The sequence below is a fragment of the Triturus cristatus genome, chromosome 4_1, assembly GCF_964204655.1.
Source record: "Triturus cristatus chromosome 4_1, aTriCri1.1, whole genome shotgun sequence".
Taxonomy (NCBI): Eukaryota; Metazoa; Chordata; class Amphibia; order Caudata; family Salamandridae; genus Triturus; species Triturus cristatus.
The window spans coordinates 1,062,715,698-1,062,859,876 of record NC_140585.1 but is presented as its reverse complement, the minus strand read 5'-3'; the positions used below and the strand labels follow the sequence as shown (position 1 = coordinate 1,062,859,876).

The window sequence follows — 144,179 nt, the reverse complement described above, 5'->3', positions numbered from 1 at the left end:
GACACCTCCTTACAACTGAGATCTATTAGGGCAGAGAAGGCAAGAGGTGCTTGGGAAAGAGATCTGGGACTCTCTCTTCTCAATAAAACATGGTATTACTGTTGCGAGCAAACTAGACTGGTTTCTAATAATCATTGTCACAAACTGTTACATTATAAATACCTCCTCCATACTTACACCATTGCTAACTTCCGGTGTTTCAGACGAAGAGAAGTAGAACGCAGCGCTCTCATGTCCATGATGGACTTACCTGTTCCCCCCTAATTTTGTTGTTTCTTAAGTACACCGCTCGTTGGTATGACGATTTCACCTAATCTTCTCCTTTTTTATCCCTTTTTACTTTTATATAGTCTCTGGCACTCTCCCTCTGACTCCATCTTATGATTTCCCCCCCCCCCCCCTTTCTTAGAACCAGCTCCCCATTTTTAGGTCTTGCCTGATCCAGCGCATGCGCTGGTCTGGCCGAGACATTTAGTGTGCGGGTTTTCAAAGTGCTGCCACACAGCCTAGCGCTTGCATTCACGCAAGCGTGCACGCGCGTAGCCGGCAGCTTTCAGCGCCCAAGGAGCCATCTGGAGCTTTCAATTTTTCCGCACGCGTCACGCGACCCATTTCACGTTTCAATCTGTCCTCCATACACAATCCAGAGGCCTATGCTCCCTGCACTAGATATGTGAACTAATCCGTCTGCAGATAAAAAAATAACTGGCTTATATGCCACAATGCAGAAGGAATCTGCTATATGCAGCCCGAAGGCTCATGTCGCCTAGAACCCTCAAATTCCACAACAGTGGCACTACAGCTGTGCCCAAACTAGTGCTCTTCCGCTGAACTGCATATAACATTCAAACATAGAATGCACCGTACACCTGTTGGGGTATAGAAGATGAGGCTTTCGGAGGATGCACAGTGTTGATGGCACGCAGCCGACAAAGCCATCTTACCCCTTTGCATGGGACCGCCCCGCAGTAGCCCAATACTGGTCTGGCGTATTTAACACCATTGTCACAATCAGAGACCATTGCCCCCACAGAACCCCTCTAGTGGCCCCCTCGGGTTGTTTGAAGGATGCTCCGCCTGGAGTTTGGCATTTGATTGCAATGCTGCCGCTCCTGGCCAAGCTCGGAGTCATCATTCACTGGGGACGATGCCCCGGCCCTCATCTTAAATGCGGCTGTCGGACTTGGCTTATTGCTGCATATTGGGGGTTGATGCCGTTGGGCTCACGCCCTAAAGATATACCCCCCGATCACTTATCTTGCCACACTCATCGAGACCGGGCCTAAAGGGGACGCTTCCCACCCCAGAGTGCATGTTGAAGTTCACTACCTGCTGCACTGTTCAGACTGCATTTGTGTGTTGCCTGCTCCAAGCACCGGGGGCTTCCTGCTCACATATGACTGACGCCTCCCGCTGACATACATCCGTTATCCCATAGACTGGTTTCAATGTGCATTCATGTATCTCAAGCTACCAGCTATGCGCATAATCACTTTGGAAGATACTTCGTGGGGAGCCATATCGTTGATGTGCTCTGTATTGTGAACTCTTCCCCTCCCTCGCTGCGCAGTTCCTCGAACTAACACAATGACAATCATTTTTTTATTTTATTAAATAAGAATGTTTCCCGTCCTGCTCCGGCCACTCGCACCTATAGCACCATGACGCTACCGGTAACAATGCTACCCAGAAACGTCAGTCTGGATAAGTCCGCGGGCTGGAGGCTTCGAAAAAGCGCACTTCCCTCAGTTACACTGCTGGTGAGGCGGGGCTAGCACTATTGAAAGACTAAGAGGCCGCAGCCTTTCAGGAGCATAATGTAGACCGGAGGAGCACAAGGGCCCGCGCTGCACAGGGCCCGCGGCTGCATGTCGACTCTCAACTTTTCTCCTATGAATCACATCTAACATTGATTCCCCCAGGACTTTAAGTGGGATGAAAAAAAACTGAGGCGGTCTCTCTAAGGGGCGTGGCCAATGTAATTAAGGGTGTGAATTAAAACACGCAAGCTAAAAATCTGTGTTTAGCATAGTGTGCCGCCCGACTTGTGGTTTGCTGTTTGTCATTGCTTCCAGATATATGATACAACAAGTAACATCATACCTACAACAAGCCAGGCCTATTGGCTTTGTCAATGGTTGTTAGTCGCATTAGATAAATAAGCAGCAACTATGGCTTGTATATAAATTTGAAAAAGCTTCCACTTACAGCCCTGTTGACATCACAACAATGTTGCTGCTCCTGAGTTTCAAAAAGAGAAGGGAAATCCAGAGAGAAAACGACTCTTTAAAGGATTTGCCTTCCCCTACACCGCTCACCTGACATAACGTCATGCCGTAACTTCTCCACTGATGTGAAGTGAGCAGTGTGGGCCTGCTGTCACTGCAGTCCGGAAAAAAAACAGACCGCCTGTGCCAGGGCACAAAACAGAGCACGATAGAGACCTGTTTCGAGGCCCCCTTTAAACAAGCATCGGCATAGCCAATAGGTCTCGCCTTTGGGACCTTATAAGTATTTAATTATGCAGCACAATATCCTTGGTGCAACAACATCAAGTGTTGCATGGCTAAACACTTATAATATCCCAAAGGAGAGACCCATTGGCTATGCCAGTGCTTGTTGTTATAAAGCCTGTAATGTTACGATTGTACCTAAGAATGATGGATTGTTTTGTTACTTCTGTGTTTTTGATTCTTTAAAAAAAAAAAAATCTAAATAAAAGTTAAAAAATTAATAATTATGACAGTATTGAGAATTATTTATTACAAGTGAGAGTTTTTAAACAAATTGAGAAACACTCCTGCACCCCCCCCCCCCCCACCCCATGACGACAATGCTATTCGTGAACTAAGAGGCAAGTCAAGTGGCATGGGAACCCTACATTTGGCCTACATTCTTAAAATAGATGGCACACCTATGTAGACTATTAAACACAAGAAAGGTTTTTTTGTACTTTTGTGATTGATTGATTGTACAACACGCAGCCTGAATGAACATATTCAAAGAGGTTCTCATATGTGAGAAAAAAGAGGAGGCTGGCTGAAATAAAGTGTATGCCTATGACCACACAATTTGGTGAAGCAGGGAATCTGGCATTAATCCCATATTTCCAATTTCACACTGCAATTCGGCCACTTGGTGGTATCTCCTTGTAATATCAATTGTTAGCACTTTGCTATTAACTCTTGGAGAACATTAAAACACACATTTTAGGTTTAGCTGTTATGCATAGCACGAACCCTGTCTCAGGACATGAGTGCTTCACAATAAACAGATGAAATTACAAAATAGATCTCTCCAGAAAGATAATTAATATATTAGCTAACTTGAAAATTGCTGGGTACACAAGGACTCGCAGAATTAGGCTGCTGGACCTGCCAACCGCCTTTGATTGCCCTCAACCTCTCTCTTCCCAATGTCTCAGTGGGGAAGCGAGGCAGAAAATGAATGAGTGGGAGAAGAGAACGCTGCAAGGCTCTCCGAGACACCCATGACTCTTCACTGAGGCATGAATGACAACACCACTTAAGCCAGGAGACCACCAAGATGAACGTGCACTCAAACTTCCCATGTTTCCCAAGGGACAGTCTATGCCAGGAGATACTCCCACCACACGAGGGACACATCTTCCACATCCGGGAGGGTTGATCTACGGGACATTTCCTCAACATATTGTATTTATTTATTTATTTTTGCAATTTTATATAGCGTGGACAAGGCCAGGCAGCATCAAAGCACTTTACAACTGTTACTGCAAGTTCCAGATACAGAAATTAAACTTGGACGTTTACATCGGTGACTGTGTGCATGAATTACCAGGTGAGACAATAGCAGCAGTTGGTTACAGGTCTTACACAGTTAAGCATCAATTTAGATGGAGGGGTCACATAACAAACGTAGTTGAGATCCTGGTCAAGGAAGTACTTAAGTATTTTATGAGGGTGTGCCACCTCACACCTGTACCCGATTTCTCCTGTACATTGGGACCCCCTTTTCATGCCTCTCCGACGTAGGTCTTGTGTCTGTGCCTCAGCAATATGGCTTTAAGGTATCGGATACACCTCCAACTCTTACCTCCCTTTCCAATTATGAGAGAATCAGTAGGTGGGCATTTCTTCCAGGTGACTGAGAAGGTGGCTGTTTCTTCCAGGTCATACCTTTCAATACATGCTTAGCTATCAGCTGCCAATAAAAGAGGAAATAGGATGAGAGGGCTACCTAGTCCCTACTGTCCTCCCCAACCATACAGAGGAAAAGGGAATATAATAGCTGCAGATAAAGGGGTAGACCAGGGAGATTTGATTAATTAGCCGAGTCCTCTGCCCCAACAGCTCTTCACACTAGCATGAAATAAAGAAAAATGTAAGGTCTTTGGCATGCCTTGTTGCTCACAAAGTGTTGAAGCGGGGGTGGGTGCTGAAAGAGGACTAGGAAAAGCAAAAACCGTGACCTTGGCTTTCATTTCTTCCTTTTAGTCTCACCTCACAAGCCTCAGCTTAAAGCCTTCCTCCCATCCTTCGAATCAGACACCCCAGTGCTGGGCAGCACACAGGCCAAGACATAAGGATCAGAAAAGGTTGGGAGAAGCCACGAACCCACATCTAAGGAATGCTTAAGCACGGGAAAGAACACACATTTGCCATCTTCTCATTGCCGGACACCTCACTTAGAAAGGTTCCACTTACAGTGCCCTAATGTCCAAATAGTGATACGATATATTTAAATTAAAAATCCCCAGCTCAATGTCAGGATATGTCATGTATTATTTCGGGGGGGGGGGGGGCATCTTGCCTAAATTCTATACTGCTGCAGTGCTGACAACGCTTGGGTAGGAGTCATAATACAAATAAGTTCAGAACGCTCCAGATATAATTCAACAATACAGGCAAGTGATTAAAAATGGAAGTACACAACAAACTAGTAAAGCAAATAAATCCAGGAAACTGTGTCATTATCATAAGAAGCTGTATTTTTTCATACCTTTACATTGCCATCACAGTCGATAGAGTAACCTTTAATGCAAACTAGAGAGCACACTAGTAAAAGAACAATAATTAAATTTGGTAAATACTATTTAGGTTGTGTACACAATGATGCAGTGAGGTCTCTGCATCTACACACTTGCAAGTCTCATTCCAGAGTCTACTATGTGCAACTGGCTTGTAAATCAGCCATGCCAAGTACCACGCATCAGGGGTTAGACCATGGGTACTTGCAAACATTTTCCCTGGGACGTTTGGTGTTTGATATGGCGGAGGGCCGCATTGATGCTGCGTGGTGGCAGTCAGGTGTTGGGGGGGAGGGGTGGAAGAGGTTGATTGGCGAGAATGTTTGTGAAGCATAGCATATACAACTAGTGGCTGAATAGAACAATGTGAAGCCAGAAAACCTGAAATTATTCCCGGCTTCCCCACTTTACCATATTGTGCGATCCTAGGCAAATGTTTCTCTTTCCCTACTTTGTCTTCACTATCACATATAAGAAGATTTCGAAATACTTGGCTTCATGATGTGCGCTATACAAAACCTTCCCCTGTGTTTGATTTAATAAGCAATAATGTTGTTCATGTATAGTAGGAACCCAGGGCACCCAAAGATTGCACATAACAACTGACTTGACTCTTTAGTTCACTATTGGCATTGCTGTCAGGGTACAGGGGAGAAATAATGTTTCTAAATCCATATTTGAAACCAATAATTTTTAAGTTAATACTTCTAATTGTACTGATACAATCAGTTGTACTAACGTGAAAATGTTCTGCATGTTAATTAGATACACTTTTTAGGTCGAGCCTAGCGCAGCACGCATGTGTTGCTCTAGGACACGGGTACTCATAGTACGGCCCGCGGGCCGCTGGCGGCCCGCCCGCCCTTCATCGGCGGCCCGCGGACCCTTGCAGCATACACATTCATACAGTATGCAAATTCGTAGAGATGGCCGCAGGCGCATACGTAGTGAATACGTATTCAATACGTATTCACAACGTTTGCTCCTGCGACCATCTTCTCTGCTCATCTCGCCTCTGATTGTCCTGGGCCGCTGAGACGTGACGTGACGTCACACACGGCACCCGGCGCGAAGCAAAAGCCCTTTAAAAGTCAGCTGTAACTAGCGCTTTTACAGCTGACTTTTAAAGGACCTTTGAAGAAGCTTCCAGTGTCCGTGTCCACGTCGACGTCGACCTCCTCGCAGCCCGCAGCCCCCAGCCCCGGGGAGGATCTTCATTGCAGCCGGAAAAACTCCCGATATCAGTCAAGCTGCAGGTAAGTGTAAATGTAACGGTTGTAACCGCTTCTGTTTTGCCAGGTGCTGGCTGCGTCCTCTATCTCTCTCCTCCTGCGGCTGTGTAGTTTGTTGATGGAAGCCAAAGGCGCCCTGTGAACACGCATGTTATGTTATGTTATGTTAAATTAAATTTATTAAGCGCACGTACGCCCGTAGGCTTCATGGCGCTGTGGAAGACTAGCAAAACATAACATGTGACAGAAAAAAAGAAAATTTAACTAAGGATAAGCTTGCTTAAAGAGCCAAGTCTTAAAAGCCTGTCTAAAGGCTAACAGATCTTCGTGGAGTCTTAGTGGCAGTGGCAAGGAGTTCCACAGGGAGGAAGCTAGGAAGTGGAAAGATCCTCCTCCCTGACGTTGTTTCCTGATCCGGGGCACGACTAACAAATTCTTTTGGCCAGAACGGAGAGCACGGGGGGGGGAGTGTAACTGACCAGCAGGCAGCTAATGAATCCAGGGCCCTTACCTTGTAGAGCCCTGAAGATAATGCATCCCGCTTTAAATGCTGCTCTCTGCGCTACAGGCAGCCAGTGGAGACTGGCCAGTCCAGGTCTAATAGACTGCCACTTAGGAATTTTACAGATCAACCTGGCCGCTTGGTTCTGAACCAGTTGGAGTCTCTTGAGCTGCCCCGCCGGTAGGCCCAGATATAAACTATTGGAATAATCCAAACGGGACAGCACAAGAGCAATGATGACCTGAATCAGAGCAGGGTGGGTTAAAAGGTGGGCGATCTTCTTAATCTTGCAAAGTTGGAAGAAACTTGCAGATACCACAGTCCCTACCTGGCTTTTGAGCGAAAGATCTTCATTAAAAGTGATACCTAAGCTCTTAACTGTTTGGGATTTAGCTGGAGGATCTCCCATTTCTGGAGGCCAGAAGTGTGGTCCCCAATGCAGTTCACTCTTCCCAGGCAAAATCAGTTCAGTTTTGCCTGGGTTGAGTTTCAGATGATTTAGGCCCATCCATCTCTGAATGTGAACCATGACCTCCCGAAATTCGGTGGCAGCGCCAGGGGAGTCCAGACAGAAGATCAGTTGCAGATCATCTGCATAGTTAAAAATTAAGGCGCTAAACTTTTTTAATGAAAATAACAAGGGTCGTAAGTACAAATTAAACAAAAGTGGGGACAGGGACGAGCCTTGGGGGACTCCACATTCAATTTTGATTTTGGGCGCTGTAAAAGTTCCCAATCTCACTGCCTGGGTACGCTCCGAGATAAATGACTTCAGCCATCTAAGTGCCGAGCCTCTCAGGCCAGCCTGTTCGACACGGTCGACCAAGATGGTGTGGTCGACCGTGTCGAATGCGGCCGATAGGTCGAGAAGTACCAATGCTTGGTGAATGTCCCTATCTGCATTGCTTCTTAGTACATTCTGGACCGCCAGTGTCACCATCTCGGTTGAATGCCCTGGTCGAAACCCAGCTTGGTTATGCTCCAGATATCCAGTGGTTTCAACGAAGCTAGAAAGACAGCTAGCAACGTGTGCCTCCACACATGACAAATTAACTATGGCATAGTTAAGCAAGGAAAACATAAAACCTAGTTAAAGGAGAAAATGTGATAGCCCATTACAGGGAGTGCATTAAAATGATTAGTCATTATCCTCATCCCCAGCACAAGGCACAATCTCTACTGAAAGCACCCATCCCAACCTTTCCCCCCTCAGAGGTGGACAGAGTGGGTAGTGCGACGCATATCAACCCGCCTGAGGTGGATTTAACAGCCTTGGGAAATCAAACCAATTCCATATCCTGACCCAGGGCCGGCTTTAGGTGCCACCGGGTGCTGGCTTCCTGGGGGCGCCATGTTTTTAAGTTTATTGTGCTTTTGAAGCACCTGCTGCAGCGTTTCTTTCCGCAGGCAATTACCAGGCCTCTCATAACTCATGTGATTAATTATCTTCCTGGAGAGAGATCAGCATTTTGTATCTTGAGGTTTTGACTTTTCGGTGAAGTTAGTGCACAGGGTTAACATGCCTGCTGCAAAGAACGTGTATCAAGTAGAGTACAGAGTGCGTATGATGTCAACAGATCAGCAGATTACTGCTTTTAAGGGAAACATCCTTTTGTTACTTGCAATTTATAACTTAAAGTCCTAATATAGAACAGCGAGCTATTAACTTTCATCCCAGAACGGCATACACTCTGCAAAGTATACATCATTAGAACATTGATTAATGTTGCAAAAAGGGTTAATTTTGCTAGAAATCGATTCTTATTATTACAGAAAACTCCCAACTATGCTGTTTCTTTTTCGACTCTGCGTGTGTGCTTCTCCACACCAAGCACTCTTAAACTATGCTGCCTACCAGTATGGATGACATGTGACTCCTACACTTTCAGTCCTTTGGCTTAAGTAACGTTTCCTATACACAGATTTACACACGTATGATTGATTGTCTCTGTAATGTGTGTGTGAGATGCAAAGTGCTCGGACACCCTACACTGGTATGAGTGGCGCTATATAACTAATTCAATGCATCTGAGAGAGTGTGGTTATGGTGACTTGGTCACTGTTAAAGGGTGCTGGTGAGAGAATCCGTGTTGGTGGTGGTCATTGGGGGGGGGGGGCGTCAACAAACATTGTCGCACAGGGCGCCACCAGCACTAAAGCCGGCCCTGTTTGGGAAGGCAGGACGTTGAGAGCTTTGCAGAAGACTCCGATGCTGCTGAGGTCGGGTGTAACAGACTCCGATGCAGTACCAAAGCTCAGATACCATCTCTCTTTCTCCCCACCTGTCTCAGATGCCATTGTAATAATGTTAGATCAAAACAGCAACTCGCATATGAGAAATGGGAGTGGTCTCACAGACATTACTTGCAGTAATATTAGTGCGCTGCTGCTATGTTACAATATTGAAAACACTATTACTAGCCATGATTACAAAATGTAAACACAGTTTTTTTTTTTTACTAATAGGACATCTCTTTTCTTTGTGAAGTGAATGGTCCTTGATTGATGGGTGCATTTTGGTTGATCCTAATAAAAAAACATTATAAACATGTGCTCCATGTAGTTACATCTGCTTTGGAAATACAGCATTGTCTAGTGATGTTTTGAAACGGCAGTGATTTTTTTCCCCCCCTATAGCCCTGCCCCATTGACCCCGCCCCCACCAGTGCGGCCCTCGGCCAGAAACCACACTGTAAATTTGGCCCCCGAGAGAAAGTTTGTGAGTACCCATGCTCTAAGAGATGACCTTTTGGAATCGGTCTGCACTTTCTCAAGCACTCGTGCTTGTGGTGGCATCCATCTTGCGGAAGCGAGCAGCTGTGCGGAGGGGCCATCTGTTTCCAATTAGCGTGGCCGCACATGCACTTTTCAAGCACTCATGCTTTTTTACTCTTCCTTCGAGGACTCCTTCCATAAAGCAGAAGCTTCCACGCATAGCACTCAGTCTGATATTTTGCTCTTTCGAATTGTAAAAAGGTACATGAATAAATGTGTTTTTTTTTCTCAAAGATTGGGGTTTATTCCTTTTGAAAAACATGCAAAACTCTGTTACAAAATATGAGGAAATATACGTGCATTACTCAACTTATTGCTCTCTGGGCTAATTTTTTCCTTGGTGAAATTGTGAACAAGTCTCACTTCATTTAATTGTGCCGCGCTTTAACTTTTATAAAGGCAGCAGGCGCCTTGCTTTATATCCGGCACAGAGAGTGTGCTGCACCTGATCTTAGCCCCTGAAGCATTATAATATTTTACCTTGTTTCACTTTCTGCTCGGGAGGTATGAACAGCTCTCCAGACAGCACAGGCGGATTCACTGCGACCACGCTTCCTCTGCTGTTTGCTGGCCTGCTCGCTCTCCTCCCCCGCTCTTGGGCTCCCCTGGTTTCCTCTTGATATTGGTCTCACATTCATTGTAGCACAGACCTTCTTTCAAGCCCCTGTTGTGACCTCCGCAAGTGTTGGAATGCTTAAAAGCGCAACTTTCAGCGATCTGTGACTAGAAGCCAAGTTCAGCTATGTGTGCAGCCGTTGTTTTCAACCACATGTTTTTTTAAAGAGAAACAAACTAGTTGCTTTCATTGCCCTTGCTCAAAAACAAACGTGCAGCGCTGACAGCATTATTTTTTCCAAGCACACACACACGCAGCATTGCTTGGGCTAAGAAGAAATACGCAGGGCAGCCGATGCAGATACACCACCCCCCCCCCCCCCTCCACGCCCCACCACGCCCTGTTACCACTGCCCAGGCATAGCAACCAGTGCAGCCCGAGCCCTAGGAGCAGCAGCGCCAGCCTTTCCACGCGATCTGAATCACTATTTTCAAGTTTAGGTACGGTGCTCGTTTCTCAGAAACTTTAGGAATGTGTTATTTTTATTTAACTAAATACTTATAAAGGTCCCAAAAGCGAGACCTATTGGCTATGCCAATGCTTGTTGAATTTTGAAGAGGCTATCATATTTTTACACTTTTGTTGCAAGATGTGTTTAAAAATGAGGTTTCTAAAGTAAAGCAGTGAAAGACTCCTTAGTTACATCCTTTCTTTAACACCTATTAACCTTTCAGTAAATGCTTGCCCGTTTACTTAACATATTTTTAGGTCTCGCCTAGGGCAGCGCGCATGCGCTGCCCTAGGAAGAGCACCTCTTGGAATAACTTCAGACTTCCAAGGCCTAGGGGTCTCGGGAGCGAGCAGCGGTGCGCGCATGGAGTCTTCTGCATTCCTGTGTCTGCCCCCACCATTTGTCTTGAGCACATCGCGGCCACCCTTCATTTGACTCACAAACAAATGCTCCATGTTTGCACCCCCTCCCACCGAGCTCTCCCACACAGCTGGTTCGGCTGCTTGCACGTGTTTAAATTCCAAAGTTAATGGCAGCCTGTTTTTTTTTTCTTTTTATAGCTTTTATGCGGTTTTGTAGATTTTGTCGCAGCAACTACTATATGCGCACTGTTCACGTTTTGTTATTGCATCGGTTTTTAACTATCCATGCTTCAGCCTTTACAATGTTATCTCAGCCAAAACATTACTTAACAACCACGTACACCATGGGTCTCACACTGCACCCTTTCACAGAGCGTCATCCTCCCTGCATCTGTTGATGCCAGAAATACACACAGTAGACAAACATTCCGCCCGCATACATGGAGAGGCTTGCACGATGGATTAAATGCTTCGGAATATGTAAATGCTTCTAAACATTTGTACTTTGGTTTACCGAATGCTGCCCAGACGCGAAGGCCGCTGGACTTCCTTGAAATAAATATCCTGTCTCCGGGGCGGTGTCTCTGGAAAGGAAGGCTTTAGACACCATAAATTGTGCTTGCTGACCCCCCCCCATACACTTAGCAGGCCCCCACACGTCGGCTTCAACAATGGCAGGGGGGGGCGCCTCAACACATCTTAAGGCTGTTTTACCAAATGCAAATACAGCAGAGGCGCCTCAAAGACAGTCTCATCTCTATGTAGAATAGCTCAGTATGGCATAGAAATAGGTGCCATAAAATGCAAATACCCCCAAAAGCCCCTCTTCGCCATCTTTATTCACCTTCTTATTACAAGCTGCCAAGTTCAGAAAAAGCCAAGATCGCAGAAGACGGATGGCAGAATTATTTTAACATATTTAGAGAAACCTTTCGCACTGAAAAGTGTTAAAATTTCAATTGGTTGGCTGCTTTTCATTGATTTATATGTGTATGTGTGTGACAAGCTGCTGCTCAACACACACATATACAGATAGGTAGATCTCTTTCTCTCTTCAATTTAAAAATTACATTGTTTACCTTTATCCATAGTGATGAGTTAGGATAAGGGCGGGTGATCACAGGATAGCGTGGAGAACGGAAGAAGCAGGCAGGATGCCAGAAACTTTGAGCAGACGTGCTATTTTTTTTCAAAGCTAGACTTTAGAATTCCAAATAAAGGCCAATAGTTTAATTAGCAAGGCAGGATGCCAGCAGTAAACGAGAAGCGGCTACTAAGATATGCAGAAGTTGGAAAGAGTATCTCGAGAATGTAGAATAAAAAAAAACGAAGGATTTTCTTCTATTTCAGTTTTATATTTTGCTTTCATTATATAGAGTCAACTGACAAAAATCTAATAAATAAACGTACAAAACACTTAGGATCTCTTAGGGTTCAGTCAAACTCCACCTCCCAGGCTCTCTCAGAGAGGGGGCTTTCCTATTCTTTACACTACTGAGTCTACATAAGAGGTGTGGCTGCCTCATTCTGCCTGCTAAGGCCTCTCAATCCCATTCTATGGGTACTCACACCTTCTCAAGAACCGACAAACGGTCTTTCTGTGTGCTATAGGCAGGGCCGGACTAAGAACCCAAAGCAGCCCAAACAACAACCACTGGCAAAGACAATAGCCATAGCTTGCTGCAAGTGTAATGCTACGTGTTGTTGTAGTATTATATATCTGTATGCAAAGACAGAAGCAGCAAAATACTTATTGAGCGGCACACTATGCTAAGTACAGATTTTTAGCCTGCGTATATTTAAGCCACACCCCTAATTACATCTTCTCCCCACTCACCCTTTTGCTTCTCCCCTGCAGTATTGCCAAAATGTGTGTTGGTATGCTAATAGGGGGATAATCTGCTGCATGGCTCAACTTATAAGGTCCCAAAGGCGAGACCTATTGGCTATGCCAATGCTTGTTATGGTTAGTGCTAAATCCAGTAAACCGCAGCCCAGTGCTCCTATTGACAAGGGGGCCGCATGTAAAGATCAGGAGGGCTGCATGCGGCCCTCGGGCCATACTCAGAGTATCAATGGGTTAGACTAATGCATTTCAGTGTGATCGTCCACATCACCACAGTGAAATGCATTGTAACACATTTATAGCGCCTCAGCTGTCTGCCGGAGCGCTGCTATTTAGAGCCTTCAGACTTCGCAAAGCTTAGCTGGCAGCGTGCGGCCCTTGCAGCAGGCTCGGGGTCTGGCTCAGCTCGCTGCTGGCTACAAAGTTTCACCCGACACCTTGGCAATTTCAGTGACATAATGGCAGTGTCGAGAGAGTCTTCACTAATGTCCTCATGTAAGGTAACTGGTGCTATGTAAAGCGCTCTCATACCTGATTGGATTCGGGTCAAGTTTGCGCTATATAAAACTCTGCAAATTTTTTTTTTAAAGTATATATATATATTTTAATACTAATATTTTCATTTGCCCAATCACCAGCAGCATAAGTGGGACCAGCTAGCTACCCACGCCGCGAACAGCAGTTTAAGTTGTCAGCTAGCTAGAGCCTGCAGCTGCAGGCAGCTTGCACAATGCGACCCGCCATTAAAGTAGATTCGGACTACAGACAATGCTGTTGAGTGAGATTGTGTGGTGTCTGCTGGAACACTGCTATTTAGCACCTCCACAGACTGCGCCAGTGCTTAATTTGTGCCGGTGCTTTCCGGTGCCAAGCACCTGCACTTATTTCTCAGGGCCGGGTCTACTGCCTCACTATTCGTAAATAAAAGAAAAACCCACGGAGTTTCTTTCATGAAAGGCTCCATGTTGGTGCTTAGTTTCAGGTAGCACTTAACCTGAAACTTGTTTTTTAGCAGTGTAAAAGCGGATGCAGCTGCGCATATGTGAGCCTGGGCGAGAGTGTACTCGCCCTGGAGGCACAAAGCAGTGTTGTGTCATCAGGATGGTGACAAAACTGGATCCCGTGTGGACCCCCGGTTCTGGGCCCTTCGGAGGCCCCTGCTGTGCTGTTTTCCAGGACTCTTAGGCACTCCTCAGCCCTTGGCAGCCCGAGCTCTGCTCCTTTCTCTGGGGCAGCCATAGCAGCAGGGGTGGGGCGGCAGCTCCCACCTGACACTCCGGGGCTGCTTTCACTTTCAGTTCCGGGCGTGGCCGCCACTTTGAGGCATGGAGTACTGCGAGTGGCAAGGCTGTGCTGAGGGGGTCCTGGACCTGACCCTTTGAACCAGCCAGCGCTCTCCCCGAAGAGGCTGAAACTCAACCGGAGCTGAAGGCACAAGAGCTGTGGCCGATGCCTGAGGCCTGCAGGGGGCACTACATGACCCTAGTGCTGAGTGAGGAGCTACAGAGGTGGCAGGACCTGGAGGCCGTGGATGCTGAACCACTGCACCGACTGGGAGTCTGGGGTGAGAGGGAAACTTTGTTTACAAGCACTAGTTAGATAAGTGGGGGTGGGCAGGGTTGTCATGGAGAAGTGTGGCCCAATGGTGGAGAAGTGTGGCTCAATGATTAGAGCGGCAGACCCTGATGCAGAGGTCTAGCCCGGGACCAGGGTTCAATTCCCCGCCTCGGCGGGTCTTGGGCTCAAAAATTCCACGGACCTGATAATTCTCGCCTCAGTGCCATTCCAATCATGGAGTCCCACTCTGCAACTCTGGGCAATAGCTTGCTTAATCTCCACAACGGCCCCCACAACGCTAAGGATGCCTGGCCTCCACCTTGGGGGTGCCCAGGAGTGGACGCCTCACAGGGAAAGCCAGGATGGGTTCCACAGCGGTATTCGTACAAGCGCCTTGAGACCCTTGCAGGTGAGTAGTGCGCTATACAAGTATCAATTTACAATTTAGGGCCGGGGTGAAGGGGTGGACAGGGGTTGGTCACCTAGCTCTAGCTGCTAATGTGTGCTCATGCCGGAAAGCTGCTCGCTCTGGACAATGTAACAACAGTTTAACCAGTGTTGAAATTGAAAAAACGTTACTCCTTGAAGACATAAATTGGGAGGGTCAAGGTGTGGCAACGAAAACAGGGTAGGTTCAAAAAGCATCCTGACCGGTCAATTCATACATTCATTTTATTTTGTAATCTTTATCCACAAGGGAGTTGACAATAAAATGAAATGTGACAGTGAATGTCAATGTGAGCACCATTAATTCTATCACAGAAGCCCCCTTGCATAGATGGTCACAGGTCATTCAACTTCTATTAGTCAAAGCACGCTAAGTTAGAGGAGCTGACACCCATAGGTCTCGCGCACATGGGATCTATTGCTTTGTCAATTTTTTTTTTAGTGGTGAGTTGCATTGTGGTGTGGTATGCAATGGCCTGTCATTTCATAGTATAGTATGTGAGCACTGTGCCTGTATTAGTGCAGGGTGAACACTGTTCCTGTATGTGTGAAGGGTGAGGGGTGTGCCTGTATGTGTGAAAGGCGAGGAGTGTGTCTGTATGTGTGAAGGGTGAGTGGTGTGTGTGTGCAGGGTGAGGGGTGGGTGTGTGTGTGTGTGTGTGTGTGTGTGTGTGTGTGTGGAGGGTGAGCACTGTGACTGTATGTGTGGAGGGTGAGCACTGTGCCTGTATGAGTGCAGGGAGAGGGGTGTGCCTGTATGAGTGCAGGGCGAGGGGTGTGCCTGTATGAGTGCAGGGCGAGGGGTGTGCCTGTATGAGTGCAGGGCGAGGGGTGTGCCTGTATGAGTGCAGGGCGAGGGGTGTGCCTGTATGAGTGCAGGGCGAGGGGTGTGCCTGTATGAGTGCAGGGCGAGGGGTGTGCCTGTATGAGTGCAGGGCGAGGGGTGTGCCTGTATGAGTGCAGGGCGAGGGGTGTGCCTGTATGAGTGCAGGGCGAGGGGTGTGCCTGTATGAGTGCAGGGCGAGGGGTGTGCCTGTATGAGTGCAGGGCGAGGGGTGTGCCTGTATGAGTGCAGGGCGAGGGGTGTGCCTGTATGAGTGCAGGGCGAGGGGTGTGCCTGTATGAGTGCGGGGCGAGGGGTGTGCCTGTATGTGTGAGGGGCGAGGAGTGTGCCTGTATGTGTGAGGGGCGAGGAGTGTGCCTGTATGTGTGAGGGGCGAGGAGTGTGTCTGTATGGGTGCAGGGTGAGTGGTCTGTGTGTGTGGGCGCGCAGGGTGAGGGTGTGTTTATGTGTGGAGGATGAGCACTGTGCCTGTATGAGTGCAGGGTGAGGGGGGGTGCCTGTATGAGTGCACGGGGAGCGGTGTGCCTGTATGAGTGCACGGGGAGCGGTGTGCCTGTATGAGTGCACGGGGAGCGGTGTGCCTTTCAGAGTGAAGGGTGAAGATTGTGCCTTTCAAAGTGAAGGGTGAGCGATATGCCTTTCAGAGTGAGGGGCGAGCGATATGCCTTTCAGAGTGAGGGGCGAGCGATGTGCCTTTCAGAGTGCAGGGTGAGCGATGTGCCTTTCAGAGTGCAGGGTGAGCGATGTGCCTTTCAGAGTGCAGGGTGAGCGATGTGCCTTTCAGAGTGCAGGGAGAGCGATGTGCCTTTCAGAGTGCAGGGAGAGCGATGTGCCTTTCAGAGTGCAGGGAGAGCGATGTGCCTTTCAGAGTGCAGGGAGAGCGATGTGCCTTTCAGAGTGCAGGGAGAGCGATGTGCCTTTCAGAGTGCAGGGAGAGCGATGTGCCTTTCAGAGTGCAGGCTGAGCGATGTGCCTGTATGAGTGCAGGCTGAGCGATGTGCCTGTATGAGTGCAGGCTGAGCGATGTGCCTGTATGAGTGCAGGCTGAGCGATGTGCCTGTATGAGTGCAGGCTGAGCGATGTGCCTGTATGAGTGCAGGCTGAGCGATGTGCCTGTATGAGTGCAGGCTGAGCGATGCGCCTGTATGAGTGCAGGGTGAGCGATGCGCCTGTATGAGTGCAGGGTGAGCGATGCGCCTGTATGAGTGCAGGGTGAGCGATGCGCCTGTATGAGTGCAGGGTGAGCGATGCGCCTGTATGAGTGCAGGGTGAGCGATGCGCCTGTATGAGTGCAGGGTGAGCGATGCGCCTGTATGAGTGCAGGGTGAGCGATGTGCGTGTATGAGTGCAGGGTGAGCGATGTGCCTGTATGAGTGCAGGCTGAGGGATGTGCCTGTATGAGTGCAGGCTGAGGGATGTGCCTGTATGAGTGCAGGCTGAGCGATGTGCCTGTATGAGTGCAGGCTGAGCGATGTGCCTGTATGAGTACAGGCTGAGCGATGCGCCTGTATGAGTGCAGGGTGAGCGATGCGCCTGTATGAGTGCAGGGTGAGCGATGCGCCTGTATGAGTGCAGGGTGAGCACATGGCCTGTGTGAATACAGAATGAGTGGTCTAACCAGAAGCCTGCAAAGATGGACTCGGGTATGTGCAGTTTACAGACCTCCTTTATTTGCGCTGCAATGCCCGAGTAATTTGCACCTCTGAAAAGTGCCATTTTCAGATACCACAGCATTACATACTGTGCATATTATGGGTCTGCATTATATACTCGACACATTTTTGACATTGCATTTTACATGAGCCTATGTTATATTCACATTTTGGAAACCTGATATATGCATATAATCAGAGGTTTTAGATGTCTATATTGAGCATATGACAGGATTGAAGGATGTGTGTAAATCAGTTAAAGGTCGTTCAATATGCCAGAGAGGTGCATAATGTGCATCTAGCAGGGTCCAATATATTTTTCATGTGATCAAAGCCTTCATATTGGGCTTGATCCTCTCAACTCTATCATGTCATATATCCTTTGATAACAAAATGAACACATATTAGTGGTGAATTTGCCAAATTATCAGAGCAAAAGAATTGAGAAATGTGTACGGTGTGGTACGGTCTTTTACTACTATACTGGCCCAGAGCAGTTTAGAGTGTTATTTGAAGATTAAGCCTGGGGAGAAACAAAATACAACAGAAGTAGATAGTCATTTCAGCATAACCTTGGACTCTGGGCTTTCACGGTCAGAAAGGTTCATAATGTTTGGTTCCAAAAGTCATGACATTCAGTCTCTTATGCAGTTTTGGCTTGATTTTATTAAGATATCTTTCCCTAGGAGATGGAAAACCAACACTTGTTTCAAGTCAACCATCATATTACCAAGGTAGGAATAAAAAAAAATTAGCTAGCATTCGCACCAAGAATTTTCAATTCTATTAAGGACACGGAGGCGAGGTATATGCTTCTCTTTCTTATTTATTGCTACTCACAGCAGCCAATGAAAATTTCTCTTATGCAAAACAAACTACATTTCCCATGATGCATGCACCACATCACTTCCTGCAGAGCCCCATAAGAGCCAGTAATACCGGAACCAGTCCTCTTTCTTTGCTCCGAACAACAGAGTCCAATAATTATAACAAAGTTCAACAACAGCTTCCAATGTGGAAGGACCAGACCAGCTGGAAAGAACGTCAACTTCAAGCAGGATTACGACTAATCCATCTTCTTTTCGGATCCTGAAAAAACAGAGATAGAACAACCCGTAACTTCTGTATAACCAGAATATATATGCAAAACGGGTGGGCAATAATTACAGTACTGTAATTTTAACCGGGTGGGATAATCCTCGCCTCCGTGTCCTTAATAGAATTGAAAATTCTTGGTGCGAATGCTAGCTAATTTTTATTCTATTACAGGACCGGAGGCTTCGTATTATGCTAGTTTAACGCTGATTAAAAACAGAGGATATGTCACCCACCGGTTTATAATAAAACTGTTTAAATGTTGACTCAGATTACCAATCATGCATGATATCTTGTACAGTAGAACCCAACATGAAGGTCTTAGAGGCCATAGCGCCTCGAACAGAATGTGCACCAAAAACCTGAGTATCTACACCCGCCTCCTGCATAACATTTTTTAACCATCTGGCTATAGTAGCCGCAGTAACAGGTTTGTACGGTTTCTGCAGAGCAATCAACAATTGTAGCACACCATCAGGCCTGGTAGACCTGGTACATTCTTCATAAGCCTTAAGGCATTGGACCACACAAAGTTTAGCATTGTCGGGGAAAGCATGATAATCTACACTGCGTGACATGGTTTTAGTTCTAGACGTAATATTAAACGAAACTCCCTCTGGAGTAAATACTCTACCTGTAATATCAAGAGCCTTAACATCCGAGGAACGTCTACAAGCCGCTAGGCAGAACAACATGGCCAGTTTGGCCGATAATTGTTTCCTGGACAACATATTGTTGTCGGGCCATCTGTTAAACAGTGACAGAACCAGCGAGACATCCCACAAGGAAGAATACTTTGGTTTGGGTGGATTAGCTACTCTGATACCCTTTAGTAGTTAACATATTAAAGGATGCATTCCAACAGGTTTGTCCTCGATCTGAGAGTGGCCCACCGATATGGCGGAACGGAAGTTATTAACAGAGTGATACGCCAAACCTTCCGATGCTTTTTCTGACAGGAAGTTTACAATAAAAGGGTAATTCCGCCCCCACGGAATCCACATGCTGTCCCATGCACCAACGAACCCAGCATCCCCAGGCTGAAGAATATCACTTCCTGGTAGAGGGGGCCCACGCTTGGTTGATGAAGCCTGAAGCTTGCTCCGAAAACCCTGGCATTTGCCAACCCTGCCTGAAGGTCTCCAGGCCATCAGAGACAGATGCCCTGATAGAACCATCTGGTGCTTCTGTCCATGAGGACCCTGGAGCATTGTCGAGGACCATGGGATCCGCCTGGGGAAGTCGCAACTCGCCTCCTGCAACAGCGGGAACCAAGGCTGCGACTTCCACAATGGGGTCACTAATATCAATTCCGCCTTCTGGCGCATCACCCGAGTGAACACGCGAGGAATGAGAATGAAGGGTGGAAACGCATAATTCAATTTCTGAGTCCACTCCTGAGCAAAGGCATCCGTCGCCAGAGCCAATGGGTCCGGCCTCCAGCTGAAAAACTTTGTCATTTGACGGTTCAGCCTGGAGGCAAACAGGTCGATCTCGCACAACCCCCATATCTCCTGAAACCACTGGACCACCCGTGGGAGGAGTTGCCAGTCGCTGTAGTCCTTGAGGTGGCCTGAGTTCCAATCCGCCACTACATTGGACTGACCCAGAATGTATTCTACTATGACCGAAATCTGATGACTCAGGCAATAATGCCAAAAGGCCTTCGCTATCTCTACCAGCATTGAGGACCTCGTGCCCCCCAGTTTGTTGATGTACCGTACTGCTGATATGTTGTCCATCCGAAGAAGGATGCAACATGAGACCTGCCTGGGAGATAGTGTCCGGATCGTAAAAGATCCTGCGAGGAGTTCTAGACAATGTGAGTGTAGATTTAACTCTTCTAGGGACCAACGTCCCCATGTGGAAATATTTCCGCAGCGCGCTCCCCACCCCCAACGGCTGGCGTCGGATTCTATGACCACTTTCGGTAGAGAGCCGAAAATCGCTCTGCCGTTCGACGCTTCTACGTGGGCCAACCACCACTGCATCTCCTCCCTCACTTCCTGGGAAAGAGGGACTACATCCGTGTATGAAAGACCCTTCTGCAAGTGTTGAATTTTGAGTCGCTGAAGGGCCCTGTAGTGTAGAGGTCCCGCAAATATTTCCTGAATGGACGACGCAAGAAGTCCCACTATCCGGGCAATCACCCCGAGAGAAACCATTTGCTTGGTCAGGAAGGATTTCCTTTCTAATATCCCGAAGTTTGGAACTTGGAAGACTGAGCTGGGCCGTCTGAGAGTTTATGACGAACCCCCTGTAACCACCGCCTTTCTTCTGCACCAGAAAAATATTGCTGCAGAAAACGCGAGGGCCCTCGTCACAAGGTGCTATCGCGTGTTTCTGCAGCAATCCTATTTCTGAATCCATGAAATCGCACTCTAGTTGGGAAAAAGAAAGCTGTTTGGGCCGATGAACCTGACAAGGAGTCTGGAAGAACTCTAGATGGAAACCCTGAACTGTCTGCAAAACCCAGGCATCCTGTGATAGTTGAACCCAATTGTGATAAAACTGCTGAATACGTACCCCCAATGGAAGAAGTAATAAGTCTGGAGCGCTCACCTGAAGACTCGGTGTTCTGGAATCCTCCTCGATAGGATCCCTTGTTAAATGAAGCGTTGCCTGGTGGGGTAGAAGGTGCCACCGCGGGTAGAGTCCCACTCTCCCCTGCCACGGCCGAAGTCTCCTCGCTGAGGACCTTGGGAAAATTGACAGCCAAACGTGCGTCCCCGGCCTCGTCCAGCCCTGTTGAAAACCCCAGCCTGGAATACACACATGATTCCTGCCTGAGCTTTGTCCAGGATCGTGAAAGTGCCCACGTATTTCGCCACATCTTTGACAAAGCGGTCGCCGAAGAGGTTTCCGTCCGCCAATGGGCCAGGCTCCGCCGCCGCCAACTCCGTAAGGTTAGAGTCCATGCGCATCAGAATGGACTTCCGGCGCTCCGTGGAGATTGGGCAGTTGGCATTACCTAATAGGCAGATTGCCTGCTGGGTCCAGCCCGCCAATACATGGGAATCAACAGCGGTGCCCGATTCCTGCACCTCTAGAGCCATCTCCAATATCTTGGCCATGGGACCGACCACATCAAGAAGCTTGTCTTGGCACCCTCGCCAGGCGCGATCTATACCCTTCTTGGGGTCTTTGGCAAACTTTTTAAGGAAAGTTAGCAGACTGGAGTCAATTTCTGGCGTTTCAGCCACCTTGTCCGAAAGATCCGGTCAGGGACATTCAAACCGCAGTCTATTGCGCACTTCCTCGTCAAAACTTTTGCGCAAGTTCTCATGCAGGTACGCTGCCACCTCCGGGGCAGGCAACCAATCGGAGGACCTAGGATGAACAATGTCCGAGGGGTTGAAGGTGAAAGGCGTAGGAGCCGTCTGTGGAGTCTCCACATTCTTAGCCTTCCTAGATTTCTTCTTGGGAGGGGAATCATATGGGGTGTCCGATGAGGTGGAACCAGGTTTCGAGTCGGTATCCTGACCCTTCTCTCTCTCCGTCTCAGGGCGCGGAAGTGATGAGTAAGAGGCAGAATGAGGCCAGGACTTTGGCTGTGGCCCTTCCGCCGGAACTCCAGCTGGGGGTAGTGAAGCCATGATGCTTCGCGAACCTCTCCAACTGCCTAGTAATAGGCTTCAATGCAGTCGCCAATGCCTGCTGCACAGTTCCCGGAACTGCCTTCTCCAGGGCCTTGTTGACTGACTCCTGCACGGAAGCGTCCAGGGCCTCAACAATATTTTCCTCGATGGAAGGTGTACCTACTTCCTCCTCGTATAAGGCGTCATCCTCCTCATAGTGCACCCAATTTTCCATGGTGGAGCCAAATTTATAGACGTACTTGCTCATAAGGCAACAGTAAGGAGGAGTAAGGGGGGGGGGGGGGACCAACCCACAGTACAACAGCACAGGTACCTAGCTCCTCAGCCAAAGCTGCATCTCAATTATTACAGCCCCCAGGGCGTAGTGGAGCCAAAAGAGCAAGAAAAAGTCCAAGGAGGTGTGCTCCCTCCAGGCCCAGGTCATTTTTGCAGCCAGCCAGGCGTAAAGCAGTGCTCTCTTAATGAAACTCAGCCTGGAATGGCAAAAACGAAAGAAAAACAGAAAACGGGCAGTTACGACATGCGTAGCCCAAATCCTACCAAAATAGCCCAATTGGGCTACGCACGTGGAAACCTAAACAAAAAGTAAAAGTAACAGGCTCCCAGCGTCACCGGCATATGAGGGGAGCCTTAGCGCTATCACAACATGTAAATTTCACCCGCCGAAGGCGGGGCGGTACCGTGTGCAATGAACCTGCATAAGCGCTAACGCGCTGAAAGTGAAACTGACAAGGCGGCCGAGCGCCGCGTCTAACACTCGTTCTTTCGATCGTGACAAACGACGCGATGCACACCCATCGCCGTACCCGGTGCACTTAAGCAAGCTCACCACTCATTCCCGCTCCCAGCGGGAGCCTCGTAGCGCCAAAGGCGCGAGATCAGACTCACCACAGCGGTCAATGCAATACTCGTGATTTGAAAGTAAGAGCGGCGTTAAGACTTGCTCAGGAATACAATAACCATGCGCCGCTTGCAGCAATCAACGCATCAATCATAAAGTCACACATCAATAATGCCAATAACGGAGCTCTCAACTGTCTGCGTGAGCAGCAAAGAAAGAGGACTGGTTCCGGTATTACTGGCTCTTATGGGGCTCTGCAGGAAGTGATGTGGTGCATGCATCATGGGAAATGTAGTTTGTTTTGCATAAGAAAATTTCTCATTGGCTGCTGTGAGTAGCAATAAATAAGAAAGAGAAGCATAATACGAAGCCTCCGGTCCTGTAATAGAATTCCACTGGGTATTACATCTCGCTTTCAGTGCCAGTTGAGGATGTGGGTGGAGCCAATTGAATAAGTGGGTTACGCCAGAAAAGGAATGGGGTGGAGCTAGGGAAAGTGGGTGTGGCCTCCTACAAAAATTTGAGCACCCGGACTTAATATTTTACAAATTAAGCACTGGACTGCGCAAAGCTTCGTTGGCAAAACACGGTCCACGCGCAGTTTGCGGCAGGCTAAGCTGGCTATAATGTTTCACCCAACAGTGCAGAAATGTCACTGAAGTCACGACAGTGTCACGAGTATTCAGTCTCATTATTTGTATACCAGTACGTTTAGGTTACAAGGGCACTAGGATCCTGCCCTTCCATTTCTAGTGCTTTGCAGCCGTTTGAAGATCTTCTTAGAATTTCTCGCGGCTCAAATGGGTGTAATTTCTGATATTAAGATGTCTTCCTCGTCGTCATTGCTTTATTTTTGCTCGGGATAGAGTCTCACTCATAGTCGTTGAATGTGACTCATAATTACACCGACGTTATGAAAATGTCACACAACCAATCTGAAACTATGGCAGAAATGCTTTTAAATCCTACAAGGCAGGTCATTCCTACACGTCCTTTATATCTGCGATGTAATCTATGATTTTAAGGCGCCAGAAGATTCCCTATATCCGTATCGGGGATTTCAAACCAAACCTCAGCTTCCACTGCCAAACTGTCCAGTCTCACCCTCGTCGTTTGTGAAGCTGGAGTCCACCACAAGCTTTTCTGGGTCAATCTTATGATACAGCCTCAAGACATACAAACCTATTCCAGTAATGCTCCGGAGAGTCAACGGGGACAGGTCTCCATATTGCGGACGTCTGAAGGAACTGGTCAGAGAGCTGTGCTGTGGGACGCATCAGGCTAGCGGAGAAAGCCGGAGACTGCAGGAGTCGGACTCGGTGAGCCCGAGAAGCGCGGGGCCTCTGGTGAGAGCGGCGGCAGGGGCACAGTACCGGAGAGTACGAAACACGATTACTGCTCCTACGACATACACCTCGTCCTAAACGCAACAAATCATAAGGAATACCTGCTGTCTCTGTTGATTTCAGAAAAAGGACGCTGAACATCAACTCACTCCCTCAAACATCACACAGCACCTGGAGCCTATTTCAGCTCTGCTTCTGCTGCCCTCCTCCGCTGCGCACCCACTGCCCTCTCACCCCGGCCAGGCTCATCTCTTACCTCCAAGCGTCGCCCTTCCTTCACCCGGCTCCCTTAGTCGCTGTGAGCTCTGCGTCCAGTGCTGACGCACGGCCAGGGCCCAATCACAATACACTGCTCCCGTGCGGGAAGCTCAGAAATACAAGCCAGAATTAATAGTACGCATGCGTACAATCATACGCATGCGCTCACGAGACAATAGGGCGCAAACGGCCCCACTGCTGTTGTGAGAGTGCGTGACCCGCGAGGGGGGAGACAAAGCGTCGCCGTAGATGAATGGCCGCCGCAGTCGTCAGCCAAGCCGCGACCGGAGCTGCGAGGGGTCGACAGGGCCCGGGGTGAGTGATGTGACCGGACTTCGCTGTCCCAACGGCGATTATAAGGAGAATGCAATGGAAATATAAAGGCCGCACGGGGGTGCAGCATCGACACATTGGGGGGGGGTGACTTAACTTATGCCGTGGCCCTTCGTCCTCTATTATTGTGATCCCTCTTTAGGGAGGGAGGGGGGTCACGTTATTCCTTCCCTCACTGTGATTAAACCTCGGGCGGTTATATGATTCTAATCTTCATGGGACTTAAGCGTTGACCCGCATAAGTTCGAGACATCTATCATCAGGGGTAGCAGTCCTCTTTCGCCTACTTCCTCGATATATCCAAAGATCAGCTTAGAGAATTTGCTATGGAAGTTCTTTTTTGGCTTGGTTTATTTGTACGATCGGTCTATCTATGTGAGCATAGATAGCTCAAGGCACTCTGGATTGCACCTCAGAGAGTACATGTGCTCTTTAATATTAAAGTATTTTTTTTTTTTTAGTTCAATGATGACTGTTTTGTAGCTTTTTGAATGTTATTGCCCATTTCAATGGTACATATCTTCTCCAAACTTGGAAAGTGAAATCCAGTGTTGGTCTTGCAAGGTTTTGAACCACCGTTATCTCGGTTGCACGCAAGCTGCAGGTGCAGGAGATCTTTATTTTTAAAAACTTTGTCATGATTCGACAGTATCAAACGATCATGTTTTTGTACAGAGACCGGTGCTTGTTGTATAATGTGATTCCTTCCCCCTGAAGGGGCGGTGATTTACAGACTTACTATACGCGATGGAGCTCAGTCCAAATCAGCTTTTTCAAAACAAGTAGACTGTGACAGCTGATTCTGCGCCTCAACAGTACAACAGCTGTGCCCCAGCCACAATCAGGGACGTCACTCTCGTCATGCCTTTGTTCTTTGCTGTCCTGAATTAAAGTTAATCCTAACCGCAGTTGTGGAGCCTTCCTTGCTCAGTCACAGATGGTCCTATTTGTTTTGATACCCGATGGGCACTTGACTTTTCCCCTCTATTTTTCGTCATTCCATAAACGCCATTTAATGACAAGCCTTCTCTATATTTAGAATTGAGAAGTTTTTCTGTTTTCAACCCCCCCCCCCCCAAAAAAAAATAGGAACATGATCGTTAGATCAGTGTTTTGTTTATCAGCCAGTCAGCACGTTTTTTTTGGATGCACTGGAGTCAGTGTAGGGTATTGCTTGCAGAGGGACGTCGGTTGTGTGTGTGCGTCATGTTTAAACTGATGTGAGAATATGTCTCTGGGTAGTGGAGGCTTGTTGTGGTGGTGTATATGCAGAGCTAGTGGGGTTGATTTCTTGGATGTTGGTGGTAGACCACTGTGTTGTTTCATTGTAAGGTCACTTGGTGTGAATCGTTCCTCCGAGTTTGTGCACCTGGAGGCTGTGTATGTGTGTTTGCGGATGCATGATTATAGCGGGGAGCCAGGAGGCTTGCATGACCTTGCATTCCCGGTGCGTGACAGTCACATATTGTCGAATATAGCCGGTTAGCTGTAATTTTTCAGTCTGGTTTGATAGCACAGCAATTAAACCATTCCTTATTTCATCAACAGAAAACGCAATTTAGGAAGTGTTTCTGAGAGATGAGCTTTGGCTCCGCCCATGTATTGTTTACCTTGAATATAGTATGTGGGTGGAAGGTGAGTGCTTGTGTGTCACTTTTTGTCTTGTGGGAAAGTGTATGCTCAGTACAGCAGGACTGAATTGGCTATAGTGACAGACCAGTGATCAAGGCCATAGTCTAGATCGGTTTATTATGAAAAGTTATTTTAAAAAAAGGCAGTATGGGCCAGATCTATTTATTGTAACAATCGAATTTTAAAGCCAACAGTTCTTTAAGGGTAGATTGTTATTGCACTGGGATAAAGCCTGACAACACATATTTTGTTTAATGAAATCTCACAGAAAGCTTTATTGGGCAATGGTTTTGGTACTGTTAACTCATTTCACAAACCCCAGGAAGGGTAGAACGTTTTCATTGTAATTATCATTTTAGGTTCTCTTAGCAGGGGTTGTTTTTGGCTTGGCTAACTCTAATATTTGAGAAAAACCAAAGGGGATGATGAACGGAGTGTTGAACATTGCAAGCACTCACCCCCAGTCAACTCATCTGGGTTTAATCCATCATCATTCTTTAGCTCACTACGCCACCCCAGTTCAGACATGGCCATATGTCAGTTGACTGGGGGTGAGTGCTTGCAATGTTTAACACTCCGTCCATCATCCTCTTTGGTTTTGCTTTGTTCGCCCTAAGTTGGCAGGGTATGCCCAGACGTGGGTCCCTTGCTCACTTTGCCACTGGATTCAAGATAGCCTGGCTGATGACGGCTGAGTAGCCAGAGGGCTTGCAATGTTCAACACTTCGTCCATCATCCCCTTTGGTTTTGCTAACTGTAATATTGTATCTATTTGTAACTTTATGACTTGATACCTGATTATTGCCTTTTGGCGAAACCATATGCTCAGTACAGTAGTCGTTTGAGTGGATTGTTATTACACAGTGTTAATGACTGTAGATAGGTATTGTACTACATGGGATCTAACAGGTTAATGTAGTAGACAAGCCCATTGGCGTTGGTCACCCCCTCCGACCAACCCTGGATGGGAGAATATTTTCATTTAGATAATCCTTGGTAATCCTCTTTGTCAGGGGTGTTTGTTTTGTAAGGGACAATTTTGTACATCATTATAATTATGATTGTTTGCCTTTTGCTTGCCTTGCAGGAAAACATATGCAGAATATAGTATGTCTGAGCTGGTTATGTTGGAAAAACAATGGTAAAGGCTGTAGCCCAGATTAATTCATTGAGAAATGTTATGTTTATTCTGAAGAGTTACAACAAAGAATGTAGACTTGACTTATTTATTGCGAGAAACCAATGTTAAAGCAAATGGGTGAATTGTTATTACACTGCGTAAAAACCTATGAACAGGTATTTTGGTACATGGATTACCGTAGTAAGGAATAGGTTTGTGGTAGTTACACCTTCTAACATACCCAGGGGATAGACGGTTGGGCCCTCATAAGTTTGTATATTGCTTTTCCAACTTAATTGTGTGCATATTTATAATTGTATTTACTATGTGCCTGAGAGGTGCCTTGTGGAAAAGCTTGTGCTTGATACAACGTGCCTTGGAGGGTAACTTGTTATTGCGCCATGATAAAGCCTGCAAACTGATTATATTTTTTTTACCACAACATGTCACAAATTGACTTATTAGTCAAAAGATTTGGTGTTGATGATCCCTTTTGACAAACCCTGGGGTTAATACTTGCTAGACCCTATTAGGAGATATTCAAAGAACTAGTTTTGAGGACAGTATTTTGCCTGATCACATGTGAATTACCATGCAAAAATGATTGTGTTCCAGTATGTGTTGGCGGGCTACTCCTTTAGTTTTCCTTTTATATGTCCCCATGTATTACTTTCTTACAACCCACTTCTTTTTACTTTATAAGAGTGCCCTGCAGCTCCCTACACAGTGCTGCCAAGCCACATGGCATTCATATATCAGAGTGTGTCGCATGGCTCCTGCTTCAAAAGCGGGTTTCCAAATTGGAATGCTATTGTCCATGGTAAATCATTGTTTTACCATTCCAAGATGGCCACCGCATATAGAAGCATTATGTCAGCAATCTTGGATTGGTGCAACAGTGATACACTATGCAGAAAATTGCTCCATTATTTACTGAGCACCCATCTTGGAATGGTATTGAGCATGGTGTGTCATTATACCAATGCAGTATGGCTAACATGTTGCTTCTAAACATGGTGGCCGTATTCGAACTTTTTAAAAATTACAATACACTGTGCATACCATTGCAAGAAGGCTGTCCACTGGGGGGCAGGAGGGGTGGGGGGGTTGTAGATTATATGAATAATCTGGAAGGAGACATTGATTACAACAACATCTCCAAAGTTTACCAGGTTATTCTGAAATAAAGCAGGGCTGCTACTGAAACAGCTTAAGTTAGTTACACAAGAAATGCAGTTGAACAGCATCTAATTCCATGCACAATCAAGATATATAACACACGGTAACTCACATGAGACGCACTCGAGACGAGCGACATGTTACCAGCCTTTTATTTCAGGTACAGTTGTGCGATGAATGTCGGTACAATTCAGCAGCTTTCCAACCAGCCTGACGCGTTTCAGGTTTCCCCTTTCTCTAAGGCTTGAGGTAAGTTTGTGCTGTGGCGTGCAGCAACTCCCATAAATGCGATAATGTCATGCCCCTTAATTTGGCAAATTCAAGACTTTTGGGAGTTGTAGTGCACACATTTTCACTCCGTATTTTGGTGCACTGATGACTGCTGTCGATAAAGCCCCCACTGGGCCCCCGCAAGCATACACAACTTTAATCCTTTGTCGTTGCTCCATAAACGAGGATGGTGTATCCAAACCTCATGGCCTCCTAATTATTATGAAGTAGTGCAGTCTCGGCGGATGAGCGTCTGCCTCAATTTGTAAACACACAGTAACTCACATGAGACGCACTCGAGACAAGCGACAGGTTACCAGCCTTTTATTTCAGGTACAGTTGTGCAATGAATGTCGGTACAATTAAGCAGCTTTCCAACCAGCCTGACGCGTTTCAGGTTTCCCTTTTCTCAAAGCGGGGGCTTTATCGACAGCAGTCATCAGAGCGCCAAAATATGGAGTGAATATTTGTGCACTACAACTCCCAGAAGTCTTGAATTTGCCAAATTTAGGGGTGTGACATTATCGCATTTATGGGAGTTGCTGCACGCCACAGCACAAACTTACCACAAGCCTTTTGAGAAAATCCCAGAATGCAACATGGGGTTTGCACATCGGTTTCAGAGATGTAGTCCTCTTTTGTTGTTAAGTGGCCATATCCAATCACAGCAAACCTACCTGTTTAAAATCGACATCCTGACGGAATGTGCAGGCTTTTATAACAAGCTGATGAAGGCAGCATGCCGTAAACGCGTTCCTTGTTAATAAAACATCTCTGATGGGGTCCCGTGAGTGCAGCGTTTCTTCTTTTGGAAACTGGTGCATTGATATATAATCTATGGCGGGAGGATGGTTTGCTCACTAAGCTTCTGTAAACCATGCCTCCATTCAATTTTTAGGAAGCGCATGGAAGCTACTTCTGTTTATATTCTTCCAGTTCCTCTGATACAGACCCATGAAAGATAGTTGACTATTGCAGAACATATTGACCACATAATTTGTATATGTTTTAGTCTGCATACAGTTAAAAAGCTCATGTTACTTTGAACAGGCCTTTGGGCTCTAGATTTCTGTTGTGCACCCTAGCACATTCATTGCACCAAACCATGACCCTTTTAGCATACAACAAGACCTGTGTTAAATGCGTAATTATAGAAACACATAGTAAAAAGGCAGCCATACATCACTATCATAGGGTACATTAATGTGGGCAACATAACATTAAAATGTATTTGAGTGTTGTCGAATTCACGAGCGCTGACCAGCACAAAGAAGAATTTCATGATGTAGCTATTTATTGCAGCAGTTTTTGGGCGATAACAAATCAGTGGCGTTACACTGTAAAATAGGTAAATGAAATACTTTGAGAAGGGATGTTTTTAATGGATTTGTTATTGAAAAATTACAGAGTGAGAAGTGAGGGTGTAGGGATTGTTTTCTAGTTCAGAATTCCAAAATCTGGGTGCATAACAGCTAAATTCTTAATTAGCTGGTGTGGCTCTACTGGTCTTCAGAATTTCAGGGATCAGTTATAATTTGCTGCTTGTGCAGAACCCAGCTTTCTAATACTTTTGTCATGTATTGGTACTAGTTGGTGTAAACTTATATTTCCTGATATGCAGGGAATTGTTTACTCTCCATGTGCTGCTCTAGACAGATGATTAAAGTAAGGGTGCGCCCAAAACAATAAGACATAAAGTCTATAATATTATTCAAAATTCTTTTACCTCCTTATTTCATTCCAAAACACCTCTTCTTTTTTTTTTTTTTTTTTTTTTTTCTTCACTACTTTTCAAGGTAGCTAAATGTGCAACAGTGTCAGGTAGGGCAAGTAGTGTCCTCCACATCAGTCATCATAATCGGGATTCAACATGTTACATGTTGATGAAATCATGTCCCTTGCTCTGGCAGACACTCTACGTTTTACCAAAAAGTAGGCCTTGGGTAAACCAATAGCAAATTGCGATATGGAAAGACGGTTGTGACTGTGCTAGACATAAGCTTTCTTCTCTTTCGATACACAGAGGACACATATTGCATTTGAATTGATACACCCTGAAGTTCATTTTTGAATGAAGAACGTTGGCTGTGGCTGGAATTGGTTTTATATGAAAAATGTTTTGGAATGAATTAAAGAAGATACACACATTTTTAATAATATTACTGGACTTTGTCTTATTGTTTTGGGTGTACCACTATTATTATAATCACGTTTATCTGTTTAATAGAAGTATCTTTAGCATCTGATACTATATAGAGTGTGCACCAGATCTATGATTGAGGGATAGCGTGGGATGTGCGATTGAAAATAAAATATATCACAGCACTCTGAATATAGTCCAGTAAGTCAATTTAGTCCAATGAGTCAGGATCACGAAAAAGTTCAATCCAAGTTTTATTGTATGTAATTCGAGGTCTTCAGTGACACAGTAACATCAAAGGGCGCAGCCAACGTGTGTTTCGTCACCTGTGTGACTTCTTCATGGTTGTAAGATTATACAATACAATAAAAATCATTCCAACCCTTCATATTCTTGTATATAAAAATCTCTGCCAGTTGGCAGGAACTATCATGCTTGGTGAACGTGAAAAATTAAGTAAAGAAAAGAGTTTACATTTCCTTGAAGTATACCCGTAGGCATGACACCCTGGTACGTGATTGTGTTATAGAGATTAGAAAGAGAGGATATTAAAGTGCTCCATGTGCAGCGAAACCAAAAAGGCAGAACCCGTCTGCCATGTCAAAACACGGTATTGTATAAAGATATAGGTGTGTCAGACACCTGTCACCCAAAGATACAAACATAGTCCTATTGCTTGAAGAACACAAGCCTCTTGTGCTAAATATCACAAAAGTCCGTAGATATCAAATGTTTGTGAGTGGCGATCTCCCGATCTTTACTCCAAAATTTTCTTTTGTATTGTTTGGGAAGAGAACCAAACATAGCCATTAATCCCTTCAGCGCGGCGCGGATTACTGCGCCGTGCTGAAGGTTCCGTGCGCGGGCGGGGCCGTGATGGAGCGGTTCTGTCATGCGCACAGCACAACCGACGCGCATGACGGAACCGCTCCGTCACTCGCATCGAAGGGGTTAAGTATAAATAAATGTGTTTTGATATTAAAACCTGCATCCAGTTCAATTGAGTTTCTGTGCAAGAGAGCAGAAACCAACCTGTCTAATAGATAATAGTCATGAACTAATGAGTTGTCAGGCCAATATTTTATTGTTTCATTTTACTGATTCAATTCGGCTCCCAAATTTAATCTACAAAAGGGAACATATGAACCCATTAGATGCATAAGTATGTGTGAGTGTCTTTAATAGAAACCGTCTGTGCGTTCATTTAGTCTGGTTACAGTATCCCTAGATTTGTCTACCCACCTCTGTGATGAAAGTAATATTCCTAAACACAAGTGGAAGGTGCTATAAGTGTCTCCGCGGTCCCATAAATTAGTGGTTGTGAACAACCATTAAAATATTTAACTGTAATGCGATGAGAGTATTTAAAAACGTCAGAAGGTGTAGAGGGAAAATATTCTAAATTGTCCCACCGAAAAGATGCTCACCTAAGGGTGGTCATTTAAAGTCCTAATTATTATAAGTTGCATTTCCACTTCTGGGTGGACTCCATATATCTTCTTTCAGGTTTAGCCTCCAAAATCCTGGCTGGCACAACCTAGAACTTCCATTAAGATTTATGAGTTTTCAGTGGTTTGTGCCTTCATCGCACCTGGTTACTTCTCCATAGATCAAAGAATCAAAAAAGGGGGCTTCTGTTCCTAAGAGAGGAGAATAAGTGATACTAACAGGTGTGTCTGGACTTGTATCATGAGGACAGTCTACATGACTGTCTCATGTTGCCCTCACACATCCCCAAGGGGATGGCATGCTTCCTCATCTCCTCGTTGGGCTGGCGCTGCAATGCCCTACGGGACCCACCGAAGGGTCACTTTGGCAGAGATCTTTTTAAGAGATGCTGTATGATGCGTGCATAGGAGGTGACTAGCGTGGTGGAGTAGTATAACATGGTTGTGGGTTAAAACAGATAGGGGAGGTCACAAACTAGCTTTTAATAAGTAGACCGCCATGTCAGAGATAAAAACCTATAAAAAGCTGATGCTACCCTGGGGGTTTGAAAGGAACCCTGTTAGTCAGTATATGGTACTATGTGGATAGAATACCCTATAGTCGTGAGGTGGCGGCCTCACGTTGGTCTCTCACTCAATGATTTGTCGACATGTTTTTCACCTATGAAGTTGGTCTGAAGGATTCGTGGCGCTTTGTCAGTTCATTAGCATCTATATGAAAAACTACCCCACACAATAATGGTGCCCCTAAAGTGCAACCTACTGTCTGTGTGGTTCAAGGTCCAACCTAAAACTAAATCACTTTTGCTACATCAGGTGTCTAGTAGGTGCCACGTTCAAGTGTGCCCTGGATTTTGGGGTGTGGGCAGTGCATCCACCCTTGCGTATCCGTGTCTCTGGAATTGATGTCATTTGGTGGTTCCTCTAGCGATCCCGGATGACCTGCACAGGGGTAAATGTTAATTATACAAGGCGCGCTTTCAACCGTAACCTTTTTGATTTGTGACTTATCAAATTTTTTTTGTCTTGTTTGTATAAATTCTTTGTAGGCACATACACCTGACTGACCTTACAGTCTTAGCTACCTCCTAAAAGTGCATGCCTGCTCATTGCCACTCTGACTCCTGGGTAGCTTCTAAAGAGAATTCACTATGGCTGCATACCTGCAGGTTCTACTTCGACTAGCATTGAAATTCCCACAGGGCACTATCTTGTCACATCTCAGTGGGCCATATGGAGCCATAAAAGGATTTACTCTTAAACAATGAAGTCCAGAGATTTGACCCCAGTCGCAGTGATGTGAAGTCCATATTGAATGTCTTCATTATGGTTGTTGTCGAAACATCACGTTAGGCTGGATTAAGATGTTAAAAACCTAGTTTTAGAATAGATTAAGTTGTTCCTGCTATTTGAAGGAGGTTACCTAGGAAAATAAGGAATTAATACACACCTGAAATAAGGTCTGAAGGGTTGAGTCTTTTATTTTTTTGATTAGTGGTGTAACTCTTACTTGTCTAAAGGGAGTTTAGAGAAAAAGTGGTGGATTTACCAAATCTCTGGGAGAACAAGCCTTGCAGATCAAGGTGAATAAAAAAGGCAAGCTTACTGTTTCAGCCAAGAGAAGAACATACATTGTTTTTGCGATTGCTACATGTAATATTGTGGGAGGGCAGGTCGAATATACAGACGCGGAGGCTGGATATATTTCCCAAAAGATCGTGTTTTATTATCAGGGGTCAAGGTCTTGGGTTTGATAATAGGGGTTTGGACTTCCTTCTGTTATGTTATGTTATGTTAAAATATTTATACCGCGCACTTTCACCATCGGTTTCTTGGCGCTAAATGACAAATAACAGAAAGCCAGGATGAGATAATTAGCCGTATGCAGATTGGAAGAGCGAGGTTTTCAGAAGTCTGCGGAAGCAGTCATACTTAGGGCAGATGCGAAGAGCTAATGGCAAAGCGTTCCAGGTAGAAGGGGCCAAAACAGAAAAGGAGAGGCCACCATGCTTTTTCCTTTTATACTTGGGAATCTCAAGAAGGTTAAGAGAGGAGGATCGAAGGGTTCTGGAAGGGGTATAACGGGACAGGTTAGAGGAGATGAAGGCCGGGGCAGCCTGTGAGAGGGCCTTGAAGGTAGAACATGCCATCTTGAAAATACATCGTTTGGAAATAGGAAGCCAATGAAGACTGTGAAGGAGGGGAGTGACATGTTGGAATTTCGGCTGGTGAAAAATCAGGCGGGCAGCTTGATTCTGCACCAGCTGTAAACGGTGAAGATGACAAGCCGGGAGACCGGCATATAGTAAGTTGGCGTAGTCAAGCCTGGAAGGGATGAGTGCCATAACAACTAAGGTCAGGGCTTCTTTAGTAAGAAACCTACTGATCTTACGAACCCGCCTAAGATGGAAAAAGCAGGCTGAGGTGACCGCGTTGATTTGTGGCTTCATTGAAAGATCATCAGAGATGATCACCCCCAGGCTTTTGACTGAGCGCACAGGGACCGGAGCGGTCCCCAGGGATAGAGGCCAAAATGAGGAGTTCCAAGGATGGTTGGAGCTGCCAACCAAGACAAGCTCAGTCTTAGTAGGGTTCAGCTTCAAGTGACTATGATACATCCATTCCGCAATGGACAACATAGTCGACTGAAAATTGAGACAGGAGGACGGGGAGGAGTCAATAGGGAAAATCAACTGAAGGTCGTCAGCATAGTTGAAACTAGTAACTGGCGAATCACGGAGGGAAACTAGGAGAGGTTGGAGATACAGATTAAAGAGGAGAGGGGATAATGCAGAGCCCTGTGGGACGCCGCAAGGGAGAGAGGTGTAAGGGGCAGAGAAAGAGGAGAGATGGACGGACTGTGATCGCTGATGAAGAAAGGATCTGAGCCAGTCAAGGGCCACTCCCTGAATGCCGGCATTGTGGACACGGTCGATCAGAATGGTATGATCGACCGTGTCAAAAGCCGCCGAGAGGTCCAACAGGACAAGGGCCTGAGAGGTGTTATTGTCGGCACCCTTCCTGAGGGTATCCATGACTGCTACTATGACCGCCTCGGTGGAGTGGAGGGGTCTGAAGCCCGCCTGCTGAGAGTCCAAGAAACCAGATTCCTCAATGAATGAGCTCAAACAGCGGGTGACATAGGTCTCCAAAATTTTTCCCAAGTAGGGGAGAAGGGAGATGGGTCTGTAATTGCTGAGTGTAAGGGGATCAGTGTTAGGTTTTTTTAAAATGGGAACGATAGATGCTTGCTTAAAGGAGAGAGGGACCTCCCCAGTAGCAAGAGAGTTATTGAGAAGAGCAAGGGGAGGGCCTGGGCATGTTAGGAAGGCTTCTCTCAGAATCTGAGGGGGACAACAATCGTTGGGGGAGCCTGATTTGACTTTAAGAAGAAGAGAGATAAATTCTTGTGAAGAGATAGGGGGGAATCTAGACAAGGAACTAGTGTTTTTAGGGGGGAGGGGGGGCGGAGTGGGGGATGCCGGGGTCGGAATGTTGTTTTTTATTGTGAGGATCTAGTCTATGAAGTACGAGTTAAGTGAGTCGCAGAGAGATTGAGTCGGCAAAGGCTGGGGGGTGACCCTATCCGGCAGAGATAACTCATTAACAGCAGAAAAGATGGTTTTGGAATTGTTGTTGGAATCCAAGATGAGTTGAGAATAATATGTCGTTTTGGCTGCCAAGATCGATAATTTATACAACTTCAACGCCTCAGTGTAAGCTAGTTTTAGTTGAGGGTCATAATGGCAACGCCAGCGGCGTTCAAATTGCCGCAAGGCGAGTTTCTCCGCTTTCAGTTGGTCCGAGAACCAGCGTTGGGCGTCATGAGGGCGCTTAACTTTGATGTTCTTAAAGGGGGCGACTTTGTCGCTGGCCTGACGTAACCAGGTATCGAGGTTGTCAGACTGAGCTGTAAGCGAAGTCGACGGGGTAGGTACAGTGGAGGCTAGTGAGGCATAGAATTCAGCCAGATCCGCTCTGTTCCAATTCCGGGCTCTAAAATTCTTAATCCGGGGGGGAGGGCATATAGTGTGTAAGTGAAGGACAAAAGAAATAAAATAATGATCAGACCAGGAACAGGGAAAGACCAAAGGAGGAGATATGTCGAGGTCAGACATCCAGACCTGGTCCAATATGTGACCTTTGCGGTGGGTAGGAGTGTGAATGAATTGAGAAAGATTCATTCCTTTTAATAAGTCTGTGAATTCCAGCGATGATTGGCTTTCATGAGTGTCCGAAGGCCAATAGTTGAAATCGCCAATTATTATAATATTCGCATAGCTGATAGCTAATTGGGCGATAGAGTCGCTGAAAAGTTTAGGGAAAAGGGGCATATGATCAGGCGGTCTGTAAACAAGAATACAAGCAAAAGATAACTTGGGAGAGGAAAATTTTAAAGCCAGATAATCAGTATTGGGGAGCGGAGTTACGGCAATCTCTGAGAAGGTGTGGGTCGAGCGGATGATAGCTGCCACCCCACCACCGGTCTTCCCTGCAGGCCGATTAGCTTGAATAATGTAATATCCCGAAGGGATTGCTGCAAGGATATCAGGAGCCGAAGTTTCTGAGATCCAGGTTTCAGTTAAAAGGAGAACATCAATAGAACTCTGGTGCAATAACTGAAAAATCTCAAGCTGATTACTTATAAGTGAGCGGGTGTTGAGGTAGTAGATGAGTAAAGAGGAGGTGGTCTGCTGTGTAGAAGGAGAAGGATTGGGGGGAGCACCAAGTATCGGACAGCCAGAGGGAACAAAAATGCCACATGCCTGGGCCATACTAGCAGCTCGAGCAGGTATAGGTCCTGTGGATTTGAGTCTCAGGAGCTCGGAGGAGGAATATGAGTAAAATTGGGCATTATGGCAGGGCCCTGGGCCTGGTCGGCCGCGGACGGGCGCAGACGGGCTTGACTTGTGCGCGACTTCGGCGCGAAGTCGGCGCTCCCGCTGCGCTCGTCCGCTGCGCTTCCTCCATACTGCCATTAAATACTAGGGGGCGAGGGAACACTAGACCGCTAACCTGCAAACGTTACGTGCAGGGCGGAAGTGGTGTCACGAGCGGAAGTGACGCTCCTCGAACTGACCCTCCGCACAAACGGCACAAGCCGGGGCGGAACGGGGTCACGAGGGGATGAAAGTACAGGTGAGTACAGAATAGTGTTCGTTTTAAAATGCTTTTTCAGCGTGCTCAGTTAAAATAAGGTTAACTGCAACAGAAGACATAAATAATAACAAACAGCATCCACAACAGCGCAATAACACGCAGCCTGACTCGCCGCGAATGTCAAAGGGCCTGGGAGCAAGAGTCTCACTATTTATACTTGACAGGCTCAGCAACACTAGACCGCTAACCTGCAAACGTTACGTGCAGGGCGGAAGTGGTGTCACGAGCGGAAGTGACGCTCCTCGAACTGACCCTCCGCACAAACGGCACAAGCCGGGGCGGAACGGGGTCACGAGGGGATGAAAGTACAGGTGAGTACAGAATAGTGTTCGTTTTAAAATGCTTTTTCAGCGTGCTCAGTTAAAATAAGGTTAACTGCAACAGAAGACATAAATAATAACAAACAGCATCCACAACAGCGCAATAACACGCAGCCTGACTCGCCGCGAATGTCAAAGGGCCTGGGAGCAAGAGTCTCACTATTTATACTTGACAGGCTCAGCAACACTAGACCGCTAACCTGCAAACGTTACGTGCAGGGCGGAAGTGGTGTCACGAGCGGAAGTGACGCTCCTCGAACTGACCCTCCGCACAAACGGGACAAGCCGGGGCGGAACGGGGTCACGAGGGGATGAAAGTACAGAATAGTGTTCGTTTTAAAATGCTTTTTCAGCGTGCTCAGTTAAAATAAGGTTAACTGCAACAGAAGACATAAATAATAACAAACAGCATCCACAACAGCGCAATAACACGCAGCCTGACTCGCCGCGAATGTCAAAGGGCCTGGGAGCAAGAGTCTCACTATTTATACTTGACAGGCTCAGCAACACTAGACCGCTAACCTGCAAACGTTACGTGCAGGGCGGAAGTGGTGTCACGAGCGGAAGTGACGCTCCTCGAACTGACCCTCCGCACAAACGGCACAAGCCGGGGCGGAACGGGGTCACGAGGGGATGAAAGTACAGGTGAGTACAGAATAGTGTTCGTTTTAAAATGCTTTTTCAGCGTGCTCAGTTAAAATAAGGTTAACTGCAACAGAAGACATAAATAATAACAAACAGCATCCACAACAGCGCAATAACACGCAGCCTGACTCGCCGCGAATGTCCTTCTCTTCCTGCTTTGTCTCTTCTGAACTTGGATGAGGGCCGGGAAGTGCTTGATCCGCTTCATCCTTCTTGGGTCTGATGCTGGGGCCCGCTTGTCTTGACTCGTCCGTCGTACTGGCTTCCTCCCGGAGGCTCATAGAGGGAGAAGAGAAAGGATGCCGTCAGTGAAACTGTACCTATAGGGAGGGGATTAGAGCTAACCTACCCGTCACCTGCACCACGTATTTGTGAAGTCTAGAGGCTTCAAGGCGCCCACTGTAACTACCATTTGCGATAGACAACCTGCCGTAAAATAATGGAAGTGTTTCTTGCGTAGGTAAATGGTGTCTATTTGCACACGCTAAGGACAATAGGAACCGGCGTGGGGATTTGTGTGGGAACGTTGTCCGGGATGTGCAGTGCAGCCTAATAGAAAGATGTACGTACAGTGGTGTGGACGTCCCGTTCTCCCAACCCGTGCCCGCTTTCTACCCTCCTCTCACCTCCCTCGTATCTGCCCCCACCTTCCCTGGAACTGCCCTCACTCACCGGCTCCGCCGCAACTCTCCTGAGTTGCGGCCGCTCTCCAGCCTCCTTCGGTGGGCACCACCACTCTTCACTCCAGCGCTCGTCGGGCTCCTCGTCAGACTCCTTCTCTTCGACGCCGCTTTGGTCACGTCTTCTCTCTCCGTTCCCCACACAACTGGTCTCCTCCACTGGTCGACGACGCTCCTTCCTGGTCTTGGTCCGTTTTCAGTGGTTGCGAACCACTGCTTCCGGGGTCAGCTCCTCTCCCTTCCAGATCCACGCCTCGCTGTGGGGAAACACGAGAGGTGGGTGGATCTATCCTACCGGACGTGGCTTCCCTCATTCCAACCCTCGTAGTCCGATCTCTGCTCGGTGTGTATGTTGGTCGTTGTTGTTCCCCAACCGTAGGTAGGAATGGTGCCCCGGTGTCCACCCCCTTACACCCCCTTCCCGTCTTACTACTAGGGTTCCATTCTTGGGGATATCTGGACAGAAAGTCCACGTTCCCTTGCTCTGTTCCCTTTCTGTGTTTGGTCTGAAACCTATAGAGTTGTAACGCCAGGAACCACCTCAACACTCTTTCGTTGTTACCCTTATTCCGTGCTAGCCACTCTAGTGGAGCATGGTCGGTATATAAGGTAAACTCCCTTTCCTCAAGGTAATACCGCAGATTTTCTATGGCCCATTTGATCGCAAGTGCCTCTTTCTCGATAACCACATAGTTTTGCTCCCTTAGAAACCGCTTCCTGCTAATGTATAATATGGGTTTCTCTTCTCCATGTTTTGTTATTTGAGACAATACAGCCCCTAGCCCCTGCTCTGACGCATCGGTCTGGAGAACGAATGGAAGGGAGTAATCCGGACTGGCCAACACAGTATCGGACGTAAGGGACCTTTTTAGGGTTTCTAAGGCCTGTAGGAGGTCTGAAGAAGGATTTCTCAACCTGGCTTCGGTGTTTATGGTTTTCTGCAATAGGTTTGTGAGCGCGGCCGCTACTTGAGAAAAATTGGGGATGAATCGCCGGTAGTAACTGAGCAGTCCTAAAAAAGCATGGAGGTCTTTCTTCGTTTTAGATAACGGAATTAGAGAGATGGCAGACAATTTGGTGTCTTGGGGTTTAATAACCCCTTCGCCCAGCATATAACCCAGGTATCGTACTGTTTGGGCTGCAAGACGACTTTTGGTGGGATTTATCTTGAGACCGTGATGTCCTAAGGCCTGAATTACCCGAGACAGATTTGATAAGTGCTGCTCCCAAGAGTTGCTATAGATTACTATGTCATTGATGTATGCTCCGGCATACTTCTCGTGAGGCCGTAGGATCAGATTCATGGCTCTCTGGAAAGTAGCCGTAGCCCCATGAAACCCAAAAGGTAACACCTTAAATTGATATAAACCGTCTGTGGTGGAGAACGAGGTCTTTTCTTTATCTTGTTCGCACAATGGGATCTGCCAGTACCCTTTACAGAGGTCAAGGGTACTGATTTATTTGGCTCTTCCTATCCTTTCAACCAGCTCGTCCACTCTTGGGAGGGGATACGTGTAAAATTCAGAAATCTTGTTTACTTCCCGAAAATCAATACAGAATCGTACCGAGCCATCCGGCTTCGGAAACGAGAACAATAGGCGAATTCCATTCGCTTATGGACGGTTCAATTATGTCCATCTGTAACATCTTTTGGACTTCGTCTCTGATGGTGAGCCAACGTGCCTCTGGTATCCTGTAGGGTCCGGGGCGCACTCGTTTTCCCAGGGGTGTCTTGATGGCGTGTTCTAGCAAGGTCGTTCTCCCGGGGGATAAGGAGAAGATGTCCTGAAGAGGAAGAAGGATTTCTGCAAGTCCTTGCCATAAATTAGGAGGGAGCACAGGATCCATACCCTGTTCAAACAAGGGAACCGGTGCCTCCGTTCGGGTGACAAGCGCTGGGAAGAGCCCCTCCCATCTCTTAAACAAATTAGCGTGAAAGATCTGAAATGTGCCCCGGGCCGGGTCCGTCTCAATACAGTAAGTCACGGGTGTCCCTCTTTCCATCACTGTGTATAGTCCTTGCCATTGTCCCAACAATTTGTGGCCATAGGAGGCCATCATGAGCAACACAAGATCACCTACGTTGAAGTACCTTTCTTTGGTTTTCTTATCGTACTGTCCCTTTTAGACCATTTGGGCTCCTTCCAGGTTTGTACCGACAATAGCTCGTATCTGTCCTAAGTGGGTTTTTAGATCGGACACATAGTCAACCAATGGCTTGGTATTGTCCGGTTCGGCTTCCCATTTCTCTTGTGCCTTTTCCAGCAATGTCCGAGGCTGATGTCCGTAAAATAGCTCGAATGGGGAATATCCAGTGCTTTTCTGTACTTTACACTGTATGGCGAATAAGGCCAGGGGCAACATATCCTCCCATTTCCTCGTTTCTAGGGCCAAGAGTTTCTTGAGAGTAGTCTTGAGGGTGGCATTGTACCGCTCGACCAGTCCGTCCGTTTGGGGCTGGTATGCTGCGTCCGTATCTGGTGGATCCCCAACAGGACACATATCTGCCTCATAACTTTGGATACAAATGGGGTCCCTTGATCCATTAAGATCTCTTTAGGGAACCCCCACTTGTGAGAACACAGTTACCATGGCTTAGGCGATATTTGCGCCGTCCGGTCGGCGTAAGGCCATCGCTTCCGGGAACCTGGTGGCATAGTCAACTATGACAAGTACGTAGCGACATCCACTACGTGACGGTAGTAGAGGTACTATAATGTCCACTACTCTACAGAAGGGTTCGCCTATGATGGGGAGAGGACGAAGGGGTGCAGGGGGTGGCCGAAACCTACTGTTGTTTTGACATATGGGACACTCCCTACAGTACCTTTTCACCTGTTGATATATACCCGGCCAATAGAATCGTTCAGTGATCTGTTTTTCGGTTTTCTCATTCCCGAAATGTCCCCCTAACAGGTGGCAATGAGCTAAGAACAACACCTTCTCTCGAAAGGGTCCTGGGATCAATAATTGGGGATTTTGGGTGGGGCCTCCTTTTCGATCTAACAACCTGTTTTTAACGGAGAAATAAGGACCTACGTGTAGGGAGTCTTCGTTCTCCAAGGCGTTGTCCCATGCCTCCCACAAAACTGGATCTTCCCGTTGGACGGAATGAAAAGTTCTATCAGTTTTCCAGGGATTGTCTTCCAAAACAGGTAACGCCACGGGGGTCTTCCCTTTTTCCGCTCTTCTTTGTTTTCTGCTTTTCCGTGCTTTCGAGGGTGGCCACTCCTGGTTTTCCTCTCTGGAAAAAGGGGCCGTGGTCCACCATTCTTCATCTTTTGATGGCTCAGTTCTTATCATTTGAGTAGTTCGGGTAATTATTCCCAAAAATGACTTGTTCGGGCAAATTGGGGATAAGCCCCACTTTCAGAGATGTACCCGAGTCGTTTTGCTGTTCTATCTGTACTCTGGTAGTGGGATACTGTTTGGTTGCTCCGTGGACACATCGTATAGCCACTGTTCCCTCGATGGGTCCGATCCAGGGTTCCAGATCCTGGGGTCTTATGACGTTTTGTCGGCAACCCGTATCTGCCAGGGCCATGGCTGGCTGTCCATTCACGGTTACTTTACAATGGTATGGGGGAGGGTTCTTTTCCGTGTGGGAACAATAATAATTGCGGGCCATCCCTATTTCCATGGGCTCTTCTTTTTGGGGACAGAACCTGGCAATATGTCCCATCTCTCCACAGTTGAAACATTGAGGACCCCCAGAAGGAGGGTGGAACACCGGGGTCCCGGGGATGATGGTAATGGGTTCGGGTTTCTTTACAGTAGGCGGACGGGGTGGTCTATGGGTCCCAGCCCCCCCCCCCACCCCCTCCCCCCTGCCTTCCATGACAGATCATCCCTTCCCTTCTGGATTTTGTGGGCATGGCTGTAGGCACTGGCTATCTTCACTGCTGTTTCCAAGGTGAGGTGAGCCTGCTGCCGCACCCACCGCTGTATAGGAGGATGGAGGGAGGACAGATATTGTTCTAAGTAGATCTTGGCCATGATACCGTCTTTGCCTGTGGTGGCAGGCTTCAAACAGTGGTCGGCCATATCTTTCACTCGGAAGTACAGGGCTCTAGGAGTTTCTTGGGGTCCTTCTTTTATTTGTCGTAGCTTTATCCGATACGACTCATCATCCACCCCTAATCTTTCCATGATACACTGTTTGTCGGCGTATGGGACGACTCCTTGGACGGTTGCTGCTTGATAAGCTGCCTGTAGGTCTCCAGAAAGGAGAGGCCCCAAATACTGTCCACGGGCCAGGCCGCTGCAGTGGCTATTCGTTCAAAGTTATTAAAGAAAAAATCCGGGTCTTCCCCGCTGACATAGCGTTGGAGGACCATAGACGGAAGAGTGGTGGGTCCCCTCTGATGTCCCAGGGCCTCAGTGATTTTGTCCTTGGCTGCCCCGTGTGGCTGACTCTATCAGAGCCTGCTGGAACTTGCCTCGGTTCTCTTCAACCACGGTGAGGAACCGTTCCATTACCTTTCTCAGGTGTTCCTGGTTCTCGGCCATTTTCGCAAGAGCAGCCTCCATGTCACGAACGGATCCCACTTCTGAGACCACCTGTGGGAGGGCAGGTCAGATATACAGACGCGGAGGCTGGATATACTTCCCAAAAGATGTTGTTTTATTATCAGGGGTGAAGGTCTTGGGTTTGACAATATGGGTTTGGACTTCCTTCTCTTCCTGCTTTGTCTCTTCTGAACTTGGATGGGGGCCGGGAAGTGCTTTATCTGCTTCATCCGTCTTGGGTCTGATGCTGGGGCCCGCTCGTGTTGACTTGTCCGCCGTACTGGCTTCCTCCCGGAGGCTTATAGAGGGAGAAGAGGAAGGATGCCGTCAGTGAAACTGTACAATTGGGAGGGGATTTGAGCTAAACTACCCGTCGCCTGCACCACAAATTGGTGAAGTCTAGAGGCTTCAAGGCGCACACTGTATCTACCATGTGCGATAGACAACCTGCCGTAAAATAATGGAAGTGTTTCTTGCGCAGGTAAATGGTGTCTTTTTGCACACGCTAAGGACGATAGGAACCGGGATGGGGATTTGGGGTGGAACGTTGTCAGGGATGTGCAGCCTAACAGAAAGCTGTACGTGCAGTAGTGTGGACGTCCCGTTCGCCCGACCTGTGCCCGCTTTCTACCCGCCTCCCTCGTATCCGCCCCACCTTCCCTGGAACTACCTTCCCTCACTGGCTCCACTCTCCAGCCTCCTCCGGTGGGCACCACCACTCTTCACTCCAGCGCTTGTCGGGCTCCTCCTCTTCGACGCTGCTTTGGTCAGTCTTCTCTCTCCGTTCTCCGCTCCGCACACAGCTGGTCTCCTCCACTGGTCGACGCTCCTTCCTGGTCTTGGTCCGTTTTCAGCGGTTGCGAACCACTGCTTCTGGGTTCAGCTCCTTCCTCTTCCGGATCCACACCTCGCTGTGGGGAAAAACGAGAGGTGGGTGGATCTATCCTCACGGACGTGGCTTCCCTCATTCCGACCCTCGTAGTCCGATCTTTGCCCGGTGAGTATGTTGGTCGTTGTTGTTCACCCAACCGTAGGTAGGAATGGCGCCCCGGTGTCCACCCCCTTACAAATACCAACTGAAATTCTAAATAAGATCCCCTTAACATAAACAGTATTTTGTGTTGCCAGAGCCTGGCCCATCCTAATGATTGGCTCAGTGATTGACCATCTGAAGAAAGGAGCTGCATTTATTTCCAGTTTTGCCAAATATTTTGTCCTCCCGTCCATGGTAGTTTGGTCAGCCTCCTCAAGATTTCCTAATGGGCCACCACTAAAAGGATAGTATCTCAAACCAATCCCAAAGGCCATTTAAAAATAAATTTTAAAAAAGCCTACATTTGCCAATATGAAATTTCATAAACTGAATCATTGTCAGTCCTGCATCCATACTTTACAACTTGTTCACCAGGGTCTTCAGTTGGCTAGTAATCAGTTTCATTACCTTAGGTACATGCTATTTAGGTTGAGATGACTGTACACCTGTGGAGTTATCTGTGGAAGACCTTTTGTTCAGCTCCTTGAAGCCAAAAGCTTTCAGATTTAAACATTAGGTAGGAGTCCACCACAGGCACCTCATTTGGTAATGCATGTTTACTAGAGGCAAACTCCTATTCTGGTTTTCTACTTTTGATAGCAGAGACTGGCATCCAGTAGTCAGGTGAGCAGTGATTTACTGATCTAATGGAGTGCTGTACGTAGAGGCAGGGATCATGCCACTGTCTTACTGAGTAACCACAATACCGGGAAAGGAAAGCAGCAAAGTATGGGCCATTGTTAGTGAGGGAGGCGTTATTTATAGCAACATAAACAAGTATTGGCATAGCCAATAGGTCTCACCTATGAGAAATATTGGCTTTCGCAATGACTTTTAGCTGTGCATGGACCTACAAAATGAGGTGAGACTTTTGTTTTCTTTTTAGTTAGCAATTTGAGGTGGATTAGTAAATAGAGTTGCAAAAATGCACTTTTTTGATGTAGGTGTAGAGTGCTTCAAAAAAAACCAGAGGAGTGGGTAGGGGTGGGAAGCAGGTGGGAGGATGAGGCAACACAGAGCGAGGGATAGAGTGCAGGAGTGATGGAAACTGGTGAGGGAGAGATGGATAAGCGAGAAACAACAATAGGGAAGGAAACTGACAGCAAAGTGTGGGAGGTGGGGAAGCAGGCAGACAGCGGATGGTGGGCAGGAGGAAATTGAGACGCACAGGAAAATTAAGGGGGGGTGTTAGAGAATGGGAAAGCACACTGACAACAGAGGGCAGACTGGAATGAGGAAGCACAAGCTCAGCGCAGGATGAGCAGGTTTTGAATGGGAAGCAAACGGGAGGGAAAGGAAGCAAACGGACAATGGGGGATCTGAAGGGGGGTGGACGGGGAGAAACCATGAGTGGCAACTGAGGGAGGTAGGGTGAGGGGAGAAGCACCTGGGCAAGAAAGAGGAACACAAAGTGCTTTGGTACCATGCATAACCAAAAACAAAATAGTAGCATCTGAAAAGAGCGTAGTGCAAGAATAAAAGTATTGGATTGGTGCTCGAGGGGAGGGCCAAAACCAAGAGGAAGGAAAGCTCACAGAAGCTTATGTATAAAAAGTAAGCAAATGAGTGTGACCAAAGGCAAGTAATGGGCAGGGTCTAAGCCTACCGAAAGTTAACAAAATTTCTCGCAACAGACCGCTCATGCGCTGACTTAGGCACGACCTAAAAAGAAGAAAAAAAATTGTAACTCATCAGTCAAAGCAAAAGTAGGGTTGTGGCAGCTAAGCTAAAGAATGCATTTAACAAATGTATAAATTGTGCTACTTGATGCTAATCTTCTTGGTTTTGTGGAGGCAGCATCTTCTTGAGGTAGAGGTGGTAAAGTTGGAAAACCATGCTGCTTCCTGGAAGATCTATCACTGATCAGAGCATGCAGTCCATTAATTGACCAATAAGAATGCTTACTGAGAGGCTATAAATGCTGATAAACATCTGTTTTAAGAGTTGTGAACTTTTGCTGTAATAATGCTCTACCAACCAATCAGTTTTAGCGCCATAGCTCTGCCTGTTGCTTTGTACTTTTTGTTGTCATCATTGTGTTTAACACCAGGGCTGTCAACTGACATCGTTTGGCAAGCACACTAAGTAAACACTCAAATGTTTTGATAACACAACGCTTTTTGAGTAAACCCCTAGTGGTATTCTAAATCCCTTCTGCTCCCAGTGAGCATGTTGTATGCATGGGTGTTGTATTTTGTGGCACAAAACTAGTGAAAAGCAGTGGAGTGCTGTAGAGGGTCCACTGCAAAGACTGAGTCAAATTGTGATTTGTGGGGTAGCTGGTTTTTAAGAGCGAAAATTTTCTATTAATCAATATTCCAGAAGGCATTATCATCAATATCATTTTACCGTACTATCATTCTGCCTCGTTATCAGTGACACAGGATGTGAAACTTGGGTGGTGTGTGATTATCTCACAACATTTCCCTCTCGAACGCTCAATGTGAAAGTTAGTACTGGAGTGTCTCGCTTTTTCTTTGGAAGACCTAAGTAAGACTTCAAAACACCACGACACAACGTGAACACTTTTCAAAATAAGACTCCACACGCATTAGAATACCGAAATACAACATAAACAAAGCTCAACACTCATTTGCTAAGTAAAGAGGAATATTTATTGCAGCAAATTCCATATATCCAATGGCAATAATACACATGTAAAATAAAAGCATATAGGTAATATATGTACACAAGAATAAATGCATAGAAAGATAACTACATGTACACAAGAATGAATAATTAGAACTTGGAATACTTCACCGGCTGTCTGCTTAGCATCATAATCCTTGCCAGCATGACTGGGGAACCAGTTGGCAGTCTGAGGCAGGAGGGTCTCAACCTGGCACGAAAGCCCTGGGCAGTGCATCCACTCCCAAGATAGTTCCTGTCAAAGTGCCTAGAGGTGTCTATCTGTATACTCTTTACTAACCCAAAGAGAGATTTCTAGAAGTTATCCCTCCCTTTATCTGCCCGGTAGGTGTTGGCTAAACACTCTGCATCATGGTCACTCACCGGAGTTGGCCAGGCCCCGATGAGAACTGAGGCAAAATTCTTCACTTTCTCATCTTTGGACACTGCGCATGCCACTCTGTCTGTTCTAGCAGCGTATCTCTCTTGCTCGGTGAAGTGATAAACGTAAACCATTCCGTGTGCACAAGTAACCTGGGCTTGCCAGCGTTCGCAGCTGAAAGGCAAGGTCGGTCAGACAGACACAAGATAAAACCATGCTCACAAATGTAGTTACAGTGTAATAGTCCATGGCCAATATACGATCTCACAATATATAATTGTCTGTAGCATTACATGGAGGAGACTGCACCAGAGGTATCTTTAATTTCACATCAATAAACAAACGCTGCACTTACGAACTCACAGGGTAGTATAATAAAAATTAGAAAAATGCATCACTTCTACCTTGTTTCATTGAATGTCAGCAGAGTCGAGGAGTGTGCAGAAGTTTACAATGTGTACATTTTTAATGGAGAAACAGCCGCTTTGTGTCCCCTGGGAGTCCCTGGCAGGTCTCGGAATAATGCCATGGACTGTAGGTGTGGGCCTCAGTTTTTGACTTCGTAAGTCAGAATCCGAAATCCTTCAGACATGTTTAATAATCACAGATTAGTTATGTCCTGTTTGTCTTTCAATGTAGATATGCTATGAGAGTGAGACATTTTAAACTTACTTAGAATGTCGAGTATCATGAATGTGTGTTTGGGGGGTGGGAGGGTGCTTGACCACGTGGCATTATATCGTTCTATCTTTTTCAGTATTTGTGTGTATTCTAAAACTGGGAGCTGCCAGGGCCAGAGTGGCCATTCTGAATTTGGTGGACCTACTTAACACCACCGTGCTGCATTAGCCTAATTCTCCTTGTGGTATCATGCAGTGTAGGCCTGGTTGGGTCATGGCCCAGCGCTGGGCGCTATGGGTGCAAACCTATTCTAGGCGCGGAGTATGGGGATGGCAATGGACTTGGCAGAGTCTGCTTGTCTGAGGCCATGCCCAAAGGCAAGGCTGCTGACATGGCCCTGGATTTTAAGGTAAAGGAAATGAGAGGACAGAAAAAAATGAATCAAGGCCTTACAAAACCTTGACAAAACAAGCAGCAGTGATGGAAGGTACCAGAAAAGTGTGTGGGAAGTTTGTGTGTACCTACCATGCACAGCTGGGGGATGTTAAAAATTTTTTTTTTTACCAGTCCTACAGGTAGTGCCTTTAATAATCTGCTTGACCTAACCCTAATGTACTTGACCTGTAAACTAGTCTCAAAACTTCTGCTCCTAATGTTCTCCTTTTTGAAATATTTTCTTTTACAGTCACCTATATCTTAATTATCGCATATGAGAGCACCTCAAATATGAGTTCAGCATTTTTGTGCTGTACAAAAAAAACGATTTTGTTTTATTTGTTGGATAAAACTTTTGCTACTTGTACAATAAGAATCTATCCCACATGTAGGGTACACATGACTTGCCTTTTTAGTTCACTAATAGCATTGTCATCAGGGCCGGGGCAGGAATGTTTCCCAGGTCATGTTTAAAAACACACTTTTAATAAATCTAGTAATAAGCGTGACATGGTAGGGCACTGTCATTCACTGACAGCACATTTTCCATTGAATTGGCCACAAACCTTTCCACTAACATGCAGTATTACTGATAAAACTATATAGCATATAAACAATAATGAATGGACATTGGGTTTCAAAAGAGATATTTATCATTTGCAAAGGGATGTATGATGGAACCCCGCATGCATTTCCCACGCATGCCTTTTACTCCACAGTCACTACCCTGACTGCAACGTTACCATGCGTACCTTTACCACGCAAGTCATTACAATGACTTCACTTAAGGGGGCACTCGACTTTGGAATAATATAAATTACTATTCCAACTCCAGTCACTGTATCAGTAGGGAAGTTGGACTTTAATCCAACACCAGTCCAACAACGCGCCCCCTAAAGCAAGTAGTTGTGACTACTTGCTTGGTAAAGCAACATGTGGTAACGTCGCAGTCAGGTTAGGGACTTTGAAGTAAAGGCAGGTTGTGGTTCTGCCTGCTGGGGAAAGGATGTTTCCCTTTGCAAAGTTGAGTAAAGTGATGAAATTAGATTTTGTCTTATTTAAATCTTTGTTTCCATCGTACAGAATTTGAAAAGTGTGCTTTTCTAACGACTGAAATATATATATTGAAATATTTGTACAGTTAATTTATGAGCTATTTAAATGTGTGTTAGGAAAAAAACGATATCCCACATCCTTACACTTCACACTTGTTTAATAGCACAGATAACTTAAGACAATCCTGTAACTTTGCAGTCAGATAAAAGTCAACACCAACCTCCAGGATAAAATAAGCAGTGAATTGTAAGACAAACTGACATTTGAGTTCTGTCATTGAACGCAGAGCTAATGTGACCAGATAAAAACAAGATTTAAAGACCTCTTTATTGCTCATTTACTTTCTGACTGAACAGACAGAACACCTGTACTTTCTCAGCTTGCCAGGATGGGCCAGGAGACCCTAAAAAAAGAAATGGCTCACCCTGATAAAACCTGACTAGCCAGAGCGAGTAGATTTTTCGAAGCCTTATTTGTATGAGTGGAAAGCGCACCAAGAAATTGACCCAAAACTCGCCCTTGCCAGAAGAAGCATACTACCTGTCCCATTATTCATGCTGTCTCTAAGCACAGGAAGTATGCATCTGATGTTTGTAAGCAGAGACAGACTCTACATGCAGTTTGTACGCAGGGATTACAGTGTTGCTTGTAAGCAGAGGCAGTCTACATGTGCTGCATTGAAGCAGTAAGAGTGTACATGTGCTGAATGTAAACATGGACAACATAAGCTTGTTTGTAAACAAGAATTAGAGTGTTGTTAGCAAGCATTGCTATGCTCTGTGTGAGCAAGTAATGGTGGGAGAAGAGTGAAAACGCAGAGAATAGGGGAAATGCATGCACTTCCATGAAGTGTTTTTACAAAAAGAAAACAAAGTTCCCAAAATGCAGACACTTGTGGAAGGATAAGTGCAGCCAATCGGAGATGGTAAACAAGCAGTGCTCCACAGGAGGGACAAACGGGAGATGGACGTGCTAAAGAAAATAAACCATCAAATAGCAACCAAATAAGTGAAAAAACAAAAAGCCAATAGACAGCAATGGGCAGGGTTGCGTGCGTTGTGAGCTAGCAACATGTCCCCATTACGTCTTTCACAACCAGACCACTGTACTGTCTGAAAATCAACAACTTTAAAAGTGGTAAAAAGAAAAAGTGAATGAGTTCTCAGTTTGTTTAACCTCTTCAGTGCCCATGACGAGATAGTCTCGTCATGGAGCACGGTTGCGCTGTGCCCATGATCTCGTCATGAACCCCACCCACTAGTGCAACGCCCGGCACAGGAGGGGGAAAGGGCGTGGCACTGAAGGGGTTAAATAACAGTTGAAGTTGAATGTTATTTTCACAATGTAATGAAAAAAAGCTGGATCGGCAAGATATCCCCATATAATTTTGTGCGCAGCATTTCTGTTACTGTATATGTTGCATACACAATCTCCTCTAGATAAGGGCCTGGAGAAAATGACCTGCACAATAACCTGGACGTCTAGTTATTTGCACTGAACTCCTAAATGAACACACTGTAAAACTGTCTCAAAAACTATTTGCACCTGTTTAGGTCGAGCATTCGAGACCTCTTTTTTTTATACGTTAGTATATACTTATATGTGTATGTACTTTTTGAGCTCTGGAGATCAGGCCTAGCACTTGTATTCTTCCGCTTAGGGCATTTTCTTTTTCTGTTTAACTGCCTCTATTTAACTGTCTTGATAGAAAACGACCAGTAGAGGTCAGTAAAATACCAGAATTGCTTTCTGCTGAGGAACTTTCTTTTTTTTCTTTTTCTGGCAACTGCCTCTATTTAACTTTCTTGATAGAAAACGACCAGCAGAGGTCAGCAACATACCAGATTAACTTTAGCAATCTCTAGATTCCAGTCCATAGAAATTGTCAAACACGAGCACTCGGACATTATTTTTTTCAAATATTGTATTTTCAGTGATATGACCACCGAAGGCCCTGATTTTATATTTAAAAACAGAGCTTTGGACTATACCATTTCCCGCTGAACGGCAATATTTCTCTCCATGTGTTCCCATACCTGGCGTGTCACGCAGTTTGGTGCTTACTTTCCCTCCACGTTAAAGAACAGTAGACGTTTCAGCACCCACGCTAATGTACTGCATAGCTAAATACATAAGGTCCAAAACATGAGACCGATTGTGTATTGCAAATGCTTGTTTTGTCTTTGTTTCCAACTCTGAGTAAGCTTGATGGTCCTCCTTAGGTAACTGCCTACTTGAAAAGTATGCAGCTTTTGCAGGAAGTAACTTTTTTCTGCATATTCTCTGTAAACTTGCTGGCAAATTTGGCTTGTTAACATTTATCTAGATCCAATGGATTTAATACACAAAAGTGATTAGGCAATATATTTTTCTTACGTAAATTGGAAATATTGTGAATGTGCCTGCCTTTGTGCTGAATGTTCCATAATGTGCAGCCTGTTTGTTAAAGTTATACAGCTCAATTTCGTTCAGAGCTCTGGGGTTTGTTATAGTGTATACTTATGCTTGATGCATGATTGATGTCTCTTATGAAGGTTACTCCCACATAACATTATTTCGCTGCAATTTATCGACCATACCATTATTGGTGTTAAGATGAGTTGGTTATTTTGTAAAGTGGTGCACATCACCTAGGGCTTCATCAGAGCACTGTAGGTTTAACCTAGATGCAGCATTCTTTGCTTATTTCTTTGAAGATATTGGGTTTAACTGAAGGCTCGTTTCAAAGGTTCAGGTACTCGAGTTTCCTGAATGTAAGGAAGCGTGCTTAATTAAAAAATGTGAGCAAAACAGTGTTCCAGGTTTAAGTGCACAGGACTCCAGAGATCTACCGCCATACTTGAATCTTTAAAATAAGTGTTGGTTGGTCAGGTTTGCCAATGAGAGCTGCAGATTTTTATTAGGATTGTAATGGATACCAAATTTTGGAAGCAGTCTGTTCCTCTGCCGAACGTTCTATTGAATGGTGCAGACTATTTTAAATTAGACCCCGATTCCAAAAACAGAAATAATGAAGCACTTTCAGGGATGGCTTGATATGATCTCAATTATGAAGGTGTAGGCTCATCTGGACTCTTTAATTCTGTGCTGTTTATTGCGCAGTGATGAGATGTTTAGGGATGCCAGTATAGACAATGTTGCAGTAGTTCAGTAGAACCATAACTACAGTAATTATTAGCTCCATATGGTGCTTAGTTTGGAGGAGTATGATGCTTTTTTTTTGCGCAGTAGTTGGAAGTTAATTCCCCTTGACAGTTGGATTTATTTGTAGGCTGAAGCTTGGATCTGAATCAAAAATGATCCTCAATTCCTGTTTTATTGTGTGAAATTGTTTGGGACAGGGAGCATAGGTTAGATAACAACATGTTTTCAGCAGCTAGAAGTTAACTTGCACAAAGCTGGGGTTGCTACAATTTAGTTACCAGAAAATCTTATGGGAAAATAAATTGTGAAAAGACTGGGAAATGCATCTAAGACCCCTCTTCCACCAACACCCCCACTCCCCTCCCCCCCACTCCCCCCCCCCCCCCCCAGGTATTTTTAGGTCTCGCCCAGCGACGCAGCGCATGCGTTGCTCGCCTTGGCGAGATCTATTGTCATCGACTTGGGTGCCGAAGGGGGACAGGAGATGTGCACTTGCCCAGACAGCCGATGTGCACGCTCACACCGTGTCTTCTCAGGCCATGTCAGCTTGCCGCCTGACAGCAGATGTACACGCTCACAGCGTCTCGCGAGCTCCCACCCCACTTTCGCGCGCTCCATGCCGTCTCTTCTCTGGCGATGTCAGCCAGCGTTACTCAGCAGGATATTGCGCAGACATAGGAGCCCTGGTGTCAGGCTCGCGCTGTGATATATCTCACCTCAGGGGAAGCCTGACAGCTACGCGCCGCTGGAATGAAGAACCGCACAAAACACAAGATGAAAGGGCAAACCAGCGGGAGCGAGTGCAGCCAGGCCTAGATAAGTGAATTAGCACAGGTAATAAAGTGCCTCTTTGCACACCTTGCCATTTGCGAAGCGCCATTAGGACTCTCCCACGAAGCCGACAGTCACTTGGCACCTCACCCAAGGACGATCTGTTTGCACTTAGGGACTTTCACATTTACCACTTTATGGTTTTTGTCTCTTTAATTGTAACTGTATGACGTATGAGCTTGTTAGTCAAAGTGTGTCAAGTTCAGGTATGGTGTATCGGTGTAGTCCCTTGGCTTCCTGCCACATGCCAGCGACTTCTGACTGGCTAATAACACATGATAAAGCCAATGTCCTTTGGAAACCATAAACGCATTGTAGAGAGCAGGTGCAACAGATTAGTCACCCAGAGCACCTGCGCTACGGTCTGTGCAGCCCGGTACATTTCCAAGGTCGACTTATTTAATGAGCGCGTGGGTTTGGCAGTCCCAATCAGTCTTCAGCCTACACCCTGTGGTTCATTTACTCATGCATTTTCTTTTCAGCCTTTTCACCCCCTCATGCATCATTTATCAGTTCATTCATTTATTCATGCATGCATACCACCCCACTACAGCTGTTTGTATGTGTAAAAACACAGAATGAGACTCGCATATTGCTCAGCGCATCGATGTATGAATGCATCAACGAATGAATCAATTAAATACGCGCACATTGCTGAGAAGTGCATGGATTAATAAACTAGTGCACATATTGCTGGCCAGTGCATGGCTGGATGAAGGAATGTCCTTGCTTTAATTTTGTTATGCCTTTCCTTGCAAACAATGTATTATCCTGTTATATTTGTTGAAAAACCTATATTTAAGATGACCCAAAAAACTTTCTGGTTAAATACACAGCCTGATGTCCTCTCCCTGAGAAGACCAACTCCAGCACATTTATTACTTAAACGCAGTAGCTGAAGTCGAGGTTGAGAGTCCTTCTGCAGGTCATAAAACATATCTTTGTAAAGACATTAATGTTTTGGTGTCAAACCCTTTGTCTCGGGCTGCTTAGGGAACCTCAGCCGCAGCAGCTGCCTGTTATATTTTATATGGCCTGAAACTCCTGCACAAAGGCACTTTTAGTTGATGACATCATAAAAGAGGAGAGAGCGTGCACGTCAAGGACACAGGATTCTAGCTGCATTTTTTGGTCGACCCTGGGCAGCGCATGCGCTGCTCGGCATACTGTATTCCTGTAGGGACTTGAAGCTCTACCCACTCTCTGCCCATATTTTTCATTGTTCACTGTAAACTATGGCTGTTCATTGGTCAAAAGGCTTAGTATTCCATCCTTAGTACTGCCTTGTCTCATTTTGTAACCATCTTGACGATACCCCCTGTTAACGTGTGTTGTTACTCTGTAGGCTTCAACTACATCCTGTGAGCACTTTTCTCAAATAGCGTAGTCCAGCCTGCTGTTGCAGTCAGAACACGCTCTCTCTTAACGCTTTAAAGAAAAGAAAAAAAACTATAGCACGGGCGCGAACGCATTTGCAATGCAATAGGTGTCGCATTTGCAAGAGTTTAAGCTATTGGCATTGTAAATGAGAGTGCCTTTTATTTATCTATCTGTTTGAAAAACAACACACAAAAGGCATTTGTGATTTACAATGACAATAGCTCAAACTCCTAAATGCGAGACCTATTGCATTGCAAATGCTTGTTTCACTATAGTACTCGAGAAACCATGCACATTCTTTTTTTTTTTTTTTTTTTTTTTTTTTTTTTTTCTTATATTTTTTTTACATCATTTAGGATAAGACTTGTTTCTGCATCAAGGAATAATGTAGCAAATTTCTTGCTGTAGTAACATCTGTATTTTCTGCTACAATAAGTCCAAGGCTATAGAATATAGTTGTGAACAATTTTTGACATGTTGATGACCTTTACTCTATTGTATTTCAAAATTTGAAAACATGGCCGCAAGAAGCAAAGGAGAGTTTATATATCATTGTTTACTGTCTTAGGTTGCATTAATAATGTGAGAATATGTGGGTTTCTTGTAAGCTTAAGATGCCTTTATCAATAACTTTAATCCTTTTCGTTTGTGGCATGTCTCCCACCTGTGGTTGATTGTTTATCTAATCCATTGAAAGTCGTTTTTAGGTCTCGGGACCATCCGGTCGGCAGACCGGAAGTCCGGAGATTTAATGACTTGGAGAAGAGGGGCTTGAACCCGCCCTTCTTCTCCCCTGTTCTCCATTGGCTGGCCTCGTAAATGCTGGCCAGCCACTGGAGAAGAGGTCAGTCACTCCCATTAGGCCCCGTCCTTTTCGGATCGGGGGGCGTGTTTTTTGCGAGAAGTCTCAGGGAGGAGACAACAGCAAAACACGCCCCCGAATCCGAAAACGACGCTGCCTTTCTCCGATGCATTTCTTCTTGACCTCGGAGAAAGGCGGCGGTGTTCATGGCGTCCTCTCCCCCTGCTCGTGGCTCCCGTGTTGGCTGCTGCTCTGGTATCCTCCTGAGCTGTGGAGGGCAGGGTCTTCACAGAAGAGACCTTTGTGGAGAGCCGTAGGAGCCATTTCATGTGGTCGGGTATGGATGTAGACGATGTGAGGCTTCAAACAATCCACGCATCCACTTGAGTGAGTAATTGGCGCCCGGGTTGTGGAATGAGCGCCTCCATTTCACGAGCGCTTCTCCTTGCTTCTGAATGCAGTCATCGGCTTCGCGGCAGAGGGTGCTCTATTGGCGGCTTTGTTGGCCTACTACATTCATGCTGCTCTGTGCGGAGACGTGCGCGTGGGAGGAAGGAACAAAAACGCTCAGGCAGGAGGTGTGCACTTACCTGCCAGGAGTGACAGGTCTGCTTCTAGCTGCTCGCACGCTCGCTGGAGCAGAGCCGGTGGCATCGTCCATTAACGTCACGTGCCACGGGCTTTTATAGGTTTTTAGCCTTTCCTTGTGCCCATATCCTTGAGGTTGCACGGTATCATAACTCGTGCACTGCATCGGTGGGAAGAGATACACCAGTGGTCGGTGACTATCGAAGAGAGTGTTTCTTTGATTGACAAAGCAACGCCTGGCATCGTCCATTTCGCAAGTACAATGTGTACTTGCCTGAAAGAGTGAGACATGCTAGAGATAGGCCGTTTATGGGAGGGACATAATATAGTCGTTCATTGCCATAACATGACGCAGCACAACGCTGTTCTTGATCGAACCGGGTCTGATGCGCACTGACTGGGTGTGATGAGCCTCGCACGTACGATTTCAGTGCTGAAGTTTTGTCACCGTTCTAGAGCATTAATCCAATCAGTAGCGCCCAGAAGCGGTTCACCTTCGGCCAGGCACAGTTTGTACGGCCACCTATGTGCCTATTCTTTCAGTCAACATCTTTTACACTTAAAATGTCTAAAACTCCACAGGGGGGGGGGGGGGTCTTCTCGTTGGCAGGAATGTACGAGAAAGTTAACATTTTAGCTGGCAAGACAGCTCAGTGGGTTGAGTCACCACTGCAGAAATCTGCCGGTTCCGTAATCACATCACAGTAGTGCGTTGTGTCAGCCTTTCACTCATTTAAAGTAGATGAAATGAGTAACACTGAGATGGGAAATAACTCTGTTTTAAAATGCTGGTGACCCATGAATGCCCAGTGTTATTGTTGTCACCGTTCCGTGTGGAGGGGACACGTTTACCCTGTTGGCGTAGGTTCTTTTGAGCATCAGACATTTTTTCCGAAAGTCATTTAAATACCACAGAGGTTTCTGACCGGGAACTGGTAGTTTGACTCTCAGGCAACACACAAATGGTTCAGCGTTTAGTTTCTTTTTATTTTATAATGTCCAATCATAGAGCCTGAATCCGATCTTCAAGACCCAGGAACAAAAATTACGAAAGTAAAAACTAGACACCATAAAGGCAAATACATAGTAACAATGAAAGAAAACAACAAGCATTTACAATGCAATGGTCTCGGCATTGTTAAAGTTAGAGCTATTGGCATTGCTCGTGACAATGCAGTTTCTTTAAATGTGTTAAAAACAAAAACATAAACTAAAATAATGTCATGAGCAATGCCAATAGCTCTAACTTTACCAATGCCGAGACCATTGCATTGTAAATGCTTGTTTATCATCCTTATTACTGGAGAGCCATCTTTTTTACATGAAATTACACGAAAGTGCTTAATTTGTACTTTAACACTTCTGACAATTTTGATTTTGGCTTAAAAGCTCCATACGTACCTTCCCCAAGACTGCGGTGACTGTGTAATTCAGCAACTTGCATCACGAGGGTTCAGAGGCTTCTGCCACTGGAAACCAAAGAGCATCTCTGTTACCTTAAGATGTAGATGGACTTCTGTTTTTTGTCAATGTCACAGGCAGTAATACAGAGCAATAAGTAATTGTGAATGTTCGGCATATTGGTTGGGTATTTTCATGTCCCTTTGCATCCGGATCTAGTGCAGTACATCTATTTTTCCATAAGTGATCAGTAACACAATGTGCTATCCTTTTGGCTTTAATGCTACTCCATGAATATTCATCAGACTGCTGTTCGAAATTGTATTCTTCGTGCTTATGCAGTTGGATCTCTACTAGCTTCACCCAAATGTTTCTTTGAAGAGTGCCCTAAGATTTCATTCAGTTTGGCCAGGGTCTTCAGACACTCACCAGTCTTAAACTTGGCTATGAACAATCCAACATCCTCTTTCGTACCATCTCAGAGTTGAACCTTTATTCGGGTCACCATGAAAAATAAACTTGTATGACCACTACCTGTGGTTCAGCTCCTTGATTACGTGGTATCTCTGGAACTGTAGGAATACTGCATTGACTTGGTTCCCCATGCCAGACTAAATACAGCACCTCTTCTTTAACTTCTGATGCATGGAGACGTTTAGTTTGGCCGCAGCAGTATTGCCACTGTGCAGAAGAGAGACCGCCGGCCGGGTCTACGCTGCATGCGATAAGAGTGTGCTCAGTATCTATGGGAGAGGCAGCCAATGAGAGGGCGTAGAGCCTAGTGACTATTTTGAGCTGGGAAGTGGAGGAGTGTATGTATTAGAGCGCAGTGTTGGGCAGGGGAGCAAGTGGAAAGGTTGGGTTGTCATTTTTAGGTCTCGCCTGACCCAGCGCAAGCGCTGGTCTGGCGAGACTTTTTGTGAGGGCTCAAAAAAGTGCTACCATGGCCAGCCTAGAGCTACAGTGCATGTGCGCGGGCGCGCGTGCCGCGCTTGTTCGCGATCACTTTCGTGGCCGCTTTGATGTTCTCCGTCAGCCTTTGCTTGTTGTTTTTTTCTGTTTATTACTTCTTTGTAGTAATGGTTTCACCCGTGCTTTAGCTTAACTCCTTCTGTGCCACGCCCTTTCCCCCTCCTGTGCCGGGCGTTTTATTAGCGGGTGGGGTTCATGACGAGATAGTCTCGTCATGGGCACAGCGCGACCGTGCTCCATGACAAGACTATCTCGTCATGGGCACTGAAGAGGTTAAACATCTTGGGCCAAAGTCTGGTGCTGAGATTGCTTCACAAGTAAATTCTTTACTTTTGAAGCAATCTCTGCACCCGACTTTAGCTTAAGATGTTTAAGCTAAAGCACAGGTGCCGCCATTACTACAGAGCAGTAATAAAAAGAAACAAGCATTGGCATAGCCAATAGGTCTCGCTTTTTGGGACCTTATAAGTATTTAGTTATGCAACTGTTGCATGGCTAAACACTTCTAAGGTCCCAAAGACGAGACCTATTGGCTATACCAATGCTTGTTACATGTGGCCCTAATCTGGTAATAGTGTAGTTCAGCTAGTGGTGCTGCATCATCTGGCAGTGTGAGAAATGTGCTGTTGGGGTAGATGTCAGCATTAGTGCGGATACCCAGGTCTGCTGCGCGGCGAGCCATGCCAGCTGTTTGCAGCAGGATTGCTAGCGAGCTGCATTGAAGGTGCAAAGAGTGTTTTCGCGTGTGTTTGTGTTGCCCATCGCAGGCCCATCGCACACATTCCACCGTGTCAATCTCTCCTCGGGGGATCCTGTGCGGTCAAAATTGCGCTGTCTGCAGCGGCCAGGGGGAGGCCAGATCTGCCTCGACTGCAACATGCAGCTGGAAAGGTGTTGGATGTACCCAAAAATGGTGGAATTAACTTGAACGCATAACCCGTAGAGTCGAAGATCGGGGGCCCCCATTCCACCTCTCGCTAGTGGTAGCGTTAGGACGTCGTAAGCGATGCCGGGTTGGCGTCCCACACAGATCCATGTGAACATGTTAGATCTCAGTTAAAAAACAAAATTGTGATGAGTGGAATGGGGATGTTTATAAGCAAGTATAGGAATTTTTGAAGTACGATTATCTTTGTGATGGCGATGCACCCAACTAACGAAAGAGGAAGTTTTTGCCACGCTTGTATCTTGTTCTCAAGCCTGTCCATTGCTTTGCCGAAGTTAGCGCTCCACAGCTCGTCCATGTTTCTAGTCAGCCAGATGCCCAGGTATCTGGTAGGACCACTAGCCCAAATGAATGGATAGTCAGTGGTGAATGGTTGCGTGGCAACTGTGAGGGGAAAGAGAACGGACCTGCCCCAATTAACCTGGACCCCAGAGAGGCAGCCGAAGCAGATAACCTCCCTGGTCATTCTCCTGCGGTTCGCGGATATACAATGTAACGTCGTCGGCGTACATAGACGTAACCAGGGCACGGGATGAGAAGCCAATGCCTAGCTTACTGTGGTGCTGGCGCGCTGCCAGAAGCTCTATAGCGATGGCAAATAACATGGGGGGGGGGACAGGGGGCAACCCTGCCTAGTGTCCCTCGTGATTGCTATGGGGTCGGTTACTTGTCCATTAACCCGGATGTGTGCCGTCAGGAGTGTGTGGAGGAGCTGGACTTTCCGCCCAAAACCTAGGCTAAAGCCCAGGCGAGGAAGGAGATAAAAAAGTAAGGGCCATTCAAGTGTATCAAAGAATTAGTGGCATCCAGAAGGGCAGCCACTGCAGGCAGAGAGGGGTCGATCTGGTGGAGTACAGAGAAAATGGTGCGTAGAGTGTGCGACGTGGCGCGGCCCGTGATGTACCCCGATTGATCCGGACGAGGTATCAAAGGGAGGAGACGATTGGCCAGTAGTTTAGCATAAATTTTGTTGTCAGTGTTGATTAGCAATAAGGGACGATAGGAATCGCAGCTCTTGGGGATTTTGTCCTGCTTCAGTAAGAGAGTGATCATGGCCTAACGGAGAGATTGGGGAAATCTGCCCAGGTCCAGAGACTTGTTATACATCTCAGCCATATGTGGGATGAGAAGAGACGCATACTCTATCAAATGCGGGGGTGAGCCCATCTGAGCCTGGGGCCTTATCGCCTGGGAGTCCTGCAATGACTTTGGAGATTTCCTCATGCGTGAATGGTTCGTCCAGATACTCTTAATGCCCGTTACCGAGCCAGAGCAGCTCGATTGAGTCAAAGTATTGATCCACGGATTCCCAACATGCAGCCTCTCCTGCAGTGTACAATTGAGTAAAAAGCAGAAATCCTCACGATATCCGCGGGGAGGTAGTTTGCCCTGTGGCCTCATCACAGAGTGCTGTGATATAGGAGGATGCGTGTGACTGCCTGAGAAGGTTCACAAGGGTCTTGGCAGGGCGATCGCCCTCACCATAACGGCGAGCACAGGCCTCTACCAAGGGACGCCACCTCTCTATTCACCTCTTCATGAAACTCAGTGAGCTTTGATCTGATGGAAGCAAAGGTGGCCGGGCTGGGGTCTCAGGATTGTTGAAGGTCCAGGGCTATGATGTCTGTTTCCAGACGCTCAAGGGTGCCTGTGATAGATTTTAACACCCCGAATTGCTATGCTATGCATTCCCCCTGATCACGACCATGAAGGACTTCCAGAGGGTTGAGGGTGACTCAACGGAGCCTGTATTGCACTCAAAGTATTCTATCATAGTACCCCGAATGTCCTCCCGGAGCGTGACGGTATGAAGCGAGTTGGGAGGCAGGCGCCAAGTGAACATACAATGTAGGGTGAGCGGGAATCGCAGGCGCATCGGGGCGTGTTCAGATACAGTGTGGACCAGGTGGTCCACTGAGGTGTACCAGGAGGCGATATCTCGGGCAGTGAGCCATAGGTCGATGCGGGAACCAGGTTTCGTGCGAACCGGAGATGCAGGAGCCTTCGCGCACACCTGGGTGTGCATGTCACCAGGCATCTAAAAGGGAGTTATCCTCTAGGATTGAATGGAGGATAGCAGTGGCCTGCGGGTGATGTGTGCGATCGGTCTATTATTGACGATGGTGCAATGTTAAAATCTCAACCCCATATCAAAGAGTGGGGCCCCAGAGAGGATATGACATTGCCAGACATGAATGAGCAAGCCGGGGTCATCAATATTGGGGCTGTAGAGCGCCGCGAGAATCAATGGCTTATTATTAAGGGTACCGGCGAGGATTACATAACGACCCTCAGAGTCTCTGAAGTGGTGAAAGCCATGCTAGGGAAGGCCCTTCCTAAAGAGGATGGTAACGCCACGCACGTAGATTGAGTAGAAAGCATTGTAAGACCCCAGTGGCTAGAATGCAGCCTGGATGAGGTAGGAGGGAGAGGATGCGTCTCCTGGAGGAAACTAACGTCCACCTTGTGTCTGAGATGTGCATGTATGAGACGTGCTTAGCGATAGTCGTTCAGGCCCCTAATATTCCATGTCACAAAGGTGGTATCGGTCAAGTAGCAGTCGATTGATGAAACCGCGTAGGTGGTTTGTAGTCGAACCAAGGGAAGCTAATGTCTTAGAGTGTGGGTCACCGTGAAGTGCATACATTTGATGACATGCCAGAAACAATACAGGAAGAACAAAAACCAGACTATATGGTGGCCTGTTGCAAACCCCAAAGGGAAGAACCCAGGCCCTACCCCCCCCCCCCCCCCCACTCCCACCCCCAAATAGGTTGAGTATCTGATCCACCCCCACCCAGGAAACCCAAACTTTGAGGGCATGAAACTATGCTGGGACCCAAAACTTTGCCCCCTCACCCACACTAATCCCCCAATTAGGTTGCGTTTCAATGTCCCACCCTCCCTCAGTAGACCCACAACAACCCAACAAGGTAGAAACATAACCAATAGTTGGAGCTCTCCCTAGGTGGCATGGTGTCTCCTACATAGGTCAGATGGCTTAGAATTATCTTGTGACCAATCAGTTGTTACCCGAACAAGGGTACAATGTTACACAAAATCAAATGTCACAATACATCACCTTCTGCCTGACCACGATTCTGCAGCATGCCCTTATCGGTCATTGTTGCATAGTCTTGCCTCTGCACGGCCTGCTGCAGTCAGCGATCGCCTGTAGCCCACGACATGCTTGGCAAAATTTAAGGCAGACTTAGCATCTGAAAAATTGTGTTGATTGCCGTCCTGTGTAACTTTTAATGTGGCTGGATACAATGGAGCGTATGAGATCCCAGCTTGACGAAGGATGCGTTTAGCTGACACGAATTCTCTTCTAGCCTCTTGAACAGCAGGTGTAAAGTCTGGGAAGATGGAGATTTGATTACCTTGAGTAATTTGGCCCATCTCTCTGGTAGCACGAAGTATCCCATCGCGGTAGTTGAGCAGTTTCGCAAGTATGGGCCTTGGCGTGCCACCCACTGGAGGGCGAGGACCCAATGTTCTATGTGCTCGCTCCACTGTGAACATTGTAGAGAGTGCAGAACCACACAGGTCCCATAGCAGTGTCTCCACAAAGTCTTCCACTTTGCCCATCGCTGTCGTCTCCGGTATTCCTGTGATATGTATATTATTCCGGCGGGGCCGAGCTTCTAAATCTTCATTTTTTGCTTTCATTACATCTAGTACCTTTTCCATTTTTAGTAGCTGTTTCTGGTCTCAGTCTGAAATTTCATGTGAGTCTCTGGCACGGTTTTCCAGTTTGTCTAATCGGATCTCATGAACATCCACCTGTTGCTTTATCTGGTCCAGGTGGTCTGTGAGTTAGTCCATGTTGTTATCTATTGTTTTTAAACTTGATTTCACCTCCAGGAGGATGGATTGCCCTTCTCAGCCATCGCCTCCCTGTTTTCAGCTTTAGGGTCTTGTTACGGATCCGTATGTCTTGTAAGTCTCTTATATTCGAATGGGAGCTTAGATTGTTTGGTGTCTGTTTTCCCCATATTTATTAGGGCGTGTAGGCAAGTATTAACAAGTAACGGTCATCGTAGCACGGTGATTGGACCTCACCAGAGCAAGCTGGCGTGGTATGTAACTTCCCGCACTCTTATCTGTCCAGCCAGGCGCGTGGAGGTGTTCCTGAATAGTCCCAGGAGGTCGATCAATAGGGTTGGTTCGAACTTCACCCACTCAGTGGCCGAGTAGTGTTAGTGGAGGTCCAGTGCAGAAGATGCGTTTGCATGTTCCTTTCTCTCCATCTGAGGGTAATAGTAGTATTCACTGGACTAAACCTCGGAGTCCTCAACTGGCAATCGATCACAGCCAAGGCAATATATTTACCGGCCTAGCAAAGCTGTCTGCGGGCCAATGCCCGAAGTAGTATGTGGGAGCAATGTCACAGAAACTCGAGGCTTCGCCAAATGAATCAGATAGCGGACTGTCAACGTCCGTTAATGTATGTGGGTAGAGAATCATGTTAGGTTTCTAACCTGGTGCACTGATGCCTCCAGCTGCTCAATCCCACATCTAATGCCGGATCTACATAAGAGTAGGCCGTGTCTCCTTAACCGGATACCCCCAGAGGCGTGTCTCCACAATACTCAGCGGGTACGGACAGCAGTTCAGGCTTCAGTCAGCACCGCAGGCAGCCGATCAAGCAGTCCCACTCACCCCTCAACTTCTGGGTTCTCTTTAGTCTGTGTGTCCGTGCTCGACTCCACCACCAATCTCAGAGCCTGGAACAGGCTTGTAACCGCAGGTTTCAGCCACCCCTAGCCAGCGGTGGGAGGCCGCAACCCAATGACTCACTCCTCTGCACCTCTTTGGATTTTGCGGGCACAGCTATAATCCACTCCGTTCTGTGACTCACCACGGCACACAGCTCGTTCAATATGGCCGGCTGGAGTAGAGTCACCAGCAGAGGCCTACGAGTGCCGGCACCATCCAGTCCGTCATTCAGAGAAGCGTCACCACACCGCTTTTCCACCAGTGTAGGGGATCTCGGCAGCACCTACGTCCAGGTTACGGAGGAGGGACCGCTGCAGCACCCTCAAACTCCAGCCGAAGCAGCAGGCCTCCACCTCGAGCAGGGTATGTACACAATCAGCCCCGCGCGATCTCCCGGTCCGGTTTGGCTGCGCGGTTTTCACTGTCCGTGCCCGCCCAGCCCAGTGTCTCGCAGCGGTGCCTCTCACTCTCAGCTAGGCCAGCCCGGCTCATCTCCCAGATAATGGCTTCCTGCGGTCCGGTAGGCAGAACAAAGGGCTCAATATAAAGCTGTACCTGAAGGGCAATAGTGTAGCCCGGGCAGCCGGCGACGCTGGCCCACTTTACTGCAGGATTTTAGTCTAATTATGTCTCAGCCGGCAGAGCCCTCTCATCGAGCGGCCATCTTGCTGCTCGGCGAGAGTACGCCCCTCGTCATCATTAATATAGTTGATGTGTGCTGCCTGTGATGCGGAGGCCTGTCTTTTCTTCTCCCACTGTTGTAATTATCTAGGAGTGCTGACTCCTCCGAGGTCAACTGGGTGCCAACTGCAAGGATTTATAAATAATTTCCATTTGGTGTACATCGGATGCACCTGTACACTTAAACACACAGTAGCTAGTGGACATTTTTATCCCTTCAGAGGCCTTCCGGTTAGCAGTTAGATCCAATGTTAAAATGAAGAGTACAGATGTTATATCCCCTGTATTCTACAATTGGAAAAAGGGTGTGTTCAGCTATCATTTCTCTCCACGTTGACAGCTGATGATCAGGTACGAAAGTTTGATGTTTCCCAGTACACCTTTCTCCGGGTCTCTCTCATTAGCAAAGTGCTCAAGCTTGACCTTTTACTCAAAGCTTGCTTTTTGTGAGTTGGTGTAAATCCATTCAGTAGTTTTTAAATACTAGAGCAACCAGCCAGTCCTGCAGGAGCTTGTGCTCTGATTGTCTGGCAGCAACGTGAGGAGAAATATTGCGACCACCAATTCTCTGTTCCTGAGAAATAAAAAAAAAATGTAAAAAATATATATTCACTGAAAAAAACATAGGTTTTAGGGGTGTTCTAGTTAGCTGGACATTTCACTCGAACAAAACCATTGAAATTCCTCCGATATAGTTAGTTGTACTAACTACATCTCGCGTGCCCGCAATCCACTGCTGATGATGTCACATATTACATCATTTATGACTTGGTCAGTGACATCACTGGTGACATCTCAAATGACATCACTGATATCACTGATGACATCATCCAGTGAATGTGGTTTAGTTTGTTATTTAAATATGTATTATATATATAGCAATTTGCATTGAAGAATGAGTGGATATATAAATATCTGGATGGAGGATTTAGTAGCAGTGTGATTGATTGTTTATTTTACTAATTTATAGTGTCTCACTAAATATATTGGATAGTGGCTAAACTGTGTGAATTTCTGTATCACTTTGTCAGTTGTTGTGTAAACTGCTTCTCCAGTTGGTTACTAGCTATGTGAAAGTCTATATTAGTTATTGATTAGTTAACTGAGTATTTGTATGGGGGAGTGAATGTGTGTGTGGTTCGGGGGGGGGGGGGGGGGGTGACTGCCCAAAGGTGTGTGAATAGTTGATTCAGTAGATATCTGAAGGTAAAACTACATGTTATAACAGTTGTTTCGGTGAGTGAATATCTTTATGGGTGTGGCGATGAGCAAATATGTCTCAATGGTACATGTCCAACAAACTAGAAAAATAAAAGCCAGTGTACGTGTCAGTTGTATATAAATAAGTATACATAAGACTCAGTGATTGTATGAGTGACTGTATGGATAACTGTATACTTGTAATAGTGATTTTATAACACTAAGTATGAGTAAGTGATTAGATGTGTGTATAGATCTAGGAATCACTGAGTGGGTTTTAGAAACTTGTATTGGTGTGTCAATGGTTTTAAATCTGGCACTATTTTACAGTGAGTGATGAAAGGTTATATTAGTGTATGATGAGGTGTATCTGATTGTCACATGGATGATGTCATCAGTGAGGTCACTGACCATGTCATGAATGATATAATATGTGACATCATCAGCAGTGGATTGCGGGCGCGAGAGATGTAGTTAGTACAACTAACTATATCTGAGGAATTTCAATGGTTTTGTTCGAGTGAAATGTCCAGCTAACTATAACACCCCTAATACCTATGGTTTTTTCAGTGAATTTCAAAGGTTTTGTAAATAACAATTTTTAATGTATTAATTGTTATACTGATTTTTTTGATACTGATTTACTAAATTTTTTTAACTATTTATTTTTAGATCTTGTATTTTTTTAATTACATTATACATTACAATACAAAATATACTTTCTCAGAATAAATTACTTTAGTTTAAATACTTTGCAAATAGGCAATAGACTTTTAAGTACAGTAGTTACAGTTGTTGCAATGGGCAACACAATTTCAAACACAATGCAACATTGAGCTCAATGTGACTTTCTAGTCAAATGCAATTAGTTACTTTAGGGATTACTTTTCTAACCACACAACTGGATCCTAGATTCAGTCCTTGGACATCTCCTGTAAACAGTTGAATACAAGCATTTTGGTTACAGTAGTGATTTCTAAGGAATATTATTGTATTTTAAAAGTTAACACAGAATTTTTTTCACATAGAATCACCAATGTTATCCTATGGCAGAAAATTCACTTAGCAGGTAAGTAGTGTTATTGTTACTTCTTCTTACTCAGTGGTGGATCCTGGATCCAGCACTGGTGACTCTCCTGTAAACTGTTGAAAGAATGTGTTTAAGTCATACAGACGATTTTTTAGGAATATATTTAGTTTGTGAAAATAGACAAACTTTTCTGCTGAAAACCACACAATGGATTCCTATGGAAGGAAATACAGGTTACTGGTAAGTACGCTTAGAATTACTTTTCAGGGTCAGTGCTGGGCTAAAAGATGCAGCACTGGGTTCTCTCCTGATAACAGGCGAGTAAATCGGAATTCGTAGTTCGGCTGATTTTAGAGGAATATTTGCACAATGATGAAGGAAGGGGGCGGGGCCTGAGGTGACGTGTGCAAACACGCTCTGTGGCGCGTTTTAAGTTGGGGAATTAATTCCTCTTCAATCCGGAGTTCCCCTGGGGGCCAGCTAGTCCAGTTACCTCCAGTATGCGCCAGGGAGCTGCGTTGCAGAGAGGTGTTCAGAGGCCATGCCCCTTTTTACAACACTCTGCAATGCAGCTCCGTGGCGCTTACTGGAGGTACCTGGTGGGCTAGTTGGCCAATTACCAAAGAAGTGCGGGGGCACGCGCTTCATTTTTTTTTTTCCGGCCGAAGTTCGCGCTGGGTGCGCCAATCTCGCCGATATATATATTTTTTTTAATGTTTTTTTAAAATGTTTTTTTGGGGCCTTGTGGGACCCCCTGAACAGGCCTTGGGGGTCAGGGTGTTTCTACTCTGCCCCCTTTTCACGTTTTGCGCATTTGTTTCTTAGGTTTCTTGTGCCTCGGTTCTAGCTTCGGGCTTCGTTTGTCTGGCTTCTCTACGGACGTTCAGGCCACCTTGGTGGATTTGCCCTTTGACAGACAAAAACGTTTTGGTGAAAAGGCTGACTGCCCTACAGAGATTTAAGGAGAGTAGGGTAACAGCTAAATCTTTAGGTCTGCAGGCTCCTGCTAAAGGATTTGGACTTAAGAAGTTCAGGGGTTTCGGGAGGTCTTCTTCATTTCGCTCCTACCGGCAGCCTCAGCAGCAGCAGCAACAACAGCAGAATCCCCTCTATAGGTCCTATAGAGGGAGACAAAGAGGTCGGAGAGGTTCTGGCCGCAACCCCTCTTCATCTTCTGCCTCCTCTGCTCCCAATGAAGCTTCAGGGAAGAGGCCCTAGATCCCCCCCATCCTGGATCATGTAAGACCTGTGGGGGGTCGGGTGTCCCACTTTCTGCGGGGTTGGAAATCTGTTACAACCGTCCTTTGGGTTTTAAACCTCGTGGAGACTGGGTACGCCCTTCCCTTTCGGGAGTTTCCTCCCCCTTGCCAAGGTTACTGCTCGGAAGACCATCTGCTTCTTCTGCAGAAGGAGGTACTAGCTTTGATTCAAAAGGGTGCAATAGAAGTGGTTCCGAAGCAGGAAAGGGGTCAGGGATGCCTCTCCCGGTATTTCCTGATTCCCAAGAAGGACGGCAGATTGCGTCCGATACTGGACCTCAGAGTCTTGAACTTTTACCTGAAACAGGAGAAATTCAAGATGCTGACCCTTGCGCAGGTTCTTCAAGCATTGCAGCAAGGAGACTGGATGGTGTCGATCGACTTGCAGGACGCGTACTTCCATGTCCCAATCCTGAAGTCGCACAGGAAGTATCTCCGTTTTACGGTTGGGTCGCAACATTACCAGTTTGCGGTCCTCCCGTTTGGTCTTACTACCGCACCTAGAGTCTTCACGAAGGTGATGGCAGTGGTAGCGGCCCATCTCAGGAGGTCGGGGATTCCGGTTTTCCCCTACCTGGACGACTGGCTTCTGAAGGCAGAGTCCCCAGAGATGGTGCAGCATCATCTGCAGGTAACATCTCAGCTGTTGTTCGAATTGGGTTTTTCGATAAACGTGCCCAAATCTCACCTGGTGGCCTCTCAACGCAACGCAACCTGTTCATAGGGGCGGTACTGGACACTACTGTGTGTCGGGCATTTCCTCCTCCTCAAAGAATTCTCGACACACAGGAGATGGTCCCTTTATTCCACAATGGAGCGGTTGGTCCAGATCTGAAGGTCCTTCGCCTGCTCGGTCTGTTCGCCTCCTGCATTCTGTTGGTCAACCATGCACGCTGTCACATGCGGGCGCTACAGTGGTGCCTCCGCAGGCAGTGGTATCAGCACAACGGAGATCTGAGGGAGTCGATCAGGATCTCTTGGTGGAGCGTGGAGGGCAATCTGTCCCAAGGAAAGCCCTTCCATCTACCTCCATCGGTGGCCACAGTGATAACGGATGCCTCCACCTTAGGGTGGGGTGCTCCTCTGGGGGATCTGGAGATCAAGGGTCTTTGGTCTCAAGAGGAAAGGTTGGTTCACATCAACCTTTTGGAATTGCGGGCGATTCGTTTGGCACGCAAGGCCTTCCTCCCTTCCCTTCGCGGTCAGTCTGTTCAAGTCCTGACGGACAACACTACCGCGATGTGGTATGTCAACAAGCAGGGAGGAGTGGGGTCGCATTGTCTCTGCAGAGAGGCCCTTCGTCTTTGGTCCTGGGCTCAGGACCATCGGATTTGTCTGATGGCAAATAATCTAGCCGGGGTGCTGAACATGCGTGCGGACAGTCTCAGTCGGCAGTTCTCTGCCGACCACGAGTGGAGGCTCCATCCGGAGGTGGTTTGTTATGTCTTTTGGACGTGGGGAACCCTTCGGGTGGACCTGTTCGCCACCCGCGAGAACGCGCACTGCCCGTCATTCTGCAGTCTCCAGTTTCCGATGCAGGGGGCGTTGGACGTGTTTCCGTTGAGTTGGGGCTCGCAACTCCTTTTCGCGTTTCCTCCCATACCCTTGATTCCTCGGTTTCTGAGGAAGATTCACCAAGACCGGGCCCAAGTTATATTCGTTGCCCCGGATTGGCCAAGAAGGGTGTGGTACACAGATCTTCTCCACCTCTCCTCGTGCCCTCCGCTCCGTCTCCCTCTGAGGGCAGACCTCCTCTCACAGTCTGAGGGGCAGGTTCTACACCTCACCTCCAGAGCTTACACCTTCATGCCTGGAGATTGAACGGGGCAACTTGAGTTCCTTCTCTCTACCGCGATGTGGTATGTCAACAAGCAGGGAGGAGTGGGGTCGCATTGTCTCTGCAGAGAGGCTCTGCGTCTATGGTCCTGGGCTCAGGACCATCGGATTTGTCTGATGGCAAATCATCTGGCCGGGGTGCTGAACATGCGTGCAGACAGTCTCAGTCGGCAGTTCTCCGTCGACCACGAGTGGAGGCTCCATCCGGAGGTGGATCGTTACGTCTTTCGAACGTGGGGAACCCCCTCGGGTGGACCTGTCCGCCTCCCGCGAGAACGCGCACTGCCTGTCATTTTGCAGTCTCCAGTATCCGATGCAGGGGGCATTGGCGTTTCAGTTGAGTTGGGGCTCACAACTCCTTTACGCGTTTCCTCCCATACCCTTGATTCCTCGGGTTCTGAGGAAGATGCGCCAAGACCGGGCCCAAGTTATTTTGGGCGCCCCGGATTGGCCAAGAAGGGTGTGGTATACAGATCTTCTCCACCCCTCCTCGTGCCCTCCGCTCTGTCTCCCTCTGAGGGCAGACCTCCTCTTGCAGTCGGAGGGGCAGGTTCTACACCCCCCACCTCCAGAGCTTACACCTTCATGCCTGGAGATTGAACGGGGCAACCTGAATTCCTTCTCTCTCCCACCTGATGTGGTGGATGTTATTTTATCGGCCAGGCGACACTCCACCAAGTCCATTTACTCCTACAGGTGGTCCAAGTTTGTAAAATGGTGTGGAGAGAGATCCATTGACCCTTTTAAAGCCCATCTTTCTGAGGTGCTCCAGTTTGCTCTTTCCTTGGCTCAGCAGGGCTGTGCTGTGGCCACGGTCAAGGGCTATCTATCGGTCTTATCGGCTTTTCTATGTCTACCTGATCAACCGTCATTATTTAAATCTCCGGTTGTACTGAGGTTTATCAAAGGCCTTGCAAACCAGTTTCCACCTACTCCTTTTGTAATGCCACAGTGGGACCTTAATCTTGTCTTAACTTTTCTGATGGGGTCCCCGTTTGAGCCTCTTCATAGTTGTCCTATGAGGCTGTTGTCCTTTAAGACGGTCTTTCTTGTAGCCATAACCTCGGCAAGGAGGGTGAGTGAGCTTCAAGCTCTTAGTTCTAAACCCCCTTTGCTAACATTACATGCTGAAAGGATGGTACTCATGAGATGAGGAGGGAGGGCCACTTCGCGCGCTCTGTCTTGCAAGACTTTCTGGTATAGGAAGGTGGACACCCTCCTCTGGGAGTTGGGACTGCTGTGGGAATCTATTCACAAGCTGAGGAATCCACTGGCAGATGTATCCATCAGAAGAACAAGTTACTTACCTTTTGGTAACGCTTTTTCTGGTGGATACACTGCCTGTGGATTCGTCACTGGCCCACCCGCCTCCCCGTTGTCCACCTTTGTATACCTTAAATGTTGTCTTGTTTGAGATGTTGTTATGCTTTCTGGTACATTTGTAGGAAATGCTTATTTTGTTTAGCTTTCCTTTTGTTTATGTACTGTGTATATTTGGTTGTATATTGTATACTGTGAATCTGTCGTTGGTCCACCTGTGCGCCTCGGAGGCACGGAAAAAATGGGTGCAACTGACTTCATCACGCTGACGTCGCCCTCTTATGGCTCCAGTGACATCATACGGAGTCGCGAGCGGAGCCGATGCATTATGACGTTGTCCACGTCAGCGTAGAGAGCTGGGGAAAAAAGTTCTGTGGAATGCTGGCGCAGGGGATATTCACAAGGTGAGGAATCCACAGGCAGATAGTGTATCCACCAGAAAAAGTGTTACCGAAGGTAAGTAACTTGTTCGGCACCAAGAGTAAGGTATGCCCTGTGCAAAAAGTAAAAGTTAATCAGTTTAAATCTGGCGTTCCAAGAAACTTTGTAGTTGGTAGCAAGTATCTCAGTCCATTCCGCCTCCGTTATAGGTAACTCAATGTCCTCTTCCCATTTGTTGCCTAGTTCCTCTAGTGGAGTGATAATGTCACATCTTTAAGCTCAATATAAGTTTGTCACTGCTCTGATGTGGCTTGTCGTGATGCACAAAACCCGGCAACATTTGGAGGGGAGGGGTGTTTGGTAATGCCAACTTTCCAGGGTTCACGTATGGTTGCTACCACTCCCCGATGTAAAAAGAAATTGGCCTCTGTATTTCAAAGGTTATTGAAATGTCATAAAAGGTCAGTTGCACCACATCTCTATATAGGTCGCCTGCCCAGTCACGCCATTGTTGAGACCAGTCCGCCAATCCTTTCATGGCATCCCATGGACCCATATGTTCCAACCCCCGTTAGCCATAACTTGCGCGCCTGCCATGCACAGTTTTCTCATTGAAAATGTCACTGCAAATTTTGCACTGTATTATTATCAATGATGTCATAGAAGATGTAATGAGTGATGTAATATGTGTGGTAATTAGCAGTGCATGGCTAGGATGCGAGTTATATTTACCTTAGGGCACGAGTAATAGTTTCTTAAGATAAGTAGAACTTTAACTGCTGAATTTCTATGGTTTTGTGTGTGTAAATTCTGAACCTAACTATAACGTCCTTAAAAACTTTTTTGTGTGTGAATTTGTAAGTTATTTTTTTACATTCTATTTCCGAAATATAACGTCTATGAAATTATTGAACTAATCTGCTGAATGTTTCCACAACTTGCGTTCACTTACGTTTTTGTGACACCGGTGTATCCTGGCCGTGCGGAGGATGCGACATTGCATTACTGATATTTTGAAGCCACGTGGACATACACAGCCATAGGACGATATCACTGTCCGAATAAGGCCACCCACTGCACGGACCTATTACGAGTAACAGGGATGAATTTCATCACGTTTTTACAATAGGGAGTATAAAACATATGTTTGGTTCTTTACCCAGGACCACTGAAAAGAAATGAGCAGTGATCTTACAATTTGGATTTATGATTATTCCCGAAATCACTACAATATATCATCGACCCACTGGTGTCTAGTGAGAAATAACGCTACAGCTTAACGATAACGTTAGGACTTAACATCAATACACAGTTTCACCAACGTTGCTGTTAAGGTTGGCTTGGAGCCATACTTATCATCAACATCAGAAACAGCACTCTAAAAAGCCCTGAAGAAGTCCCAGGAAGAATGAAACGCGTTGGCAAAGCAATTGTGTGATGATTTTTGTTAAAAAAGGACAAGAGATTTACAATAAAAGATTTATCATAACTAGAATCAAGACATTCGACTATTTGATATTTTCGTCTGGGAAGTTACTCTGCTTGTGATGTATTTCTTATGTTATCTGAATAAGTTGTACAATAGTAGTTACATAAATTGAACACATGTTTCTCGGTGCAGGGTTAATTTGTAGTTTTGGATAACGGTGGTTTTTAACCACTAACTTGGGATGTATGTGGGTCACATCCCAGACCTATTGCACCGAGGCTTAGTGCGAATTTAACAGGCCTATCCAATAGTGACGTCTGGTGCTGGGCCGTTTAAAGCTCTGACCCTGTTCTCTTAAATACAACTTGCTTTCAGGCCGTACCATAAAACTAGTCCTCCAATCCGCCTTGTCTCTGATAACTTACACAAAGTGTTCAGACATAGTAGAAGGATTTTGCACCAGATTTACCAAAGTATTGGAAGTGTACAATGGCTAGGGTAATATGCTGTCCTGTCGTTTCAAATTAATATTCTGTTAATGCAGTGGCACATGGGTTAACTGCACCCATACTCTGGTGCTAAATGAAATGTGTTAAGGGAGCTGTCTGAGCTGTGCATGCGCAAATACTTTATCATTTAATATCTAGCATTGGGTACAGCCATACAAGTATTACCCCTCCAAATAATTAGTGGGCAGCAGGCTATCATGGTACAGTGCTCCTCGCCCTTCAACTAGAAATCCTGACTAAAGTTGTGGCGTGACAGACCCTTCGGGGCGTAACGCAGACACCTGCAGCGTAGTGGATGCTCAACCCTCCAATGGGCCATTCAGTCTAACGCCAATGTCTATTTGAGCTATGGGAGGCTCAAGAGGCCCCTTATTACTTTCTGCGGGGGTTGGGAGCGGGGTTATGTTATTGTGCGTTACACTGCTGATTATCTCCTACCTTGCTTATCTCCCAGAGTATGAGCTAACTGCCAAAGAAAGTTTGGGAGCATGCAGTCGGAACACACAAACTATCTGCAACTTTGCTTTCTAGTGCCATGGACTGTTCCTTTAGACCCAAGCACTGCTTCCCAATGATTAGTTGGAAAAATGCCCTGGTTTGTGTCCTATATGTATTTAAACCTTTCCCTACCAGCCTTGAAGACTTGATTTCATGTTCTTATTTATGTTGTCTGCTTAAACATTAGGATTCGTTTAACGAAAACAATTTTTATGTGACCAATCTATCTTGCTGTTGATTGTCGAGAAATTGTTTTTTGTGTGCATGTGTGTTTATGGCTTGGCTTTGTGGATTCTTCCTACCTCGGAGAACCAACCCTTCTGTAACACGCAAAGAGAGCATGAGGGCAAACATCCAGGGAATTTCATGTAAAGCAATATTTACCTCTAGTACACGTAACACAAGCCTCTGTTCGGTGGTTTTTGCACGGTCACGAAATGCCTTGCGTTGTACTAAAATAGCGTTTTTAGTACGTGCAGTGCCAATGGCATCATCACAGTGCAATACTAGCTAAATCTGGTGTTGCGCCCTTTTGAAAAAAATATTTTTGCAATGCTGCATTACTAACATTCACGCAGCGTTGCCGCAACGTTAGCTAATTAGAGCATCTGGGCGTTTGGCTTTATGAGCGCACCATTTCAAGAAAGTATAATGTACAGGGCAACTATGTCAACCGTGTAAAGCGCTCAAATTTCTGCTCTTACTTTGCGTGCCAAATTAATACAATGTTGCACACAAACACTCAACCACTGGACTGGATGAGAATTATAATTAAAATCACTGCCTATTGTTCAGCAATCACGCTGATTGCATGTTGCAGCGCTGTTTGTGCTCGTTTGTAAATAAAACTCTGTCCAGAATTGTTTGTGAACAACCCGATATATATTCGTATAGGAACGTTGTGTTGAAAAGCACTCCATGTACAAAACTTGGAGCTGAATACTCCGCTAGTTCAAGTTAGCAGCTGATTATTGTGTTCCAAGTTTTGTACTTGGAGTGCTTTTCAACAGTGTTCCTATTCGAAGGCTCCCTGAATAACGGATTTTACTTTTACCCAAATCCTAGGTATTTGAGTTGTGCACCCCCAGAACAATATAAAATGCCGCGCTACTCCTGCTGGGGTTTGTATCCCCCCATCTTCATTGCAGACAAATCGAAACCAAGCATTTCACCCTGTGAGCTATGTTATTAGTTATTGATGGATGGTTGTAATTTGGGAGGGTGGGCTCATGCAAAGAGCTGGCTTATAGTTGCTCGTTTCTTAAGACGTTTATGAAATATTACAAACTAAACCAACCAGCACTCCTGTAAGTAGGCCTAATTATCTGTTTTATGATGCAATGATGTATTTGTTCATAGCTGCCATGGTTTCAGGTTACTGTGCGTGACATTTCCATAATTTCAGAGTAATTAAGAGTGACATTTCAAAGACTGTGAGTGACACTTTCTCGCGAGCAAAATCCAGCAAATGTAGGGCAGGTGTTAAACCGATGACGCCCTAATTTGTTATTGAGCTTGAAATGTCTGGCTGCTGGTATACCATCACCTTTTCAAGTGCGGATAGGTGAATTATGGGTGCAGTCTGTCCTCAGCGATAACCACAAATTACCGAAATTGAACATTTCACTTATTGGAAAAGATTGTGCACCATGAATAGTATGATTATATGCATGTGCACCTCCGGATTTCAATGTCGGCACTCTTCCAGTTGTAAACACATGACTGGTAAAGGACTTACAGGAGCTTGAGGGTTCCGAATTCCTGGCCGTTCCAATGGAAACAGTATTAAGGATGGCATCAGCAGAAATGAACAAACAAAGAGCCAACCTAGGCTAGTAATGTGTGCATGAACCCTAGCCTAGCTCGTTTACACAAACTCGTCCAGGCCTCGGAGCCGGAATCTGGTTGGGAAGAGCGAAGCAAACTCCCCTCCATCCGCCACCCCCCCCCCCCCCCCCCCTTAACTATAAAATCAACACCTCCACCCCCCGGGACCTGGACCACTGAGAGAGAGAGGGGGGGGGGGGGGGTTTAGAAAACAAGTGCGAGAGACCGTGCTTGTGTTTTTTTGGGGAAGGGGGGGTTGTGCAATTTTGTCACAGATCCCCCTGCGATTTGTTGGAAATAACATTTTTTTGGGCCCCTGGCGGGATCTCTATAGGAATACCCCACCACCATGCCTGGGGGACAGGGTATTCTGCCCCCTTAAGTTTTTTTTCCCCTTTTTTTTTCTTGGGACCTGAACGAATACGACTCAAAGATGGCTGCTAACACTTCCTCTTTGAAGTGTTAGCAGCCAGTCAAATCTCATCATACGATCTGTCTGATCCGCAGAGGATTTGCGTTCCTAGAGATCTACATTTCTTTTTTCTTAACACCAAAAGTACAATAGGGATTACTCCAGACTCTTTCGGGACCAAGAGCTAGCTTTCTGCCAAATTTGGTATAATTCCTGTTTGGGCTTTAGTCGTGTCTAAAATTCCTAGCGGAAATTGCATGGGGAAAAATGCATTTGTGCCCTCCCGAACTGAACCAAGGCGCACACTAGTTTTGAAAATTTCAGAAAGATTCCTCAATCTGCAACAAAGTTATTAGCAAAACAAAAAACACTTTTCCTATGGAAACTAGGTCCTAATTTTATCTACCAACTGGATGGATGGATAGATCGATATGTTATGTTTGTGCACTCTGTTTTGGGTTTCTCAAGGATGGTTTTTCTTATTTTTTTTGTGTTTTTTTTAAATTTAGGTTCATGGAGAGCCTGCACACCTGGCTTTAAGACTGACTAGCCTTACTATCCATATATCTCCAACATATGGCCCTTTGCAGCTCACCAACACATTTTTGGTAATGCTAATTTCTCAAACCAATAGACCAGTTTATTAAAAAAAAAAAGTCCAGGTACCTCTAGGAAAAGCTCTAGTTTCAATGCTTTTTTCAAAACCTTTTTTTTTGTTTGTTTTTTTGCCCCCATCTCACCCCTCCCCGTTTCACACACTGTATGAAAATTGCCAAGCCGATCCCAAAGTGGATTAACTTTTTTATTCCAAAATTTTCTGTGCGAATTGGTTTTAAACTGCTAAAGTTATTCAAAAAACAAAAAAAGCTTTTTCATTGAAACTCTTATAAATTTTTAAAAACATTTTCAACCAGTACAATTTACATAATCTGTAATGCTATTTCAGTTCCTTCTGCTACATGTACAGTTTATCTCTGCTGCATTTATATTCAGATAGCTGTTCTAAAAGTAAGTACAATAGTGCACCCTGTAGTGGAAATCGGCTTGTTAACTCAAATAATTAAGAACTTTAAAACAACCTTTGTATCCTGGCCCAGTGCTATATTTTCCCTTTAACAGTCACCACTTACTTGCTCAAACCCCCCTCCAGCATGTCAAACGCCTTCAGTATTTTAACTCATTGATCACGGAACGGATGCATTGTGACCCTACCACACTTCCTTCCCCTTATCTATGATGTGCACAATGTCCAAGTGATTGAATTTTTCAGTGGTTTCAGCAAATGAGTGCACTATCTCCCTCCACATCTCAGGAATAGTGTGCTTGCATTGTCCCCTTTGCTCCTCGCATCTCAAGGCTGCTCCCTTTGCACCTGCCCGTTTCTTGACCCCTTCCTTCCATCTAACATGAGGGGCTCCTCTTGGGATTTCCAGTCTAGCACTATAGCTCTCTGGAAAGCGCTAGACCCAGCCCAGGAAATTGGAGCCCACCCTCGCCTTTAGGCGAACATACAGGCCAAGCAAGAATGGTTCAAACATCTTAATCATTTAAAATTTGGCAATTGCGGTTTCCAACTCTCAGAACTCATGCATGAATCGTACCTCCCACCATGAACCTTTTTTTCTGTGCCTTTGGCAAATCGAGTTTTGAGAATCTATTCGCCATGTTCAATGGGATGTGTTTTGGAAACTCTAATTGGCGCATATCTGTGGTTTTCAATGTTTGAGCCAGATCCTTAACTCCATTATTAACGTGGGTGTTTTTTCAATTAGTTTAATTAGGATATGGTTAATCATGACATTTTAGTGGGGTGCTGGCATGACCGTTGCGATTAAGCGGTTGTTCTCACAAAGTAGCTCAAGCTATGTGATTAACATTATTGCGCTTTAATATAGCCTTAGAGCCTGACGTACCAGGCTTTACCTTTCATTAAAGGCCCTCTCCTTCTGCTCAGGCCTTTAACGCTGGAGCGTGCCTTTAATGGCCGGTAGAGCCTGCTACGAAGGGCTCTAAGGCTATTCGAACATTTTGCCACTAGCGAGCAGAATGTTCTAAAAAATAAAACAAAGGCCTCACAGAGCCCAAGGGGACTGAAATCCCTTCTGCTCCGTAAGGCCTTTGTTAAACATTGCAATGCTGATGCTCCGGGCTTCTACCGGCCATTAAAAGTCCGCCGCACTCTATTATTTTCAATGAAACTCCCAACATTCCAATGTTTGAATTCCTAATAAGGACTGCATTGTTTACATAGATTTGAAGAAATGGTGAGTTGCTTTTAGGCGACGATAAACCTGTTTTAATGTTGCATGCAAACTGCTAGCACATTCAGTGTGCAGAGGTTTATGTACTGCTAAATTGTTAGCCCTGAGGCTAAGTTTTTCCTTCTGCAAATATTGAATCCAGCACAGTTTTTAAACTGCAAGAAATGATATCAACAAGTTTGCATAAGTTTACAATGACTACAGATCAAGCCAGGGCCGGCTTTAACACTGGTGGCGCCCTGTGCGACAGTGTTTGTTGCCCCTCTCCCCAATGACCACTTCTGCCACGGATTCTCTCACTAGCACCCTTTAACAGTGCCCCTCAAGTCTCCAGAACCACTGTTTCTCTGATTCATTTAGTTTTATAACACCACTCATACCAGTGTAAGGTGTCAGAGCACTTTACATCACACACACATTGCACAGAAACAATCATAGGTGTGTAAATCAGTGTATAGGAAATGTTACATCAGGCAGGACTACAAGGTGTAGTGTAGGAGTAACATGTCATGAATACTGGTAGGCACTATAGTTTGAGTCCTTATTCTGGAAAAGCACAAACTCAGAATTTAAAATGTAATACCATTTGTTAGGGGTTCTCTTTTTAATAACAACAAGAATTGTTTTCTAAGCAAATGAACCCTTTTGGCAAGATTAGTTAATAGCTCAATATTAGGATTTTGACTTACAAACAAGTAACAGAAGGAGCTCTTAATGAAGCAGTAACCCACTGACCTATTTACATTACATGCACTTTATCTGCATGGTACAAGTTCTAAGCAGTAGGCCTTTTAACCCTCTGCGCTACCTTTGATGAGTGAAAACTTACACTAGACAAACCGCTCTCTCTTTCCAGGAAGACGATTGATCACGGGACTTCTCTTGACATTTAAATTGATGCCTGAAAATTGCTCCAGGCCAAGAACTCGGCAGCAGGTGCTCTGTAAATGATAACATACTTGCAAAAATGACGCCCCCATCCCAAGTCAGCGCCCGGTGGGGTGGCACAAATCGCACCGCCCTAGAGCTGGCCCTGGATCAAGGAAGGTGATTTTCAAGTTCAAAAACGCCAATTTTATGATCACATAACTAGAATGTCTACCTGAAGATACCTACCAGTTTCCTAGGGGTGCCATTCAGAGGCTCTTATCCTTTCCTTTCCAATCTTTAATTGTAAAATGTGATATTTTCCTAAAATTAGATTCTCTGGGCTTCCAAAAGGGAGAGAAACAGTATCTCATAGACCTGTCTCCCTTTTATGTGAATGCAGAGATATATCTATATATATATCCACTTCTAGTCCATGGTTTGCTTTTTTTTCCCTGTGCCACCAAGACTGAGATGAGCCAGATCCATATCCAAATCAGATTTGGTCCTGCCCGCATGGGGTTGGCCGATCTTCCAGCCCAAATCTCATTTAGACGGGAACTCAAGCAAACCCAGACCAGTTTTGGAAATACTTTGAACATTGATGTATTATGGCTATCATGTCTCTATTATCTGTGTAATCCCCAGCATGTGGGAAAGCCTGCTGCATGGGGTAAGTTTTGGATTGTGCAGGCTAAGGCATTTGCTGCAGATATAAGGCCCTATTCGTGAATACTATTTTTGAGTGCATAGTGTAGTACTCTTCGTGTACTCCAGCTACAGTTCACAAACATCTGGCTGGAGATCTCCTCCTCGTTCACTCCTATCTTTTCTGTACGGAGATCTCCACCCGGGTGGCAGACACCTCCACACAAAAAAGTACATGTTTTAGTAGTAGGTGTGGAAGGGAGAATGGGGGAGTGGTGAGGACATTCAGAGTAATTATAAAAAAAATGTGGAGTTTAAGGTGAGCACAGGGTTTAGAACGTGACCTGCCAAAAATAAAACGCACCCACAAATGAATGACCGTTTCTAATCACCAAATACACCCTTACATCAGCATCTGTAGTTTTAATGGGAAAACAGGCTTAAATGTACTGCAGTTAAGCCTTTAAGTAAGTCAAGCACCACTCAAGGCAAACTACTGATACTGCAACACCCTTCCAGCAAAAACTGAAGCAATGATTTACTCTGGGAACAATATAAAATAAAGTAAAATTCATAATACTTTTATTTAGAATACAAGAATGTTTTTAATTAAAATATTTTTTTAATATAATTTAAATAGTAAAATTGTGCAACCCTGAAATTTTAATTTAAATGGTAACTTAAATAAAACCTACTTTATAAATGTTAATCTCACAACCGAGCTTGTATCACAAACAAAACAATTGACACTGAAAGGGTAGGGGATAAAAATTAAAATGTAATGTATTAAAAAATAAATAGGTAACATTATTTCAAATAGTGTAGGTTTTTGAGGTGTATTACCTTGTTAATGTGATAGATGACGTGGCTTAGGGAAGCATGTTTTTATGTATTTTAAAATGTAATTAATCTATATTATTTTTTTCAAGATATAAGTTTCCTAATTTTCTTTATTTTTATAGAAAGACCTCCTCCCCAGCTGTTCAATCTCCACAAACTGCCAGAAAGTTACTTATAGTAATTTTCAGCCATAAATTTGTTAGTAGGCTCCTCCACCCCCTTATTTGAGGGGGTGGAGAGTTGCAAGTCTAAATCTAGAATGAGATCTCCACATGGAAATGAACTCCATTCATGAAAAGACTTCCTTGGTGTAGGTAGGTGGAGATTGCCGCAGGTAAACAATTTTGTGCATAGGGCCAACTGTAGTTAAACTGATTCTTGTTCTGCTGCACCAGAAACGTACAAATTATGATCCAGGTCTGTTCATGACTAGGTTTTTTAATTTAAATGTTGTAATACTGCTAAAATAGACATTAACGTGCCTCACATAGGATGCATATACAAGTTTTACACATATTTTTAATATTTCTGTAGAGATCAAGAAAAAGGTATATACGTCTCAGAGTAAAGCACACACTCTGCTACCATTGCTTTGCCTTCCTGCAAAAGGTATCGCAGTGTAATTAATGCAAATGGGGTCTACCTAGACAAAACTAATCCCACGTGAGTCATTACATTCATTGAAATGTGTTTATGCGTTTCTACCCGAAATGCAAATTTGAAATGGTTCCATCGATATGGTAACATGTTAAGTGTGAACGAACATGGCCCTTTTAAATTTCGGAAGAAAGGTCAAATCTTTGCTCTTTGTAGTCATTCTTTTGTGTCCCTGTTGGCCTTTTGGAAAGAGTCTGCGTAACATTTGTAGATTTCAAAGCTTTAGCCATATACATAAACGCCAAATTCTAAAGAGTTGCATTTGCATTTCTTTCAGTTTCACCTGATTTGCCTCTTAATCTTCAAGTATCCTTTCCAGAATGAAGCCTGCTGAACGTAGTAAATTTGAGGGGTACGTATAAAAAAAAACAATCTGTAATTGAAGTAGATTCCTTTTTGACACACTGCTTATTGTTACAGCACTACACGGGATCAAGTCCATTGAATATTAAGTAAAACAAGGTGATTTCCTAAATTAAATATACTGCAGCAAGTAGCCTGACAGTATGCCTTAAAAAAATATCAAATTCCATTACAGGAACCAAAAAAAAAAAAAAAATTTAGGATCCCATATATTAAATGTGGGCACCTTATGACATGCATAGTACTATTCTTGGTAATTTTCCCAGGTCAGTGTACTTGTCACACCAGACCTCTTCATGCAATTCTTCATATTCGGTGAGACAATGTGTAGGCTGGGCCAGACTATTGCAACCCTGTGCCTGTCCTTGTGGTACCTACGATTGGCAGGTGAGGGGCAATCCAAAGCGTTTTCTCCTCATTGCCTGTGAGTAGTGCTGATGGATGTTTGTGGGAGATGTATTCATACCTCCTTATTAAACTCTTCAAACGTATTGCTCTGTTTTCTCCCAGAATTTAGTGTTTTTCGACCAAGACCATGCCAGGTCCCAATGCGGTTAAGTAATTGTGATGGAGCATAAACCGTGACCTGCTGATTGTTAGATCTGGCATCCTTGGCATGGCTTTCTCCCTAATCTTTTGCCTTTGGTCCTCCTGTTTTGCTGACTTCGTTTTTTTCTGGCTTTCAGGCTCTGCGCACTTTACCACTGCTAACCAGTATTAAACTGCTTGTGCTATCTCCTTCAAACATGCTGGAATTGGCTTATACCCTGGCATCTATAATTTACATGCAAGTCTCTAGTAAAGTGGTACTTCCTGTGCCCAGGGCCTGTAAAATAAATGCAGCTTGTGGGCCTGCGGCACTGATTGTGACACCCACATAATTAGAACTTTAAACATGTCTTGGGTCTGCCACTGCAGCCTATTGTGTGCAGTTTTAAACTGCCATTGTAACCTGACAAAATAAACCATTTGCCAGGACCAAACCTTCCTTTTTAGGTCTAGCTGAGTCAGCGCGCATGCGCTGCTCGGAGAGACATTTTGTAGGTGAGTTTTGAAAGTGCAGCTGGCTGGCCTAGCGCTTGTGTTCCGCGTGAACCGCCAGCCTTCAGCAGCACTTTGAAAACTCGCTCCGCCTCTCCACAATCATTGCTGCGCGATGTCATTTTTTTTTTTTAATCCTCTCCCCTACACCCTCCCTTCTCAGACTCCCTCGTCATTCTTTCATTATTCTTATGCTTTTGTTGCAGGCACCCGCGCACCCCTTGCCAGCCTCGGCGCGCACGCTTGTTTCTCTTTGATCTTAGTGCCTCCAAGATCTCTCTCTGTTGCTCTTTCCTTACTGATGTTTGCGTCTGTGGGATTTTTCTCTCACATTCCTCTGTTCCTAAAGAAGCTCTGCCTCCAATTTGCATTATGTCTTTTTTGCTTCTACATTATGGGTCTATCTTTCAGTGTTCTTTCTTTGCCATCTCTTGCTGTTTCTCATTTCTGTTTCAAGTCTGTCTCACTAATATGTCACAGAGCTCTCTCTCTCTCTCTCCTCAATATGTGCGAGCATTCTTTCACTTTTTGCCTCTTTCTCAGGGACGTCAATCACTTTGCCTCTGCCTCACCCTGCCTTTCTTTCTCTTTCTGTGATGTATCTTACCCTATCTTTGGTGTTGGTGGATTCACCCAATTACCTATGTGTCTCTGACACTCCTCAATTCTGTGTCTCGTGCTTAGCTCCTTCTTTCCCTCACTTCTGTTTGAGTCTAAGATAGCCCTCTCATATCAATGTCATCCCAGTGCCTATTTGGTTCCTATCTCAATTTCTCTCTTCTGTTTCTCACTGGCACATGTAAGTCACACACAAACATGTTCTCTTTCTCTCTCTCTCTCCCCCCCACCCCCCAGAGGATCAGCGAATGAAGTGAGAAGGGGAGCGCTGAAAATGTCCCACACCCTTCTCTTTACAGCCCTCAACTCTTATCCCCATCTTTATGGCTGGGAGAGTGGGTGGGACTGTTAACTGTAGAGGGGGCTAGTGAACACTCCTCCTATACTCTGAATTGTTACCCCTCCGGAAGCACAAATAGGAAGACCCAGAGGAGGAACAAGAAGGGCTCAGATTGGGTGATGCGAAGGACCTCCCAGTCCTCTGTTTATTTCGGAAAACAACTGAGTATCTATAGACCTACATTGCTTGTACATAGATAGGTTATTTTGTGCCAGGAATTTTATTTATTGCGCTCAAATAATAGCAATATTATAACAAAGCATTGCTGTATTTTTATTTTTATATGTAATAAGAAACCAAGATAGAATTTTGAAATAACATTGGTGTGGTAACGCAATTTCACTGCTCTCCATCACTAAGAGTCATGCACTGAACAAGCTTAGTAGTAAGGAAGCAAAGAGAACTATTTTTATGTCAATGAAAGGAAGGTTGCACAAAGCCAAGGCTACCAGTGTTGTTGAAGGTCTCGCGTGTCAACGCCCGATGGCCCAGTTTTAACAGATAATGTTTGCAGCAGATGTTGAAGAAGAATGGGATTTTTTTTTTTAAAGTGCGGGCAGCCTCATAACGTGCTGAGAATAGCCACTTTGATGCCTTTCACGGGAAAGGTACGTTACCTCCTTCATGGTTGGTGTGTCCCGAAATCAGCGTCCGCCGTGGATATGAGCTGTGCGAGAGCAGGCAATCCCAGTGCGTGTTGACAGTTGTGTTACGGACTCCCGCAGGCAGTCCAGCCCTTCCATCCTTGTCAGGCGGGACACTTCAGTAATGCATGTGTAGACCGCAAGGACATCGATGCAATTACCATGGAAATTAAAATTGAGCACACAAAGATGCTGACTGGCCGCAAATCTATTTTTAGCGGGGATTGTCTTTTCTATCGAAGTAAGTACAGCCTCTGAACGACACAATCCTGGAGATCTATTATTAGCGCGCTTTATTTTATCTAGATGAGTGACGACTCGTTATTTTGTAGGAGAAAGCAGGTTTAGCTCCACATCATTTCATCTTTAGGAAGACGTAAGAATTTCAGGGTCAGACTTCGTTTTTTGCCCCTTTCTCTGCTGAAATGCGGTGCTGCCTGAAATGAAGACCGCACATAAAAAGAGGGCGCGCATGCCAGACAACCCTTAACTGCAAATGCCTAGAAAATGCAGCCCGTAATAGGGGGAACAGCAAGCCAAAAACAGTGGACGAAATGATAATCGGTGCCATGACTTTGCCCCCCAGCACTGTGGCTGATTATCAATTCACCCAATGTTTACATTGGCTCTTAGGTGCCCCTTTTAAACAGTGCGTTTTCCATTCATATTGGTTAAGGTCTCTGTGGCATATACATACCATATTTATGTGCAAACTTGATGGCGAAGTTTCACGCTGCTGGGGAATTAATGTATGTTCGAGGCATATGAGCTGCAGATTACACACTTTTGCATAGATCGCCGTCTGGTGTTGGGCATGGATGTTTGCAGTTTGTTTTTCCTCTTGGAAAGTCTTTGGAAGTCACGAGGTCGGTGACTCCTCCTTTGGATCGTATTGCGCATGGGCTTCGGCTCAATCCTCAGATTGTTTTTTTCCGCCATCAGGCTCGGATGTAATCTTCGCGCTCCGGTTCCGAACATTTCCAGTTCGACGATCGAAGCGAAATCCTCACTCACATCGTGATATTGTTCAGATCGCGATCTCCTCAATCACCTTCTCATCGACAAATCTTCGGTTCCAGTCGTCGACGGCGGCCTTCGGGCCTACCCAAGCTCCGGTCCCGGCTGATGGAAAGAACTCCATTCAAGAAGTGCCCTCGATGTGGGTCCAAATTCCCCCACACTGATCTTCATGAGGTGTGCAACCTCTGCCTCTCCCCTGAACACGAGGCTCGAGACTGTCCGGCCTGTAAGTCTTTCAGATCGAAAAAGACTATTCGGGACCGAAGAGCCAGACGAAACATGGCACACTCCTCGACCTCCGTTCCAGTCGACATCTTCGGAGACGACGTCGAAGATCCGGGACAGCAGCGCACCGAAGAGGACTTCGTCAGTGCTTCCGAAGCCGACGACTCAGATGTGGAGGACATCACCCCGGCGCAGAGGGTCGTGAGTAATATTACCCCTCCCCCCGCACACCCGCGCTGACACCTAAAAAGGAGTCGGTCACGCCTTCGCCTCCGGGCCTAGGCAAGACCAGAGACACTGCTTCACACACCCCACCTTCGGCCCCGGCGAAGAAGCCAAATAAGCCTTCCGGCGGCTCGGGCTCGAGCCAGCCTTCCAGCGGTGCCGAGAAACACACTTTGGCACCGAAAAAGAAACCGGCCTCTACCTCGACACCGAGCTCCACACCGAAGTCCTCGGTTTCGAAACCCAGCGCTTCCGTACCAACGCCATCTTCGGTACCGACCAAACCCCATAAGGCCCTCGGCACCGACACTTCCACGCCGAAGCCCACCTCGGCACCGACCAAGAAATCGGAGGTTCCCAAGCCCAGTGCTAAGCAAACCGGCACGGACAAGCCTAAAAAGTCATCGGCCCGAAGACTTCGGCGCCGACGGAACAAACATTGTCACAGGAACTGTTTACACCGGATCCCTTACAAAAAACTCTTACCAAGGATACAAAAACTGGACATTTGGCACGCTCTTCCAAAAAGAGATATTTGGACAAACCGGCTGCGCCTCCACCTCCAAAGAGGAAGGACTCTGCTACCTCCCCTTTCAGAATACCTTCCCCACCTCCTCCACCCTCTCCACCTCCGCCCCCTCTGCCTTCTCCACCCCCACCTCATCGCTCTCCGACCCCGTCTCCAGACGATGATGATCAGGGGGACCCATATCACGATCCAGGGGATGTGCCCCAAGACCCCACCCCTACAGGATCCCCAGACCCATGGGACAACTACAATAACCCAGATATTCCAGACGTCCCACAAGATGACCTTTACCCTTCCAGGCCATCTCCACCGGAAGACTTATTAGGTTTCCACCACCTACTTCAGAGGGTGGCACATTATCACGGGGTAGAGTTACACACTGACCCAGTGGAGGAGGATTTCCTCCTTGACACATTTGATACCGCACATAGGTCTACCTCCATACTACCTATGCTCAAGGGAGTGGTAAAACATGCGCCAGAGGTTTTTAAGGACCCAGTCAGGGCCAGGGTCATTAACCCTTGCATAGAGAAAAAGTACAAAGCTGCCCCCACAGCTCTTGCCTATATCAAAGTGCCAGCGCCACTAGATTCCCTAGTGGTTTCCACTGCACGAAAGAGGTCAAATTCCCAGGCGTCAGGCGAAGCACCACCACCTGACCCCCCCCCCCCCCCCCCCCCCCCCGCTCCCTCCAGACCATCCCACTCCGGTCGGGGGCAGACTACAAAATTTCCTTCAGGTCTGGGAGACCATGACCTCAGACAAATGGGTTACCCAAATTATTCGGTCGGGATACTGCCTGGAATTAACATCTACCCCCCCAAACATTCCACCCAGGCAACGCCCAATGTCACAAGAACATTCCACATTACCAAAACGGGAGGTAATCTCCCTCCTACAAAAACAGGCAATAGAACAAGTTCCCGCCAATCAGCAAAATTTAGGGGTCTACTCCCTATATTTTCTAATACCAAAAAGGGACGAGACTCTACAACCTATTCTAGATCTCCGGCCCCTAAACACATACATACATTCAGACCATTTTTACATGGTAACGCTTCAGCAGGTGCTTCCGCTCCTCTCCCAGAACGACTTCCTCACCACACTGGACTTGAAAGACGCATACTTCCACATTCCGGTACACCATGCTCACAAAAAGTACCTCAAATTTGTAGTGGACGGGCAACACTACCAGTTCAAGGTGCTCCCATTCGGAGTCACAACAGCACCAAGGGAATTCACCAAGGGCCTAGCGGCACACCTCAGAAGACCGCACATTCACGTCTTCCCATATTTGGACAACTGGCTGATAAAAGCCACGTCCTACAACCAATGTGTACACCACACCGCCACTACAATCCAACTACTTCACCAACTAGGCTTCACGGTGAACCACCAAAAGTCCCAGCTAACACCATCCCACATAAAGCAATACCTTGGTGCCACCATAGACACCTCAAAAGCCATAGCCTACCCCAATCCGGCCAGGATTGCAAGCATTCAGGCTTTGCGTCAAAGATTCATACTTCAACACTCCCTTCCAGCAAAGAGCGTTTATGCAACTGATAGGGATGATGGCCTCTTGCATTTTCATAGTGCCCCACGCAAGACTCCAGATGCGTCCACTCCAAGAGTGCTTAGCGCGCCAATGGAACCAGGCCCAGGGGTAACTGATAGATCTGGTGTTGGTAGAAGGTCGCACCCATCGCTCTCTGCAGTGGTGGAACACCACAAACCTTTCCAAAGGTCGACCGTTCCTGGACCCGGTTCCACAAATAACACTAACAACAGACTCATCGCTCTCCGGCTGGGGAGCTCCTCTATTACACCTCACAGTGCAGGGCACATGGACGCCACAACAAAAGTTACTCCATATCAACCATCTGGAGTTACTAGCAATCTCTCTAGCCCTAAAATCCTTTCAGAGACCGATTTTAGGCAAGGCAGTCCTCTTTCGCACAGACCACATGACGACCATGTATTACATTCAAAAACAAGGCGGCACACACTCTCCACAGCTCTCTCAACTAGCACAGAGCATATGGAGATGGGCAATTCCACACAAAATTTTTCTCCTAGCCCAACATGTCCCAGGAGTCCAAAACACCATGGCAGATCTGCTCAGCAGACAGACGCAGCAGATCCACGAGTGGGAACTTCACCCGCAGGTTCTTCACCCGTTCTTTTAAATGTGGAGGCATCCACAGATAGAGCTCTTCGCCACCCAAAACAAAAAATGCCCAAGCTTCGCCGTCAGATATACACACCCATTGTCCAAAGGCAATGCGATATGGATGAACTGGTCAGGCTAATTTGCGAAAGCTACAGCAGCATTCCCCGACTCTAATCCTAGTAGCTCCAACATGGGCCAGACAACCGTGGTACACCACGCTGCTGGAACTCTCGGTAGTACCACACCAAAAGCTACACCTCTCACCATGCCTCCTAACCCAGAACCATGGAGAGATCAGGCACCCGGACCCAGCTCAGCTCAACCTTGCGATCTGGCTCCTGAAATCCTAGAATTCGGGTACCTAAACCTTCCCCCTGACTGTATGAACGTCATCAGAGAAGCTAGATGCCCTACCACTAGAGCCTGCTACGCTGCCAAGTGGAAAAGATTTGTTGTTTATTGCCATAACAACACAATCCATCCTCTAGGCGCGTCTATACACCACATCATATGCTACTTACTCCATCTACAAAGGTGTAACCTAGCATATACCTCCATTCGGCTACACCTCGCAGCAATTGCAGCTTTCCTACAAAACAGGCAGCACCTATCACTTTTTAGAGTACCGGCCATTAAAGCCTTCATGGAAGGCCTAAAACGAATAATTCCCCCCAGAGTACCACCCTCACCTGTGTGAAACTTAAATATCGTTCACACAAGGCTAATGGGGCCGCCCTTCGAACCTTTGCATAAATGCGAACTGCAATTTCTCACATGGAAAACAGCTTTTCTTGTAGCCATCACTTCCCTTAGAAGGGTCAGTGAGATACAAGCACTTACCATACAAGAACATTTTCTTCAAGTGCACCATAACAAGGTTGTTCTCCGTACCAACCTAAAATTCCTACCTAAAGTCATTTCCCCTTTTCACCTAAACCAATCTGTAGAATTACCGGTATTTTTCTCGCATCCTCAAACTGTTGCAAAAAGGTCTCTACACACGCTAGATGTCAAACGAGCCTTACTTCACTATATCCAAAGAACACAACCTTTTAGAAAGACCAAACAACTGTTTGTCTCTTTCTCTCCACCACACAAGGGCAACCCCATCTCAAAATAGCTAGGTGGATTGTAAAATGAATACAGATTTGCTACCACAAAGCAAAACGAACGCTATCCGTTCCCCTTAAAGCCCATTCTACACGAAAGATAGGGGCTTCTATGGCTTTTCTAGGGAACATCCCATTAGATGATATCTGCAAAGCAGCTACATGGTCAACACCGCACACTTTCACTAAACATTACTGTGTAGATGTGCAAACCAAGCAACAAGCTAGTGTGGGCCAGGCAGTACTAAAAACACTATTTCAAACCACTGCAACAGATACCGGTGGTCGCCACTAAGGTTGGGAACTGCTATATAGTCTCTGCAAAAGTGTGTAATCTGCAGCTCATATGCCTCGAACGGAATATGCTACTTACCAGTATGCATCTGTTCTTGGCATGTAGAGCTGCAGGTCTACACACTCCCACCCGCCTCCCCGGCTACCTGTATCTGTTCCAGTCTATCTCATTTAGATACAACACACATGGGTTTCTTCACTGTTATTACTACACTCCATCTTTCCCTGTTGGCAAAAAACAATCTGAAGATGGAGCCGAAGCCCATGCGCAATACGATCCAAAGGAGGAGTCACCGACCTCGTGACTTCCAAAGACTTTCCGAGAGGAAAAACAAACTGCAAACATCCGGGCCCAACACCAGATGGCGATCTATGCAAAAGTGTGTAGATCTGCAGCTCTACATGCCAAGAACAGATGCATACTGGTAAGTAGCATATTCCTTTTCCACAGAGCGATGAACGGGAAACCGTATGTCGTCGTTTAGTGGCTTTGACGTTTAGGTTCCAAAATGGAATGGAGAAAGCGCTCCATTTTTTTCTGGTTTTGTCACATATTTTATAGTAGATGTGAAAATGGAAGCTTTCTGTTTTCTTGGTTTCTTGTTACTGGGCTTTCTCATTAGGCACATGAAAGGCCAAAATGCTGTTCTAAAAAACTATTCTAAAGATATTGTTGTTGCTTTAATGTCTGAAAGAGCCACCTTATCTGTAGAATCTCTATCAACAGTTTTTAGGTCTCGCCAAGTCAGCGCGCATGCGCTGCTCGAAGAGACTTTAGTAGGTGAGTTTTCAAAGTGCTGCTGGCTGGCGACAAGCTTGCGTTCACGCGAGCGTGCACGGTTGAACCGCCAGCCTTCAGCAGCACTTTGAAAACTCACCTACTAAAGTGTCTCCGAGCAGCGCATGCGCGTTGTCTAACCGGTGTGTATTTACTTCCTGTTATTTAGCCAGTGTACCCAATTCCATCGTGGCCCTTTCTACAAGATAAGCTTATAACCAATGCCTAACTTAACCCGCTGACTCGCGGAAGTTTTCCCCCTTACTTACTTTGTGAAAGCTGGTGTTTTCTTACGTCCGTACCATTCCTTTCCCGATCGGGTCTAAATCGCGCTTGAACTGCGGGCTTCTTATACTTCCGCTACCTCAGGTCAAAGGGCACATCTCAACTTTTTTTTTAAAAATGTGTTTCTTTCAAAAAGAAAAAAATGTTACCCTTTTTGAATGAGTGTATACATCCAAATTTGACTATTTCTGCTATCTTTGAGTGTATTACTTTAACATAGCGATGACCCCTATATGCAAATTCGACTGTTTCGGACATCTTTCACTGTTTATCTTTAACATTGCAATGACCCATATGCACAAATATAACTGTTTAGGCCCTCTTTAAGTGTATGTCTTTAACATAACGATGACCCCTATATCCAATCTAAGTCGTTACCAGTAAATGCAAGATGGCCTCATGGGCACTTATTGCTAAAAATGAAGAAAAAATAATTGAAACATTTTTTGGGATACCAGGGCTCATACTATTAGCTTTCTAGACGAAGTTCTTCTAAAGAAGCCACTGTTCATTTACACCCCGAATACATTCTTCTACTCAAATGGGTGCAGTGCTATGTTTCGTGAGACTTTTCTGGGGATACTCCAAAGGATTGACGTATAGAAACGCCAACCCCCTATTCCCGCGGTGCAGGAACCTCAGCCTTTTTCATGTTTTCAAACTGGGATCAGGCAGGCATGTCACCGGAGCACAGAGCTTCCCAGTCCCCTCCAGCATCACCCCTAAACTGTTTTAGTTTGCCCTTAGCGGCATACAACCAAACCCGTATGAGGCAGGGTCAGACATTTTCCTAATGGGTGTCAGTCCATCATATCTGACAAATAGGTCATTCTGAGAACACACACACACACACACACACACACACACACACACACACACACACACACACACACACACACACACACACACACACACACACACACACACACACACACACACACACACACACACACACACACACACACACACACACACACACACACACACACACACACACACACACACACACACACACACACACACACACACACACACACACACACACACACACACACACACACACACACACACACACACACACACACACACACACACACACACCCACACCCACACCCACACCCACACCCACACCCACACCCACACCCACACCCACACCCACACCCACACCCACACCCACACCCACACCCACACACCACACACCACACACCACACACCACACACCACACACCACACACCACACACCACACACCACACACCACACACCACACACCACACACCACACACCACACACCACACACCCCCCCCCCCCCCCCCCCCCCCCCCTAGGTCTCGCCTTTGGGACCTTAGAAGTGTTTTGCCATGCAACTGTTGTTGTTGCACCAAGGAGATTGTGCTGCATAAAGAAATACTTATAAGGTCCCAAAAGCGAGACCTATTGGCTATGCCATGCTTGTTAATTCATGTCACTCCTAGGGTAGGGGAAACACAAGGAGATGATGGACGGAGCTCTGAAACTTTTCAGACACTCGCCCCCAGTCACAGATCTGAGTTTAATCTATCCTCGTTCTTTAGCTCACTGCGCCACCCCAGTTTGGACCAAGCCATATGCAAATCAGTCTTGACCCGGAGCCTCATGGGAACAGTCCAGCCCAAACTGCCTGGCCTGGACCGGAAACAAGCATCCTGCGACCGGTTTCGGGGTAACACCCCTAATAGGGGCCTGGACAGCCCAGAAGGCAGGGTGCAGTGTATTTAAAATGTTGGACTAGCACTCTTTTAGTTTTACTTGTCTTGGTAGTGAAAATCTCTTAAATTTGTTTTCCACTACTGCAAGGGTTACCTCTCCCATCATATATGATTTGAGTTACCTTATCACATTTAATAAGTAGTCGCTTCTCAATAGGAACAGGAAAGTCATTCATGTTTGGTGTCTTTGGAATTGTAATGAAAAATCCTAACTTATGCTGAAGTCGTATTTTAAATTACAGTTTTGAAAATGCCACTTTTAAAAAGTTGCCATTTTCCTGCCTTCGACATTTAGTGCCTGCAGGTTGTCTCCAGGTCACGTGACTGGGTGTAGCTCACACTTGGTCTGTGTGTATTCCTCCTAGGCAGCCACATACAACAAAGAGCTTAGGTGTGCCTGGATGCCTCCTCGGCAGAGCTGGGCACGGCCCTATTTACACTTGATTAGGTTGTGTTTTGCCTCCACATAAAGGGCTACATACCCCCTGTAGTTAATCTGGAACCAGGGCAGGGAAGGCAGGAAGCCTGGGGACTACAACTGGAATCCTCCAGAAGCTTCTCCCACTGAAAGGAAGGGCCAGGTATAAATATTGGACCCCAAACACCAACTCTTCCGTACACTTCTGGATCTGTGGGTCCTCTGCCAGGAAGAAGGACTGCATGCAGTGCTGCTGAAAGGACTGCCACTCTGCTGGACTGCTGCTCTGAGGGCGTGCTGCAGTGCAGTGTTGAACTGCTACCCTCCTGCCTGGGTGAAGGCTGCCTCTGCATCTGTTGAACCCAGGACCACCAGAGTGAGTGCAAGGGCTAGTTAGCTGACCTTATGACATGAGCCTCAAGAACCGAAGTCTCCCAACAACCTCAACCCAAGCGCCTGGACTCTGCCATCTTCCTCCGTTCTGGACCCTTGGAAGTGGGCCTCTGTGGGCCCAGAAGCACCAACGCATTGCTTCTGCTGCACGGTCCAACCCCAAGCAGAACCGAAGCATCGTCACTGCTGCGTGGATCTTCCCCCTCTCAATGACTCGCTTCGCAGCCTCCTCGGAACTGCTGCTGCGCGATGCATCGTAGGTGCAGTCCCTTGCATTCTTCAGCGACGGACTGCATCACAGCCTCACAGGTCCTTGGAGCCGACACATCGCCCGACTATGCTGGAGTTTGTAGCTTAAGCACTTGTCGACTGTATTCTCGACGATGATGCAGGACCTTGCACTGCAGCCCCACTGCACTTTGGAGCAGACGCATCGCTTTGTCGGTGTGACACATTTTCAACCCAAACCCTCGAAACACGTAGCAAATCAGGATTTAAGGTACTTTGTTCAGGGGGCCTAACTGGGGCCCTGTAGCTGGCCTGCGCTCCATCACTGTTGGCCTGAACTTGTGCCAGTACAACTAGATATCCCCAGTTGGCGCTTTGTGCAGTTTTCTCATCAATAATTTCTTTGGAAATGCAGCAGTTATATTATCAATGAGGTCATAAAAGATGCCATGAGTGATGTAATATGTGGGGTAATTTGAAGTGCATGGCGAGGGAGTGAGTTATAGTTACCTTAGAGCATGAGTTATAGTTATCTGTGATAACTATAACTGGTGACTTTCTGAGTTTTCTAGAGTTTAAAACATTACGTTCTTACTGAATATTTCACCATCAAACTTTACTTTAGCATTTAAATTTTTTTCTTTGAATTTCTTGGGTCTTTTTAACGTAAAGTACTGTTTTATACATACGTTATTCCAAACCCCCTCCGCCTTGGGACATCTTCGGAGACGACGCCGAAGCTTCAGGGCAACTACACACCCAGCAGGAGGACGACGTCGTCGGCGCTTCCGAGGCCGACGACTCTGACGTGGAGGACATCACACCGGCGCAGCGGGTCGTGAGTACTGTACCCCCTCCCACCCCCGCGCCCAAAACCAAAGAGACTCCGGTTACACCCTCGCCTGCAGGCCTGGGCAAAACCAAGCACACAGCTTCTATCACCCCACCTTCGGGCCCGGTGTCGAAGCCTCAGAAGTCTCACGGCAGCTCGGGCTCGAGCCAGCCGACGCCTGGTGCCGAAAAACACCATTCGGCACCGAAGAAATGGATACCCAGCTCGACTCCGAAGCCACCGGTGCCGAAGCCTGGACTCTCGGTGCCGACCAAACATAAACACAAATCTGTCGGCACCGACGTTCCGGCGCCGAAAACTCCTTCGACGCCGAAAAAACCGGAGGCTCCAAAAAAGCATGGCGCACACAAACCATCGAAGCCCTCGGCTCCGAAACCATCAGCACCAGCGGACGATTCGGCGCCACTGGCTCTGTTCACACCAGACCCTTTGCAAAAGACTCTATCTAAAGATCCAAAGACTGGGCTATTGACTTTAATTATCAAGAAAAGATGCCTTGACACTCCGGCTCCTCCTCCACCACCCAAACGGAAGGACTCTGCCACTTCTCCCCTCCAGAGTGCCCTCCCCACTACCTCCTCCACCCCCTCCTCCTCCCAGGTCTCCGCCACCTTTACCTCATTACTCCCCGACCCCGCCCCCAGATCCGGATGACGGGGACCCGGATTATGACCCGGCGGACGCCCCAATGGACCCCACTCCACCGGGGACCCCAGACCCATGGGAAGACTACCACAACCCTGACATACCTGATATGCCTCAGGACGACCTATACCCATCCAGGCCGTCTCCTCCAGAGGACTCCTTAGGGTTTCATCACTTAGTGCAGAGAGCAGCACACTACCATGGGGTGGACATGCACAGCGAACCAGTGGAAGACGACTTCCTACTGGACACATTTGACATTCAGGACAAATCCACGTCTATTTTGCCCATGCTTAAGGGTGTCACCAAGCATGCTGCAGAGGTGTTCAAAGACCCTGTCAGGGCCAGGGTACTGAACCCTAGAATAGAGAAAAAGTACAAGGCGGCACCCACAGACCCTGCATACATTAAGGGCCCTGCTCCCTTAGATTCCCTAGTTGTCTCCACAGCTAGAAAGCGGGCTAACTCCCAGTCCTCAGGAGAAGCCCCACCGCCAGACAAGGAATCCAAACTTCTAGACGCGTCTGGCAAACGCACCGCCTCCCAAGCTGCAAACCTGTGGCGCATTGCAAATACACAAGCGCTACTTGCGCGCTATGACAGAGCACACTACGACGAACTTGAGGCTCTTATGCAGCACCTTCCCGAAAAACACAAGCGCAAGGCTCATGACCTGATACAGGAGGGTAAACTAATTACAAACACCTCCATTAAGTGTGCCCTCGATGCAGCCGACACTGCATCTAGAGCCATAATACCAGTGTCCTGCTTCATCGCCATGCCTGGCTCAGGATCTCAGGGTTCAAGCCTGAAGTCCAGGCATCCATCCTAAATCACCCTTTTGACCAACAAACTCTCTTTGGGCCAAAGGTAGACGAAGCGTTGGAAAAGATGAAAAAGGACACAGACACAGCAAAGTCTATGGGGGCACTCCAAACACAAGCCTCTAAACGTTCCTTTCGACGCTCATCCTTTCGTGGTACAGGCAGAGGCTTCTCCACCGATAGCGCCTCTACCTCTTACAAGTCCCCTCCTCAAAATACCTTTTCAAAGGGCAACCAAAGGGGTGGTTACAGAGGCAACAACAATAAGGGCAGGGGCAAAACTAACACCACCCGTTCTGCTACCCCACCCGCACAATGACTTCCCTTCGCTCCCCCCAGACCATCCCACTCCGGTCGGGGGCAGACTACAAAACTTTATCCACGCATGGGAGTCCATAACATCGGACAAATGGGTGACCCAAATCATTCGGTCAGGGTACTGTCTCGAGCTAACATCTACCCCACCCAATATCCCACCAAGGCACCGTCCAATGTCTCAAGAACATTCCACACTGCTCAAACAGGAGGTACTCTCCCTCCTCCAAAAACACGCTATAGAGCAGGTCCCCGTCAATCAGCAAAATCTAGGGGTCTACTCCCTGTATTTCTTAATACCAAAGAAAGACGGGACCCTCAGGCCCATTCTGGACCTCCGGCCTCTAAATGCCTACATACATTCAGACCATTTCCACATGGTCACCCTACAACAAGCCCTCCCGCTCCTCTGCCAGGGAGACTTTCTCACTACCTTGGATCTGAAAGACGCATACTTTCACATTCCAATACACCCCTCTCACAGGAAGTACCTCTGGTTCGTGGTGGACGGGCTGCATTACCAATTCACGGTTCTCCCCTTCGGGGTTACCACCGCACCACGGGTGTTTACCAAATGCCTAGCGGTAGTGGCAGCACACCTCAGACGTCAACATATTCACGTCTTCCCTTACTTAGACGACTGGCTGATAAAAGCCGCGTCCTACCACCAATGTGTGCAACATACAAACAGCACCATCCAACTGCTCCACCAGCTAGGCTTCACGGTGAACTACCAAAAGTCCCACCTCATACCATCTCACACAAAGCAATATCTCTGGGCCACTATAGACACCTCCAAGGGTATTGCCTATCCAAACTCAGCCAGAATCACAAGCATTCAAGCCTTACGCAAAACATTCCTTCCTCAACACTCTCTTCCAGCAAGAGTGTTTATGAAGCTCATAGGAATGATGGCGTCTTGCATTTTCATAGTGCCCCATGCAAGACTCCACATGCGTCCACTTCAAGAGTGCCTAGCACAACAGTGGAACCAGGCCCAGGGTCAGCTGACGGATCTGGTGTTGGTGGACGGCCGCACACATCACTCTCTGCAGTGGTGGAACACCACAAACCTTTCCAAAGGGCGGCCGTTCCTGGACCCGGTTCCTCAGGTGATTCTAACAGCGGACGCATCGCTCTCCGGCTGGGGAGCGCACCTCCTACACCTCACAATGCAAGGTCTATGGACGCCACAGCAAAAATCGCTCCACATCAACCATCTGGAGCTCTTGGCGATCTTTCTAGCCCTAAAATCCTTCCAAAAACAGATTTCGGGCAAAGCAGTCCTCATTCGCACAGACAACATGACTGCAATGTATTATATCCAAAAACAGGGGGGGACACGCTCTCCCGCTTAGCCCAGAGCATATGGAGATGGGCAATTCCCCAAAACCTCTTTCTCCTGGCACAGCACGTTCCAGGCGTACAAAACACCATGGCAGATCTGCTCAGCAGACAAACGCAACAACTACACGAATGGGAACTGCATCCACAAGTTCTTCACCCATTCTTCCAACAGTGGGGGCATCCTCAGATAGACCTCTTCGCCACCCACGAAAACAAAAAATGCCCAAGCTTCGCCGCCAGATACCCACACCCATTGTCCAAAGGCAATGCGATATGGATGAACTGGTCAGGCAGATTTGCATACGCCTTTCCACCTCTCCCACTAATTCCATTAGTGGTAAGGAAGCTACAACAACACTCCCTCACTCTCATTCTAGTAGCTCCGACGTGGGCCAGGCAGCCGTGGTACACCACACTACTACAACTATCAGTGGTACCACATCAAAAACTGCACCTATCTCCATGCCTCCTAACCCAGAACCATGGAGAAATCAGGCACCCGGACCCAGCTCAGCTCAACCTTGCGATCTGGCTCCTGAAATCTTAGAATTTGGATACCTTAACCTTCCCCCTGATTGCATGAACATCATCATGGAAGCCAGACGTCCTACCACTAGAGCATGCTATGCCGCAAAGTGGAAAAGATTTGTAATTTACTGCCATAACAATACAATCAACCCTTTAGATGCATCCATACAGCACATCATATGCTATCTGCTCCATCTTCACAGGTGTAACCTGGCATATTCATCCATACGCCTACACCTAGCAGCGATCGCTGCTTATCTACAAAACAGACAGCATTCATCACTGTTCAGAGTGCCCGCTATTAAAGCCTTTATGGAAGGCCTTAAACGAGTAATTCCTCCCAGGGCACCACCTTCCCCTGTATGGAATCTAAATGTAGTTCTTACACGGCTAATGGGTCCACCCTTCGAACCAATGCATAAATGTGAGCTACAGTTTCTCACCTGGAAAACAGCTTTTCTCGTAGCTATCACTTCCCTTAGAAGGGTTGGTGAAATACAAGCGTTCACTATACAGGAACCCTTCCTACAAATACATCACAGCAAGGTCATACTTCGCACAAATCTGAAGTTTCTGCCCAAGGTCATTTCCCCCTTCCATCTCAATCAATCGGTGGAATTACCTGTCTTCTTCTCGCAACCTCAATCTGTTGCAGAGAGGGCCTTACACACACTCGATGTTAAAAGGGCGTTGCTGTACTACATACAAAGAACGCAACCCTTCAGGAACACTAAACAATTGTTCGTTTCCTTCTCTCCACCACATAAAGGCAACCCCATCTCTAAATCAGGGATAGCTAGGTGGATTGTAAAGTGCATACAAATTTGCTATCAAAAGGCAAAAAGAACATTCTCTGTTCCGCCTAAAGCCCACTCTACAAGAAAGTTAGGGGCTTCTATGGCTTTTCTAGGGAACATACCCTTAGATGACATCTGCAAAGCAGCCACATGGTCAACACCGCACACCTTCACAAAACATTACTGTGTAGATGTGCATTCCAAGCAGCAAGCTAGGGTGGGCCAGGCTGTACTAAAGACACTTTTTCAAACCGCTGCAACGGATACCGGTGGTCGCCGCTAAGGTTGGGTACTGCTTGGCATGTAGAGCTGCAGAGTTGTACACGCCCACCCGCCTCCCCGGCTACCTGTATCCGTTCCAGTCTATCTTATTTAGATATAACACACATGGGTTTCTCACTGTTATTACTATGCTCCATCATTTCCCTGTTGGCGAAAAACAATCTGAGGATGGAGCCGAAGCCCATGCGCAGTACGGACCGAAGGAGGAGTCACCGAACTCGTGACTTCCAAAGACTGTCCAAAGATAAAAAACAAACTGCAAACATCCGGGCCCAACACCAGATGGCGATCTATGCTAAGTGTACAACTCTGCAGCTCTACATGCCAAGAACAGATGCATACTGGTAAGTAGCATATTCCTTCTGTAAAGTGCTTTGATACCTTCATTCGCGCTACATAATGCAATAAATAAAAACGAATGAAAGGAGAAGTGCTTGCAGATTTCAGAGGTGGGGGAGCGAAAAGATGCACTCTGTAGAGTTACGCTGTGCCTACCTGCTGTAGATGTGTGTTTTTTTCCCACAACAGTTAGGGTAAAATGCTGCTTGATAATTTTCTTCTGTTTTGTTTAACCCTAAGCATGACCATCCGGTCAACAAATGGTTAAGCATCACAATATAGCTATTTACTGAAACCCCACGAGGATTGTTCCCTTCCTCCCCAAGACATGAGTGGTCTTTAAGGAGGTTTAACTACTGTAGCAGCTGCTTTTTGCCTTCCAGGGTAGGCTTGTTGGCCAAGGCCTGCTCATTAGACGGTGCTGACGATTCCGCTGAAAAGTAAGATGTCACCGTAATTGATTTAGTTTCTGTTCCTTTGTTTTTTTAGAGAAAATGAAAGCGCACTCTTGTTGAGGGGGACGCTCCTTCTAATGAAAGCGGCAAGGTCTGGAAATGAAACCTGACCCACAACAGATGGCAGCCTATGCGCCGCTGCTGCTGGCTCCTATTATATAATGCCAGTACCAAATCGCAACCAAATGAGAAAGCGAGCACGGTATAGAAAATCAGTAGCCGAATTGATGGAGGTGTAACAGAGTTATCCCAGTGTGCAAGTGAAGGCGGGGCTGGAGTATGCTGCATCTTGGTGCAGAGTAACACATGTTTATTGTTAACCAAATGAATGTTCATTAGTCCGTCGGCCTCTAGTAGGATGAAAGGCTGAGCAGACACGCTGGGGTTTGAACCTGCGGTTGTGAGGTCAAACATAAGATTAATAGGGTGCTTGCCTTAAAGTTAAGATTGCATTATATAATGCCAGTACCAAATCAGAACGCGAGCACAGTAGAGAAAATCGGGAGCCGTGTGTGTAAGCAGAGGCATCGCTAACTCTGCGCCACTGTCAAAACACGATGCTGCTGCCTTCCTCCTTCTACAAGTCAACAGCAATGGGCCTAGCATGACAGCGAATGCACAAGTTTCTCATTGCTAACAGAGCATTGGCAGGGCTGTGCGTGTGCATGTGGCATGTGAAGGGAGGGTTTGTTAAAAAGAATGGCGTGAGAGAGAAGCGGGGGCGAGTGAGCACGGCAGCGCGACGAATGCGCTAATCAAAAACAGATGGTGACATGACCCCCAAATAGATGGCGCCTCTGCTCGTAACCGCAAGCCGTAGGCCGTGGGCGGATACATTTCCTGGGAAAGGTGGGACAAGCACCAGCCTGTGCCCAATTGGGTGCTGTCTTTTTAGAAAGACACACGCAAAGCTTAATAGAAAAAATGCTAATAAAAAAAGTCCAGAGTGATTCCAAGCGGTTGTTTTCCTAGAGCCGCGAATGCGTGCTGCACTAGGCTCGACCTAAAAAGGGAAAGGGACCACATAGGCCCCCCCCCCCCCGGCTTATTGTTGCCCTGGAGACCCCATCCCCTGAGAACTGCATTATTTTAAGGAGGCTGCCCACTCAGGGTACCCACTATGCACAACATTTGGGGCTGTGGGGGGAGCCCCAGGTCCCGACGACCCCAGCCAGCTCCATTCATGCTGCAAGAGTTGCCATTGCCCCGCCCTATGGGAACAGCCTTCATGCGGAAGCAATATCTTGATCTGTTCTCAGGCCGGCATCAGTGCAAACAGAGAAATAGATCTCAAGACTGCTCCTAGCCAGCAGGAGCGTTTTCAAAGCTTCCGCCCTCTCGAAGCAGACTTTGTGTTTGCTCCCATTAGGTGGAAGTTTTTTAAAATGCACCTGCCAAGTGGGAGCAAGCACAAGTTTCCCTGCCCACGTCAGTCCAGGAAGGGAAACTGCTGTGCCCCGGACATGGGCTCCCTGGGACACAGCTAGTGAGCTGGCCCCAGGAGATGGGGCCGCTAAAGGCTCGGGGAGGGGGGGGGGGGTTGGGTGGCCCCCTCCCTTTTCATTCAATGCCAGCCCTGTGGGGTGGGGGTTCCCTGGGCCTCTTAAAGGTTGGGTAGGGGGGACCATGCCCCTCCCAAATATATTTTCAGCCCCAAGGAATGGGGTTCTCAAGGATGAATTTGGCTTAGCGATTGTGGATCACATGCCTCCTCCCCTAATTAGATTTAGCCCCAGGGGATGGTGTCCCCCGGATACTATTTTCTTTAAGTTGTAGCTTAGTGCTGCCAACGTACATCAATCCACACTGACACTCTAGGACACAAACTACAAAATCAGAGGTACACCTAATGAATTTTGAATTTTTTTGGGGCTTTTCCAGTTGGAAGGGTATACTGTTTGTAACTTGTACTATATTTACATCCCTTGAAAGAGCCACATTTAAAGAAGCCACCTCGTTCATTGAGCCAGGTGGATGAATTAGTCGGCTCATTATGGCTATGTACTATCATATCCTTTTTAGACCTGCATTTTCTATAGGTAATTGATGGAAAACGTCCTTGCCTATCATAGGGCTGGCTGTCACTAAACCCCAGTGCTGTTTCAGAATATTCCCTAATCTGTAAGATTTTTTAGGTCTCACCTACGCAGCGCGCATGCGCTGCATAGGAGAGACCTTTAGTCATCGGCACAGCTTTGCGGGCAAAAACGTGCACGTGCTGCATTGCTTCCAATGGCAACGCGTGCACGTCTGGCGATTCCCTTGCAGGAGCGAGTGGCACCATAACCATATGGTAGCAATTATTGCGCTCGCTCCCCCCGCCCCCCCCCCCCTCCCCCTCTACTTGCGCGAGGCAAATGTTAATGCTGTCTGGACAAAACTTTATCTTCATTAGTGCCAGTTTAACACCCAAATATAACCATAAACAAATGAAAGATGACCAAGCAACCTTTAAGAAAGTCCTTCCACTGCGCGCAACCTTTCTCGCAGGGTTTTTAGAAACCTTTGACCCGCTAGAGCTAAAAAAATGTTTCTTTCATTAAAATCTGCAGATAGTTGAAACAAATATGAATTATGTGGCAAATGCATAATTATGTTGAAAAATGCACAGCAGCTATTTCACATAATTCCAGCGCTCCTGCAAAGGCTTGGTGTGAGAACAGTGATAAGAGTAGGAGACAGTGCATAGTGGAAGGGTAGAGGTGTATGGTTTAAAGGCACTGCAGGACACGGGCAGATGGGAACGGAAAGGCATGAGAACAAGCGTGAAGCAGGGGCGCAGACCTAGGGTGAACACTGATGGGACTTCCAGGCACCCACAGCGAAGTATTAAATCATCGAGGCATAAACATTTTCCTATTATTTCTATGAAGTGTTTACAAGAAACAAAGCTAATTGGGTTTCTGGACATGCTTCCAGGGGAAGAACACACAGTCTATTGACTTTAAATTCGCGGCTCCAAAGCACCGTTTGACAAACAGCATCTGTTGCCAGTTTCTGAAAATGGTTGTTAACGTTTGCGCTGCTTTCCTGACACGCTGTGATCCGGGCATTAAGTTAACATTCAATCAGATTGGGGGAGGAGTGACGTTCTAAGATAAAGTGCTTGGGGGTCGGTGCACAGAGCTGCACAGTGCCGGGGTTGTCTCGCCCTAAATGCTTGCACTTTCCTACACTAAGGAGTCCTGTTTGCAGGACTTCTCTGCGCCCTCCTCTGTTTCCCACATGGGACCCCGCTCATCACTCCGTAGTAAACCCGCCTGCCTCTCAATGGGGCACAAGCATGCTTCTGATTGGCTTCGGCATTTCCCAACAAGGGGGAGAAGGGGAGAAAACTCCCTGCGAGAGTTGCCATTGGTCGCTTTGTTTTCCCACCCCTCCCTCCTTTAGTTCCCTCCACCTCCCCCTGCACCTACCCCTGGGGAGTGGGTGGAAATAAAGTCCTTGTGCTTTGTGAAGCCGGTTTTCCTTCCACTGCTGGGCTCAGAACTTCCTCTGGGAAGGAGGACCACTGGCGCTCTGTGGATGAAATGCTAAGCCGGGATTGATGCGCAGGCATGGGGCAGCATGCATTCATCCTGCTCTGTGCAGTGGCCGGTGCCGAAAAGCAGGTTTGTTTTCAGTTTTAATACATTACTTTAAAAGTTATTGAATGCACCTAGTTTAATATGATTTCAAATTGTAATTATACAGCGCTTACTACCCATGCAGAGGTGTTAATGCGCTATTCGGCGAGTTGCATGATTCTCCAGAACCCCCAGAGACTTATTATGTGCTTCTAGGAGACTTTTAAAAGGTTCTCATTTGAGCTGATATGCAAGACGGATGTATTTTTGCCCAAGGTCACACAAGTGGGTCAAAACTAACCGGAAGTGTGTCACTAGTGTCAAGGCGCCACAGACCGCAATTTAACTCTGTCATTCCGGATTATGGTATTGTTCGCAGGTGGCATTCATGGAAAGTGCTGACCCGATGTTTATTTCCAGATTTCCAGGACAGCTTAGTTCGTTTTGGAGTGTCTGCATCATTTCCCTCGAGTGGGGCCGCGATAAGTTTATGGGTGTATTAAAATGCCAAAAGAAGGAAGAAAATAGGGCTACCAAATTAACAAAAATGTCAACATTCTTTGAAATTCAGACGGCATGAGCCTCTCCAAATGAGGAAGGATACACACAGTATAAATTGTCGAGATTTTAAATGAGTTATGTGTTCTCTCCAGAGCATACTTTACAAGCTTCTTCCTAGAGAAAAGTAACGCTCTTGGAATATGTGATTTTTACCAGATGTCTTTGAAATACAAGGACTCTTGGTATATTTGTATTGTGCAATCAACACAATTTCACGCTTTTATTCTCAATTTTATTATATGATCCCATTTAGAAATATAGACGCATGTTTTTTGGTTATATGATAAACATCTCTAACTTGTCCTGATTCTCTCCCACACAATAATTGGTAATATAGCCAGCTTGTTTTTAAACACTGACACTTTTCGAGGACAAGGCTACAGAGGTGGGTAAGATAGTGATTTTGCCCAGGGTCACACACTGCAGTCAAACTCAGCAACATGGAGTATCATTTTATTTGTTGTTGGATTTGAAGCAGAAGGTTTTTTGAGAAGTGAACTTAAAAATACAATACCTGAAAGAGAAGGAGCAGTTTATATTGAAACCATTCCTGGGTTCATTTTAGTTCAACCATTTTAGCCAGACTGTTAATTGCTTAAAAGTGTTAAAGGATAAATTTGCATTAGTATCACGTCAACATAACACTTGTATTTTTCAGGGACAGTAAATACCATTATTAACACAGTCACCTTTCTCTCAGGCTACAACTGATGTATTTGCAATACTGATTTAGTGTGAGTTGTGTAATATTTGTGCATGAGGGACTCGTGCCATTGCCTCGGTGCATAGGCCAAGTAATAACTATCTCTAAAAATAATGTCTGCAGGAGGTATTTATAGGAGTGGGGAAAATTGCGGCTTTCACTCCGCGGCTTAACAGAAAAACTCTGAGAGCATCACTCAGGAACACCACAGCATCACTCTGCACCGCCGCAGCTTCCGGCAGAACCGCCGCAGCATCACTCGGGGCCACCGCAGCATCACTCGGGGCCACCGCAGCATCACTCGGGGCCACCGCAGCATCACTCGGGGCCACCGCAGCATCACTCGGGGCCACCGCAGCATCACTCGGGGCCACCGCAGCATCACTCGGGGCCACCGCAGCATCACTCGGGGCCACCGCAGCATCACTCGGGGCCACCGCAGCATCACTCGGGGCCACCGCAGCATCACTCGGGGCCACCGCAGCATCACTCGGGGCCACCGCAGCATCACTCGGGGCCACCGCAGCATCACTCGGGGCCACCGCAGCATCACTCGGGGCCACCGCAGCATCACTCGGGGCCACCGCAGCATCACTCGGGGCCACCGCAGCATCACTCGGGGCCACCGCAGCATCACTCGGGGCCACCGCAGCATCACTCGGGGCCACCGCAGCATCACTCGGGGCCACCGCAGCATCACTCGGGGCCACCGCAGCATCACTCGGGGCCACCGCAGCATCACTCGGGGCCACCGCAGCATCACTCGGGGCCACCGCAGCATCACTCGGGGCCACCGCAGCATCACTCGGGGCCACCGCAGCATCACTCGGGGCCACCGCAGCATCACTCGGGGCCACCGCAGCATCACTCGGGGCCACCGCAGCATCACTCGGGGCCACCGCAGCATCACTCGGGGCCACCGCAGCATCACTCGGGGCCACCGCAGCATCACTCGGGGCCACCGCAGCATCACTCGGGGCCACCGCAGCATCACTCGGGGCCACCGCAGCATCACTCGGGGCCACCGCAGCATCACTCGGGGCCACCGCAGCATCACTCGGGGCCACCGCAGCATCACTCGGGGCCACCGCAGCATCACTCGGGGCCACCGCAGCATCACTCGGGGCCACCGCAGCATCACTCGGGGCCACCGCAGCATCACTCGGGGCCACCGCAGCATCACTCGGGGCCACCGCAGCATCACTCGGGGCCACCGCAGCATCACTCGGGGCCACCGCAGCATCACTCGGGGCCACCGCAGCATCACTCGGGGCCACCGCAGCATCACTCGGGGCCACCGCAGCATCACTCGGGGCCACCGCAGCATCACTCGGGGCCACCGCAGCATCACTCGGGGCCACCGCAGCATCACTCGGGGCCACCGCAGCTTCACTCGGGGCCACCGCAGCTTCACTCGGGGCCACCGCAGCTTCACTCTGGGCCACCGCAGCATCACTCGGGGCCACCGCAGCATCACTCGGGGCCACCGCAGCTTCACTCTGGGCCACCGCAGCTTCACTCTGGGCCACCGCAGCATCACTCGGGGCCACCGCAGCATCACTCGGGGCCACCGCAGCATCACTCGGGGCCACCGCAGCTTCACTCTGGGCCACCGCAGCTTCACTCGGGGCCACCGCAGCATCACTCGGGGCCACCGCAGCATCACTCGGGGCCACCGCAGCATCACTCGGGGCCACCGCAGCATCACTCGGGGCCACCGCAGCATCACTCGGGGCCACCGCAGCATCACTCGGGGCCACCGCAGCATCACTCGGGGCCACCGCAGCATCACTCGGGGCCACCGCAGCATCACTATATGCCACCACAGCATCACTATATGCCCCCCCACAGCATCACTCGGGGCCACCACAGCATCACTCGGGGCCACCACAGCATCACTCGGGGCCACCACAGCATCACTCGGGGCCACCACAGCATCACTCGGGGCCACCACAGCATCACTCGGGGCCACCACAGCATCACTCGGGGCCACCACAGCATCCCTTGGGGCCAATACCACAGCATCACTCGGGGCCAATACCACAGCATCACTCGGGGCCAATACCACAGCATCACTATATGCTACGACAGCATCACTATATGCTACGACAGCATCACTATATGCTACGACAGCTTCACTATATGCTACGACAGCTTCACTATATGCTACGACAGCATCACTATATGCTACGACAGCATCACTATATGCTACGACAGCATCACTATATGCTACGACAGCATCACTATATGCTACGACAGCATCACTATATGCTACGACAGCATCACTATATGCTACCACAGCATCACTATATGCTACCACAGCATCACTATATGCTACCACAGCATCACTATATGCTACCACAGCATCACTATATGCTACCACAGCATCACTATATGCTACCACAGCATCACTATATGCTACCACAGCATCACTATATGCTACCACAGCATCACTATATGCTACCACAGCATCACTATATGCTACCACAGCATCACTATATGCTACCACAGCATCACTATATGCTACCACAGCATCACTATATGCTACCACAGCATCACTATATGCTACCACAGCATCACTATATGCTACCACAGCATCACTATATGCTACCACAGCATCACTATATGCTACCACAGCATCACTATATGCTACCACAGCTTCACTATATGCTACCACAGCTTCACTCGGGGCTACCACAGCTTCACTATATGCTACCACAGCTTCACTCGGGGCTACCACAGCATCACGATATGCTACCACAGCATCACGATATGCTACCACAGCATCACGATATGCTACCACAGCATCACGATATGCTACCACAGCATCACGATATGCTACCACAGCATCACGATATGCTACCACAGCATCACGATATGCTACCACAGCATCACGATATGCTACCACAGCATCACGATATGCTACCACAGCATCACGATATGCTACCACAGCATCACGATATGCTACCACAGCATCACGATATGCTACCACAGCATCACGATATGCTACCACAGCATCACGATATGCTACCACAGCATCACGATATGCTACCACAGCATCACGATATGCTACCACAGCATCACGATATGCTACCACAGCATCACGATATGCTACCACAGCATCACGATATGCTACCACAGCATCACGATATGCTACCACAGCATCACGATATGCTACCACAGCATCACTCTGCAGCGCCACAGCATCACTCGGGGCCCAGAACAGCAGCACTCGGGGCCCAGAACAGCAGCACTCGGGGCCCAGAACAGCAGCACTCGGGGCCCAGAACAGCAGCACTCGGGGCCCAGAACAGCAGCACTCTGGGCCCAGAACAGCAGCACTCTGGGAAGAGAACAGCATCACTCGGGGAAGAGAACAGCATCACTCGGGGAAGAGAACAGCATCACTCGGGGAAGAGAACAGCATCACTCGGGGAAGAGAACAGCATCACTCGGGGAAGAGAACAGCATCACTCGGGGAAGAGAACAGCATCACTCGGGGAAGAGAACAGCATCACTCGGGGAAGAGAACAGCATCACTCGGGGAAGAGAACAGCATCACTCGGGGAAGAGAACAGCATCACTCGGGGAAGAGAACAGCATCACTCGGAACACCGCAGCGCCACAGCATCAATCAGCATCACAGGGGACCACCACAGCATTACTCAACGCCACCACAGTATTACTCCAGGCCAGCACACCATCACTCGTGCTTCTTACACTTTTTAATTACAACTTCTAAGCATGCTGCACAGCTGTCACACTTATCTACTGCACAGCTTACTAACATTGGTAAAGTCAATAGCTCTCCCTAAACACTTATAAGGCCCCCCCAACGCATAGCCGATAAGTCTCGCCTTTAGGACAATATAAGTGTTATCCAGCACAATATCCTTAATTAAATAACATCAAGTGTTGCATAGCTAAACCCTTATAAGGTCCTAAAAGCGAGACCTATTGGCTATGCCAATGTTTGTTATTATATGTAGTGATGAGTCTAAATGAGTCTTTTTTTTTTTTTTCCTTTGTGTTTTTGGACGTTTTATTAAAGAGAACATCCTCCAGATTTTGACCCTGTATCTTTTGCTTGGCCTTGACTAGGATTATATGTGTATCCCTGCTGCGCGAACCTATGCAACACAATGGTCTGTTACTTTTCAAAATTCCTATCAGTAATGCAGTCGCGGCGTGCCCTCACTCAAATGGAGTATCCCCTGGCCGCAGCAGGCAATTGCATTTACTTATTGTAATTAAATATTACTTTGTTAAAAATCCCTAAAAATTCACAGAAAGAACCCAAGTTTAAAGTAAAAATATAGTGAGGTGTGATAAAAAGATCTGTTCAAAAAAAATAAACTTCATACATTATAGTTAAGTGAATTTGTCAATGACCACATTAATGTTTTGAACTAAACAAAAAAAGCACAGAAATTCACCAGTTCTTATTAGCAGAGCTAACTATAACTTGCGCCCCCACCATGCACTGCTTACGACCTTACATGGGATATCACTCATTTCTTTTGTGCAGATTATTTTTATTAGGTTTACACAAATTAAAGGCTATGTGATAAACACCTGCCTCTCAGAGGTTTCTTCCTTGACTTAGACAAAACCAACTGAAGTGCAACTCTGAAAAGTCAGAGATAATTTTCTTCGGCTCACGTCCTTGTGAAGCATGGCACTCGTGGTGGACGCAGGACATGTCTTCCCCCCCCCCCCCCCCCCCCCACTTCTTCAGTTACCACCATGAAAAATCTGGGGGTCAAATTGGATGCTTCTCTCTCCATGAAGGCTCAAGTACAATCGGTGGCAGGGGCCTGCTTTGGGGTGATGAGAATGCTGAGTAACTTTCTCCCCCTGCTCCCAGTCTCTTACAGGAAAACAGTGGTCCAGGCCCTGGTGGTTTCGAGACTGGACTGTGTAAACTCCCTGTACTTGGGCCTCCCTGATAACTTACTTGGCCGATTGCAGGTGGTCCAGAATGTGGCAGCGAGGGCCATCTTTCTGACAGGACCTAGGACACACACGAACCAGTTTCTGTCTTCCCTACATTGGCTTCCGGTGCGGCAAAGAAGCCATTTTAAAGCGCTAGTTTTGGTCTTTAAAGCTTTTCATAAGATTGGAGCCCCCTACATTAGGGAAAGATTTCAACCCTTTATACCTCCAATGTACCTTGAGGTCCTCTGCTCAGCTCCTGACCTCTACTCCGAAGGTCCTGCTCTCCCGGGTAGGGGGAAGATCCTTTCAAGTGGTGGCGGCTTCTCGGCTGTGGAATAGCCCATCTCTCTCTGTCTCTGACAGGTACCGGACCTCCTTACTTTCAGGAGGAAACTAAAAACATGGCTCTTCCAACATTAGGATCTGACCGATTTCTGCTGTGGGGTGATGTTCTGTTTACTGTTACGTGTTTTTTTTCTTCTAGCGCTGGAACACTCTTGGGAGTAGCCGCGCGCTTTATAAATATAAAATAACATAAAACAATATACCTGTGTCGCTTTCAGTGCATTTCATGGCATCCCTGACATTTATCGTAACTGACAGTGAAAGGGTCATTTGCTTTTGACCACATTAAACTGGTTAAAAAGCAGATGGAGTTGGGTGGGGGATGGCATGAGAGGAGTACAGCGAGGGAGGCCTGCAAAAAGGGAGGTGGGGGAAAGCCACAGCATGGTGTTGCACATATGAAGTAAGGGTGGGGGATACCAGTAGCAGGGCCAGTAGGGGAGCTATGCTGTAGGGGGTAGGAGAGAGTTTCTTCCTTAATAGGGTGTAGGAATTGTGTTAATAGGGTTGCCCAGTGTGAAGATATAGGCTGTTTTTATAAATGTCGTACTTTTTCGTAACAAAGGGCGTCCTCCTCCGCTGTCACCCACTTACGCACCATGTCATGCAAGACCTCCGGTGGAGAGGATGTTAAAGAACGCTATTGGAAGATGAGTGCGCGTTAGCAAGAAGTGTGATGGAGGCAAAATGAATGTACGTTTTGTGTTGCTTCCTCCGCCTGGAAATGCTCAGCGAGCACGCTTTGCACGTCGGATTATCAGGCAGTTCTGTGACTTCTCGTAGGGTGTCATGGACTGTTTGCCAGTAGTGTTGAAGGGCCGGACAGGACTACAGCATATGCATTAGGTCCGCATCTAGCGCTTGACAGCGTGGACAGGTCGCCTGCACGCTGAAGAAATTATGGTTTATTTGAACCGGGTTGAGATGCACCCTTTGTTCAAAAAAAGAATTGTATTTTCTTGAAACGTACGTTTTGAGAAACTTATCAGGGGAATTCCAGGGCTTGTGTCTATTTCCTTGTCATGCAGCATTCTCCCAAAGTCAACATCCCATTTCCGTGGAAGTCTAGGGGGTCCACCAATAAGTTCAAATGGCTTTGTAAAGCCAGGTAATGAGATGCTGGCCGTTCCTTATTGTAAGGATGGTCTGCGCAACTAGGTGAGTGGCAGGTTCAATGACTGCGGTGCTCCAAAGGACAAGTAAGATGTGAGCTATCTGTCTGTAAAGAAGGAATCGTCCAGGAGGAAGGTTATAATCCAAAATAAGCTGGTCGAGCGAAAGGAGATGTTCATCTGCAAACAGGTCTCCTATGAAATGAAATAAAGTGACTGAGCTCTCCAAGGTGCCATGTCTCTGTGAGTGTAAGTACTGGGGAAGCATGGGAAACCTATGAGGGAAAATGCTGAGGCATAAACCATAGTGCTCTTCGCTAAGTGGTATGCACAAGATATGTATGTCCAGGCCTCTGCTACTTGTAGTGGTTGCACAGGGGAGGCATGGATTTGGGGAGTAAGAAGTCGTTAACTGTGGATCAGGGAAGGACTCCCTCCTCACCGTTAGTCTTTTTCATATACTGTCCGGTGGTCCATCATAATAGCCATTGCAGTCGATCTGCTAATTAGTTGGCTTCAAACAAGAGATTGCCCAGACCTCCACGGTCTGCTGGCAACTGCAGTTTCCAAAGATCAACTTTGTCTTGAGGCGCCCCAATTAAGATTACCTTATAGAGTGTTCAATTCCTTGAAGAATGGACACTGAGAGACTACTGGCACATTAGTAAAATTGCCACGGTAAAAGAACCACTTTAGCGAGGGCTATCCGGCCAATAGGGGCTAGACGGAGGAACTGCCAGAAATTAATTTGGGTCTGGTGCCAAGCAAGGCTGCGCGAAGGTTACCCTCATACAAGTCGAGTGGGTATGGTATAACCGAATCCCCAGGTAATGGAGTGCAGATCCCTGTCAGCAAAGGGGTGTTTTGCCTAGGTAGACGAGGTGCATGTTGGGCCGGATTGAATGGGGTATGTAGCCAATCTCTCGGAGCTGAACTCGCACAAGGTGTTTTGTATTGGGGAGTGATCTTTGGTAATGTCGCTGAGATAGATCAGCAGGTTGTCTGCATATAGCTACACTAGTGGTGTACCCCAAACTTGGCCTGCAGTTGGATGGCCATGGGCTTCAACCTGAGAGCAAATAGCAGAGGTGACGGAGGACACCCCTGCCTGGTTCCCTGGTGCACCAGCAAGAAGGCAGAGACTGTCCAACCCAGTCGCATCCTAGAGTTCATCTTAGTATACAGTAGTTTGGTTTAAACTAGTAGTCTGGGGCCCACACCCAGGCGAGTGAGCACAAGGACAAGGTACGGCCGTGTCTGCGTTTCAAATGCCTTCTCCAGGTGCAGTATCAGACAAGCAGCCTGTGGGAACCAACCTCGTATGCGGTCTTGGGACATGGAGGAGGCTGCAGATCTTTTGTGATGTACTTCGCCCATGAAACAAATCCATTCTGATCAACTGGATCAGCTTCAGGAGGACACCAGTGTATCGTTCAGCAAGAATTTTCCCCAGTATTTTGTGTTCCGCACCCAGTATTGCTATCTGATGATATGATATTTATCGTAAGGGGTCTCTGCCCGGTTTGCACAGAGACCAGAAGGGACTCGTACAGCAAGGGGGAGCGTTCTGTAATATTCTAGAGGAAGGCAGTCTAGCCAGGTGTCTTGTTTTGGGCAAGATCTTGAATTGCTTGAGCCTAGTCTTCCGTGGTTATTTAAAAGAATCAAGGGTTTGGCTGACAATGATGGTAATTCGGGGCAGTTCAATCCCAGTGAGGAAGTGTAGCGAGTGCACCTTAGTAGAGTTCAATGGAGCACTATAGACTGTTGAATAGTAATCGTAAAAGGATTGGAGGATCTCCTTCTGCGTGCGTACTGAATCGCCACTAGGCGATTTTATCTCATTGAATAGGTTGATTGTGCGATCCTGTTGTATCAGCCAGGCTAGAAGCCGACCGGACTTCTCGACCTTCCTGTGCACTTTTGCCGCATGGGCGCTAAAATTAAAGCATCAGAGGCGCTCTGATAATGCAGCATATGACGTTTTGGCTGTTGTAAGTATGCACAATCAGTGCGGGATTGCAATCCGCCACCTTCCCCAGTTCGGTAAGCTATTATTCTGCGGCCGCTCCCTGTCGAGCAGCCTTCGGGCCTCCACTATCTTTTGCATGCATTCCCCTCCAAGCACTACCTTAAAGGCATCCCACTCGATCATTCAAGTGGATGCCATGTTATGGGTGTTAGCAAAGTAATTGTGTTATCATGAACTTTGGGGTCTTCCGGGCAGTCACACTGGAGACTCCGAGTCTCCATCAGTGGTCTAGAGGTCATTCACCGTTGGGCAATGAAATGTGTGTCACAGTCCAAAAATATGCGGCCTAAATAGTCGGTGCAATGCATCTGAGGCACTAGAGAAGGCGAGCAAAGAAACTGTCTAGGCTCAAGTGCAACTGATGAGGCGCAGAATAAAAGGCGTATACCTTGGTGGTGAAATAATGGGATCGTCATGCGTCCTATAAGGACGCAATTCTGAAATTGCACAGTCTGCTCATTGGGAGGGGAGCGCAGTAGAGAGGTATGGGATCTGTTTATGGGCGAGGTCCAATATGCAATTATAATCCCTGCTAAGAATCCAAGGGATCGTAGTTTTGTGAGCTAAGACCGCTTAGAGTGCTTCCCAAAAATGTCCCTGGTTACAGTTAGGAGAGTTTCTGCACCTGAGGAGTAAGGGTCGACAATCTTAGGTGGCCCTCGGGTAGCGTGTAGCATCCCTCCTCATCTATGACAACGTCTTGCACCTGAAAGGGGATAACCGATCAAATCCAAATGATGACTCCCTGTGCATACGCTAAGTATGTGGTTGTGTGGATTGTGCCCTCCAACGCTTAAATAGGCACTCAAGTTCTTCCTCCGTAGTGTGCGTCTTATGCAAAAGAATGATCTGAGCTTTATGTAGGAATAGACTATCACTTTCGTGCAGTGTGCATACCGAATACGTTAAGCGTGAGGAAGCACAAATCTGAGTTTGTAGGTATCTTGTTGCTGCTTGGAGTGTGGGGGGTCTGAGGGAGAGGGGCTCATCGCTAAGGGTAGCATCCCTTTGGTGTCACTCATCCATCTTGGGGGTTGGGGGATATATATTCCTGCTCTGCCATTATAGGTCAATCTAGAGTGGGTAAGAGAGGGTAAAAACAGAGGGAGCCTACTGCAACAACAATACGCCCAAACCAGATTTCTATACTTGGAGACCTAAGTTAGAGTTGGGGGTGACCAAGCTTAGGTGGCAAGACTGTCGCTCATGGAACCATGTTTGTAATGAGAAAAAGGCCGGAGGTGGCTTCCAGTTAGTGGGTTCCATAAGGGGTCTCCTGATGAGACGCCTAGAAAAGGAAGGCAGGGCATAAATTTGTTCAACTCTGGGGAGGACCATCGGGGATTTTGTGGAGTATGCATGCATGGGGGGGGGGCACCAATGAAAAAGTGATCGCCTATGCCCGGTGAGAGCCTGTGAAGGCACTGTATAAAAACGCTCAGTGGATAAGTAATAGTGTAACACATCATAATATGAAAAAAATAGGAGAGTGTATACAGTTCAGGCATATTGGTGCAGGCTGCACCTAGCAGACGTGCTTTAATAAGTGTGTTTGCGGGGTCACACTCTGAGAAGTCAATGAGCCCTGCTGCGACTTGTCCAAGGAGAGAGTGTCATCTGTGGTGAAGATGAGTGTGCCCTTATCTTCATCAATGTCAGTGGTTCCCATGACGGCAGCCGCTTGGAGGGCCTGACGCTTGGTTTCTATGATCCGCTCCAAGTTTGCATTATGATCCTCACTGATGACCTTCTCCAGAGGTACGTTTGGTTTTCCTTCGCCGGATCTAGCGCAAATTGGCGACTTGTGAGGGCTGGGCCGGACGATGTGGGGGCATCTGCATCCTATTGTTAGTCTGCCCAGACCCAAGCTTCTTTGGGATCCGTGAAGAAGTGAGAGGCACCGTTGACCATGATCTTGAAGTGTGGCGGGAACATTAGACTCCTAATTGTCACAAGCAATGTTTGATTTCGAGAAAGGAGGCTCGCTGAACTGCCCTACTATAATCAAGAAACACCATGATCACTTTGTCCCCAATCCGGAGAGGGTCAGTGTGGCGAACTGCATGGCGGATGGCATCCCAGTCCTTTAAATGAAGCTATTTCGCCAACATTGTGTGTGGAGGGGGGGTCGCCTAGGTGGTATTCAGTGTGATCTCTCCAGTGTGAAGAAGGGGGTGAGATCAGAAGTAGATGTGAAGGACCTGCACCAGTTCTCCAGGTAAGTGATGGGGTCCAGACCCTCCTTCCGGCAACCCTAGTTTTCTTGAGTTGCTCCTCCGGGAACGGCTTTCAATGTCCTCTGCCCTTTCCTCCATGTAGCTGTCATGCCCCGCGGTCATGCCCCTGAGTGCAGTGAGTATTTAAAGGGCGAAGGGCGTGCAAACGCCGCTTCGCGTTATTGCACTGAGCCCCATTTCCGTCCCGTATGTTTATGCCTGACTTCCGGTTGACGTGTTTCCTGTTTCCTGTTTCGAGTCGCGGACGAGTTGAAGCAGACGAGTCCCGGCTTCTGTGTTGTTCACGCTGTTGGTCCTGGTGAAGCGTGGCGCTGGCGGTGTTCTATCCCCAAGAGCGGCTGCGTGTGTTGCGCCCTCTTCCTCTGGTTGGTGTGGAGGCAGACGAAGTACTTTCCAAGTAAGGTCTGCTTGTTAGTTGGTAGTGCGGGGGTCCCCAGTCACTCGTCACTCCTTACATGGGAGTCAGAGGTTGGTAGGTGGTTCGTGGGTTCCCATCCCCAGCACTGCTTCTCTTGTTGAATCCAGACTAAAGCCTTATCAGGCTTGTGTTTTGTTATGTTTAGCCTGCTGTTAAGGCGACTCCGAGTCTTGTGAATGGTTGGAGTCTTACTTTGTGTTCTTAACACGTATTAAGTATCTTTTACCTCCTTTGCTTATACCAAGAATAAGCACCTCCGCATCGTATCCCTACCCTACGTTCTCCTGAACACGTATCAGGTGGTGATTACTGCGAGGACCATTGAGCAGTGGGTTAGGTTTCCCATAGTTCTTCATAAGAAGCACGGTACTTGTTCTTCCTAAACATCTTGTATGAATGTGTGGAATATTATCCCTCTTTTTGTTCATGATTCCTACCTATCTGTTTTCTGCAACCCTAAAAGTGACTACTTACGCATAGGGAGATTGAGTACTACTCTTGGGACTTATCACAGGTGTTTCGTATAGAGCAATACATACATATTCCCGCAGACTATTACCAGAGCGGCTGGCGATAACCCTGGTAGGTTCCTGGGGTTTGAAGATTAGAAAGATAAAGGGTAGTGGTACATTGATATTCCTATAACCATCTTTGTGTTACAGCTGGGAGGCCCTATCATTCTTCCTGCCAGGATCCATCAAGTTCCTGCTGTTCCTCCTGCCAGGATCATCCGTCAAGACCTACCTGTCCCCCCACCTATCCTTGTTTTGTTTCCCTGTTTTCCCCAGCGGGTTCTCCGCACTCTAGAGTTTGATAGAGTCGGAGGAACGTGGGGGACGACTGCGGACTTTTCTCCAAGGCTCCGGACGCTCCTGCAGAACATCCGCGATCATTACAGTAGCGGACTTGATCCTGCAGATCACGGAGTGCACATTTTTTGTCCTCCGTTACAGAGTAGTGATGTTTTTCTCATCCTCCGTGATTCTGTCTGAGAATTTACGAAGATCGCGGGAGTGTTCAATGGCAGCAAGCACTTGGTCGAACCTATTGGAAGTGGACATCATTCTGGCAGGATCCACCAATGGCGTTTCTGGGATGGTTGACAGTGTAGCTGCACCGGTTGAAGATGGGCCCGGAGTGGTTGCCCGGAGTGTACCAATGATGAAAAGCCGAGGGTGTCTCCTCGCCCAAGCAATCATATGGTACCAAAATGGGTCCTGCGATTTCCCCCTGGCCCCCAACTCCTATGAAGGTGAAAAGAAACGTCTTAGGGTGGTTGTCTGAAGGAGTCACCGGGAGGCCACCAAGAGGGTATCCACATCTGAAGGAGTCCTTTTCTGTGGTTGTCAACCGCAGCCCCAATGCAATACAGTTGCCATTTGTGCTTGGCTCCAAGCAGGGCTCAAGGGCGATCCCTGGTGGGCGGTACGGCCCTTTCCCCTACCCACACACACCAATTGAGAGCCGATGTTGGGTGGGGGCTTGAATGATGACCAGGGAAGATGCAGTGCGTGAGGCGCCGGCTCCGTCTGGTGAGAGCAACAAAGAGTTTGCTCTTACAGTACTCTCCGTGCCTCAATGCGTGACTGGTAGGACTCAAAGTGCGTGTCATGTCACAGTGGTGGCAGGCTTTTTGTTGTGTTCAATGGTCTGGTCAGTTTGTGCCAATATCATTAAGCAGCAAGTCCTCTCCACACGCACCAACATGAGCGCCGATATGAAGGGAAATTGAGGAGGTCCAGCCTGGGTGCAGGAAAGCTTCGCAGGCCCCCAGCCAATGCCAAGCAATGGAGGGTAAGTGCAGAGACTGGTCCGGGCCACCTAGAGTACGATGGAAGGAGGGGAGCAAGGAGCAAGTTGATTCTGGCCCCTCAAGGCCATGATGCACAGCAGGAGATGCCTCTGAGGAAGGATACAGGCTTCGCTGAAGTGCAAGGCGTGCGTCATCATCCCAGCACCCGGGGCAGCGGTCCGCAGCAAAAGCATACCCCCTCAGGCGCACCAACACGGTCCCCCGTAGGTACCACCAGGGTAAGGCCACAGCCCGTCCTGCATCAATCAGGGCCAGGCAAGTGCTGGACCTGGTGTCTGGAATTATATAAGAGCCCGCCGAGCGTGTCAAAAATCCCAGCTGAATGAGGCAAGGGGTGCCCTTACACATAGGTAGCCCCTAACAGTCTGCCAAAGGATGCCCAAGCCCAGATGAATGAAGATATTTGGGCCGGTGATAGAAGCTTCAGAGAGTCACATGTTCCATCTTGGCTGGCCTAGCAACGCCCCCACATATGACATCATTCATGACCTGTTCAGTGACATTGACATCACTGATGACCTCATCCAAGCTTCCTTTGTACACATTGCTCATTAACCGGGTATACCATTAGAGCTATGATGGTAAGTAAGTGTAAGTTACAGTGCCATATTTGCCACAAAGTGCAAACTCCTTGAGCCATTTATTATAGCCATCCATCTAATGCTTTCCCACTTTGCCAATTTAAAACAGAAACCTGTTGTAGGAAGAGGGGATTTAATCTGAAACCCAAACACTGTTCGCAAGTTGTCTAAGACTGTGCAAAAATTTTATCTTTGCATTTTAGGAATTCATTTAGCTTTGCTCTGTGAATATCAAAGATCACACATCGCCCACTGTTCTACATTGGTGGACACAAAGGTTCTTGATGTATAGCACTTTTCTTCCCCTGGTGTAATTTGCGTGGCGAGTGGTAATAAGAGAGGAGAATTTCTCAGCTGACTTTTTTTGAAGGCAAAGCAGAAATGAAGCATTCTTTGAAATCTTCCTCTTCCCACACCACGGTAATTATTCGTCTTGATCACCAATTTTTTTATTCTGGTCCGATCCACCTCATATCTTGCTAATGTCCTTTTCTTCCTGCCTTGCACAACCTCTTAGTATCCTGGTGCTAACCCCTCAGGCTCGTCTCTTCTCTCATGTTCTACTACTCCCCATAACCTGAAAAGGGCCAGTCTGAATTTTGCTGCAGGACTTTCCAACAAGCTCCACAGTCAAATATTTGGATACTTTTCACTGTTAAACTTTTATACTGATCATATAAATATTTTTTTACTTATGTACGTTTTTTTTCTTCCCCAGCTTCTCCTGTATCATTGTCTCAGAGACCTTGAACCGCAATATAAACAGTACAATAATAAATATAGTTTTGAAGATCTATAAAATTTTGATACGCATGCAGAATCCTCTACCACCAATAGAATCTTAAATTGCTAAGGGTTTCCATCATGCAAACTTTACCCTTTACATATAGAAAACCTCCATTATTAGGTGCTAGCGAGTCTTTACAAATGTGACAAATCAGCAGGCTACATCGTCCAATGAATTATAAATGACCTTTAATATAGCGAAAGTTTCTTTTCTCCCAGTCCACACTTTCATCATGTTAGATTACCTTCTAAGTCATAATCTTGTACTCGCTTTGAACCCGGGACTCCTATTTTTACTACTGAAGAGACTTTCCATAAACTAGGCGATTGTATGGCTCTGTGTTTATTTAGAAAGAACAAAGACGCTCAGCTAATGTTTTTGTCAGTCCTGGACCCAGAAGAACAAAATTACACTGGCAGAGCAGTGGGCTTTTAGTGTGGCCAGGAGCACTTTGTATAGTAAAATGGCTACAACTGTTTTTGTAGCCCTTTCTGTAGTATGAATTGCTCTGGTACATAGTTAAGGCCTTTGCAATTGCAAATATGTGTTGCTTAATTTGCAAGAGGCTAAGCCCCTTTGATAGGAAACTTCAACTTGTACAGAAACATATCAGTGGTTCACTTGTGGATCCATGTTTCTGTAATGTATGGCCTACCATGTAAAAATTGTACTTTTCTGTTAGTAGAGTGAACAGGACTGAGTTGTTGAAGGCGCATACTCTGCTGAACTACCCTACCAGCCTGGACCACACCCTTCTTTTAAAAAGATTTTTTTGTAATTACTTTTATTCATAATTGCGGTCTTTAATTGTGCTAAGGCAACTAGATAATTACTGGTATGTATATTTCCCGGTCTTCTTAAAGCAGATTGTAAAATTCTTGTTCGTAAAAGACTTCATGTTTATTGCACCAAAGCAGAGATCGGAAGATCGTACCTAAACTACTAGTTTGAAAGGTATCAACGTTAACCACTGATAATGCTTATTGAAAGTGGTACTATTCATGTGCATCATCTGGAAAAGATGGTTCTTTTAGTTAGAAAGATCGTCACAACCTTTTTGCTGGATGTCTATTCGGTATTACCTCTTCCTTCTACTGCTATTTTTTTGTGTAGCTTGCTTTCAGCCAGTTCTTCAGGAAGAGCAATATGAGAGTAGCGAAAAGTAACCATGATGTTCATGCTGGTACTCTAGACTGGTTCTGCCCACCCCATCTGACCCCACCCTTAACAGTGATCATCATAGGCTCCCTGTTAAGCACATATTTGTCGAGCCTTGGTGGAAACCGGTAATTAGAATCTCTTAGGGAAAGGACCTAGTGAGCTGTGGACATGTATGCAGAGGACACCCCTCTACCCAAACCACTATTTTATAAGTAACAGCGTGCTTCAGTTAAGCTTTTTACAATCGGTTCTGAGGAAGGAGAACTACGACTAACTATGCAACATCATAAGGGTATTTTTGTTGTTTTATCTGTAATTTTTATTTTACTCGTCATTAACTACAGTAAAGAAATACAGTACTGTGCACGAGCAAAATCTCAGTCCTGATTTGATTTCACTGTTTTTTCATTTCACAAAATGGTGTGAAGTTTAAGGGTGAGCGAGGTGTTCAGCAAATTTTTCTCTTACATTAAGTACAATGTTTGTTTGGAATGCCAGCTTTAAAATAATTATTACAATCGAATTTTAATATTCCAAGTACCTAGGAAGAAACCCATTTATAAATATTTAGACTGGCTTTTTAAGTGTGCACACACAACTGTGTATCTGAACTACTTATTTTTGTTTTTCTCTGTAGGTGCTATGGAAATGGAAATCCATTCAAAGTGAATAGAATGATTTGTTTGTGAAAGAAGAGATTCTGCAGATATGGTTCTGTACACCAGGACAGATATACCAAGGAGCTTGGAGGTTTATTTATGCTACTACCCTGCAACATTACAATCTTCATCTCCATAAAATCAATTTTTTTTATATTTACTGAATGTTTTTGACTATACTGCTGAAGAAAATCCATTGGAATCAAGCTTTAACTGTGATCAAGTAAATATTTGACACTTTCTGCTGACAGGAGATGGTACATGATTGATGAATTATTTGTATTTATACATGAATGTGGACTGTGAATCTATGATTATGGAAAGCATAAAGGAGACATTCCCCCAAATGGAAAGAAGTTTTGTAAAAGAGAGAATAAGCCATTTTAAAAGTGAGAAAGAAGACAACAAAGAAAGCTGTGTTCTTGAAAGAATGGAAGTAAAAAGTGAATCTGAAGATTTCAAACACACAGACAGCAGTGATGAACAAGATGACCAAGAACAAAACTGCTTTAATAACTCACACAAGTATTTGTCTACAGATAATGAAGATGATTATGGAGCTCTATTTTCACAGTACACCAATTCCCTTTATGATGTAGCAATGGAAGCTGTGACTCAAAGTATGCTTTCCAACAGAAATCTAAGCAATCGTAAAAAATCCCCAGCTTGGAATCATTTTTTTATCTCTCCTCGAGACAGTACTAAAGCAATCTGTATGTACTGTATGAAAGAATTTAGCAGAGGCAAAAATGAAAAGGACCTTAGTACAAGTTGTCTTATGAGGCATGTTAGGCGGGCACACCCTACTGTACTTATTCAGGAAAATGGAAACTTGCCAGGAATATCATCCTATTCATTGCCAACATTACTACCCTTGCAGCTTGCAGATGCAAATGATCTAAATAGTGGGCTTTCTCCTACAAAGTTGGTCCAGAAAATTTCCTCTGAGTTTTTGCCTCCTGATGAAATGGAAGTGGAACATGTTTCTCGAACTTCAGCAGATGAAATCTTATCTGATTTATCAGTTTCTGAAAAATGCTGCAAAGAAGAAACCACAGATCACGGGTCACCAGAACATATATCCACTAATCAGTATGATGAAATGCCAGACAGTGGGGCAGAAAAACATCTTTCGGTTTCAAAGAGTTTATCTGGTTCAAGGAGACGATCAGCTGTATGGAAGCACTTTTATTTATCTCCTTTAGACAACTCAAAGGCTGTTTGTATTCACTGCATGAATGAATTTAGCAGAGGAAAAAATGGAAAGGATTTAGGGACGAGTTGTTTAATCCGGCATATGTGGAGAGCTCATCGGTCCATTGTTCTGCAAGAGAATGGAGGTGGGGCTAGTATACCTCCTCCATATACTGCTTCACCTATATTATTGCCTTCATTGCTGTCGGATGGAGATCCAACGTCTTCCCCTGGTAAATTGTTTAAAGAATCCATTTCAGTTTCCTCTTCTCCAGATCACATTTCAGAAGAAGGACACACAAATTCATCCTCTGGAGAGTTATTAATTGAGGATCCATCAGCCGTCCTGTCTTCTTCTGAAGATGTTGGGGATGCTTTAGCATCTTCGCCTGAGAAACCAGATCGTGCAAGTCCCTTTATATTTGAATCTGGTGTTGTTTTTCAGCAAAACAAAAAGATTATGAAAAGACTTAAATCAGAAGTATGGCATCATTTTTCATTATCCCCAGTAGATAATCTGAAAGCAGTGTGTAGGTACTGCAATTGCAAGATCAGTAGAGGAAAAAAAGGTGATGTGGGCACAAGCTGCTTGATGAGGCACCTTTGTAGACGTCACCCTGATGTTGTTGGAAACCAAAAGGGCTTTGTAGATGCAGGTTTGGCGAATTCTCCATATGCAACTTTAGCTTCTGCAGAATGCTCTTCGAAGGTATCTGATTTGCCATCTGTTGTCGCTCATGATAATCCAGTTATATTCCCCGTCAATAGCAAGAAGACTTCAAAGCTGTGGAACCACTTTTCAATTTGCTCTGCTGATTCAACTAAAGTAATATGCTTGCATTGTGGACGTACAATTAGCAGGGGGAAAAAGCCAACAAACTTGGGGACAAGCTGCCTTTTAAGACATCTGCAAAGATTTCATGTAAATGCCCTAGGAAGCAATGAAGTCCCTGAGCCTGTTTTATCTACTGCTGTAGATTTACACATGCCCCTAAGTACAGAACTACTGCCACCTTCTTCTTTAGATGAAACCAATGACAAATTTTGTGACTCTCACCCTGTTGCCAAAAAAATAACAAGTCTTGTAGCTGAAATGATTGCACTTGATCTTCAGCCATATTCCTTTGTAAATAATGTTGGTTTTAACAGACTACTTGAATATCTGCAACCTCAGTATTCTCTACCTTCACCATCTTACTTTTCCAGGACTGCAATTCCCGATATGTATGAAAATGTAAAAGAAATAATTGTTTCCCATTTGAAAGAAGCTGAAAGTGGTGTGATACATTTTACAGCGGGGATCTGGATGAGCAACCAAACACGAGAATATCTTACACTTACTGCACACTGGGTGACTTTTCAATCCTCATTTAGACCTCAGTGTGAAGATTACCACTGCTCAGCACTTTTACACGTATCGCAAATAGACTGTGACTATAATGGTGTCAATATTCAAAAACAGCTGGAATATTTATGGGAAACCTGGATAACCTCTTTTGGTCTACAAAACGGCATTATTGTAACAGATAATCATAGCATTGGGAAGACTTTAAATGAATGTGGACATTCAAGTGTGCACTGTTTTGGCCACACTGTGAATGTAATAGTTAGTGAAGCAATTAAAAGCCAGAGAATGGTCCAGAATCTCCTCAGCATTGCAAGGAAGATTTGTGAACGTGTTCATCGCTCTGTGAAGGCAAAAGAAAAGCTGGCTGATCTACAAAAGGAGTATGGACTTCCACAACATCCACTTATTCAGGATGTTCCCTCAAAGTGGAACACATCCTTTCATATGCTTGAAAGACTGATAGAACAGAAAAGAGCAGTTGATGAGATGTCAATAGAATGCAGCTTTCGTGAATTAATCAGCTGTGATCAGTGGGAAGTTATGCAATCTGTATGTCATGCTTTAAAACCTTTTGAAGCTGCAAGTCGAGAGATGAGCATGCACATGGCCACATTAAGCCAAGTGATTCCAATGATTCACATACTGAACAGAAAGATTGAAATGTTGTTTGAAGAGACCATGGGTATAGATACTATGTTAAAGTCATTAAAAGAAGCCATGGTTTGTAGGCTTTCCTCAACCCTTCATGATCCTAGATACATTTTTGCTACACTTTTGGATCCCCGATATAAAACCTCTTTGTTTGCAGAAGAGGAGGCTGAACAATACAAGCAGGATTTAATCAGGGAGCTGGAAATATTGAGTTCTACCTCAGATGAGCCATTTTGTAATGGATATGACATTGGTTCATCATCTAAAAAAACATTTGCCGACCAAGATAGCATTTGGTCCCTTATGGACAGCATGAAAAAGACAAAAGAAATCAAAGAGAAAGCTAAGTTACCAGATGAAATTGTGGTTGCCTACTTGGATGAAGAAGTACTTGAGCATAACTGTGATCCTCTTGCTTACTGGAATTTAAAGAAGTTGTGTTGGCCAGTCCTGTCAAAGCTGGCAGTCAGATTCCTTGGCTGTCCTCCAAGCATTATTCCGTCTGAGAGAATGTTCAGCACATCTAATGAGAATACCAGTGTTAGCCAATCAAGGCTAATGATAGAACATTTTGAAAAACTCATATTTTTGAAAGTCAATCTTCCTCTCATCTACTTTCAGTATTGACCCTCTAATTGCCAGATTAGAACTTTTGTCATGGCATACTGGTTATTAACTGCGTTTGTATCTAGAGTGGCAATCCTCCTGCAGTTGAGGAGCATGTATGACATCTAATCAGTGACTGTAATTATATTCATTAGTTTCTCTTTTTGGCTTTAAACATGTCTACATGTGCCTTATTCATAGTTCTTCAGGCTAAATATTGTAAATATGTTTTTTAAGACCTTCACACTAGAAATAGACTGTCCTGTCTGTGTATAGTATGGATCTGTAGCTTTTAATCTTCAGAACTGTATATGAAAATGTTAAAAGTTGGCCATTTTTTTCAGAAAATGGCAACAAAGATGTAAACAGTTTATTCTGTAGTTTGTTTTATTAAATTGTGTAAAAAAGCAAGGTACTGTATTTTACTAAGAATAAGTTTAGCGGCACTGGAGGAAGGGCCACACGTCCTTGCATATAAGAAATAACTAAGGAGTGTATGCACCACACCCATTACGTAGAAATGAAAAGAAAGGTCCTCACATTCACTCTTATTAAATCATTCAAACGTCTGTTTCCATTACAGAAATTTCAAATGGGAGTCTTTTGGTTGAGTAGCATTCAGGCTTGTCCCAATCTTCCTATCTCTCCAATATTGTAGGATGCTATCCAGCACTGTTACACCATCCATTGTAATCTTATAGATTTTGGTAATGTTATCAAATTCATGATCAAATATAATTCTTAATAGATAACTGCCTCTCACCATCAAGAAGTTTGATGTGCATTGTTGGTACATATATGCACCTTTTTATAAAGTTTTTAAATGTCCTTTATAGCTGTTAATTTCTTGTTTAAAATCGAACCAAATGGAACAAATATAATTTATAAAACAAGTTAAATGAACTTTAACTTTGAATGCCCTTATTATGGGCTTAAGTTTGACTGTTTTAAATGTTTATCCGTTTTATCAATGTTGGTCAGTTGACTACTATTTGTGTTACAGGAGCAAGAATTAATGCAATTCTGTTTCACTGAAAACGTTTTTTAATTGTCCATGATTAAAAAAGCTCAGTAATACCTTTCTTAATCATCTTATTGCTAGTAAGTATGGTTCCTTTCCATTAACTCAGAATTCCTGCCTCACGTGTGAATGTGAAAATGTTAATTTTAGTTTTTTGGGTTGCTCAGGATTGCCATTCTAACAAAGACAAATAAGAGTGCTAAACCCTCCAGCAATCTGAAATTTCTAATGTAGTCTGTGATTGTAAATTAAAACCATGTTTTATTTGTTAACCCTTGTTTAAAAATGTTTTGCAAATTTTTCATGAAATACTTTGATGGGTAAAACGTCATTTAGTCGATTATCACCCTCAGAAAATGTGTAATTTTGTTTAAAATACTGTACGTAAGCCTAACTTTATTTTAAATTTATCATGTTTTAGTGTATTTATAAATGGTGAGGATCTTTGTTTCTAAAATTAAACTATTGGCGAATTTTCAATTAATGTTTCTAGTGCTACCTCATATATATTGGAGCCAGATCACTCAATTACTACTGACCGGAAAATACACCGGGAATGCATTGAATGACTTATCGTGTTTCTCCTCCACATGCGTGATAGAAAATACAGTTCTAAACAAACAAAAATCTAGAGCTTGTTCTTCTTTTTGAAAGACGGCAGATCTTGGCCTCTAAATTGAGACCGGTTTCAAGGGCCAGACAGAAAGAATGTTTTCTGGTCTCCAAACTACAGATCGATTTACAAATGTGGATTTTTGAACGACTGAGTTGAAATATTGAGCGTACTTTCTTTTCAGCTGTCAGACTAGACCCTTGGGTCCTACGCATTCATATATATTTTATTTTTTTAAAGATTAAGCATTTTGGACAACACTGCTTACAATTTATGGCAACAATGTGAAAGAAGCTTTAAAATTGAAATTTGTTGGTGCCTTAAAATTAGAGTGCATAATGAGTAAAACCTCTACATTAATATGGAGCAAGAAATCGGATGATTAAAGTATAAAATATTTGCATGTTTCAAAACCTCTTTTGAAAGAACTAGCCCACCGCATGTTTATTCGCCTTAAAGTACCAATAAAGCCTCTGTGCTTATTAATATACTCATTCACTTTTATTGTTTTGGCACTTGTTATGAGACATTTATTTTTCTCATTAATTGTAATCATGAAGAATTTACTTCTCCGCTAGTATATCGTAGGCAATCGCCTCAAACACCTATTTACCTCAAATTAATTTAAGTTTCCAATACATTAACTGCTAAAAATTATTCCTTTATTTAGTATCAAAAGTTAACCTATTCCTAATGTATTTCAAATTCTTAGTGTCAAGAAATAATATTCTGCAGACAGAGCACACCCAATCTTAATGAGATTATATTTTCATAATACTTTATTGATTGACCCAAGAGACAAACCAATTAATGACACAACATTTAAATATTGTTCTTTATTAAATCAGTCATTTAGCATTTCTTTATTTTCACATCTAGCCAAATTTCACAGGTGTGTCAAAACAGTGGTGGGTATTGAAATTGGTCCAAATGGTACTCTTGGTAAGCAGAGGTATAGGGTTGTAGATATCCTTAAACACTGGCCAGGGTGGGTGTGGTGAGGCCTCCAGCTTATTTTGATTAGAGTGCCTTTGGCCTCAGTGATGTTATGTAGATGACCTCATTGCTTGTTCTTCTACTTAATTTGTTTTCTTCACTTGAGGGACTTTGTTTCTGGCTCACGATTCAGACTGTGTTTTTTATTTTTTTTGGCTCAGGGGGGTTCAATGATGAGCTATCCATTATGTCTATCTCTGTATTCCTTTCTTAATGTAAATCCTGATTCTGCTCAGTATCCCATACTCCAAACAGCATTAGCTTCAGACCACCACCAGAAATCAGTCCATAAGTATGATTTGACTTCCGGGATATGCCAGCAGCTTTACTATTTTTTTCTTTAAGTAATTGCTTTACCTTTACTGACCGTAGGTTTGTGATGTCAGAAGTCATGGCTTTGTTCACATGACACCCAAAGGAATAGGACAAATAATCTTTGAAGTGAGCAAAAGCAGCAACCTGCTCTTTCTCAGTGTATTTACTTTATGTAGGCGAGGGATGCTCTGGATACGCTTTTTTTGTTAGTGGCCACATTTCCCTTCTACATAACGATAATTGTCATTGCTTCAAGTTGAACAAGACTTTAGTTACCCAGTCTCCTGAGACTATTTGTGTTGCCCGACTTATCATCTTTGTAGAGCAAACTGCTGTCTAAGTAGTGCCTATACTACTTCATGCAACATCAAAAGATTGTTCCTGCCAATCTGATTCATAATATGGCTGGTTACCTTCTTAGACTGGTGATTGATGAGCTATCAGCCAGCCATTTTCCCTCCCCCCAAGTGTATCTTACAAGATGTTAGTCTGTTGGCAGGCTGGATTATACAAGTGGTGGGTTAAGCTATGTCCTTGTTAAGAGGTAATTACAGTGTGTGCACATGTAATGTCTCTTTTATCTTTTAGATGTTTAACCTTCTCAGGAGCAGGTCTCCTTAGCTAAGGTAACACTGGTTCTACTGATCCTAAAGGGCTCACAGAATTATTTTTCTCACTGTATTTATGTCTTCAGCTGGGCACCAACATTTCTAGCTAAAGCAAATAAGAATTTTCAGTTCTATTGAGCAAACACAGGTGAGTTATGTAATCAATTTTTTTGTTTTGTTTCAAAAACATCCCTTCATATTACAGTAAAGATAGCAATAAAAAGTCCAGAATCAAACTACAAAATCCATAATACCTTGTAACCATTTACAATCAACGATGCCCTAGAACACAGTTATGCCACTGCCAATGTCCTTTTTCTTTCAGCGTGACAGACAATCCCAGAATTAGACTGAAACAGAATCATCTACTCTTGTTTTTACTCTGAAACTAAAACATACACCCAGCGTTAATATACCATCTCGCATCCAGTTTAAGAAAACTAGAATAAGGAGGTAAAAAAAAGTTTACCATTGTATGCTAAGGAAAATGCATCATGCAAATGACTAAGGGCCTCATGTAGGTAAATAAATTTTACCGGTTCTTAAATACCGAGCCGTACCGAATCGGTAAATAAGAATCGGTAAGTTACATGTAGGTAAAAATTCGGTAACAGTTACCGAATCGGTAACATTCGGTAATTAAGAATCGGAAATGACCGAATCGGTAAATACCGAGGTGGTATATACCGAATCGGAAAATACCGAGGTGGTATATACCGACTCGGAAGATACCGAGGTGGTATATACCGAATCGGAAAATACCGATTCGGCATGTACGGATTCGGTAAAGAAAATCACATGACTTGACGAAACAGCTAATCAAGTGCAACGACAGCCCACCCAACAAGGAACAGGCCACACCCAGGCAGGTGTACAAAATTAGCCGAAGTGGCCACACCCAGGCAGGTGTACATAATCAGCCGACCCTGGAGAGGCTTGGAGTGCAGAGGAGAGGCAAGGAGCCGTTGCATGTGCGAGCGGGTAAACGAACAGCATGTCCAGCCAGAGAACACAGAAAGACGGAGGGGAAAGGAGGAGGAAGCTGAAATTTAGCCCCAAGGAACTCCAGGTGCTGGTGGAGGAGGTGGTGAAGCAGCACCACAAGCTGTTCGGAAGGCAATCCCTGCAAGTGCCTGAGGTGGAAAAGCGCAACATATGGCTGGCCATCCAGGCGCAGGTCAATGCTGTGGGAGTGACCCACAGGGACATTGAGGTACTCAAAAAGCGCTGGTATGACCTCCGGATTGTAACCAAGAGGAAGATGGGCGACATCCAGAAGGAGGCCAGCCAGACCGGAGGTGGAACCAACAGGGCACCTGCCCTCACCGAACTGGAGGAGCTGGTGGCGGCCACAATCGAGCAAGAGAGCGTCGTGGGACTTGGGGACGCCGACAGCTCTGCCAGAGCCGCAACACACCAAGGTAAGACGAAAGCACAGCAATGTAGCCCCCCCAACCCCTATCCCACATCCCCCAATTGTGAATCGAGAATCACACTGCAGTCCACACGTGTCAGTGCAGACAGGCAATGCATTCCGGGAGATGTAGTCAGGGCAACACTAACCATGACGTAAATGTTACAGGGCAACAAGGCATGTCACGCACTCGAGGCACAAGGAGACAGGGGACATATTGGAATGTGAAATGATTTATTGTGACGCATGCAATGCAGCCCTTCGGGGACACTGAGCCAATGTTGTATTTCTGTCCACAGATGTGACACCATGCAGGACAGGGCATGCTGCAGGAGAGACGGCACACCGGCCACATATATCGCCGCAAGCCAGCACATGTTCAGACCAGGGAGCAGGCCCACTGGCAGCCGCACCACCTACACAGCCAGCCTCGCCGCACACAGAGCCAGCATCACCTCACCCAGAGCCAGCATCACCACCACCAGAGCCAGCATCGCCACTCATGTTCGAATCACCGGCCACATCCCCGCTTGCAGGCGTGAGAATGAGGAGGCGTCCAGCAGCCAGGCTACGAGCCTTAGACACCTCGTCAGACGACAGCATGGGACCAGAAGACCGCACCGGGCCCCAGGAAGGGAGCCATGCCACTGTGCCCCACACCTCACAGGCAGCACAGACGGAAGCAAGAGGGCGCCGCAGGTCGCGTGTCCAGAGTCCACCAGCACCCACTGACGGCCATGGTGTCTTCTTGGGGCTCGAGGGCCAAATGTTAAAGCAACAGCGCCTGCAATCAAAGGCAGTCATGTCAGTCCAGAGGCACATGCGGGTGATGACGACAACATTAGTCAACATGGACACTAACATTAGCGGCATGGCTGCGGGCATTCGGGACATGTCCCAGTCTATCCAGCAGTTGTGCAGCAAACTAGATGCTGACATCGAAGCACGGCGCCGGGAACACCGGAGAAGGGACACCACCAGCAGGGCACTCAACCGTCTGGCAACTGCGACTTCTCTACTGTGCCGGCGCTCTGTGACGATGCAGGAGGGCCTCACACAGTGCTGCAGCGACCTGTCTCGGGGGATGGTGCAGGTGACAAGTGCACTAGGGGTGCTATTGCCTAGTCAGGCGTCGACAACTGCTGCAGGGGATGCTGCGGAGAGCATCGACACCAGCAGCAGCATCACACCCCCCGTCCCAGAAGCACGCAGGAGCAGCAGGCGGCTTGGGGTTGGCTCTAGTGAGGATGCACAGGCCGTGCAACCCACCACTGCAGCGCGTATGCGCAAACATTGATGTTGCCCTGCTTTGCCACTTCCCATTGGGTGACGTAACCCTGGACATACTACTTGTATAGATGGTATATTGCCAGATTGGCCTGTTCATGTGTTCATGGCGTGGTGCCACATTAAAACTACGTCATGACTTCTCACAACTCGCTGTGTCCCCTTACTTACTCAGAAATAGTTGGCTGTGATCTCTGCCCGTCTCTCTCTCCCATCGATTGCAGTTGGCACTCTAGCTGCGTTGCCCTCTGGCTGGCCTGACTCATCCTCGTTGTCCTCATAATATGTTAGTTCCACATCTGTCCCTTTTTTCGTGGCAAGGTTGTGCAGCATTGCACAAGTGGCAATAATCTTGCAGCAGGTGATGGGTTTGTACTGGCGTGCGCCTCCGCTCTTGTGCAGGCAGCGGAACCTGCTCTTCAGTAGTCCAAACGTGCGCTCCACCACATTGCGTGTTGTTTTGTGTGCCACGTTGTATCGTCTCTCACTCTGGGTTGCTGGGTGTAGGTAGGGAGTGAGGATGAATGACCGGCATGCATATGCACTGTCGCCTGGATGAGTGAAAGGGAACCATCAGTAACATGCCTCATGACACTATGATTTGCAGGTTTCAAGGGGCGTCACTGTTACTTACCTAGCAGGTATCCCTCTCCAAATTCTCCGGCACTCAGTCGTGTGTATATCCCACTATTCTGGAAGATGTAAGAGTCGTGGGTGCTCCCAGGAAACTTTGCAACAATATCTGTGATGATGTTCCCTGCATCACAGATCACCTGCACATTGATGGAGTGGGTGGACTTCCTGTTCCTGTAGATGTGCTCTGTATCAGCTGGTGGACAGATTGGGATGTGTGTACCATCAATACAGCCGATGACATGGGGGAACTGTGCCATGTGATAAAAGTCTGTTTTTGTTTTCTGCAGTGCAGCCTGTGTGTTGGGGAAGCTGATGTAGTGGTGCATTCTCTGCATCATGGCATCCAGAAACTTCCTGAAGAAACGTGACAGGCAACTCTGGGATACCCCACCCACCGCAGCTATCACCACCTGATAACTGCCGGATGCCAGCAGATGTAGGCTGCAGAGCACCTGCACATGTGGGGGTATGGCGTGCGCCCTTCTTATTGGCTGGTCCAGGCGTGGGTGTAGGTCCCTGATTAAGTCCATGATGGTTTCGGGGTCTAGCCTGTACCTCTCGTGTATCTCTGCATCAGTCAGCTGGAATAGTGTGATGCGCTGTCTGTAGATTTGTTCCTCCCGTCGCCACACCCTCAGTCCTGCTGCCTGTAGACGTAGGCGCCTTGCAATGACGTACATAGCGGCCATGTTGTCCACGCTGTAGCATTTTGGGTTTGCATTTATCCATTGTTGATGGTTACCACCTGCTTTTCATCCGTGTTAATTACCGACTCTTATTTAACGAATTTACAGGATTTCTTAATTACCGAGTGCTCCTACATGTCATTTTAAAATTTTACCACTTCATATTTACCACTTCATGTTTACCGATTCGTTAATTTTGTATTCGGTAAATTTGAATCGGTATTTTAGAATTCGGAATATATGAATCGGTATTTACCGCCTCATATTTACCGAAAAGTGGTTTTTGGACTCCTACATCTCACTTGTCTGAATACCGGTCGGTAACGGCATATTTACCGAAAATCGGCCGTTACCGACCGGTATTTGGCTACCTACATGAGGCCCTAAGTGCCGCAAAATAGCACAATTCAATTCGTTACAATCGCAGGGTGGGGATAATTGTCGCCTAGTCTACTTCATAGAATTGAACATTCTTATTTGCGTTAGCTGTACAATTTCACATTTTATGGCTGTACCGCAGGTGAGGATTATGCACATTTTAAAAACTGATCCACTACAATAGAAAAAAGATTACTCCCTGGTTTAAAGTAGAATCTTGTAAAAGTGGAATCGGACGATCTGTCAGCTGCCTGCATAATGTCCTCAAGAAAGCATCTAAAGGATAGGATTTGCAAGCTAGGTCCCCTCTTACCAACTGGGCACTGAAACAAAAATGATCAGTGCCTGCTAGTGACATGCTCCATATGACCCACCTAGCCAGTGTATGCGAAGACAGTGGGTTAAAAGACTTTCTTTAAGAGATCAATATTGAGAAGCTCTAAACTCTAATTATTACTTTATAAGTGTGTAAACAATACTCACCTTTCAATCAGTATCTGAAGTATGATGAACAATAGTTCTTGTACTCCAGTTACCTCTCCTAGAAAGTGTGATAGAGACTCTCTCTCCGGTGTGAAAATCATACCAGCTACTCCAAAGCATATACATCAGAAACCCCTGGAGAGAAGGCTAATCGTGTTAGCATTGTTAACTTACCAGAAAGCTGCTTTTCAAGGTAGAAAACAAATCTGTGAAAGACAAGGAATTTCAAAACAATACCTACGTCCCATAGGTAGCCCTATTTAGACTCTTGTGGTACAGTGAATGTATTGCCCCTTAAAAGCTTTGTTACCAACGGATTTTTTATCTATATGGTGATCAGCAATAGGGAGATGCCCATCAGATATAGCTAACCCGTAAATGCTGACAGTCTTAAAAGAAAGGCCTGCAGAGGCTCAACTAATCAAAAAGTGACAATTCTAATCTATCTAATTCTTCTGTCCTGGGACGAGAACAGCTATTACTGAGAGGATGTGAGAAAGGCCATAGGGCTGGAAGATTTTTGCTATCTTGGCCAGAATTCGACATCTTTAGCTGCCTTACCAGTTGATGTCTCATCACAAAATAGGAGCTACAGAGGGTAAGTGCCAAGCCGCCCTCCACTCAAAATCAATATATCAAGCAAGGCAAGGCACCAAAGAGGGGTATCAACTTTTAGCATAGGACCAAAAAACTGTTTAGAGAGAAAAAACAATTTTTCTTCTACTACTGGTATTCTTATCCAGAAATTATTTAGGTCCAGCCACCCTCAATTTATCAAACTTCAAACAACAAACAGCCCTTCACTACCCATCACCTTCACAAAAACAAATCAAAAGTATTTAAGCAGAAAAGAAGGTGAAGCATGAGTGGGCCCCTCACGTACGCACCACCAGGGAGGCTGCCAGCCGGTTCTCGCTAGTATGCCCACGTTTTCTCATCATCGGGTACCCACTCATGGGAGAAAGAAATTAGAGTCCAGTGAAGAGAAAAGAGGGAACAGGTCGCAAGAGAAAGCTGTGTTCCTGTTCCCAGCAGAAAAAGAAGAAAAGACAAAACCCGTGAATTGCAAAGAACGACTGTTCAAAGCAATCTTTAAAATTGAGTTGTAGACTCACGTCACAGTCACCCTCTTTATTCAAGACAGTGAGCCCACTCAAAAGTAAAAACACAAAATGTTGTTACCCGTTTCAAAGAAGGCCAACATGTTTCATTGCCACTTAACTTTGTTCTGGCAAATTCATCAGGGCAAGGGTTTCAAAAGGTTTCAATCACCTCACTGGAATTGTAATTTTGGGATTGCAGAAGGGCTGTTTAGAGAATAAAAACAGAACCAAAACAGAAATAGAGGTTCCTGTTTAATCATCAAATGGCACACACCAACCTATCGTGGTTATAATCAAAGATTCCTGCACTTAGGGTAGTATGATATATTTACCATGTAGAGGCGGAGGGCATTCGTACCTGCCTCCACTATGCCACAGGGGGTTATAATAATTACTGACCCCCGAGTGAATGGCAACACTATTATTTGCTCATACACCGCCTGTGGAAAAAGGAAAGATACAGCAGTCATGCACAGTCATGAACAGGAACACAGCTTTCTCTTGCGACCTGTTCCCTCTTTCCTCTTCACTGGACTCTAATTTCTTTCTCCCATGAGTGGGTACCCGATGATGAGAAAACGTGGGCATACTAGCGAGAACCGGCTGGCAGCCTCCCTGGTGGTGCGTACGTGAGGGGCCCACTCATGCTTCACCTTCTTTTCTGCTTAAATACTTTTGATTTGTTTTTGTGAAGGTGATGGGTAGTGAAGGGCTGTTTGTTGTTTGAAGTTTGATAAATTGAGGGTGGCTGGACCTAAATAATTTCTGGATAAGAATACCAGTAGTAGAAGAAAAATTGTTTTTTCTCTCTAAACAGTTTTTTGGTCCTATGCTAAAAGTTGATACCCCTCTTTGGTGCCTTGCCTTGCTTGATATATTTACCAGTTGATGTGTCAGAAATCTGACACATTCGTTGTAGAGTCAAAGAGCGAATGGAAAACGAACCCCTTGGGAGTTCCAAGGACTTGTTGTGGAGAACTTACTCCTCTTCCGACCATCTGCTTCCTACCATCAAATCCCTGCATCGAGCTCCACAGCCCTGCTGATCTATTACAGCATCTGGAGTCAGACTGAAGCTGGTTCTTTTATTCCACTTCTTCATGTGAGAGAACCATCAGTTCAGCTCTATATTGACTTTTTCTAAGTGCAGCTGAGTCGGTGTAAACCGTACCTTTTTTGAAGATGCAGAATTTTAGGTGTTGAAGGGCTTGATAATGGAGAGGTCCTGGGACTTATCGTCTGAACTGCAGAAGCCAGAATACCAAGCAATCTGGTGATTATTCTAAGAAACACATCCTTCAGTAAGACTCTACCACGCTCTTATTTGATTACCCTGATCTTGTGATTCGGCAGGGATAACGTCACAGAGACCAGTTTGATTCAGATCTCCAAAACTCAATCTGAGTGGATTGAGTAGGTGATACTTTTGTTTGTTGAAAACAAAGCCTTAACATTGTAGGAGACTTCCTGTCAAATGCTGATACTGAAGGAGACCAGATTTGTCATTATAAAATGAATCCCTCTGGCTTGTAGGTACTCCATCACTGGGCGCATGACCTTGTTGAAACATCAATGGATTCTAAACAATACAGCAGAGCCAGAAATTTGAAGAAGTGGGACTGCATTAAAATCAAAGGAATTAATGATAAGAAGGAAGGTAAGCGTACTTTTGGTCAAGACACCCCAAACAATTTATTTCTCTAACGGGTCGCCCAAAAGATAGATTCCTTATCCCGTTTATCTTGATAGTTATGTAACTAAGCCAGACATTGACTTCTTGAAGGTTGAGTGCCAAACATTGAGGGGGGTGTTGGCTGGGGTTGCTCAACATTTTGTATAAAATACCAAGACCCAGGCATCCAGGGGGAGCTGACAAGAACTGGTAAAATGTTATCCTGGCTAAAACAACAAGAGAGGAAAACTGCACACACACCTGGGAAGGAGGAGGGTAGAGGTACCACGTCAGATGCTGCCACTTGAAACCTATTGCGTGAGAAGGTAAGGAGGTGTGTGCTCTAACTTATTCACTCCAAACACTGCACTTGCAAGATAACCCTGGAAAAGGGGGCTTTACTGAAGGAACAACCATCCACAACCCCAGCCTCTGCTGGTCATGCCAAAAACCCCTTGGCTAAACACCTTGAGGGCGTTTTGTTGCAAGAAGTGAATGCACTCACCAATCTATCTACTTCCTTTACAAACGTGTTACAAATAAAAAAGGCCTTTTACAGCCAGGCCTGTCTCATTGGTAGCTGCGTCATCTTATTTTTGGTCAATGAGCAAAGTAATGGAACAACAGCTCTGTGTTGAGGTGGTGCACTTTCCATTACTCAAGCAGATAGTAAGTTGGGCAAAACGACCAAAATTTCCAGGTCTATAGGGATTTCCTCAGCCTTGACAGATCTTAAAGATTTTTGTTAAAGGATCCTACAGGTTCAATAGTTTATCCTGGCAAGCTCTCCAGGATCTGTCGGTGCCCTGCTGGGGGACCCGGGCAAACATGCCTACCAAGGTTGCCAGTTTCAGATCCATATTTGGAGTGTAAGCAACAGGAACCTCGGAGGATGGTCTGGGACATTCTACCTTAAAACGATTGCTACTGTCTTTGATAAAAGATTTTCAGAGTCTTGATTGGCTATAGCTACCGTTTTCGCAGAGTGTGCCCAACTACTAGACTGGAACGAATAATGTCCTCTTGGTTAAAAATGTCATCAAGGTCGTGGCCTGATAATTGAAGGTAGTTAGTGGACTGTCCTCGCCTTCCTTTTGTCTTTTTTCCTTTTACCAGAGGCACACCTGGAACAATCCTGTCCTCTTCAGTATTTGAGATGCCCCTTATGTCTTCTAGTTGTCTTGTTCATCTGATTGAGCAGCAAAACTCCCCAACCGGGGTATGTCCGAAAGATCTTTGAGGTACTCTGCCTTCAGCCCTTCTAAAACATCTGACGTAGAACAAGACCATCTGCCCTATAGCAGGATTTTAGGGTCAGGGTGATCCTTTCCTCCAAAGATTGAAGTGGGTGGCCCAAGGTGCTCAAGAGGCATAACATTTATGTATGGCTTGTTCTAAGACCCACCTATCTTGCCCAAAAGTACAGGACACCGCTTGCTCTGCAGTTAGGTCCACATACGACCCTGACTAAGGCAGACCCCGTAACATGGTGGCCAGTAAATATGAAATTAAGAAATCAGATCGTCTCAACTTGCGTCCCATACAAGGAAGACACCCTATGTGTACTAGGGCAGTCTGCTTTCTACCTTATCCCTATCAGAATAGAGAAGTCAGTGCCCTTACGCAAGCCCTGCTGAAGGGTTGGGCTGTGGAGAGCTACCAAGGTTTAATCAATATTTACAGGCCTATCAGTGAGAAGCAGGTGGGGCATCTGGGCCGCAGGGCAGTAAGATCAACCCAATTTGTGTGAAAAGCCCGATGGGTGGAGAGCGGGTGCATTCAGCACCAGCAAGAAGACTGGGCCCAGGGAGGCCGAGGAGGAGCACAAAGTGAGGCACCATCAGGACCCAAATCTCACCCCGCTAAAGAGGATGGTGCATCTATCAAGCACAGCCTAACTGACTGACGAGGAAGATGAACAACTGAATGCGAAGGACGCCACCGATTGAGTCCGTTTGAATGTCACTCAACTACCTGAAAAGAAAACGCTGAATAAGTTAGAGAGGTACTTGTCTTAAGCTACAGAGCACCAAGAAAGAGGATGTTGGCAGCGGCTTAAGTTTAATGGGGAATTTCTGGATAATGATTGATTACAAGGCAACATGGTTTTGTACTTCTGACTTAGTTTCTTTTATTGCTGTCTTTACTGTAATATGATTGGCTGCTCTTGAAAGCAAGAAAGGGATTGCATAATCCTCAACTCTGGCCCTGCCATAGAATCTAGTTCTTACCTTATTGGTAAACTGCACATTTCTACCTCTTGAGACTTCTCACTTTAAAGGTGCCTTTTCATCGGCATGCATAGCTGGTGAGCTTCAGGCATTTTTGCTCCGGTTTGTCATTTACTTTATTCGTAATTGATAAGGTAGTTCTACATGATAAGCCACCTTTTTTTTGTTAGAGGTGTTTTTGGAATTTAATATACTAAAGTAAATAATATGCAGATTTACAGAGCACACTATAATGCTGGAAGTTATCCTAATGCTGAGCAGGTGGGATTTTAGGCCCACCTAGGGCCTAGTGGGACCACTAGAAAAATCCAGGTCTTCAGCTTCTTGCGGATTTCAAGAAGTGAGTTGCAGGTTATGTGTAGCGGCAGGTCGTTCCAAGCTTCAAGAGCAATGTAGAAGGCTAAACCGCCTGATCTGGTTTTCCAATTATGTGGGATTTCTGCAAGTATGCGTCTGGCCCAACAGAGGCATCTGTAAGTATTTGAAAGCATATGTGATTGTCGAGGAATGCTGGGCCAGTGCTATGTTGTGCCTTGAAAATTTGGGTGAGGAGTTTGAATTGTGTTTGTTAATAGGGAACCAGTGAAGCTCCTTTAAGTGTGGTATAATAGCAGTGTGGCTTGGAAGGTTGAGAGGGATTCTAGCCTCCGAGTTCTAAATTGTCTGCAATCCTTCTTGTGTGTTTTTGTTGGTCTTAGCATAGAGAGCTTTCCCATAGTCCACCTTGCTTGTGACCAGGGCGTGCACAACTATTTCAATTCAATCAGCTTTATTCGGCAATTAAGTCATAAAAGCACATTTTCAAACATACATAGAAACAGTTCATAAATTACCTAAAAGAGTAAAAGTCACAATTACATTTTCAATCAACCGACAAGCTAAACTTTTTCTTATAAAAAATATTTTAAAAAAATATAAAAAACCAGGAACATAAAAATCGGGCCAACCCTTGTCCGCTTGTGTGACCCAGATAGTTACATAGTATATCTTTATAATCACATTTCTTCGGCTTCCTACATATAATAACTATTTCAGATGTTATTGTCAATCTGTTGCTTTGTTTTAGGAGGAAGAATTTGCAGCATGCCTCAGAGCTTTTGATCTTATGCCCCAGGCCCATCCTAAAAATTTGGCCACCGCTATGCAGATCGGGGGAGCGGAATCGGTACACAGAATGCGAAGGGCGGTAGCATACCTTCTGAATCCCAGAAGTCTACAGATTGGTTTTATCCATATTTTTCGGGGTGCTACGTACATTGGACAAAAGAATAATACATGTCCTATGTTCTCGCATTCTTCTACGCATTTATAACACATATCGTTATTAGTACCTTGTCCCCCCCATCTAGAAGTAAATTCTGCAACGGGTAATGTACCCACCCGCAATTGGAAGTATAACTTGTGATCTAAGGTTTTTTCAATAAGGTCCCAAAACTTCTCAAAGAGGGGGTGGGCTTTTAAATCGAGAAAGCGGCTCGTTAAATGGCTAGACAGACCTTGGTTAATTTCCGACTTGTAAACCCATTCCCAATATATTATTTTCAACTTTACTTTGGATGGAAAGACAGCATTTGCAGGGTTTGTCCATAGTTCGATTAGGCCTATACTGCCCAACAGAGATTTGATCCCGAGCAACCAAGATATTTTTTGGGACCTGTCAGACTATTATATCCACAAAGCCACTCCTGTAATGAATAAGTTCGTTTGTACACCAAAGTCGACGCCAATATAGAATTGGACGAAGCTTCACCAGATGTTACAGTGGTTTTTTTCCAAGATCCAACAACAATGGTCGCAATGGAGTGCTGGCGGGAAGATTTGTGACCTTGCGTAGAAACGCATTTTCTAAAACCTTCAGGCAGTTCAAATTGCTAAAGCCCCAGAGCTCAGCCCCATAGAGGCAAGAGCCCAGGACCTGCGCCCCGTAGATTTCTAGAGCTGGAGAGATTGGCTTAGTGAATGAGGATTTAAATCTAGACAGAAGAGCACCAGATTTTTGCTTATGTTGTAGCACGGCGCGGTCTAGTTGGCAGCCCCATCGCATATCTTTTTGTAATGTTATCCCCAGGTATGTGAATGAGGTAACCTCCTCCAATGGTAACTTGTTCATGTATATTTTTCCTTTAAAGGATTTTGATCCATTAAACGACATGAACTTTGTTTTTCCTGTGTTAACTTCCAGGCCCCTTGCTGCGCAAAATTCTTCGAAACATCCAAGGGCCTTTTGTAGGCCACTGGGGGTCTTTGAGATGATTAATGTGTCATCTGCAAACATGAGGATGGGGATGCGTACCCCTGCCAGGGCAGGTGCATCCGTGGGGGTCAGTGAGAGGCGACTGGCCACCCCGTTGACAAAGAGCGAGAACAGGGTCGGCGCCAAGACGCAACCCTGCCGCACTCCCCTGCCAACCGGGAAGTCCTCGGTCACCTCCCCTACGCCCCCCCACCGCACCCTGGCAACATTCTCCTCATGTAAACGTATGATCACGGCAAGAAGCTCAGGAGCAATGCCCATTTCCCTCAAAACCTGCCAGAGCCTTCTCCGTGGAACTAGATCAAAGGCGGCTTTGAGGTCCACGAATACAGCATATAGGGCACCGTTTCCCAGGACCACCGTCTTCCAATATAGATTGACAAAACGGAAGACTTGGTCAATTGTACTTGTCCGGGATCGAAAACCTGCCTGCATAGGACTTAAAATATCCTGGTCATCCATCCAAGTTTGGATTATATGAAGGAACATACGGCCTACAATTTTTTGGATTGAGTCGATTAAGCTAATCGGCCTGTAGTTACTTGCAACTGATTTGTCACCTTTTTTAAATACTGGGACAATTTCTGCACCCTTCCACGAAGGAGGGATGTCCGCTCCCTGAGCAATTGCATTAGCAAGTCGCATTATGTAGATAGACCAAAGTTTTCTGCCATTAATATACATGTCCGCAGGGACACCATCCATACCAGGGGCTTTTCCCCCAACCACTTTATCCAGGGCTCTGTCTACATCTTTTAATGAAAATATTGCCTTGTCATAGTATACGTGGCTGACGGTATCACTGGGGATATTTTCGCAGGGTGCGGCGTACTGGGGTTTAAAATAATCAACCCATGCATTCTGTGCCACGTTGTTTTGGGGACGCTCTGCTATGCCACCCCTGTCCCATTTGTAAGTATCCCAAAAATTTTTGCTATTCTTTTTCCTGCCAGCATCAAGGAGGTCCTTCCACATTTCGCTATCCCAGTTGCCCTTTGCCTCTTTCAGTATCTTCCATAGTATGACCTAGTAGATCTTACAAGTAGTGGGTCTTTTAATTTAAGTGCCCTACCGAGTTCTACCCGGGCTTTCCTGCAATCATTGTTGTACCAGCCCTCCTTTCTATGTTTGGGATTACTTTTGGAAATTGGTTTGAGAAAATGTTTTCGCAGGCCCGCAAAAAGCCTGTTATGAATTTCCACCACGGTCTGGCAAGAGCTTTGTCCTTCTGGTGATCTACCTAATACTTCTAATGCGGAGGTAACTTCTTCATTAATTGCTAATAAGACCTTTGGGTCTTCTGCAATCCGATCCCATTTTAGATGGCGCATATTATTAGACAGAAGATGTTCAGACTCGTATACACCTTGCTGCAAAGATATGTGACCAAGCAAAGACGTGTTAAATAATGAGACTAATGGGTGATGATCACTCTCTATACGGGTAACTACCCTCATATCGATAAAGTGGGGCCAAAGTTTAATGTGAATAAATAAATAATCTATTCTGCTTGCCCTACGACCGTTATCAAAAGTGTTTGTACCAGATTTATCGGACAAACTTCTACCATTAACTGCTCTCATATGGTTGCCCAGGCATAGTCCATTTAGCTGGATTGCCGCGTCCGTCCACCTTTTTACAGGTGCAATCTCAAGAGGTGGAATTCCCCAGCTAACGTCTTCTTCCACAGTGAGCTGGGATATGTCATAGTCCAAAGGCTCAAATGATGTATTAAAATCGCCTGCCTTGATAGGTAGGATATTCGAGGGCAAGGAATCAATTGCTTCTTCCAGTAGCTTTACAACTAAAGATTTTTTCCCCCCCGGCAAACCTCGTGCATAAACATTAAAGATTTCCAGCTTAATCCCAGATTTTGAAACGATCTTTATAGATAGGATGTCGTCGCTGATTCTAGATCCTTGAGTGACTCGACACCCTATATCTTGCTTAAGCCAAATGGTTAACCCACCTGACGGGCGACCTCTTTCGTTTTTTAAAGCTGGGATGTAGAAGTTAAGAAATCCATTACATAGCAGGGGATCTATTGACCATGTCTCTTGAAAGAGACATATGTCAGATTTGAGTATAAAACCCAGCCAATCACGGTCTACAATTTTTGGGCCTAAACCTGCAATATTCCAGGAAATTATGGTCAAGGAGCCATTCTCACCCATTCCCCCCCCCGTTAGGTCTTGGGCTCCATCGTGGAAGGCCTTGGCTTTCTCTTTCCGAGTGAGCCAGATTACTGTTAGTGGGAGTACTCTCGTTGATTATGGCACCAGGCTCTACTATAGCAGCTGGTCCATCTAAAACTGTAACACAAGTTGGCACAGATATCGCCCCTGTGCCAAATATTGGTCGACATTTCTCCCCTTTCTCGTGCTGATCAGCTATTGTTCTCTCAGTAGTTTCATTAATAACTTCAACATCCTCAGTTATAGGAATACAAGCTACCTGTTTTTCTGCAGAGATTATGGCTGGTTTATTTATCTT

General features: G+C 46.1%; 1 protein-coding gene across 3 annotated transcripts; it reads left to right on the top strand.

Moving 5' to 3' along the window:
• Nucleotides 1-24,589: 24,589 nt before the first annotated feature.
• On the top strand, nt 24,590-127,490 carry ZBED4 (zinc finger BED-type containing 4). Of its 3 annotated transcripts, XM_085654054.1 has the most exons (4): nt 24,590-24,746; nt 80,308-80,498; nt 82,741-82,815; nt 122,169-127,490. In XM_085654054.1, exon 4 carries the CDS (start codon nt 122,459-122,461, stop codon nt 126,008-126,010), a length of 3,552 nt encoding a protein of 1,183 aa, XP_085510180.1. In that variant the 5' UTR covers nt 24,590-24,746; nt 80,308-80,498; nt 82,741-82,815; nt 122,169-122,458; the 3' UTR covers nt 126,011-127,490. The 3 variants fall into 3 exon arrangements, with proteins under 3 accessions (XP_085510180.1, XP_085510178.1, XP_085510181.1); XM_085654052.1 differs by lacking the exon at nt 80,308-80,498; XM_085654055.1 differs by lacking the exons at nt 80,308-80,498; nt 82,741-82,815.
• Nucleotides 127,491-144,179: the final 16,689 nt, after the last annotated feature.

Bases quoted from the DNA above. Each gene is read 5' to 3' on its own strand.
- ZBED4 (XM_085654055.1), top strand. From the start codon at position 122,459: ATGAATTATTTGTATTTATACATGAATGTGGACTGTGAATCTATGATT.